This window comes from Dermacentor silvarum, chromosome 5 (assembly GCF_013339745.2).
Source record: "Dermacentor silvarum isolate Dsil-2018 chromosome 5, BIME_Dsil_1.4, whole genome shotgun sequence".
In the NCBI taxonomy this organism is placed as follows: Eukaryota; Metazoa; Arthropoda; class Arachnida; order Ixodida; family Ixodidae; genus Dermacentor; species Dermacentor silvarum.
The window spans coordinates 176646443-176783649 of record NC_051158.1 but is presented as its reverse complement, the minus strand read 5'-3'; the positions used below and the strand labels follow the sequence as shown (position 1 = coordinate 176783649).

Here is a 137207-nt window from a genome sequence, read left to right as displayed (position 1 = left end):
TGCTTTGACATTTGGTTATAAGCACCCGCACCGCACCAGCTGTTCAGTTGCGTCGGAAGCGTACGGCAACCACCGCATATCTACCAACCACTGACCGCGTCGCGAGCCGCCGCGCCTGGTTGAAGCATTGCCCCACAGTACTACGCGCCTGCTTTCGCTAAATGAGGCAACCCTCACTGCGAACGTAATAGTGATCATGATCCATGACGATACGGTCACATGTCCCCACAATCAATGAAATGTACCGCTGATTTGCACGCCAGGTCTCGACGAAGCAACGCTGCTGCTGCCGCTAGCGATGACGAAATCCCACATCCACTGGCTGGGCTTGCTGTTGCCTGGCACACTACACTGAGCGCTCACGCGAGCACTTGAAACACGGACAAGTCAAGCGGCACAAGACAATCGAATCTAAGAAACAATCGAAAATGCGCGGCGAAGATCACACAACCGAAGTGCGGCCGGCCTGCTCTCGCAAGGCACAGTCCAAAATGGCGGCATAACATGTTCTGACGCTAGACGTCACCCGTCGGCCATGGCGCTGCTCAAACGTCGGTTTTGAAAGGTCTATAAAGAGCAAACGCAACTTTTTCCGTCGCGCGAAAGGCTGTGGGGGGATGGAGGGAGGGAGGAAGGGAGACGACGTTTAGCTGAGGCACCAAATACGTATTTTTAGAAAAACGCCACGCGCGTTCGGGTGCGAACGCGGGCAAAACGCTGACGGCGTCGACAACAGATCTGCGCGTTGCTGGGTGCTGCTGCATGTCCAAGTTTATACCAATGATAAACTACTATCCTTACTCCGTATAGCTCTCTACTGATTTGCTATCGCAATTGGTGCTTCGCCTTTCGGGTGAAACTGCGACAAATTTTTTGTCTTGTTTGACGCATTACATACAGTGACGTTGCTTAAATACGTAGATTTATTGGGTATTTATACGTATATTTAAATATTTTGGCGCGAGGTATTGTGTATACAAGCAGTGAATTTTGTTTCCAGGGACACCATTTTGCCCTTTATCAAGTTGTATCTTCCCATTTGTATATTCCATTTTATCTTCGCATTTCTAATGTATATTTTGCAGAGCTCCTGCTTTTTATATGTACTGACTTTTGCGACTATACTCTCGGTGTAATTACAATACACGACCGGTAACAGCTGGTCCTGCGCAATCCATTGCAACGAAGGACAGCGTCATTAAGGTTTTTCCCTGGCCGTTGCATATGTACAAAAATGTAAACAAGGTTCTTGAATGACAATATTCATCAAATAGTTGTCCTCAACTTGTTCATTTCATGGCCTTTAAGTTTTCATATCAGCTACATGCACTGCTTCGCTGGTTTCGAACTGATATAGTTCTAAAGTTCATGTGATATTTTCTTTACTTATTAAGTAGACAAAGAAAACGCGTAAGCATTTATATCAAGAATTTCTGCAACAATTTTTGGGACATACGAATATATCATTTTATGAAAAAATACATATTTACTTGACAGTGCGTAGCGTTCAATAACTCGTTTGCAGCATCAAATATACAATGGCATGGTCAATGGCAATGCAGTTATTATTCATCCTCGACAAATTCTAAGAGGAGGAGGCCGCGCTTCCAGGTGAGCCACCCCCCCCCCCCCGAACAAAATTTCTGGCTATGCCGCTGTCTGGCTCCCACGCAGCGGGCGCGGGTTCGATCCCAGAGGGCACCGGGTACTTTATTTCGCATTTCCGGCGATAGCGGTCACGATCCGGAACTGCGGCGGCGGAGGCGGTGGACACCATCGCGTACCGAAACGGCTATTGAAATGCGCCCTTAGATTACGCTGTAAAAGCTGCTCATTGCGCAGCTTGACGAGCCCTGGGGCCCTACAGACTGCGGCAACAGCGGCAAATCGGCAGTGTATGTCGTACACCAGCACCAGAAAAAGCAATACGAGAAAAAAAGAAAAAAAAGAAAGAAACCATTCGTACTAAGCTGTGCAGAACAAAAAAAGAAATTATATATACATATATATCTATATGTATATATATAAATTTACACCTACGTAAAAAATTACATATACATACATCAATACAAAACAATATTATACTGACATTTTATATTAACACGTACATGCGCAAACACCCGTAGAATTGGCGCGCATAGACAATGCCTGCAAAATCATTCCAAACTAAGTCACACAAAACAACGCACATCGCCGAATGTAAACTACATGATATAAATCTGCCACCAATTCAGCAATTCTGTTAAAAAAAGTGTTGCATTAAATCACGTTTATTTACTGCGGGGCCATCAACTAAGGTTGTATTAGCGTTCAGGCTGTAAGGTAATACATACTTTAACATTTTAACATTAACGAAAGCAAGGCTGATCAGACGATCCTAAATTCATATTTATCAGCAATAGCGACATGGTGCTTAGAGTGGCAAATGAGAATTAACCTAAGAAAAATAGTATAAATGATCATTACATGGAAAAAGAAGGCCTTACCTTTTGTATACAGCATTAATGGCCATAACTTATCCTCTGTTATACAATATATATACAGGGTGTTTCAGCGAACACTTTCAAAATTTATTTGAGGTTGCCTGTGGCAGATAGCCCAATTTTAGTTCGTGAGCTGGTCAACTCGAAGAGGCGGACATAACTTGCACAAGAAATTGAAATGCATAATCGACTAATTAACAAAAATTCACTAAATAAGTTTGTAACTAATTACCTGATGGCCCATATTGCAATTTACAAAGTGTAGCCGTGGAGTTCGTAAGGCGGATTCACTTAGAATTAATTCTCAGGATGACACCAGTTTCTAGATATTAATTCCGGAACTTTGCGGAAAAATGCATTGGCGTTCCAGTTAATTTCATGCTTCAATGCAAAGAGCGACGTTTTCTTAAGAACCTAACTGGAACGCCAATGCATTTCTCCGCAAAGTTCGGGAATTAATGTCTCGAAACTGGTGTTCTCCCGAAATTCGTTCCAAGGGGATCCGCCTTGCGAACTCCAAGGCTACAATTTGTAAATTGCAATATTGGCCATCCGGTAATTAGTTAAAAACTTATTTAGTGAATTTTTGTTAATTAGTCGATTATGCATTTCAATTCCTTGTGCAAGTTATGTCCACCTCTTCGAGTAGACCAGCTCATGAACTATAATTGTGCTATCTGCCACAGGCAACTTTTAAGAATTTTTGAAAGTTCGCTGAAACACCCTGCATATCTTGGTGTAGTAATTACGTCGGACCTTAGGTGGAATAGCCATTTAGCCTACATAAAAAAAGCCATTACGAAGCTCGGATACCTTAGGAGTACCTTGGCTAAATCTACAAGTAACATAAAATTACAAGCATACAAGACTTTCATCAGACCATTGTTAGAATACGCTACTCTTGTGTGGGGTCCTTACACCCAAGCAAGCATAAATATTATTGAAATGATACAGCGGAAATCAGTCAGCTTTATTTTTAATTACTACCGTCGTCATACATAGCGCTCTTTTACAGGAGGCGAACCTGCACACTAAACATTTTAACACCCTTAAGGGTGTAAATCAGTTTGTCGCCAGACGGACACCCTAAGGGTGCTGTTTCCTACACCCTACACTTGGGGTGCTATTATATCACCCTTGAGGAAGGGTGTCCAGCAAAAATTATGAAGGGTGTTAGGGTGTTAGTCCTCATTAACACTCATTTTTATAGGTGTTGAAAGGGTGTACACCCTTTTATTTCTACAGTATACGGAAGGCAGGCTCAGCTGTACATGCCTTGAATTACGACTATATAGATCAATCCACGCATAACTCGTGTGTGCGAGAAGGTTCAAGTTCAGCTAGCAAACACGATGTCTGATAGCCAAGCTTGAAGCTTCGATAGGCATATACACAACATTTATACGAGTGGATCACAATAAATATTAGTAATTCAAGGCCAAGCCTGTCTTCACTGCACAAATGCAACCTAGCAAACTATAACTTCTGAGCGTGTATATCTACATCAATGGTTATTATGCTTTACATATCCATATAAAATGTAACACAGACCAGCAAGACATATATGATACTGCATTTTCAAGTAAAGTAAATATATTTATTCCATGCTAGAACACATAACTACATAATACACATATAACAACCTAAAACGTGCAATCACCAAATACATTTATAAGTACATAAAAATTTAGTTTCCTACAAAAATATGTTTGTTTAAATATAACTGATCAAATCTGTCCTATATACAGGGCGTTTCAGTTAACTTGGGACAAGCTTTAAAAATATGCAAATGCTCCATAGGTGGACAGAACCAATATATAGTTGTTTGCCGTCACTTGGGGATACTCAGATTATTTTTTGTACTCCGCCTAATTAGATAATTAGACTTATTATTTATTCAACTTCTCAATTATTATAATTAGATGACAAGTGTCAATTAGAAAATTTATAGAGCAGCATTAGAAACTCCCGATACAGCTTTCTGTTGCTCAATACGTGCAACACAAAAGTGTTTTTCCGAGCGTGAAAGATGCCCGCGAATACACATAAAGTGCCTCGAGCGGCCAGTCGGACAATTTTGCGTGTATTCGAAGGCTTCTTTCACGCTCGGAAAAACAATTTTATGTTGCACGTATTGACCAACAGAAAGCTGTATTGGGAGTTTCTCATGTTGCTCTACAATTTACTCATTGACACTTTTCATCTAATTATAATAATTGAAGTTTGAAAGAAGTTGAATAGATAATTAAGTCTATCTAATTAGGTGGAATACAAAAATTGTCTGAGTATCTCCGAGCGACGGCAAACAACATTACTTTCGTTCTGTCTACCTACGTAGCATTTGCATATATGTAAAGTTTGGCTTAAGTTAACTGAAACAACCTGTATATATGGCAACACTAAAACAGCCCGAGTTTGGTGCCACTTAAAGGAATAAATTTTCAGTAATAAATTTCAGGTAGAAAAATTCTAGTTTTGGTGGCCTTGAAAAAAAGATATATATTGAAAAGGTGAATTAGGGAAGTACATGAAATGCAGAGCAAGCACACAAGAAACACATCTGTTATTTTGTACACCAATGAATGTCATGGCAAATCATTGTGAAAAGCTGATTTGGAAAGTCGATATAAAGCTTGACTGGCCCACATTTTTTATATACTGAAACAATGTATGTTTCACACATGAACTTGCTTTAAATAAGGTTTGATCCAGGAGCATCAAGATGAATTTTTGCTCGTCAACAAGGTTCCTTGAGCAGGAAAATTTTTTTCCCACCTAAATCATGTTTTTTTCAAATGTAAATGGGGTTCTTTGGGCTAAAAATGCTGTGTAGCAGATTTTCCAATTACAACTCTGGTTTCCTGAAATTTTGTAATGCGAAAGCACTGCATGGTCTGTTATAAAATGTGTTGCTTGAAAATGTTTTTTTACTGCAAGACAAAAGCCTAAATATGCCACATTTATTACTGTTTAGGTGCGATGTGCCGTATCAATGGCGGCCTTATAAAAACAAACCACTGTTCATTAAGGTACTCTACTGGCCACATGCGGATGAAGTTAATATACATTGTCAATTTCTAAATTATTTGTACTTGGTGTGATAACGGAAGATTAGCGCTTGTAGCACATGAGTACATAAATGAGCAAATAATGTTTATTAAATCAGCCATATTCTGGTTACAGAATGAAGCTTCACATGTGTGAGTTCACATTTTTTAAACACAGGCAATCATGCATCAGCCTGTCATGCATAAATGAATGTTAAACATCACGCTTAATATTCTCCAACAAGAAATGATTGTATCAAACAGTATAAGAGTATTAAACAGCATATATTAGTTGGTTCAAATTAGAATAAAGTGTATACATTTGAGCTGCAAAATTGTAATTTATGCAAGACATCACCTTTAGCTTTCATAAAAGTCAGAATACTGTTCACGGTTAACCACAAGGAACAGGGACTCCATTGTCTGAGCATCTTGACCATAAGTGCAGGAGATGGCTGTGCTGGAATCCTGCTTCCTGCATTAACAAAAGAACAACAGAATCATGAGAGTTGACTCTACATTTCATTACGATCCTATACACTGTGGGGAATTTGATAAGGCAACAAGCTTCTGAAAACAACACTCCTAATTATTGTGACCGAACACAAAGCACAGCTTAATTCGGCATGACTAATAAAAGGTAGGAAAAATTTCCAGTTTTCAAATTTAGAAACCGCGATCACTAAGTCATCGTGAATACAAAATGGCGTAGAAGCGAAAATGAATATACAGTAGCCTTTTCACTATGGAAAAATAAGAGCATAAAATGTAGACTCTACCAACGACATCTCTCAGCAATGGGCATTTTTTCAGGAGCATGGATGTGAGTGCAACATAAAACTCACAATATAAAATCTGCAATGCAGTTGTGCATTACACTTCAGAAGCACTGCACCAGAAGACTTTATGGCAGAAGACACAATAAGACTGCTATGATCAAGGCATGAGAAAATAAGTGTTTTTAACGCAACATTTATACACTACGAGACGAAGAGAACTATTGTACAGAGACAGTGCAAAACAGACAAAAATGAAGAAACCCCCAACTGCATTCTCACCAGCCCTGCAATACAGTAACAAAGCAGTACTTGCATCTAGCCCAACAATGTCCAACTCTCCACTGCAGTCTATAAGGCCTTTTCTCTATACTTATTTTTATTTATTGTATATTTCTTTACTGACTGAGTAAGAATCAGTGTTTCAGCACATTTCCCTCAAAATATAGAATAACCTGTCAACTATTTTTGCCCTTGTTCCAATGTGTTACCTTGGCAATACGCTGACAAGTACTATTCCCATATTTATGCTTACAATCCTTCCTGATGCTCCGAATTTCTACTTCGTGCTCTGAACAGTGACGTACGTCCTTCTCAGTTTATGTTGGCTGCCTACAATTTACGTGGTCCTTCATATTGTAGCTGCTCAACTAGAGCCTAAAATTTCCTGCTGTCTCCTAAAAGCACCATCTTTATTGGATAACATATCCTACATTTTCCCCTCACTGCGGGGGAGTTTATTTAAGTGCTGACCTATTTACTAGACCGCAGTGCAACAATTTCTCATCCTGTGTTGCCACTACATGCATGAGTCACAATGGCTGCAAATTGGCTCCCCGCCCCACCCTCTCTGATTCAAGGTCCTTCTCGCGTGATAAATGCAAGAGGAATGAGTTAGAATGTCGCAACTCCTTGCAGGTATCAAATCCATTATTTAAACGATGTTCACATTGCAAAGTGTTGTTCAACAAGTGACTTTACTCAAGTCCTGCCCTTTCGAGGAGTGAAGTATTACACACGCACACCTGCACCACATGACTCGCTTTCAACAATTTACACACGCATACGCTGTTTTTACACTTTGACACTCCTACTGGTAAAGCATAAAAAAATTATGGGACTTGCTGCAACCTTCTCAGTCTAAACCTCCAGATCAATCAAACACATTCTCGACGAGTGCCAGGGCATGGCTTATAAATTCCATTTTTACGAAGTATAATTGGGCTATAGGGGACAATTTTCGAAGGACATGCGAACCACCCAGAGAGACCTAAAGCTTAGCACTTCATATATTCAAATTATTAAAAGCTGCTGAAACCAATTGCCATATACGCGGAACATCGCAAGTAACCAGCTATTCCGAATTTAAGCAGTTGTCTCTTTGAATTCGGGAGTGTTACGTGTCAAAACAACGATTTGATTAAGGGGCACGCGATAGCGGGTGACTGTGGATTGATTCTCACCCCCAGGTGCTTTTCAACGTGCCCCCAATGCACGGACACGGGCGTTTTTCCATTTGTAGGCAAAACATTTTTTGTGCGGGCGAAAAGCGGCGGCAGCATTTCGCCCGCCGCCGCCTCTATAAGCAGTTGCCTACATCAAGGAAATGTGGACTAACCCAAGGTACACGGTTCATAATCGAAATTAGTGTAATCGTGAAACACACTTTGCGGATTTCTGATTCATGTATTTATGCTGTTGCTGAAACGTTTATTTCACAATAACAATCAAGGAAGTGGATTCATCAGGGTAGAGGAGGGAAAAAGGAGGAAACTTACACCTTCCACTGGTCCTCCGGCGCCTCCATATATCCTGGGTGGCTTCCAGGGTGGCTCGACACCAAACTCTGTTTTCAGGGCGGGGACAGCCGCTGCACCAATTTTGAAGAGGTTTATTGCGTATAAAACTACCGACTTTATGAAATACACACACACACACACACACACACACACACACAAGCACGCGCGCCCACGCAAAAGCTCACAAAACACGTACGCGCGCACGCACGCACGCACGCACACAGACAAAGCGTTCACAAAACACGCACGGACGCACGCACGCGCGCGCGCGCACAGAGACCCGCATACAAGCACGCGCGCACTCCAAAGCGCTCACAAAACACGCACATATATAGCACTCACCAAAACACGCACGAACGCACGCACGCGGTAGCAAATAGAGACCCGCATACAAGCACGCGCGCACACGCAAAACGCTCGCAAAACAGGAACGCGCGCGCGCGCACGCACACATACGAAACACTCAACATGCACGCACGCATATACAAAACGCTCAGAAAAAAAAAACGCACGGACGCACGCACGCACACGTAAAGCGCTTACAAAACACGTAGGCGCGCGCTCACACACATACAAACGGCGAAAGACAGCCCAAAACACGATGAAGGAAGGCGTCCGGAAAGCAGCAGCAGCAGCAGCAGCAGTACGCGAGCGCGCCAGGGAGAGCCAATATTGCGCCGGTATACTTTCGAGAGGCGAAGCCAGTCGTCACTTCTTTTTCTACGCGATACAAAACGAACGACCGTGTTATAAGCCGCGCTGAACTCGCAAGAACACCACATTTCCGATAGTTCAAGCGCTCAGAAACAAAGCGGGATTATGCAGGCGCACCACGCCCGACGTGGCCACAGAAACGTTAGTCACACGGGGGCAATCGAGGTAGCCATCTTGCAGTAGTCCTGCGTGCAACCGATTTTGCGCTTACATTAGTGAATTATGCTATGGGATCACAATGAGATACTTCTACAGCCAACAATAAGACGTAATAAAATAAAGGAACACCAAATGAAAGGACATTTGCCTGAAACTTCCTATATTGACGGTAGTATACCGACCGCCGACACCGGGCACGTTGCAACTGCTCGTACCGGCCTCCGTGGATCCATCTTCCTGCGCGTGCCAAGGCTTTGAGTTGAGGTGGGGCACGATTAATACACAACGCACGGACCACGTCTCTGATTAGACCGCACATAAAACCAATCACACGTTTAAAATTATTCCCCAGAGCGCGAGACGCGGACAAAGACAAAAAAGGGACAATGCATCTTTTGAAGCAAGAGGAGGCGCTGCAAGAGCCAATGAGGTGACGACGCTGCTTCCGCCTTCCCGCCCTGCCGCGCGCCGGGTTGTCTAGGCAACGGTACAGCGTCGTACCGTCAGTTCCGGTCGCTTTTCATTCGGGAGGGCTGCAGCCGCGTAAAGCGCGCTGCGCCGAACTCAGTCGAACTATAAAAATTATCTGCCGCTGCCCGTTTATTCTCACAGGTTTGCTTGTTGGCGTGGCAGCCTGCTTGCTGCCACTTCGTTGTGGTCTCTAGCTGTACCGGTGATCTGGGAGTTGCGAATACGTTTCGTGTCGAGCGTTACGTTTATTTTATTTTTTTTTATTTTTTTGACGATGTCTGGGCTGCGTGACTGTGAGTGCAGCGCACAAATCGTGACCGTGAGCGAGCTGATCAGCGCGCTTCTACAGGTACAATCAAAATACCGGCTGCGGCCGATCAAGAAGACCATGCCAGGTCACAGCATAGAGTTTCAGTGAGTTCGTGGCTCGATAAGAGCGCTACATTATTGGTCGTGCCACGTGTGAGGCGCAAGTATTCACATCTCTCGTGGGCGTCTGCCAAAGGAGTGACAGTTGTGCTCTTCCGCAGTACATGTTTCGGTTTCTCATATTTCCATAGTCCGGAATTCATTACACGGAAGCAATAAGCGGCATCAGTTCTTGGAATTCAAAGAACCGTTTATGAACTATATCGATTATGGGCTTCAATTAATTAAGCAGGATCGTCTGACTTCGTTGGTAGACAAGTGAATTAGCCAAATTGTTATGCCTGCGTGTCTAATTACTACCTCGAATCGTTTAAAAAGACATCTCACCGGGGTTCGCCACTTTTTGTTGGGCTGTTAAGAGCACCGCTAAATTCCTGCAAAATTTTGCAAGTTGCTTGCGCGTTTTCATTCAACTATTGCAGTTTGTATTAAAAGTGTCTATCAAATTGCACTGTAGTATCACAGTGAGCACTAAATCTAATGATTTTTCATGAAATTGCAAGTGAATGTGTGTACTTTTCAAGCTAATACGTTTTGGAGTGCCCGTCATACCAGTAACATCAGTATCTTAGAAAAAAATGCTACACATAGAGACATGGCTCATTGCGCGGACGTATACACGTTCTTATGGCCAGATTTATGCATGCAACCTTGTGTTCAACACCCTTCAGACGTCGATTTAACACCCTTCTTTGAGCAACTTCACACCTTATGTGTGATATACACCCTTATGATAGGGTGTTTTTACAAAATGGGTGCCAAAAGGGTGTGCATGGGGTGTAAATGAGGAAAACACCCATTTTAACACCCTTAAGGGTGTGAATATGTTTAGTGTGTGGAAACCCTGGAGGTAAGGCGATATCGAGAGAGACTCAAAGTGTTATATTTAGTTCATCAGGAGCATGTGAAACTAGATGAAAAATTGTATATTATACCTTATAAGCGGCGCCTAACGTGTTCGTCACATTCATTCAGGTCAGACGAGTATCCACACCAAACCACTTTATTTAAGCAGTGGTTTTTCCCCCGAACCATTCATGATTGGAATCCTCTGCCTGAAAACGTTCTTCAAAGGTCAACCTTATCATCATTTGTGCACGCTCTCGTTAATCTATGACCCGAAACGTTTCCCACGATCTCTGTCCTATTCTACATACTATGTGATATAGATCAAAACATGTTAAGGGCACGCTTATTTTTGTGTGTATAAGCCGTTGTGTAAACGTGTGCTGCATTGCACAATTCCTCTTTATCATCCTTGCTTTCTTTTTTTTTCCCCTTTTGTCAATGTTTCTTTTTTTTCTTGCACTGCAACGAGATGACGCTTTGCTTGTTTCGACCTTCTTTTTTTGACATTTTTTTGTGTTTCACATGTTATTAGCTTGTTAAACCTTTTATGTACATCCCACTCCCGCCTAGTGCCTGTAAGAACAGGCTGGCAGTACGCAATAAGTAAATAAAAATAAATTTGTTGACCGTAATTTGTTCAAGTTTTGGGAAGACACCACTTTTGTAATTGTCGAGTGTTGGCTGCCGGTACACGTTCTTTGAGCGTTGATATTGTAATAAGGAAGCTAGTACAGAGCGTGGCTTTAGCAGTGAATAAAGAAACAATAATGCGCGGTAGCATCATATTGACGGGCAGAGTTTTTAACCGAATAAAAAGCGGTTTACAGTGTGCGCAGTACTCGTCGTCTGCAACGATACAAATCGCTTTCTTTTGCAGGTTGACAGTTCTATTCATGTTAGTCGGTGATACCGTGCCGCAAACAGGATGACAATATGTAATTTGTGATTGACATAATAAAACATATATCTGTTTTTAATGTGTACGGGAAGAATGCCATGGCACCAGGAAAGTGTTCCAACAGCTTTTTATCAACTTAGGGCTACGCAATTAGTGTGATCAGTCCATCTAAGGTGCTCATCAAATATAACACCCAGTGTTTTATGGTGGCTTACGACCTCAATAATATTGTTGTCTATCTGAAGGGTTAAGTTAGTCCCTATGTGACAATTTATTGCGCGGAAAATAACAGCTTCTGACTTAGTTGTATTTATTTTGAGATTGTTTAGTTTAGACCCATTTAAAAGGCTGTTTAGGGTATTGTTGCCTTTTGAAATTATTTCTATAGCCGAAAGACCAGAGACAAATAGGGAAGCGTCGTCGCCATAAATTACAAAATCCGCTTCTGTCAAAATTGTTACCACATCGTTTCTGTAGACATTGAAAAGAAAAGGTCCTAATATGCTCCCCTGAGGGACGGCGCATTTCAGATAACGTTTCGGGGAACAAAAACCGTCTATGTTCACTATTTGTTCACAGTCTTGAAGATATGAACTGAAAATTTGAAGTGTCCTTCCCCTGACTCCGTACTTATTTAACTTATATAAGAGAATATTACGGTCTAGACAATCGAAAGCCTTACTAAAATTCAGAAAGATTCCTAGTGTTAAGAGTTTGTTTTCGATATTCTGTAATTTAATTTCTTTTTGGACGAATAAAGCTGGTTCTGTAGAAAAACCTTTACGGAAGCCGAATGGAGATTGTGATATTAACTGATTAGCAATAAAGTAGTTTTGCAAACGTTTGAGCAGAATTTTTTCTAGCACGTTCGAAAAAAAGGGGTAGAGTAGAAATGGGGCGATAATTACTCATGGCGTTTTTCGAGCTGACTTGAAAATCACTCTAACCTTCGCCAATTTCATTCTTGCAGGGAAAACACATGATTCTAGTGAAAGGGTAATGATATGACACAGAGGTAGTGCAAGAAAGTCTACAACAAACTGTACTGGTTTAATTGTGAGGCCTTCTACATCAGAGAGAGAGAAATAAACTTTTATTTTCCGAAACGATAATCCGAGACAGGACCCAGTTCATCCCTAGGTGGGAGGATTCCTTATTCCAGGAACCCTCTGGCTTGGGCTGCCTCCTTGGCCCGGGCGACAAAATTGCGTTGGTCGACTTGCTGAGTTGGTGTGCTCTTCTTGTCTTGTGTCGTCTTGTTGAGCTTGTGAGCTGGGGTCTGGGGATGTGTCACGCAGTGGGCAATCCTGGACCATGTGTTGCAGGGTGTCCGGGACGTCACAGTGAGTGCATGTGTACGAGTACTGCGTGGGATAGAGTCTGTGCTTGAGATTATTGCGCGTACATAGGTGTTTGTCTGTAGGCGGCGGAGGATGACTCATTCCTCTTTGCTCAGCTTCTTCTGTGGTGATGGGTACGTTCTTCTGCTGAGTCGGTAGTGTTGCAGAAGCTGCGAGTACTATAGGGCGATTTCATCAACGTTGGTGGTCGGCCTTGTGTGGGATGCCAGGAAAGCCCGGCTGGTATGCTCGCGGGCAGCGGCGTGTGCCGCCTCATTTCATGTCATGCCCTGATGGCCTGGAATCCTAGTTGATGTGGGTGCGGGGAGCGGGGTGTGTGCGATTCTACGTCAGAGCAGGAATTATTTCTTAAGGACACGAGAACAGTAAAACTTCTGATGGATCAGTTGGGCTAGGAAACACTGAGCAGGTTGTTTTACTTGAAATAACAGAACAAGCATCTTCGTTATATTTTTCTGTTGCTTGATCGGTAAAGAAGTTGTTAAAGCAATCGAAATATGGTACGCCTGATTTTGGTGACCCGTCAATAATCAATTCGCCAATGTCATTCGATACATTTCTATTTCTAATTACCCTATTTATTGCACGCCAAGTTAGCTTTGGAATATGCTTGCTTCCAGCGAAAATTTCCAAGTAATAGTCGCGCTTGCCTTCTAGCAAGTCATTTATTTATTCCTAAACTGCTTAAACACAACGTAATCATTAGGATTTCTGGTTACCAGAAAACTGTGGTATAGGCGACCTTTTTATTTAATCATTCTTAAAAGGCTAGGCGAAACCAATGGTTTCTTAATTTTTTTATTCTTGTCTCGTTTTTATGGAAAACTCGAGTCATAAAGCACATTAAATTTATCAATGAACGCAGTATAAGCCTCATCTACTGAACGATAGGTGAGGCATTGTGTCCATGGTGTCTCACTAATTAGTCGCCTGAATGATTGTAGCTCGGTTTCAGTAATTGCCCGAACGGTTACTGGTCTGCTTCGAACTGGTGCAGGTTGACGCTTCTCTATTCTAATAAATATGGGACAATGATCGCTTAGATCACAAGACAGTGTACCCGAAGATTTTACCATCATATCTATGTTAACAATAAACAAGTCAATAATGCTTGACGAAGAGACCGTGATTCTCGTTGGAGATGTGCTGGTGTTGGTGAACTCATTGGATCCATTCAATGGCCGTAAGAGATTGTACTGAATCAGTGTTAATAATAATTGTTGGGTTTTACGCGCCAAAACCACAGTATGATTCTCAGGCACGCCATAGTGGGGGACCCCGGAAATTTCGACCACCTGGGGTTCTGTAACGTGCACTTAAATCTAAGTACACGGGTGTTTCCGAAATGCGGCCGCCGTGGCCGGGATTCGATCCCGCGACCTCGTGCTCAGCAACCCAACACCATAGCCACTGAGCAACCACGGCGGGTTGAATCATCGTTAACTTCGTTTATATTAATATTAAAGTCGCCACCGAGCAATAGGGAATAATAATTTTGTGAACAGTAATTAGAAAAATTATTCAAAAATTTGAAAAAAAGTCCTTCCTTCCGCCTTCAACATACGGTACGTATACTCACGATCGTCGCCGTCGTCAACGTCTTGATTGCTACAAATTGTGCCAGGCACTTGCACACTTAATGGTAGCTTCTTTTGGAGAGGCAAATACTCCTCCAGGAGAAGAGTTGTGGCTTCCATCGTACCGCCCCACCCCACCACGCCGCACGCTTATGCGGTCTGTGCAGCATTTGCACTAGCCGCAACTGCGGACTAAGCGATCGCAGTCTCAGCGCGTTTAAAAGCTAAAAATTGTGTGCTATTGTATTTCATAGAAATAATATGAAATTGTAATATTTGACTAGTTTCCATGTTGTTTTTATTTAATGATGCAGGCATGGATACTTTCTGAGCAGGGAGCAACCTTGACGTCGCTGCGACGCCCAATCGCGCCATGTGAAACGGCCTATACGTGGAGGCGAGCGCCATCTGTTCTTCTGGTGCTGCAAGGAACCCAGCGACGCACGCGGCGCTAGCCTCCTGAGTTTGCCTGTGATGGCGATGGGAGGTAGAGCTACACAGCCTCGCTGGAAAAATTTAATTAAATTCTGGTGTTTTATGCGCCAACACCATGATATGAATACGAGGCATGCCGTACTGGGGTACATTGGATAGATTTTTACCCCCTAGAGCTCTCTAACGGGCACTCAATGCACGGTATAACGGGCGTTCTTGCAATGCAGACGAAACGAATTCAAACGTATACTTACACTACCTCTGAACCTTTATTGAAAGTTCTGTGGCGTCTGCCCACTCACTGCTCACCGCGGGGGCTGAAAAAGCAATTTTCTGAGCCGCGCCTGCCGACACCGTGGCCATTTTAAGCAAGCGAGCAAATGTCGGTAAGACGCCGGTCAATGATAGGCGCTGTCACTTTACCAAATATGGCGGCGCCCATCGGAACGGTTCTGTAAAATGTCAATATTGCAACTCACGACACAAACGCTGCAGTTTGCTGTCACATTGTGGTGAACATGTGTACCTATTCAAGAATACTTCTTTTCTAAATAATACTTACTCGCGAGTGAATCGCTTCCGTCCTCTGCTTTCAACTCTTATGGCGCTAGGACCTAGCGACAGTATGTTTCTCAAGGCACACACCGGAACTCGGCCGTAGGCAACCGGAAGTTGAGATGTCTCTAAAACCGTGAGAATAATAATATATCATCTAAAATGAGGTAATGGTTCAAGTGAAGAGTTTTATAGGATAGATATGATATAGGAGGTTTTAGTTAACCAATTAAAGGGCCACTTAACCATCAAATCTTTCTCATCATTATGATGATTAACTATCATCATCAGCAATGGCTCGTTGTATTCTTCCACAGCTGGCTCGTTGGCGCCCCTCGGGTTGCGCTCGTACTCTGCACTAGAGCACTGTAGGGGCTCGGGCTTACCCGAAAGCCCGGGCGTGGCCCGGCCCGTGGGCCGGGTCGGGCCGGGTAGGGCCGGGTAGGGCAGATTTTTTCACGGGCCCGGGCCGGGATCGGGTATTTTGACGCAGGCCCGGCCCGGCTGGGACTTTCATGTGGGTGCATGTAACGTGCAGCGAGTTATCCTCGCGTATCTCGACTCTGAAAAACCGGTTGTCCCGGTGCAGCTGGAAGCTAGCAGTGCTACTACTGTGTACTTCCCTTTTCTTCTTCCGTCGTATTTTGCGCTACTTGAACAGAATATAAAAGTCCAGAAAGACCGAAGTCACCTCGACCCAAATGATGCCATTGTATTCCTTACCTAAATCAATGTAATTATGCTTTCAGCGTGGTGTAAGCGCGTTCCCGACTTGCTGATTCTTCAAAAGCGAATTGGTAAAACGATGACTGGTTAGATAACATAATTCGTCACACGGCTGAAGTATGCCACTGCATCCATCCATGATTGCACGCATGTTCTCAACCGGTCGCCTAGAAGCAGCTCATTACGCTGCACTAGGAGGAACGAGAAGCTTTTTTCCTCCATTGACTCCATCCATGCGCTGCGCTCACGAGCCATCGTGGCTGCGCTTCGGCTAGAGTGTACTAGAATACGGTTGCGTGGGACGAGCGGCTGGGGCGGTGTAGGCTTTGCAGTGAGGCGCCCGACGTGGAATATACTGTGGAGGCGCTGCGATAGAAGTGGATTGGACCGTATCAAGGTCGCGCCGTTGGAAACTGCTGGCGATACTGCTCCGCACGGTTATTCGTAGTACTTTGCGCGCTGGTATTTGTGTTCAGACCACTCAAATGGTGTTCATAATTGCATATGACATGTATTTATGCCTTGAGAATACATTGCTTTTACTCTTTTCTTTATTTTTCATTTTTTAATGCCGCTCGGTGGTATTTTCGGTCTCGTGCCTGGTTCGGGCCGGGTTCGGGCCATGTGATGAGTTTGGTTCAAGTCTATTTAATCGGCCGAGGTGTTGCTTCGGGGGAGAAAGGAACAAAAGCCAGCTGAAAATTACCAAGCATAAAAACCACACTTTATAAATAAAACACATCGAACAATACAGAGAAGGGACAGGATATTAATTCACTGAATCTCAACGTGCGTTGGACTGATGCTATGGTAACCAACATAAAGTGCAACCCTGTGCACGCATCAAACAGCACGAGGTTCAACACCACGCTCTCAAGCTGAACGCGGTGGATGAGAAGGCTATACAGAGACCGGGTTCGGCTCACTGAAATCGTGAAAGAAAGTTCGCCGGTGTTGAGTTCCTGCTCGAAATGGTCTGGCCGACGAAGGCATAGGAGCGACACTCACAGACGCCCCTTACAAAAATGAGTTTAGACTGTCTGTTGAATGTCTATAGACTACTTGTAGACAACTTTGCCTTTTATAGATTTGTTCTTTGTTAATAAATAATCTATAGACTGTCTATAGACAAAGTTGATAAGATTTTTATTTATTTTTGTCTACTCACATTCTATAGACAGTCTATAGAAAAAAAGTCGTTAAGATGTTTGTTTCTTCTTGTCTACTTCCTCTCTTAGGACTATCTATAGAAAGAAGCCGATACAGTCTTTAGTTTATTCTTGTCCATTTCATTATCTATAGATAGTCTGATAGACAAAAAAATGATCAGATTTTATTTCTTTTGTCTACTCACATTCTCTGGACAGTCTATAGAAAAAAGTCGATAACGTGTTTGTTTCTTCTTGTACTTCCTCTCTATAGACTATCTATAGAAAAAGTCGATACAGTCCCTATTTATTTTTGTTTATCCATTGCCTATAGACTGTCTATAGACAAAAGTTAATAAGATTTTTATCCTTTTTGTCTACTCCCATTGTATAGTCAGTCTACAGAAAAAAAAGTCGAGAAGATGTCTGTTTATTTTTGTCTACTTCCATCTATAGACTATCCATAGAAAAAAGTCGATACAGTCTCTATTATTTCTGTCTAGTCATTGTCTATAGACTGTCCATATACAAAAGTTAATAAAATTTGTGTTTCTTTTTGTCTGCTCCCATTCTATAGCATGTCTACAGAAAAAAGTCGATAAGATGTTTCTTTATTTTTGTCCACTTCCTCTCTATAGACAAGCTATAGAAAAAAATTCGATATGGACTCTACGTAATCTTGTCCATTCATTGTCTACAGATTGTCTATAGACAAAGTTAATAAGATTTTTATTTCGTTGTGTCTACTCCCATTCTATAGTCAGTCTACAGAAAAAAGTCGATAAGATGTCTGTTTATTTTGTCTACTTCCTATCTATAGACTACGTATAGACCAAAGTCGATACCGTGTCTATTTATTCTTGTTCATTCTGTGTCTAAGGTCTGTCTATAGGCGAACAGTCGATAAGGTGTTGATTATTTTTGTCTACGCCCGGTTTACAGATTTTCTATAGGCGAAAGTTGATAAGGTGTCTACTTTTATTATTCCCCTGTCTATAATTTAGTCTTGCCAAAAGTCGTTAAATTGTGTTTTTGTCTATATTAGCGGTCTATACCCGTTTATACGCAAAAGTTTTTCTGTTTGCTATTTCTTTAGCCGATTGCCAGTTTATAGAATGTCTACAGAGAAAAGCAATAAACGTCACCATCGCCTCTCTGTCATTGAATTACGCAGTTCTAAATTATTATTTACCAGATAATTAGGGTTTAAGAGTCTGCTCGCCGAGTTTCATCCAGTATTGCACTGGTTTTTAACATGTAACCTCTGGGCCCGGCACCCTAGTAGTCGGGAATGCATCCCGACGATAATTTTTCCTTGCGAACCACGCGGAGGCGGAATATATACTTCTATGTGATTGAAATTATTTTTAATGGTTTCCTATACCCCCCCCCCCCCCTCTATGAAGGCTATAGGGTGGGACATCACCAAAGATCATGCTAACTCGAGCGAACAGACCGTATACCGATTGCGGTAAGCTTTGAGATGAACTAAAGGGCAGCCGATATTGTAAAAGTCTTATTGCTTCAGGTTTACTTGCCCTCTATAGACAAAAGTCGTTAAACTCGGCCCAACCCATGTACGCTGTAACCAAGTGGAGTACAGGCGGATAATAAGGAGCTACGTTTGATATAAGCCACTGGGATTATTGTATGTACTGCTGACATTTCTTTAAAGCCTTTTTGTAGAGTTTATTATCGCCATGGTGTATATACTTCCGCATTTGTTCACCACATTATATGACATCCGTAGTCGCTCTCGGCAATCCCTAGACAGTGTTTACAGTTGTTTTTCAGGCATTACTTTTGCGGCAGTAAAATAAAGATAACAAACTGCCGATCCAATCATGTAAATAGAGGTATGAATGCCAGTTTTAGCAAGAAGCGGATTACAAACAGGCATCATGCTAACAGCGCAGAGACTTGTAATGTGTATAGCTGACAACGCAGAATTTGCTAGTGTGCGATGAAACCGATGTCGCGCATGTGGTGTGCACCTTATGTGTCGTCTGATTCTCAGATACTCTTTAGGTTCTCCCCGTATCTAGGCTGCATCACTAATATCGGGTGGTTTTTCGCAGACTGATATCCCGCGCTATAAATTCATTAAAGCTTCTCGTCACTTACAATGTGCGCCAGATACTCTGAGCCCACCCAGTCCTTTCCAGGCGTTATATGCCTGTGCGGCCGAGCCTATGCGTACGTCATTAGTGTATTGATTGCTTTGACATATCACCGGAACAGACAAATGTGCACTAACATGTGCGCAGGTATCCCATTTGGCGGTACGTTGGAAGCTATGCTAGAAATGCACTGCATTACTCATCGTCGTTGGCCATAATGCTAGCGCCTGACGTGCGTGCTAACGGTTTTTACAAACACTGCGTTCATCCAAGTGTGCGCTCTTGCTCCATGCGATAGCCCACAGCGTTTGTGATACAGCGCGCCAAGGTATTTCCTTCTTCCATGGAAAGAACTGAAAATGGGAGGTGAAAGCAACCGGTTTTGCGCGCACGGAACGCAGAGAGAGAGAGAGAGAGGGAGAGAGAGAGAGCGCGCGACAAGGAAAAAAAGAAAAAAAAGAGCAGAAAAGGGCAAATGCGCTCGGGTTTCTCGGAGCACGGACGCCGTCGGCGGCCTCAGCGCCTGCGCCATGCGCAGCGGCAGAAACGGCGGCGCGCCATCTCTCCGCGTCGATTTGAATTCTCAGCGGCTGCGCCAGGCAAGTCAACGCTGGTTGCTGCTGGTGAGCTGCCTGCACCTTTGTGTCTGTGTATTCGTCTCGACTTTGTGGCATCACACGTCAACTACACTGAACGGTAAGCTTTAACGAAGATGTTTTCCGTCACTAGCTCATGACTAGTGAGCGTATTTCGTAGCGCGAACCGGCTGCATGTAATGTGGGCGACTCGGGCGTAGTGTCGATTTGTCGTTCGGTTTGTAAACGCGCTCGGGTTCTCGATTATACTATAGGGAATGTTTAACGGCAAGCGATCGCTCGCGCGTGTTCATTTTACCGTCATTGTCAATATCCGTGAAAAGGAAATACACCATGTTAAAGTGGATACTGAGCAGAAATAAGCGCGGATTGTGTGTGTTAAGCGGCGTACTGTGGGCAGGTCTCGTTTTGTGGCGTTCGATCGGCGGCCATAAACGCTGCGCTGCCTGTCTAATAAACTCATCTAAAGTGCTTTATGTATATATACTTCGAAATTGTGCTAGAGTGACGAATTGTCTAAAAGAGACGTACAGTTGAATAAATGCTAGCGTACTCACATGAAAGGCCGTGTTGGCGGGTCATGCATCAGCAGCGTGTGCTGCCGTTTTCGTAAGTCAAAAGTAGGAGTATTTATGGGCTCCTGGCAACCAGTATAAATATATATATAACCGCAAAAGCTTTCAGAGCACGAAACTCGCGATAAGCCCAGTCAATCGCAGCTTCGCAACTTAACCGAAAGAATTGGGGAACAATAATTAGTGGCTCGGGGAAGCACCCTTTACACGTTTGAAACTGAAGCCATTGGTTTGAAAAGAGTTTGAGGATTTTCTGTGCTGTGCTCATGTTGCCATGAATTACGAACTTGGCCAAGCCTTGTCAGCTTTATCAACCAAGTGCTTCAATTCAGCTGAATCTAATAGTGCATTTCAAGTGACTGACGTGTTATTCGTTATAATTACAATTATGTACTGGCAGTAATTTGGCAAGCCTTAAACCACAATATTTTTATTGCCCCTAAACTGCGGGTGTCATAGACTGCCAGGGAATTTTCATGAAACGGCCAGGGAAAGCTTGGAAAAACATCAGGGAAATTGAAAATGTCAACATAGGTATGCTGTCTTGTTACTTCCATACAATGTTTCCAGAGAATCGCTGTCTTAAACATATTTTTGAAGCATTTCACCTCCCAAAAAAATTACAAATTGGTACGATTTTCTGAAAAAGAAATGAAAGTGAAGCATGCTGACATGGGGGGGGGGGCACTTCTTACTCAATCTTTTTGCATTACGTAAGTGTCCTGAACCTCGAAACTCTAGAAAAAATACTTATGTTATAGAGCGCCTTCAATTATTTACTGTGATAGCATTCGTTGCAATGACAGTTTCAGTTTTGTTTCCCAGGAGGTGCATATGTGTCGTGCCACAACACAGAAAGTGCTCACGGGATATTTCTGGTGCTCATGTAGTATACCTAACTTGCAACCGTGTCAGCATTCCCTAAAGATATGATTATCTATAGGAAACTAAGTGACCATATCGACACAATCAATCCATCTGCATTCTGTTGAAGTTATGGCCAATGATGTATCAGTTAAAAGTACGAGAAAGACATTTAAATGTGTATTAAGGAAAATAAATTACAATCTTTTGCATGATACGTTCAATACTCCAGTCACTCTTCTGAGCATATCATTCCGCGCGGGTATATTTAATTCCCAGCCAAAAATGTAAGCAGTCCAACTGGGTAGCCTAGTTTCAGCAATTAATATAGAGGTCATTTGGGTTAATTAAGTACATTATGTGTCATATGGCCTTTCATAAAATGTACCATACTGTTGCTGGCACCAGCAGCAAGTCTAACAGTTTAATTGTTCATCATACGGTAGAGTGAAACATTATGTGATGGTACTGTTTTTTATTGACAAGCAGCCATTAGGCATAGCTAAACCGTATTAAGGATTGACTTAAGTGGTTTGAGCGAATATATTAGGCTGCTTAATGAACGTGAAAAAAATACACATTTGTTATTTTTGCCTCACATTGTTGTATCTACATATTGCAGCATGCACCTGCAGCACCTTCGGAATGGCTTACACGAAGGTCAAGGCCAGCCTGGCAACCATGCTTGCCAAGGGGAAGCAGCTGTAGATATGTAAATATTCTCTTTTGATGATAGCATAAGACATGCATTTTAATAAATTAATGTATTATATCGTTCAATAAAAACAGTTAATTCAATATCGGTGCACTTGTTTTCTTTGTTGCACTGCATGAGTCTGCACTAGTGGAATTGCTTGAAATATTTGTTTCTGCAACATATGAGAGTGCAGATGGTTCAGGATCATTAATAATCTATTAACATGAATGCATAAATGCAGATGGGAAGCAACAGGTGCACATCCATAATATACGTTCAAAATTTTGTTGCTGCCATATGTAAACAAAAATTTTAACTAACTTGCAGATAGTAGATTTCCTTCAAGCGAATGCATTGCATGCGACTAAACTTTCTTCAATGTGCAATTACACAAATGCTCATGCAGCTTTACATAATGATTCATGGCTGCATACATTTTAGATTTTTAAATGCTTCCATCTGCATGCATGCTTTTCTATGTGCAGTTCCCTATGTATGTTCCCATATGCATACTGGGTACAATAAATTTTGTATACATTTCCAATAAACTGCTTATTAGCAAACCCAGCAGCGAGTGTTTATAGAATAACATTGCCTGCCGAAACATAGTTCGCAAAATGTGGTGTATTATCTAGTATATATGGTGTCCCAGTATTTGTAGCCAAGCTGGTCAATGAAAATGAAAGGTTAAAAAACAACACGGTGCAAGATATATGACCATAAAAAGACCTACAGGTCAGACCTCTGAACTCACGGCCGAATGCACCCCATAGGTCTTAAAATCAGATCTTATTGCAGCGTCTTTTCTTAATATTATTTATCATTGAACAGCTTCACTAAATTTAAGTTAGCTCGGACACCCTGTAAAATTGTAAGGCTGAAGTCTATAGATTAGCTATAGACTGATCTACAGGAACTCTCTGTAGGTAGACTGTACCACCTTCTACAAAAAGTGTAAGGCCATAAGTCCATAGACAGACTATATACTGGTCTATAGGAATAGTTTATAGTCTATAGACATTTCACAGACATGTCTACAAAAGTAAAATTATATAAGCCTATAGACTTTTGGCTATAGACACTCTGCAGAGATTTGTCTACAAAAGTGAATTTTCATTGATCTATAGACTGTCTATAATCAGTCTATAGAATCAGACATTTTGTAGACTAGTCTACAAGAAGTGTACTTCCATAAATCCATAGATTGTCTATAGACTGGTCTATAGGAATAGTCTATAGATAGTGTATAGACGTTTGTAGATAATTTATAGACTTATGTATACAAAAGTAGAACTAAATAAGCCTATAGACTTTTGTCTATAGACAGTCTGCAGACATTTGTCTACAAAAGTAAATTTTCATTGATCTATAGACCGTCTATAGTCAGTCTATAGACTGAGACATTTTGTAGACTAGTCTACAATTAGTGTATGGCCATAAGTCCATAGACTGTCTATGGGCTGGTCTATAGAAAGTCCATAGATAGTCTATAGACATCTGTCTGTAGACATTTTATAGACTATTTCTACAAAATCAGAACTATATAAGCCTATAGACACTTGTCTATAGACATTCCACAGACATTTGGCTACAAAAGTGAAATTTCATTGATCTATAGACAGTCTATAGTCAATCTTTAGACTCAGACATTTTGTAGACTAGTCTACAATTAGTGTATGGCCATAAGTCCACAGACTGTCTGTAGACTAGTCTAAAGAAATGTCTACAAAAGGTCTGTTGACTTCATAGACAAATGTCTACACACTTTATATAGACTTTCTACAAAAATTATTGTAAGGGGCTTGAGGACGGCCGAGCCATGCAGCTGTCTGATCGTCGCAACGCCGCCCCGTCTCCGCAAACCAAGAGGGTCGCCACAGGTGGTCGGGGGGAAGCGCTTTGCGTCTGGGAGGAGGCCTCTGTGAGCCCGGGTCCAGGAGCCCGTCAAGCCCGTACCTCCGCACCCCAGCAGCCTTCCTCGAACGGTCCCTGCTTAAGTCGCGCCCGGCAGACACCAGACCAACCACATCGATGTGGTTGGGTGAAGGCCTTGTACGCTCGGGTCGTTCTGGCCCTACGCTGGTGCACATCCGCACCCCAGCCGCCATTCTCGAACAATCCCCCTGACGTGTCTGTCCCGGACTTCTTCTCCTCTTCCCAGATTGTTTTTTTTTCTTGCGACGCTCGGTGCGCTTGTGCCAAAGCCGCGTGGCACGTCGTCGCTGTCGTCTTCATGGCTCACAAAGCTCGTGCGGCGCCAATTCGCAACTCCTTGATACTCTGTCGATGACAACTAAGCACATATTATGGCATAAGCCCCCTTTTCGAAGATTTTTCGGCAGAAAAAACGCTGCACATGTGCGCGTGCCATGTTTAAGGGGATGACCAGTCCACAACGTTAGCAGTAAACCCTAGCTCGAATGCTGATGGTAGTTCCTAGAGTCCTATCTCATATAACGGAACACCCACTGCACACATCTTGTCTGTAGTCTGCACACAGACGAAGTCTGTAGCATTGGTTACAGAAATCCACTTGTTTCCGGTACAAGGAGCTTCGGAGCAGCGCTGCCCTGTATCGGACGTACGTGGGCACTTTGTATCCTTCAAAGAGCACAATCACTGTGGTAGCATTACTGATTCTCTTTGCTGCTATCGCCGTTGGGTTCTTGTTCGTAACCACCGCTGTTGTGATGTCTCTTGGGCCCTTGTCCAGTAGGATTCCTCTGATGACTCCTTTGGCCGTCATGTCCGGTGCCGTCTCGTAAGCATTGGTCTTGTAAAACTTGTCTTGAATCTTGATACGTGCTACTTCCTGATATTTGTTGGCATGCTCTTGATCCGATGTACTGACGATTAGGATATCTTGATAATTGTTGCGGCAGACGATATCCTCCTCCCTTTAGTCTGGAGGGATGCCTGCCGCGTCTTGTACAGCCGCTGTTAGGTGAACTACACCGTGTTCGGATTTTTTGAGTGCTCCACGTGGGCTGATCACAATCTTGTGATCCCCTCTTGGCAAATGTGGCATCCCGCTTGCCTTGCGTATCTGCTCTAGCCTTTCTTTCCTGGGGTTATCGTTGCGCTTGTCAGACCACGTCGGCGACAAGGTGCTCTCGCGATGTTGGGAGGTTTGCTGGTGTGATCTTCTGTGCCTGACATCCTTCCATCCCTTGCTTGTATCCATTTATTCCTCGGTTATGCGTTGCCCCTCTACGGTGACATCCATTGTTGAGAGCATGATCGGTAATTGTTGAGAAAGCCGGCTCTACGGCGCGCGCCCTCGCGCCTCTCCCGCCACGAGGCCCGCCAAGAAATTGTCGTAGAGGCTTGAAAAATGGGAATCCCACCTGGTTTTCGATATCCACTTTTTCCTGAGAAAGAGCCGAGTCCGTTGGTGGGCAGTTTCGGGTGGTTTCACATTTCCGGTGGCTTCACATTGAACCACGTATTTTAATCTGCATTTCCTGCTTCTTTACAGACCGCTCACAATGCAGTGTAATTGAAAGCGTTACCTCTGCATTTATTAAAAAAGATTTCGTGCATGCCACCAGGTCTGTATTCGCCCCAATGCTGTTCTTAACTATAATAAACAATCTTTCGTCCACAATTACACCGACCATATATCCCATCACAGATGAGTGCATGCATTGCGGTCGCATTTTCACTCGTAATGATCAGTTATTGTTACACTAGAACCGAAGAACTGCAGAAGGCTGGTGGGCTCAGAGGCTCATGCACCTCAACATTTCTGAGTAGCAAGTTCATTCAGGAAATATGCAAGCGCACTAACGTCACCTATCAGTGTGCTTTACTATTAGTTATTCTGCATTGTTGTTGAGATCACAAGTATACTGAACTGGTCTGATCGTTCAGTACAGCGTATAGCTGAGACTTCTTGTCACTTGGATTATGAGATGATCCCTCTATCTCTGGTCATCAACTTGCGTACACAACATGTGCACGTACTGAACTATATCAGGCCTCAGTAATATGGAAACCTCCGCCAATATATTTATGAGATGTCATACAAATCGTGCAGAATAAAGCGCGGGTCATTTGAATGTTCTCAAATATGACTTTCATTATATTACAAGAGATATAAACGCAACTATTTCTGCTTCACACATTAGCACCATGTCACTAAACTTCGCGTGTACGCCTTTTTCACAAGCTGTTCGATAATTTCCTGGCCCTACGTGAAACCATGCAAAGTGTCGGAACGAAGTGTTTTAGATGCAAAGCATCTTATGGTCGGGGCTATGTCACTCCCTCTCTCCCTCCCTCCCTCCGCCGTGCGGCGTCCACACCACTACTGCGCATGCGCATCCTAGCTCCTCTCCTTGTCTCATCTCCTCTCCTCTCGGCATTCCTCCACTCCTCTCCGACACTCCTCTCCTCTCCGGTTTGCGCAACGAATGGCAACACCTACGGCTCCGCGCGCGATAATGCGAAGCAGCTTAGGTTAGAGGCGCGACGGTAGACGCCCCAGAGGCACCGGCAACAGTCACTAACGCCGCGCGCGTTCGGTGCGAACGCGGGCAAAACGCCGACGGCGTCGACAACAGTTCTGCGCGTTGCTGGTGGTGCTGCATGTCCAAGTTTATACAGCTGATAAAACTACCTCGAGTCAACCCCATGGCTGCTTCGCATACTACTCAGGGTTCCCCTACGGGAAGATGGTGTAATTTTTTTCGTACTGGTTTTAGTTTCGTTCCACGGAAGAAAGTTCCGTTCCGGTCCTGCTGCGGAACGAAAAAAAAAAATGCTCCGTAACGGTTCACAACGGTTTCGGTTCACATCCTAAAATTTTAAAGCAAAGTAATGATAAAAACACGGCAATTTTAACAGCGGAACTGTGTAAACCGGTCGTTAGTCCGTTAGGCATCCAGAAAAAAATGTGGGCCGATCCTGGCGGTGTGCAGAAAGGTCCAAGCGCAAGGCACATACCCCTGTGAACTAGCGAAGCTGAGCCTGGCTACGTCTAGCTAACCACGGTTGGGACTACTTAAGCTTAGTCAATAATCGATAGCCAATAAATAGCTAATCGATCAATAATTGATAGATTCCGAAAAATGCTGGGGATGACCTGGTACTGCTTAGCCTAGCCCAAAAGCCAGGACTAGCTAGGTGCCCATTAGCTCCGCTATCTCTTTAGCACTGCGCCTCCAGTGCAAGTTACGCAAATTTTTTCTCTGAATAATTTGAGAATAGCTTTCTCGATATATTTCTCAAATATTTTTCACGCAATATATTTGTCTATGTGCGTGGCAACCGTTATGCACGTAGTTTGATATGGCAGCGCGAATGTGATGCGGCTGACGACGAGGGCTTCCCCTAGTCGTCTCGTCCTCGGTGAGGCCGTCCTTGCTTCGCGGTATGCAGGCTATTATGAATTATGAGATAATGCTCAGTGCCAGTGAAGGCACTGAGCATGATCTCAGAAGCAGCACGTCTTCGAGGGTACCCATCGAAATGTGAGACCGCTGTTTTGCGATAAAACGAACTTAAACGAACATAAACGAACGATTAAGCTTCGATAACAAAGCGTTGTACCTGTAGAAAACGAAACGACGAGCTCTTCAGGGCGCAAGCCCTGGGTTTTGCTATGATCCCGATCTGCTGCTGTACCGACTGGCAGATTAGTAGAGTGCTCGACCGGCTATCGCTCGCACTATCGCTGCCTGAGATGCGCACTTATGCGGACCCCTGAGATAAGCGCTAATTCTCACGTTACGTGACGTCGGTTGCTGCGGTTTGCCTAATTCCGCCATGAACAAAAAACCGATAAAAATCTTTCGGTTTCACTCCGGAACAAAATAACAAATACCGTTTCGGATGCGTTTTCGTACCGGTCAAAAATATCGTTCTTTTTCGTTTTTCGTTTTTGTTTTCATTCCGTTCCGACACATAGCGTGAAACAGTACTTCTTCGGCTTCACAGAGCTCTTCGTCATCTATTTGTTTGTTTAGGCAATCAACAGACTAATGTTTCTGAACGATTACTTCTTTCAGTTGCCATTCATGAATTGATTAAATGGCATTTATGAATAGTAAAAGTGCATAACACTGGAAGTTTCGGAGGAGCTATGTGAAAGCATCTATGCAGTCATGCCACACACTACCTGCTGGGGTTCCTTTGTGGCTTAAAGCTGGTGCATGATTGCCATAACTGTGCTCTTTCTATTACATCTGCAACATTTTGTTCTTGTATACATTGCCCTGCGTATGCCGTATTTGTTCGATTCCGAACCGATACCTTTATTAAACAACCTGCACACAAAACTAATGGGTCGGCTTGGATTCGAAGATGTGGCCCATGCGGCCATAACGTCAAGCGCGCATCGCTGGGGCAGGTGGCAAGCTGCATTGCGGCCGCGTGGGACGACATTCTGGCTGCGAGTTGTCTCTTCGTTTTCGCAAATTTTCCTCATCAGCAATTACTCGTAGAGATTTGCTAACGCTAGAGAGTTACAGGCAAAACGCGGTAGTTCCTAAGAGTGTGAAAAACATTGGGGGTGAGTGAGAAGGAGGGGGTGGGGGTGGCCGACACTTGAGGGAAATTCAGTCATGGCAACAATTAAGCCTATTTAATTCTGGATACAACACCTGAAACATATGACTGATACAGATGACAGCAAAGTGCCAGAGAAACTTTGACGTCATCTGCCTCGGGTTCGTTGGGTTATTTATCAGCGTGTTCAGCAGATAAGCATGAACATAAAAAAAGGACAACAGAAGAATTTTTTACAGTGGCGCTGTTAAACTTTTCGTAAGTCTGTTTCGTGCCTACAGAAAACTCGGCCCAGCTGTGCGTCGCCGAGCCACGCAACCTCATCGCATCACACACGTGCATAGGGCGGTGTCTCGCCGAGGCATGCGCGCTCTTCGCCTTTCCTCTCCCTAGCCGAGGAGTAGCAAGTGTTCGCTTAGCCGTGACGTCACTGATCTGCTAGAAAGCTCTGAGCAGCCGGCGCACCGACAGACGTGTCGCCTCTCTCGTCTAGTGAACACGCGTGCACAGCTAACATGGGGCGACCGAAGAAAGGGAAGACTCCCGAGGAAGGAGACGAAGCTCGGCTCGCGGCCAAGCGGGACTACCATCGACGAAGGAGAGCCGAACCTGCCCATCCCGCCGAGGCCGTTGCCGAGCAGAGGATCCCGAATTTCGGGCCAGAAATAACGAACGCTGCCGACTGAATGCTCGGCGCCGCCGGGAATCGGTTCCGGGCCTGCGCGTCACCGAGAACTTCCAACGCCAAGCCCGCAAACCCATGGGACGTGCCAAACCGGAACTAGCTCCACTGTGACCCCGCCTTGCACCATTAGGGCACACTGCCGACATTTTTTTGAGAAACAAATACATCAACTATGGCGAAATAACATCGTGTAAAATTATGCAGTTGTTGTTTGGCTGCAACCTGAAAAAGTATTTGGCACAGCCAGCGGCAACCTGGCTCAATAGACATGGCGCATGGTTACACACCTCAGCATTACTCGACCTTGTGTCAGTGCACGGTCACCGACAAATATGAACGGAAAAACGCAAAGTTGTGTCCAAGACTGGTGATCTTTGCTCGTTCCCGTTCGCTTTCTCTCCAGAGCTTGTGCGGCCGCTGCAAACAAAGCTGGTGATTGGACTGAGAGATACGAGTTGAGATATGCAGCGCGCTGGCTTCGATTACTTGTTGCTAATTCTCATGTGTTGCACAGTTTTTCTTATGTGCAAAAAAGGATCTGCAATTGTTACAGAAGCGCTGAACGTTACCGGAGTCGGTCTGGATTATTATTTGAAATGTGAAACGTTTCGTAGTAGAGAAAAAAGGCAATGGTAGAAAACCAAGAGCACATAAACTGAAAAATGTACTAGCGACGACGCCTGGATTTCATTGATGTGTATCATCTGGAATATAAAATAAAATACTTTATTTCAAGGTAGAGCATATTTTTTTCTCACTTTCATTTTCCTTTACACTAAGCTGCTTTGTGTTGGCGATTGTAACACTGTGTTTATTGTCCCTGAAGCGATCACATTCTTGTGCGTCGTCTTGTTGATTGATTTCTGAGGCTTGTGACAGTGTGCCGTGTCTGACGGACTTGGCGGTGGCAGCTGCAGAGCTCAGATAGCTATGTCGCACTCGCAGAATCCAGGGCCATTCTGAGGTTCGACTGCAAGGCCACGCCTGCAGGGAAAGTAAAAAGATAAACCCACGACGTTTTGAAATAGCTCTTTATAATGGAGAGGTGGGTTCTTGTTTAAGTGAGCGCATGAGTACTATGATCGCGGGAAAAGGTTAGGTGACATGTTTAAACACTGCTGTAGAAAGGAACAGTAAGAAAAATTGGTGACACATTAGAGGAATATGGATCGCGAGGGCTTACTAGCAATTCATTAATGAAGGACAGACTACTCAAAATAACCATCCTACAATTCCACTGCATCGATCACCTTCATAAAGTTGGGATTCCATTTTCAAACACTAAATGTTATCACAACTCATTTATTCCCAGCACACGTTTGGGCTGGAATCGCTTTCCACTCAATGTTGTCGCCATCAGCTTCCATGCTTCCATCATGATGATGATGACGTGGGCACTAAGCGAAGGAAACACCAAAGGATAATGATAGAAGTCATAGTCATGAAACAGCAAAAATGACAATGACTCAGCGAAAAGAGACTAAAACTCTCAAAAGCCGGTGAAATGGGTTCGGACATTTAAATGACAGGTCATGAAATTAATGTCATGACATGCAGGTCATGAAACAGCGGCCTACGTCTTGGTGCTCTCATGGTCGTTCCGTTAATTTAGTCGACACCCCGCATTCTGCTCGATGCCCACAGGGATTTTCCGGCGTTTATTATTACGGTTATTGTTAACAGCGAAGCTGTTTAAGCCAACCGTAATTTGTGGTGCGCAGCAAGAAATTACTAAGAAACTGTCTTGCGAGGTGGGATTCGAGCCCGCGTACCCCCGTTCCCAAGGCGAGCGTCGTCATCACTAGGCTATACAGCCACGCTTGCAGAACACGCATTTATGCGAACCATATGATTGCGTTCGAGCGTCGTCGTCTTCGTCCACAGCTGGCGCGATGGCACGCTCGTGCTCTGCGAGGTGAAGAGCTTTTGCTTGCTATGAGAGCGAGAGAGAGAGTGAGAGACGCTTTCACGGAGCGGGTCTCCTGGAACGCGGTGTCGGCATTGCAACGCGGTGTAAGTCCGAGACGCGCGAAAAGAAATTATCATCATCATGAGTAATAAGATTAAAAGTTCGCGCGCACTTCCGGAAAATGCTGGGCTACGATCGCCCAGCTTCGCTGTTTCAAGCGCTGCGCGGCCGAGTGGAAGGTTTTATAACTGTTATTACTATTATTATTGTTGGTGTGGTTGTTCTTGTTGTTTTACCTCGTCATTCTGCAGCGATGCTCTTCTAGCCTAGGGGCGGCATCCCTGGCACTCTTCACAGTGGCTGGACTCCATAGCCGCTCGGCGGCCGCCGATGCACGTGGCCTGCGCAGCAAAGCACAAAATGAAATCAAATGAATTGAAATAACTAGACAAACCTTAAGAACATGACAGAGTATAGGACTCCTGTAGGTTATTGTCCGCGTCTGCCTATTAACGTGTTTTTATTTTTATTAATTTTTTGTGAAATTCAGCCTATGCATAAGACAACAGTGTCGTCGCAAATGGTGCCTCATACTACATTCCAGCTCACGGACTTCTTGTGAAATTTAGGGTAAGTTGTGACTCACGGCAGTTTATAGGAAGCAGAAATAATTTATTAGAAAGGCAGAGGGGGTCGGCCTGAGCTAGCATGCTCGGTCCTGCTACTCTGCATAGGGGAATGGTAAATATTGTTACGTAGTAGTGACAGTTAAGAAAGCAGTCGTAAAACTATGTATGACGAAACTGGTTCGTTATTGGGCGAACCTGTGCCCACAAAAGCAAGCTGCACTCGAAGCACATTGATAGCGGCGAACACAGGCGGTGATCGTCGAAAATCTCATCAGCGGCGAAACGCGTCGGTTTTTATGCGTTTATGCATCGAAGGTTCCAGATTAATCCCTGGTGCCCGCGTGTCTTCCAGAAAGTTCTAGACGATTCGCGTCGCTCATACAATTAGATTACATGGGCGTCGGTGACCACAGACGACGGATAAAAGCATCGATAACGTTCGAGAAGCTTCCCATGAAGACGCCTCCTGCACCGAGGGATAACGTTTAACATTTGTAACCGGTGGAAAGCGATCACCGGTGAAAAATGAACATGTATACGTGTTAACATGCATCCAATACGCATAACAGCTAACGTACACACATGTAATACTGAGCAGCAGGCTATGATAAAGATATAGATAGCCAGCGCAAAACAAAAATTGGTGAATTGTAGGTTATACTTGCGAGACAGCAACGCTTCATTTCTACGGGCGACTGTGCACTGTGTAAAAGTGCATGGTGACAATTTAGCCTTTTAATCAATTTAAAACTGGTGTTTATCAAGATTCCCTTCCGCCCTGTCCATCATATGTTTTCACCTGTTATGTGCGATAGTTAGTGCTACCGACACACTTCTCGCAGCTTTGCTGCGCTAGAGAGCTGACAGTTTCTACAAATTTATTTTTTAGGATGTGGAGTCAGAGGCAAGAAAGTGCAAACCTGCTGCTTCAGAAAAAGAAGACCCCAGATTGAGACAACTGTTGCAGTCTGACAAAATGGACCCGTAGATTTTCAAAGATGTTTAGCACAAAAGGACTCCAGCACACTTTGTCTGGCTTGGTTCGTTCGGTATTGCATATCTTCCAGCCATCTTGAAGCGAACTTCCTCACTTATGCTTTTGAAGAAGTTCATATGCGTAACGAGTGTATTATTTTATTGCCGCGCCTGTACTCTGATGAAGAGGAGGAATATGCGAGCAGGCACGCGCGTTTCTATCAAGGCGCGGTGAAGAAGAAGAAGTCGCGGCAGCGCGCTGTATTAAAAAAGGCGACCTCCTGCTATTCCTCTTGATCAGGGCTGTGCGACCTCTGTTTCTGACGTTGCGACACTGGTGGAGGTGCTGGCGCCTTGAACCTCATGCGTTCAACCCCTATAAGGACTCGTACACCCAGTCCGGAAGCTCCACTTCTCGTCACGACTCCAGTCCATCGATTCAGTCGGCGCCTGCTCGGCCTGAGCCCGGAATTCCCTCCCGTTGCGCCTCCCACCAGCATGGCTGTTCCAACACCATCGGCCACTCTTCCTTCTTCTCAGACGGCGCCGAGCATTTCCCAGGTGACTCTTGAACAGCCTCACGTTCCCGCAACCTTCCATGGTGATGCTTTCGAAGATGTCGAGGACTGGCTCGATCAGTATGAGCGCGTCGCTGATGTCAATCACTGGACCGAGCGACAGAAACTCACCCATGCTTATTTCGCGCTCGAAAAGAGTGCTCGCACGTGGTACGAGAACAGGGAAGCGAGCTTCCACACGTGGGGCAATTTTCGGCGTCAGCTCCTCGATTCATTCGCAAGTTCGGACCGGCGCGATTACGCGCAACAACTTATTGAGGCTCGCGTACAGCAGCCGAACGAATCTGTCGTCATGTATGCGGAGGATATGGCCCGTCTGTTTCGCCGAGCTGATGCCGATATGACCGAGGCGAAGAAGGTGCGTCACCTTATGCGGGGAATTAAGGAACCGCTGTTTGCAGGCCTTGTCCGAAACCCGCCCACAACGGTCGACGACTTCATCAAAGAAGCGACTATCATTGAGCGGGCACTTCAGCAACGTTGCCGCCACTTTGATCGCCTACCCAACAACACACCAATAAGCGCCGCAGCTCAGGGTGTTGACCAGCCTTCTTTACGGGAAATGATTAGAGTCATTCTACGTGAAGAGCTGCGAGCCCTCGGCATTACTCCTACGGAGTCTCCAGTCGTTTCGGTTGCCGAAGTCGTGCGCCAAGAGTTGCGGCAAGCCTTCTCCTCACCACCTCCATGCCCTGAGGCACGTCCATTGAGCTATGCCGACGTGGTCCGACGTCCTCCCCCTTCACCGGAGGTACCGCCATTTCAGCCTCGGACCGTTCCCGTGCCGTGGTGGCAACGAGAGTCTGTGAGACGACCTCCTGTTCGCCGTACTGACTTGTGGCGCACGGCCGACCGTCGACCACTCTGTTTCCATTGTGGGGAACCTGGCCACATTGCCCGCTTCTGTCCCCATCGAGAGGCTGGGGTGGCAAGTTTTTCGCCCGCCGCTTCTCTGCGCTTTGACGACCGTTGTGCCCCGAATCGTGATCACCTGTCGACCAGCCAAGCAGCTTCACCGCGTCGTCGCTTGCAGTCCCCATCCCCTGTGCGTTACACTTCCCCAAACCGCCAGAGTTTCGCTGACGTCGTTGGGGTGGTCGTTCCCCTAGTCCGCGCCGGGGAAACTAACGGCAGCGACCTCCGGGGGGAAGGTTGCCCAGTGTCGCGACGCCACAAATACCCCCCACGCTACCCAAGAGGACGATACGACGACGACGAATACTACCGCCGACGACGTTGCCCGTGCCGATATTAGCATTTTCATCGATGGACATCACGTTACAGCACTTGTTGATACTGGCGCAGACTTCTCAATCATGCGGCAGGAGCTGGCCGACCGCATTCGGAAAGTGAAGACGCCGTGGACCGGGCCACACATAAGAAGTGCCGGTGGCCAGGTAATAACACCAACAGGAACATGTACCGCTCGAATTCACATCGGTGATTCCAGCTTCGTTGCCACTTTCGTCATTATCCCCGACTGCTGCAGAGACCTCATCTTAGGGATGGATTTTCTGCGAGATCACGGCGCCGTCATAAACATTCCGGGCCGTATGGTGACGTTCTCTGCAAGCCCCTATGCCGACACCACTCATGACGGGCAACATGAGCGTCTGCGACTCGCCGACGATGTGACCATTCAACCGCGCTCCTGCCGCCTTGTATCTGTCTCGTGCCGGAAGCCCTACCATGGGGATGTGATCGCGGAGCAAATTGTTGCACTATTGCTAACCCACGGCATTTCGATTGCTAGAGGCCTACTCGACATGACTCATGGGCAAGCGGAAGTCCTTCTGACGAACTTCAGCGACGAACGCCGTCACATTCAAAAGGGCACCGCAATTGCCTACTGCGACGAAGTCATTCAAGTAAACGATTGTTTGGCTTTACAACGTCAAGACACGACCGTTCCGGCCTCGACACATTTGTCTTTCGACGTCAGCTCCACCCTGTCGCCTTCTGAGAGACAGCGCCTCTTGGAGCTGATACACCAGTTCGAAGATTGCTTTTCGACTACGTCAAAAGTGAAACAAACACCGCTGACCAAGCACCGTATAATCACGGATGATACCACGAGGCCGATTCGACAAAACCCCTACCGTGTAGCTCCAAAGGAACGTGAAGAGATTCAAAAGCAAGTGACCAAGATGCTCGAGGATGACGTGATCCAGCCTTCTAACAGTCCCTGGGCTTCACCCGTGGTCTTGGTCAAAAAGAAAGACGGCAGCTTGCGCTTCTGCATCGATTACCGCAAATTAAACCAAGTCACGAAGAAAGACGTCTACCCGCTGCCACGCATTGACGATTCGCTGGACAGGCTGCGGCATGCACGTTATTTTTCATCAATGGACCTACGAAGCGGGTATTGGCAGATAGAGGTCGATGAGAGAGATCGTGAGAAAACGGCCTTCGTGACCCCCGACGGTCTTTACGAATTTAAGGTACTTCCTTTCGGTCTGTGCTCAGCGCCAGCCACTTTTCAGCGTTTAATGGACACCGTACTATCAGGCCTGAAGTGGCAAACTTGCTTGGTCTATTTAGACGACGTCATAGTGTTCTCGGCTACATTCGAGGAGCACCTAAGCCGGTTACTCACTGTTCTTCAAGCCATACGCTCAGCTGGCCTGACGTTAAAGCCCGAGAAATGTCATTTTGGCTTCAGTGAACTGTGCTTCCTCGGCCACGTCGTCAGTCACGAGGGTGTACGACCGGACCCAGAAAAAATAGACGCTGTGGCAAAGTTCCCCACACCACCCGACAAGAAGGCAGTGAGGCGCTTCCTGGGGCTGTGCGCCTATTACCGGCGGTTCATTGCGAACTTCTCTCGTATTGCTGCCCCGTTAACACGCCTTACACGAGACGATGTTCCCTTTCTGTGGGGTGAAAATGAGCAAATAGCATTTGACGAACTACGCCAGCGCCTGCAAACGCCTCCAGTTCTTGCGCACTTTGACCTGGAAGCCCCTACAGAACTTCACACCGATGCGAGCAATGTTGGTCTGGGGGCCGTACTGGTGCAGTGGCAAGACGGCTTCGAAAAAGTAATTGCTTACGCCAGTCGAACACTCTCTCGTACGGAGGAAAACTACTCGACTACCGAGAAGGAATGCCTCGCCGTGGTGTGGGCGGTTACCAAATTTCGCCCATATTTGTACGGCCGTTCATTCAAGGTTGTCAGCGATCATCATTCTCTTTGTTGGTTGACTAACTTGAAAGATCCATCTGGCCGTTTGGCGCGCTGGAGTCTTAGGCTTCAGGAGTTCGACATGACCATAATTTACAAAACAGGGAAAAGGCACACCGACGCCGACTGCCTTTCGCGGTCACCCGTAGAGCCCGCAGGTACCGATGACGCGGACGTTGACGCTGCATTTTGGGAGTCGTCGACGCCGTCACCATTTCACAGGAGCAGCGCCACGACCCAGAGCTGCTCCCACTCATTAATTTCTTGGAAGGCCGAAGTACAGACGTCCCGCGACTCTATGCCAGGGGACTGCCGTCGTTTTGTCTGCGAAATGATGTTCTCTATAAAAAGAACTTTTCTGCCAGCGGCAGCACGTACCTGCTTGTCGTACCGATATCACTTCGCAAAGAAATACTAACAGCATGCCACAATGAAGCCACCTCAGGTCATCTAGGCTACACGAGAACACTGTCCCGACTCCGACGCAAGTACTATTGGCCAAAGCTACCCGCTGCTGTGAAACATCATGTACAAACATGCGCCGACTGCCAAAGACGCAAAGCACCTCCCGGCAAGCCTGCAGGTCTCTTACATCCAGTCGAGGTACCAGGACAGCCTTTCACCCAAGTTGGAATGGATTTCCTGGGCCCATTTCCAACTTCTACAGCCGGCAACAAATGGATCATTGTCGCAACCGATTACCTGACGCGCTACGCGGAGACTAAAGCTACGCAGCGGGGCACAGCAGCCGAAGCGGCTCATTTTTTCATCGAGAACGTCGTCCTTCGGCACGGTGCCCCAAAAGTAGTCATCACAGACAGGGGAACTGCCTTCACTGCAGAACTTCTTGACTCGGTTCTCACACTAAGTGGTACAAACCACCGGAAAACAACCGCATATCATCCCCAGACCAACGGACTGACCGAGCGGCTTAATAAGACCCTCGCAGACATGCTATGCATGTACGTCGACGTGGAACACAAGAACTGGGATCAGATTTTGCCTTACGTAACTTTCGCATACAATACCGCTCGACAAGAAACTACTCGAATGACGCCCTTCAGCTTGGTCCACGGTCGCGAAGCCACGACGACGTTGGATGCCATGCTGCCTCACGAGTGTGACGACATACCTACCGACGTTGTCGAATTTACTCAGCGCGCCGAAGAAGCTAGACAGATTGCCCGCGTACGTATCTGCTATCAGCAAGGCCAAGATGCAAAACGGTACGATCTTCGACACAGGTCCGTTATCTACACTCCCGGCGATAAAGTATGGGTTTGGATACCCATACGCCGTCGTGGACTTTCTGAAAAACTGCTAAGACGGTACTTTGGGCCATACAGAGTGATTCGACGCCTGAGCGACGTGACCTACGAGGTCGTTCCTGACAGTGACAGTAACTCCAGTCGCCGCAAGCACTTACCCGAAGTGGTGCATGTGGTGCGGATGAAGCCGTATCTGTCGAACTAAGTTTCGTTTGTTCTTTTCTGTTGTTTTTTTGTGGTTTTGTTTTGCGTGTCTTACTCTGTGCCATTTGTACGCCGCCCTCATATGCTTAAGTTACGCATCGGGACGATGCTTCCTTCGGAGGGAAGCAAATGCCGCGCCTGTACTCTGATGAAGAGGAGGAATATGCGAGCAGGCACGCGCGTTTCTATCAAGGCGCGGTGAAGAAGAAGAAGTCGCGGCAGCGCGCTGTATTAAAAAAGGCGACCTCCTGCTATTCCTCTTGATCAGGGCTGTGCGACCTCTGTTTCTTACGTTGCGACAATATTAATTATTCAAAATGAAGATACTGCACCCCATACACAGGCTTAGGCAATGTGCGTTATAGCATTTTTTCGATACGACTTTAAATGTATTTACAAGATCAATATTGTGCACAAACATTAAACATTACATAGACACGAGAGCTAAACTTGCCATGTCCTGCTGATGAGGTTAGTGCCATCTACGAACTCGCCCCACACGCAGGCTTCACCGCCAAGCACCAGCGACTTTTGTTCTGGGGTACCTGCGAAAAGCAAAGAGCAGGACGTTATTTTCACAGCCTGTGGAGAAAACAGACAACTTTGATGTGCCTTGTGGCGAGTGCTGTGGCGACTCCTTAAAGAACCACTCTATGCGGAACAACAACGAGAGTTTGAAGATTCCTAAAATTATGTATATTGAGAATTATCGAGAAAGTCAGAAATATTGCGGTTTAGCCAAAATTGTTTTCTTTGCAACATTAGTCAACTTTGCAATATATATTGTTAAATAGATCACTCATGTTGCCAATGTTACCGATTGTGTTCTTTATTGATTACTAAAGAAGCTGCGCCAAAAACAAGTACAAAATTCACGCTATACCCCACCGCATTTTCGGCAGTCTCTTGACATCTTGCGAGAAGTCTGTGAAAAGAGCGTGCATTGTTTGCTATCGAACAAGCTTGATGAGTACATAGAAAGAAAGTGTATGCCGTGGCCTTTCATTAGTATTTAAAAAAGTTTCGATATAAAACTGCTGGAAAATGCGGAAGATACGATCGAAGATGATTGTCAATGTCAGCGTCAGCTTTCTTTTGTGACCTGCTGCACATCGCCTTTTGATGGACCACATGGGGACCACGTCAACAGATACACCAAGTGGCAATCTCACTGACAACCGCATTGCAAAAATGATACAACATAATAGACATTGTTGTAAGCACAGCACACCACTTGAAACTCTATAGAAACCCCAACTATTCGTAGTAAGCTGGCTGCAACTTCTTTGCAATGTCTATCAATAACTGGCCGCACTCGACGCGGAGGTGTTGTCGCGTATTGCGTAATATAGATTTAATGTATTATTGCGATAGCAATTATATGGACACTCCAGGCGGATTTCTGTCATCGGCACCACTGTGACCGTCGTCGTCGCCTTGAGGTTCTGTATAAAGTCCAAGGGCGATAAAATCATCGACGCGCACTATATGCTCTATGTGCGAGTGAAAAAGTGCAAGGTTGAGCCGGCGATGACGGCTCAATGGCGCTCACGCATGAGAGGAAGCTGACAGGAATCTCGCTGTCTTCCATCATGCGAAAGGCCGTGGGGGGATGGCAGGGGGGTTGGCGTTGTTCTCCGACAGCAATTGCGCATTTCGCTACCGCGCGCTTCGGCAACCGCCGATCGCATCTCAATCTGGCGCGCGCAGGGAGGGAGGGGGGTGGCGGCGTTTGACTTCGACACCAAATGCGTACTTTGCACGCTCACGCGCGGTCGCGCGCGCCTGATCTTGAAAGCAAGGTGGCTCATACCTTTATGCGTGCGGCGTTCTCGTCGCTCAGTTGGCGTTGAAGCGGTACACAGCACGAAGGTCGCATCGCTCACTGTTGCTGCCGCGCATCCTGGCGCCAACGTGTTTTGACATTAAGTATCCGTAATCATCGAGTGTGATGTGTTCATGCTTGCCTGTGCGCGATGACACCATGCTTGTTAATTTAGTTAGCCAACGAATATTTCCAAGTTTATGCGGCCGATAAAGCTACTATCCTTACTTCGTATAGCTGTCTACTGATTAGCTATCGAAATGTATGCTTCGCCTTTCAGGCGAAACTACGGCTTTTTTTAGGTCTGCATTATCATCATCAGCCTATATTTATGTCCACTGCAGGACGAAGGCATGTCCCTCTACATACCCCTTCTGTAACCTTGGGACAAAACTTACGGTGAATTGGCTAAGAATTAGCAACTACTAGTATCGCATAAGTACTGCTGAAGGAACCTGTTCGGGCCAGAGAGTAAGAATTTTATAAAGGGGGCGGAACAGCGCTCGCTCCGGCGTCCCAATAAAGTCACTGTCACGGCGCCGACGAGCGCTCAACTCCGCTCAAAGAGAACGGGAGGACGTGCGTGGCGTGATCGCTGCAGAGGCTCGCCGGTTCAGGGCCACCCAGGACCACCCGCCTCTAGCTGCTTCTCCACGTCAACGAATGCGCTCCTTTCTCATACCGGGGCTTACTTACCCAAGTTTCGAAGCATTCGCACAAACATTTGTTATAGTGAGGCATACATTATTAAAATAAAAGCCTCTGCCCGCACCATGAGAATTCGCACAAACAGTCCGCTGACTCGTTGCAAACGTCGAAGGCGGCAAGACATCTCGTACTTGACCCGCTGAAGTCTCCGTCTTAGCATGGTTCACGTTGGCTTCACATACTATCATGAGCAAAGAAGCGGGAACATAGGAGTGCGTGCCAGATAGCCTCGAACCCTGCTATGGCCGATACGTGGCGGCCGCCGCCGTCGGAAACAAAGTGAAAATGTGGACGCTGTTCTAGTAACTGGCACTCCCACCATGCGCCTGTTTATACAAAGTGCGGAAGTTCACATCGCCAGAGCACAGTGATAACACCGTTCAATATTGCGGTTACTGGTAACTTTGTACGCTGAAGCGTGGCCAAAAGTAGCACTCTTTTAATGCGTAAGCAATCTAGTGCTAGTTTCCTCAGAAATATGTCCGCCTGTACACTGGCCAAACTGCGCAGGGTGGGGGACCAGGTGGGCCGCATGGTCAGCCGGGTCTCCAATAAACGCGGGGGGTTACGGTGCAAAGACGCCTTGCGGCTGGCGCACGCATTCGTAACCAGTCGAGTCTTGTACTCAACTCCTTACCTCCACCTTCACAAGTTTGATGTGAACGCCCTCGAGGTGGTTCTCCGCAAAATTTACAAGCGTGCTCTCGACCTCCCGGTCAACACGTCCAACCAGCGCCTCCTGGGCCTCGGAATGGTCAACACCTTTACGGAGCTCCGAGAAGCACACTTGATGAACCACTACACAAGACTCTCAAAGACGCCGTCGGGTCGCCGCCTTCTTGCCCGATTACACATACAACATCCAACACTAACGGAAGAGCGCGTGCGCATCCTCGAAATCTGGAGATTCGCCCTGCACGTGCGCGCTCTTCTGGCCAACATGACACGAGACGACCATAGTGGCCGGCGCCTCGCGCGGGCAGAAACCTTGGCACGTCACTATGGGAACAAACATGGAGTATTCTACGTGGACGCCTCCGGCCCACACCATGGGGGTTGGTACACGGCCGCAGTCATCCATCAAAAGACCGCGGTGAACGGCCTTACGTTCAAAGCACAAGACATAACACACGCGGAAGAGGTGGCCATCGCGCTCGCCGCCGCAGATCAGGACTCGCGGGTGATCATCACCGACTCGCAAGGGGCCTGCAGGAACATCGAAAAGGGCTTTATATCCTATTTTGCATACCGCATACTTCAAAGCAGTGATTATCTCGGGGCCCCCGCGTCCCGCACGATAATATGGACTCCCGCGCACGCGGGTCTCGAGGGCAACGAAGCAGCTGACGCCGCTGCCCGCGAGCTTACTGTCCGGGCATCGCCTCGCCTCGATGCGGACTCCGAACCCGATCCGGCTTTTACCTTTAAGGAAATCACCCACCATTACCAATTCGGCCACGCAATCTTTCCTAAGCCCTGTAAGGGCCTCACGAAGGCGGAAGAGCGTTTACTCCTTCGCCTCTATACTAAAACACTGCTGTGCCCGGCAGTCCTAAAACATTTCGACCCTGCTTGCACAGGGGAGTGTCCACACTGTGGGGAAAAGTCTTCGGACATTTTCCACATGGTGTGGGCATGCCAATCCACCCCGCACCTTCCCCCTATACCCAACCCTATCCGGGAGGACTGGGAGGCGGCCCTGCTCGGCTGCTCCGACCTGGCGAGCCAGAAGGCCCTGGCCGTGCGTGCCCAAGCCGCGGCTATAGCCAATGGGCTTCTGTAATGAGGAGCCCAAATAGTATTTATAAGTAACGTCCCTTAAGGGTTGGTCCACACCCTCCCTGTCAATACTTTGGCCAATAAAGTTTTTCAGTCAGTCAGCCAGTGTGTGTAAAGCGTGACACGATGCACTCCATAAGGTATACATGGTGTCCTATGTATGCCTTATGCCTTATGCGAATGCCGTATGACTACGTGTTGCTACTGATATTCACGATTATGACTATAAATATAGTGAGTGCTGAAGAAGTACTTAAAAGTAAATATCGTTAACGAAAGATTACTTAGAATAATTACGATGAATTGAGCCCAAATAAGATAAACTCCTGAACGCTTATGTAGACAAGGAAGCATAATGAATATTATATATTAAAGATTTGTTAATTAGGTCTAATTAGATTAACTAAGGGTACCTTAGTGTAGGGTACCTTAGTCTAAGGGTACCCGAATAAGTCGATTAGGCTTAATAAGAATATTTAGGGGAACACGATTATTTTGTCTAATTAAGAATAATTATGAATAATTATAATCTGAGTATTGTTTGCCCAATCATCACCATGAATAGCTATATGGTTGATGATGAGCATATATTATTTCAAATACAAAGGACGAAGAAGTGAAAGACTAATTATCCGGCCTGTGTGCGTCATCTCTTCGTGCTCGGTATTTGTGGATGCTTCGTATGAAAAAAAAAATGAATGCTGAAACGAGTTATCTAAGTCTGCATAAGCATACCCCCAAATTTCAAGTTGGCTCATCACAAAATTTCAAGTTGACTGAACCTTAAATTTAAGTTAGGCCACCCCGCAATTTCAAGTTGGCGCACCCCCGAATTTAAGTTCGCTAATACCCGAATTTCAAGTTGGTCCAGCCCCAATTTTCAGTAGGCCCAATCCTAAATTTAAGTTGGGCCACCCCTACTTTTGGCTTCCCCATGCATTTTCCATCTGCCCCTTTGTGCCCTTTGGATATGCATATCTTTGATCATACGGGTATTCTCTAGGATCAATTTCTTCTGTTTAGCTTCATTATCGCTTATAAGCTACCAATCAGCTACATTTACACTACTATAATGATTAAACGTTATAACTTTGCAAATACAAGGCAATGCACTTTTCGCGTGACAGGCAGATTTTGGTGAGGTACTCGTCAAAGAATGCTTACGCATTAATACTTCTTTGGCTAATTAAATACCCATGGCACAATAGTATGTGGTGCTGTAAAATATTCATTTTAGGCTAACTAATGAAGCTGAGAGCGTTTTCTCACCGGGGAACTGCTGTGGGTCACAGGCGTAGTACTTCTTCCAGTCACTGCCGTACGATATGTGGTCGAGGTACCAGCAGGAAGACAGCAGTGCTTTGTAGCCCGCAGACGTTACCGAAGCCAATTCGTGCTCCGGCGGATTCTTCCACACATGCACCACGGTGTCTGGGGCGATCTGTAGATGAGACGTACGGAAAACCCATATCACAAAAAAAAATTACGGGAGAACTCATTTCACGATGAGTGTTTATGGCAATACGATGTGCATTCGGAGTATGCAGCGACACACCGTATTTCTGAAGTCACGTTTAATTAGCATCTGTAGTGGTCATTCTGGCTCTTCCATTGATTCGTCTATGTGAAACATATTCCTATATTGTCCCGCTTTGCTATGGCGCTCGGTTGCCAAGGTTGCCCGTGAGCATGGCTGGCTGATGACTGTAAAATGCGGACTCAGTGACGTGGATGGAATCCTAAACGCGGTATGACACCGACGACATACCGACAATGCGATGCCGCTTCTTAAATTATTACGGTGGTACAACAATAACAGCGTGAGGACGACCACGACATGGTGACAATGGCATGATGACAATGCTGTGACGACGACAGTATGACGACAAACGAATGGCGCATCTGGAATGAAGAAAATTGCTTAAGCATAGCGGCTTAATCAGCATTCAATGATCATGAACAATTATTAAAATAAATGGACGAAGAAGTAATGACGTCGATGGATCGACGAAGGCGGTGTGAGGAAGACGGAATGACGACAATGGAATGACGTTATTGAAGTGATGACGGCGATGAAATAATGACCGTGTGATGACGATGGCGTGACGACGACGTCATGACGAGGGGCAGATGTCGAAGTTAGAATTACAATGAAATGATCACGACGGAATCACGGCAACGGTATGACAACGAATGCATAATGGCAACTGTTTGACGGCGATGGCGCAACCACGATGGCCTGATGACAACGTCATGACGATGAATGCGACGACGACGGCGTGAGAACGACTGCGTCATGTGAGTGGGATCTCGAAGTTAGAATGGCGAAGATGGAACGGCATCACGCCGACGGTATGACAAAGAATGCACGACTGTGTGGTGACGATGGCTCACGACGACGGTTTGATCAGTGTCGGACGTTGAAGTTATAAGGGCGATGATGGAACGACAGCAACGGCATTCCGACAATGCTACAAGAAGATCATGTCGACGACTGTATGATAGCGGTGTAATGACGACGATGTCATGACAGCGGCATGAGGATAATACGACGTCGACGAGTGTATGATGTCAATGGCTTGACGATGACTGTATCATTCAACCGGTCTGACGGCGATCGCGTGATGACGACGAAATGACGAGAGTTGGATGACGATGCTGGTTACGACGATGGCAAGTTCACAACAGCATGACGACGACGGACTGACAACGGATGCCAAATAGCAACTGTCTGAGCATGACGGCATGACAAGGATGGTATCTGAACAATTGAATGACGTCAGTACGACTAGAATGTAATGAAGAAATACCCTTACCAAGGCGCACAAGCTACCAGATAACTTGGCCCACTAGGTCGATACAGAAGGTGTGTTGACGATGGCATGGCGAGAGTAAGATCCCGAAGCTGGAATCACGGCGATTAAACGATCACGACCGCAACACTATCAGGAGCACACACTTAGTGGCCAAAGCGATGAACAACCTGCGCCGATGGGTCTGTGTAACAGGCTAGATAGATGAATAGGTAAGCGCCGAAGAATGAAGTAGGCAAATAAGGCTAACCCCATTAAAGCATTTCTGATGGTTGCTTTTCAACATGGTTTCCTCAGCACACAGTCCGACACTCTACTTTGAAACCATGGGCGCTTGCCTAAAAATGTAGCATAGCATTGTTACTAGCCTCCTGTCGTTAACACGCCATTCTAATCATGCTGGCGCCAATCAGTTTTGTTCATAGCACCATTGTCATGCCATCGTCATCATACAGTAGTTGTCATGTATTCCTGTTATACCTTCTTCCCCTTTCTTGGTTAAATTCTCATTTTATTGTCATCGTCACGCCGGAATCGTCATGGAATCTTCGTCATACAGTTGTGGTGACGCCATCACGGCAATACACTCGTTGTCAATTTATTGACGACATGCTGTCGTCTACACGCTGTCGTCGTCACAAAGTGGTCATAATTTCAAAATCATCATGCCGAAGTCGTCGCGCCGCCTTCGTCTTTCGATCGATGTCTGTCTTTTGTAATCGTGGTTTCGTCATTCAATGGTGACCATGCCACTGTTATGCCATCGTCGCCATTGCGTCGTCGTTAATCAGTCGTCATCATGAATTCATTGCCATAAGGTCGTCCTTAAGCCATCGTCATACAATCGCCACTAGGCTATCATCATTATAGAGTCGTCGTAATCTAATTGTCGTCATGCCTTCGACGTCATATCCGTGTCATCATTTAAGAATCGTCACCCCGTTGTCATTCCTTGTCGTCCTACCGCGTCTTCTTTCCATCCCCGTCATTCAATCGTTATAATTCTGTTGTCATTCAATTGTTATCATACCGTCGTTGTTATGTCAACGTCGTCATTGCGCCATCTTCATACAATCGTCACCACGCCTTCATCGTCATACAGTCGTCGTCACGTTGTCATCACGCCGTCGACGCGATACCGTTGTCATCATTTCCGAACCATCATTCCGTTGTGAAGCCTTGTTGCCATACCACTTGTTCGTTGTACCCGCGTCATTCAGTCAAAATCGTTTTGGTGTCATTCGGGATAATAAGTCGACTTGGTAGCACCAATGGTGGACGGATGGTGAGAGCATGGCCCACCTTCTCGTGTTTTTCGTTCAGACTGCCCTTTGGCGCACAAAACTTGCCACAGGTTAAGATGGCCAGAGATTGCACCAAGGGAATTTGTACAAAACCACTGACCACTTCCGCATGGGCAGGGATGTGCACCAATAAATCTACTGACACAGTGCCACGTGAACTGCATCAGTATCACCTGTCAGGCCCGGTGACGTAAAGTAACAAGCATCGCAAGGTCTACATAAACCGGAGGCGGAACCTTTCAGTGGACTTGGTGGCACCGAACGTGGATGGATGGCGAACCCTATCGTGTTTGTTCTTCAGGTTGGTGACAAATCTTCCGCACGTAATAACTGTTCAACCTTCGTGGTGCTGACAAGTCCACATGCTCTTTTCGTTACGCTTGGCGAATGTGCTGAAGTAATCCGAATATTGCTATTAGCATCTGACGACGTTGAGCAGAATGCGGCGTTGAATGCAGAGACTATTCCTACCGAACAACTGTTCAAAAAAATCTTCAAGCAACAGTCTAAAACTAATGAAATGCTAAAATATTTCACTTGCAATCTTAATCAAGTTCAATCAACAGTTGGTGGTGTTAAGCAAATAACTGAGACAATGCAAAACGAATTTGAACGCGTGACAAAGTATGAAGAAACGTACGCAGAATGTGGCCAAGCCTGTAAGGACACGAACAAACCTCTTATATAAGTATATAAGTATAAGTTTATTTTCCAGGTTCAACTGGAGGGTTTTCTGGCAAAAAGCTGCATGCGCAGCTTGACTGTGTCCAGGAAACCCCTACAAGCAGTAGCACACGAGTGGTACAGGAAATCTTCAACAAACACACATACAATAGTCACATTCAATAAAGAGAACATTCACCATTTATGCATAGAGAGTCTAATAATCTTTGCACAAAATTCGAACAATCAAACTGAAAATCAAAACGCTGAAATGGTCATACATATGTTCAGAAATAATAATAATAATAATCACGCAAAACATGCAGCATCTACAAGCCGAGGACTTAAAATCACATTTCAACAAAATATTTTCACAGTTCAACTTTGGTGTATCCTATTGTATGTTTACACGTGTTTAGAACATGGGGCAGGTTATAAGACAACATTTGTCATTTATAATTAGTGCGAAAACGTGGTATATTCCATGTATTAGTAGTTCTTGTGTTTATGTTGGCACGACGCATGTCCAAAGATGCCAGAGTAGAATAAAAATCGGCAATGGAGGCCGTCGAAAAATACATTTTTTGTAACAACCTCAAGTTATACAAATGATTGACTCGGACAATGTGATGTGCTTCAAATGCCTATTTGGAAGTAGTTGTATTATCAACATTGGCGATTATGCGAACAATCTTCTTTTGCAATACGAGAACTTTATTTATGTTTGTTTTGGTCATTGTGGCCCATACTAAACTGCAGTAGTTAAGGTGAGAAAAAAAGTGCGTAATAAACTTCTAATTCGCATTTCATAGGTGAAGTTTCACGACATAGAGCCTAGAATCTAAAGGGATATACTTGAAAAATCGGAGCAGGCGAAACAATACGGTGTAAGCCAGGCACCCAATGAAGAGAGTGTCGCTAGAAGGCGAAGTAAAGAAAACTATATTTAAAGAATTATTTGATGTGGAAGTGAGAACAAGGGAAAGGATCTACAGAAGTGGCAGTACACGTAGCCAAAGCTCACGCCCACGGATAATCAGGCTTTTTGACTTCTTCGAAATTTTATCTCGAAGCTTTAAACTTAAAGGAAGACGCATTTCTTTATCAGTAGATTTTTCGCCGAGAATAAGAGATCTACGGTCTAAGCTATGGCACTCCGCTGAAAGCGAAAAGCAACCGACTCAAATGTCGCATGTGTACGATAAGTTGAAGATCAATAAAAAATATTTTGTTTGACACCGGCCAGTACTGGATCTTAGGGCTGAAATTATTCGTTTCGCGCCAAACCCGTCCATTATGTCCGATGTCCGACTACCATAACAAAGACTGACAAGGGAATGTGAAGTCATTTAAAGTGGTATCCATGAATGGCCGTAGCCTAATGAACAAACTGTACCTTCTTTTAGCATAATAACACCGCTTGGACAAGTTAGTACGAATCGTAAAACATGATTTTAAGGCACTAAAAGACACACGAAAGTGAGAAAAACACAGAATGTCAACTACCCACAGATTTATTGAAAAGAAAGATAGGGCATGGTGCAATTCCTGAGCACGCGCAGCAGAAGCGAAATGAATTGACATTGGTACATTCGCGCTTCAAACAAGTGCAACTCTGTAGCATACAACGTGATTGAGGTATCACTAACATACGTGGTACCTTTCATTTTAGGCGTGGCTCCAAGAGTTCGCGAGCAGTTTTATTACCACTCCTACCCAGTCTGCCAATGCGCGTAAAGCATGGCTCACACGCGCAGGCATTGCAATGCGCCCTAGGACGCGCACCAGCCAATTTGTTTAAGTTGCTGGAATGATCCCTCAGTCGATCATACAGGCATCTGCCCATTTGGTCTACATACGACTTTCCACAGCTGAGAGGAATCTCGTAGTGTACTCCAACTGCACATCCCACAATTCGCTTAGCGTTCTTTTTCCTGCACCCTTGTCTACCAGTGCTCGTGGTAAGACGACATATAGTTATGCAAGTTTGTTGGGGGAGGTGGGGGCGTTCATATCGTTTTAATGCGCTAGCAATTATATGGACACTCTGAGTGCATTTCTAACATCGTCGCCATAATGTTTCACAGAAAATCCAAACACGATATCATAGTTGCCGTGCGCCGTACGGTGTATGTACAAGTAAAAGCTTGCGAAGGTCAGTCGACGATTGCGGAAAAATCTCGCACGTGCAAAGAAGGAAGGCGGGGCAGAAGCGCCGTCTTCTTTCGCACTGGAGGCACGGGGGGGGTAGGGAGAGGGGGGAGGCATTCTACTCCGGCGGCTGCTGCTTACGGCGTGGCCGCATGGGCACCGTACGTTGAAAGCGATCTGCGATGAGGACAACGTGCGCGCCCGTGTGGGCCTCATCTTCAAACCGATTTGCGATGTGGAAAACGTGCATGCGCCGAGTTCCGGTAGCTTCGTATGCGCTGTACTTTCAACATTTAGTTCGCGTTGAAGCGAGACATAACACGAAGGTAAATTCGCTTGTTGTTGCCGCCGCGCTTGCTCACTCCAGCGTTTTGATAATGAGTTTCCGCGGTCATCGAGCGAGATATGTTCAAGTATACCTGTGCGTGGGTGACACAGTGCTTGTTAATGTAGTTAGCAAGCGAATGCTTGCAACTTTATACGGCTGATAAAACTACTATATTTACTTCGTATAGCTGTCTATTAATTTGCTATCGCAATCGATGCATCGCCTTTCGGGCAAAACTGCGACTTTTTTCCGCCCCATACAAAGTAGTCCAGCTATGTCGTACCACGAGTACTGATTGACAAGGGTGTAGCATGAAGCACTCTAACCGATTTGTGTGATGGGCTGTTGGGGTAGACTACGAGATTCCTCTCAACAAAGTCGTATGTAGGATATTTGGGCAGATGCCTGAATAATCGACTGAGGCAGCATTCCAAAACCTTAAACAAATTGGATGGTGCGCACCTTAGCGCACATTGCAATACCTGCGCCAGTGAGCCGTACTTAACGCGCAACGCCATAATGGGTAGGAGCGGTAATAAAACTTCTTGTGGACTCTTCGAACTATGCTACATCAAAAAGAAAGGTACCACGTATGTGAGTGATATCTCAGTCCCGTTGTCTGCTGCTGAGATGCACTTCATTGAAGCACAGATGTAACGGCAGAAATAATCCTTCAATGTTATGTCATATGTCTTGTGATCCGTGTGTGCAGGAACTTCACCATGCCCCACGTTCTTTGCTAGTAAATCAGTTGGTAGTTTGTGCTGTGTGTGTTCGTTTGTTTCTCCGTTGCGAGTGTCTTTTTAGCGCCCTAAAATAATGTTTTCTTAAAGGGACTGACAACCGGTACTTATGGACCCAGTTTCTTACGGCGCAACGAAAAGCTTACCCTCGGTAGTGTTTACACCTGCAGCGGTTACTTCCAAAAGTGCGTGGATATTTTGTAAGCAGAATTTTTCGGTCTGAGCAGCCTCTAAAAAAATAAGAGTCCCTCCTCCAGCAACGCTGAGAAGTGATAGCGATGCCAACAGCCCGCCTCGCAAATTGTGAAAGCCGCCCATCGTCCTGCGTTCACTGTAGGAAGCGCAACTGTGGTTAACCACCTAAAATAATGTTTTCTTAAAGGGACTGACAACCGATACTTATGGACCCAGTTTTTTACGGCGCAACGAAAAGCTTACCCTCGGTAGTGTTTACACCTGCAGCGGTTACTTCCAAAAGTGCGTGGATATTTTGTAAGCAGAATTTTTCGGTCTGAGCAGCCTCTAAAAAAATAAGAGTCCCTCCTCCAGCAACGCTGAGAAGTGATAGCGATGCCAACAGCCCGCCTCGCAAATTGTGAAAGCCGCCCATCGTCCTGCGTTCACTGTAGGAAGCGCAACTGTGGTTAACCACCTATATTGTCACCTTTCCAGCTACTTTTAAAGGCAAATAGACTGGTACAATAAGTTTGCGTTGCTGAACAGACCTTTCTTCTAGCTGCACCGCGTTTTTTTCTCCAAGTACACACCTACGTCATGGCTGGCTGGCTCTCGTCGCCGTTATTCAGTCGGTAGACGAGCTAAGCCAAGTGATCAAAAACGAAGGCGAAGGCAGCGCCACTTTTATACTCACTACAAACCATAGATTATCTGCACATTGTAAGTTAGGAAAAATTTATAATAGAAAAAATGATAATGCATTTCAATATTAATAAGAAGAGCAGGAACAGCATACACTGGCAGAAGGTCACGTGGTAGACCTCTTAAATAGGTTCATGTTTTTGCCGCATGGGGCGCCAAAAGTCATTTTTCACGACTTTTAGTGAAGAATTAAAAATATAAATCCACGTTTAATGAGAAAAACAGGGCCCGTTCTTGCCAAGACGATAGATGATCTTTCCATCCGCGGGGCTATCTCAATTCATGTTCTGAGCGGTTGTCTGTCCCTTTAAAGCAATTTTTTATCCTATCATCCGTACGCCATAGATAGAACTGAAACCTGATTACATGAGGGCGTTCAGGATTCTGGAATAGTTCCTCCGGCGTATAAACGTAAACACAGAGGACGTTGTTTATCCCTGAAGATTGGCGCTGTGCAAATGTCGTCCCATTCCATAAATCCGGTGCCAAGTCAGACTTGAACAATTAAAGGCCAGTGTCACTCACAAGCACGTGTTGCAAGGTTTTGGAGCACATAATTTACAAAGCCATTGTTATTCACATTGAACCGAACGATCTATTGTGCCATGAACTGCATGCGTGCAGGTCTGGCTTGTCAGCTACAATGCAATTCGCAGAATTAACATGTTACATTGCTAACGAACATAGTAGAGGAGGTCAAATACGTGCTATTTTTTATCTTTCCAAAATGTTGATCTTGTTCCCCACGCTGATTTAATTAGTAAACTTCATGCTTACGGTAATCATAAAATGATTTCATGTTACCTTACTGAAAAAATGCAAAGCGTAACTGTGAATTCTTGTTCCTCTGATAAATTGAGTGTTTTTTTTTTCTGGAGTGTCACAAGCGACAATTTTTGCGTCCATATTATTTTTAGGTTATATCAATGACAGACAATGCGGTGTTCACCCGACGGTACATAGATTGTTCGCAGACGACTGCGTCATACTTAAATCAGTGTTTAACTGTGCAGATCAACTTACGTTATATACTTTTTCCCATTCCATTCAGGAGTGGTGCAATGTACGGGTATTGAAACTAAACACTACTAGAACAAAAAAAAATACATTTGATTCATTAACGAAAAAAAAAAACAGATGACTTTACGTGCACATTATACAATACCCCAATTTGTGCATAACGTATGTAGGGATACCTATGAGAAATTTTCTAAGTTGGGAAACCAAACTTTGTCGCAAAGCCCAGGGTAAATGTCCCTGTTAAAAATAAAACTAACGGAGCAACAGCGCCTGTCAAATTGGAAGCTTACAAAGTATAGTAAGGCCTACCATGGAGTATGCCGATACAATCTGGTGTCCGTATCAGAAATGTTTATTTCACAAACTGGAACAAATACAAATATTAGCGGTTCGAGTTACCTTCCTAGATTATTCAAGATGGAGCAGTGTTAGCCAGTTAACTATCAAGGCCTATCTACAGTCACTCGCTCGTGGTAGAGTCCTATAGAGGTTGAAATATATGCATGCGTTCCATCATGGCCACTTCAAGATAACTCGCTCTGCCTACCTTCAAGACCTCGCGGGACATGCACTTCGGACGAGTCACAGTAAAATGGTCCAACAAACCACAAGTCACATAAGCTGTATTCTTTTGCTGCAGCCGCCATTACATGCTGGAATAAATTACCAGAAGTAGGTGTTTCGTCTACTTCGGTGGATTTTTTGTCAATAATACTGCAGACATCAACTTCGGCATGTAACATGCTCATAATGCAAGACCATAAGACACCTGATTTGTATTTTTTTGTCACCACTTCGGCTTCGGCTCGATTCACCCAAATAAAAAAAATAATTCAATCACGATCATGCCGCTATTGCTATGCCATCGTCGTTATTGAATCGTCATCATACATTCATGGTCCTACCTTAGTGCTTATGCTGTCGTCATACAGTTGTCATCATCGCCTTCTTCCCATTGTCATCCCGTCGACGTCACACCAGTCAATTTTTCGGAACCATCATCTAGTTGTAATGCGGCGTCGTCATACCGCTTCTTCATTCCATCCCCGTCATTCAATCGTAACCATTCAGTGGCGATCATGCCGATGTTGTTATGTCATCGTTGTCATTGGGTCCTCATCATGCATTTGTTGTCATACTTTCGTCCTTTTACCATCTTCATAGTGAAGTCACCATACCATTGTCGTTGGGGCGATCCAGCCAGCATGGGAATTATGGTAAGTACATGGATTTGCCTCAGTTTCGTCGTTTGGCTTTCAGCGTCTCTCTGACTTTGTATATTCATTTTCAACAAGTATTGTGCAATGAATACCTAAATAAACATTATCAAAGCTATCCCCCGGTAGAATTCGAACACAGGACCTCTAGCACAGAAGCCCGACATTGAATCCATTACGCCACGAGCGCATGCATCGACAAGCGGCATAGAACGTCCTCACGATTTTGTTGCGGGCAAGCCAGCGTCTTGAGACGCTTGGCGCGTTTCAATTTGGTCAGCTGGACACGTCGAGGCACTATTAGTAGCGATTTCGCGTGTTCGCAGAGTTGTGCGTTGTCAAAAAACGTTCATTTTCGCAGTTACTCGCATAGTGATATTTGTGTAGTTCTTTTACAGCTCCACTGGCAGCCCACAACCACAGAGTGGAATGGCTGTGATTTTTACATTCCATCCACGTCATTCAATGATAATCATCGTTATCATTATCAGCCTATATTTATGTCCACTGCAGGAGGAAGGCATCTCCCTGCGATCTCCAATTACCCTGTTTTGCGCTGGCTGATTCCAAATTGCGCCTGCAAGCATAAAACTAGCATGCATACTAGTACAGGTGCAACCAAATTAATAAGGACCAGTAAGCTTCAACAAAGGCACTCCCTCACCAGAACAGGAATTCGCCTCCCTGGTGCAGTATGAACGTATTCGGCTGAAAAGGAATTGTCCTCCCTGGTGCAGTATGGACGTATTCGGCCGCTACCTCCCTCATGACTCCTGCCAGGATAATCATTCTCTCGTAGTTCAATTGTGATTATGTCGCCGTTGTCATGACATCGTTGTGATTACGTCATTGTCATAGAGTCGCCGTCATGCATTATTCGTGATACCATCGTCGCCATTACAGTTCAACTGATTCTCGTGGTGCCGTCGTCATCCCGCCATCGGCTGCATACGGACTTCGTCAGCCTCACGCCGTCGTCATCAAGCTGTCGTCGTTACACCACCGTGTAACGACGACAGCTTGTTACGCCCAGCTTACACTATGCACAAAACTATAATGGGCTTATGGATGATTATTATTAACGTAGGTTGGGCTTCTAAGAAATGCGATGAATGCACAATAAAACAATTTTGGCAATGATTGATTCATCTGTTTAAATTGTGTATATTAGTGGCTTCAGAACTCAGCATTGAATTTCATTCGCATTTGCATTCAGACATATAACTCTTTCATTTATAGTATCAATACGTAATGATCATGACTGAAAAATTATTCAGTAGCAAACCAAGACGAGCGTGTATACTATTCCTGTTTTTTTTTTTTTTGTCTGAACAGTTAACAGGTTGAACAGGTTGAACAGGTTGAATAAAGAGCAAGTTCACTGCATAAATAAATATGCATTCTACTCGTTGCTGTGACAGCCCTGCTTGTTACGCCCTTCGGCACTGCGGGGTGTTCTAATAAAGAAAAAGAAAGAATTCGTCAGACTTGATGTAACCGTGCCCTTCTGATTCTCTTGTGTATTCACATAGGAAATGTAATATCTGCATTGCTGAAACTAAACACGTCCGTCCAATGAGTTCCAGACAGCCGCATGTCTAGAAGCCAGCGTTGCGCTTACCTGAACTTTGTTGTCGAACACTTCTTGCCAAACCATGTAACTCTTGCGCAGGGTCTGAACGATCTCAAGCAATCTGCGAAGAACAAAATTGAGCCCGCCATCGCATTAGCCCATAAATATATTCGCTCTTCATATAAGCAACATAAGCATTTCTGTCTTGGCATAGAAATATCATATTTGCTTTAACAAGGGATCCACTGCGCCTGCCATGTAAATATTCATATGCTCATAAGGTCTGTAGTACGTGCTTAAAGGACGGGAAATTGAGTAGCATTCTCCTGATTTCTTTCTTTCTTTATTGTGGCATTGTCATTGAATTTATTCACCAAAACACACCCATTTTTCTACTTTACCAACTGATCTTGGATGCCTGTCTTGGCTAAGCAATTCCAGACAATGGCCTTGTGAAGTAATCAACTACCCTTCGCACTCGTAAATTCAATGATTTACCTTATTGGCACTAGCAAATTTGTGACATACTTCACTTTACTGCTCTGCTGCGCAGTTTTAAAAAGCCGTGTGTAACTGCAGCGAAATGTATTGAAATTTCTTTTACATTTTGCATAACATGCGTGGGGTATGAGGAGCTATTAAGCGGCACGTGAGTGCACTTACCGGAACACTCTTGCGGCACCTGTCTCGTTGAACGCTGCCGTTGCTATCGATGGCCTAATTAAACCTAAATATTTCATTTATGGAGAACATTACTTGGCTAATTAGACATTTTATATGTAATATAGCTGACATTCCCTTTCTGATGTTTTCGGACTTAGCTGGCGGAAATCTGCCATCTGCATCACGAAAGTTTTTTTACAAATGCATGTAGCCCTAATAAACACCAGAAATGCACAGGACGAACCTACTCGCACACATAGGCACGTTTATGCATCTGTTTGTGCTTGTTGATAGAAACTTGAATAGACAAAATTAAAGAGCACTACCGTTAACGTACGAACTATAGTGCCCTGTCTAGTATCACGCAAATCAAAAGCAAACTATCATTACCAACGTTAAGTACCCGCCGTAATATTGCATTCCTGTCATTGTTCCATAAGGTCATTCACTCTGACGAATTATCACTACCCTGTTTTAATCATCAAGTCTATACATCGCGAAGATTGCACAACGCGCTCAGTTACGCCCGCCTATATGGTGCGACGCAATCATTTAATTCTTCTCCACTACCTCGCGCTATCCGTCTCTGGAACAGCTTACCAGACAACATTGCTTCACTTAGAGACCATGACGCTTTTTGTGTTCAGTTGAAAAAAAAAAACATTTTTCCACACACTGTGCTTAGTATTCTTAACGGCGCATAGTATCCTTAATTTAGCTATTGCAAGGGTACTTTTCAAACTGATGGCGTCTGTCTTTTCATACCACTGTCGCACATTTGTTGTTTTTGACTACATAATGTATAATGACGCAATTGTATGGTGACAGTGTTATATTGTGTATTGTGGCTGTAATTCGTATTATATTACTCCTGCATGAATAGTTTGCAGGTATAGTTATCTGTTAATATTCTACTGCCCTGTAATTTGTACTCTGTGGAAATCTTCATATACAATGTATTGAATTGTACTGTATGCCCCCCCCCCCTCACCCTATGCCTCTTACGGGGCCTGTGAGGTATTATCAAATAAATAAAAATAAATAATGACTTTCGTGTGTTTTTGCTGCGTTTGAAAGGAACATTATCTTCTAAAAGCAATATTTTGGAATGATGAAACATTTGCTTTAATATGAACAGCTTCTGAGACAAGGAACTGTACTGGCCGTAAATACCTTGAAACTTTAAGGTCCCACCCGCTATCATATTGCGTCGAGACAGTGAACAGACTAACAGTGTCGGTTGGATGACGAAGAGAAAGGCGAAATGGCTAAACGGACGCGAGAGCCTCGCACCTGTCGCGGCTACTTATAGTTCTTGTACCAGTTGTCACATTGTATCTAACTGTAATTTGTAAATGTATGCTAACCGCATAACGTTCTTTTTTTGTTGTTTTTTATAGGTTTTTGGTAAGCCTACCCTGCATGCCCGCTTCATCAACCACGCTTCAAAGCGGTCACCTTCTTGATTGCGCCAGCGCAGCAGCCAAAAGCCGCTGCAAAGACGGCACAACATCCACAAGCTATTGTGATTCTTTTGCACCCTCGGGGCCTGGGAACCTTTAGGACACGGATGGCACAGGTGTCGAAGACTGGATCGCCATTTACGAGCACGTCAGCGACCACAACAGGTGAGACCTCACGCTGATGTTAGCCAGCGTTATATTTAACGTCAAAGGAATGGCACGGGTGGGGTACCGCATGAAGAGGATCTTACCAGTTGGGATACTTGCAAAGCGAAGCTTCTTAAGTTGCTTGGCAGGCCATTTAGTCGTCATTAGGCCACTAAAAGGGAGCTAGCATCCGGCGTTGAGATGTCGACTGAAGCGCGCAATTTCTTTATACTAAAGGTGCTTGACCTTAGTCGAAAAGTTGACACCAAAATGACCAATCTGAAAGAGGTCTCTGACATCTGGAAGGGAATACCCGGCGATGTGCTCAATCTGCTTCTCTTCAAGGACTACCACAGTCGATGCCATTGTTGAGAAGTGTCAACGCTTCGCACAAGAGTCAGATAACAAGAACTTCATAACCGAAGAGGTCCTTCGTCTGCCAACGACGTCACCACATCATCATGCGAGCACCCGCCGACGTTTACTGAGTCTACAGCGTCAGAAGATGTCACCTGCATTGCCGACGTCAAACGAGAAGCAATCGCTCCTGCGGTCATTCTTCCAAATGTTCAGTCAGCCAACACACCCACCCTTGCGCTCATGCAAGCAGTCGTCCGCAAGTAGTTCGCGAACCTGGGATTTTCATCCCTTTGGTTTATCCCTGCAAGGAAAAGTACCCCTGCCATTGCCACCCAGAAGCCGGTCCACTCCCACGGTAACAAAGCCCGGCTGACTGCAGGACAGCAGACAATCGGCCCATGTTTCAACTGCTCTCAAGTTGTACACGTTGTCCGTCCCGGCTGTAGCCATTTGTCTTCGGCTCCAAATTGGAGCACCCGAGCTGGACCTCACCAGGAACGCCACACTCGAAGTTTGTATCCCCGCCTTGATCAACAAGTTTCTAATGCCGTAGTTACAAATTTAATATTAACCATTCAGCGTCAACAGAACGCCGTTGATCTCTTTCGCCGCAAGAACACCCGTCCTGGTCATCCTCCTCTACATGGCCTGGCACCTACTCCCCGAGAAATTAAGCCGTGCAGTTCCCGAAGGTCAGGCTGGCATGAATGACATGGCGTGAAAGTCCTGTACTCATATGCACGCGCCGAAATCTTCTGGACAGTCAAGTCAACGATGTTACCGTGAGGGCCTTCATAGACACCGGGGCCTAGATTTCAGTAATGAGCGCTGTTCTCCGTACTCATCTCATTAAAAGTATTAGTCCTCCTATTGAGCGCTCAGCATGGGTAGCTGATGGCACCACCTTGCCGTCCTTGAAATGGCACTGCCTGAGTGTGCATTTGTGGTCATTAGACCACTGTTTTGTTTTCTGTTTTCTCGCAGTGTTCTCGCGACGTGATCCCTGGCGTCGAGTTTATCTCGCCACACACAGGCCTCATCGATTACTCGACAGGTGTTTTTTTAGCGGGAACTCCCTTTCTGACCTTCACGTAGCCTCCGACGCTCCCAGCCGCCTATATTCAGAACAGTTTCTCAATTTTCCACCGCAATCCGCCGCGTACATCCAGATAAGTCGATTTCTCCTTGTATTCGATGGTGAATACGTTCATAGTGAAATATTTAGCGCGCACAATAGGCAAGGACACAGTGAAAGGGGACACACGAGCGCTTACTCACAACTGTTTATAAATACCCCAGCTATCTGCACTGAGAATTTGCAACAAGAGTCGTCAGTATAAACAGAAACCGATGAAAAACGGATTAAAAACGCCTAAAACAACATCAACGTTCTCTCGGCAAAAAAAAAAATCATTCACACTTGTCGAACCACTGTAATCTATGTCATTGTGAACTGGTATTTTTGGACACTGACATCTTGTTTTCAGATAAAAACAAACACGTGAAATAACAGAAGCGTTCTATATCAAAAAGTGTGCTAGAAATGCATAAGTCAACCATCGGTTGCAATTACTGACAAAGAATTAGCATTTTTGAATACTGGTTGAACCTTTTTAATCTGTTCTAGTCTGTTTCAATTTTTACTGCCGACTCTTGTTGCACATGCTCAGTGCAGATAGCTGGGGTATTTATGTTCTGTATTTTTCCGAAAAATAAAAAAATAAACAGTTGTGAGTAAGCATTTGTGTGTCCCCTTTAATGCGTCCTTGTCGATTGTGCGCGCTAAATATTTCACTAATAATTCGTACCAACTCGCCCAACTGTCAGTTCTGCTGCAGTGAATACGTTCTTTCTTCGGTACTCGACGTGGTCCTGACGCACTCTATCGTCCTCGTACGTGGAAGACAAATGCGTGTACAGTTTTTAAACTTTGGCCTATTTGACAAGTGCTACCAAGCGATATTACGCATACCAACATGTCGTCATTGCAGGAATGGGACATTTTTGTGTACGCAGTCGACGGCCCAGGGAGCCATTCAGACTTTCGCACCACCATCACGTTGTCATGTGCCAATGCTGAAAAAATGATATCTGCATACCTGCTCTCGCAAGCAGAAGAACTTCGCGATGTCTTTCAGTCCTGTGCCGATATCTTTGATCGAATTGCTTGTTAGATTAAAACCTAGCTATTATCCATATGATTCCGATCTGTGATGCGAATTCGATTCAGCGCCGCCTATATCGTGTTTCCGCTGCGGAGCGCGGCGTAATTCAAAACAGAAGTAGGAAAAGATGCTGTCCAAGAACGTTATCAAACCATTCTTTTGTTCATGTACATCTGCTGTCGTGCTAACGTAGAAGAAATGACAATATCTGGAAATTTTGTTTTCACTATCAACACCTCAAAAGCTTACAAAGAAGACGTTTAACTCTTACCACGTATAGACAACGCCCTTGACTGTCGTCACCGTGCCAAATATTTCTCGTCTAGTGACCTTCACTCGGGTTATCGCCAGATTAATGTTGATCCTCTGGAGCATGGCAAAAAAATCGCATTTGTAACTCTTGATGGCCCCTTTGAAGTCACGCATTTCGGTCTCTGCAATGCTCCGACCACATTGATGCGCATGACGGATTCACATCTTACTGTTTCATGTGGTCAACTTTCTTGCACTACCACGGTGATGCCATCGTTTTTGAAAAACATTTGACTCCCATCTTCAGCGCCTCTCGGCTATTCTGAGATATTCCGTAATGCCGGCCGGTAGCTGAGCTCCTCAAAATGACGTTTCGGACACCGTGAAATAACCATACTCGGCCATCTCGTCGCCACGGCCGGTGTCCATGCCAATCTTGACAAATTCCGCACCGTATATAATCTCCCATACCATTTTTAGCTAAACAGTCCAAAACTTCGTTGGGTTGTGGTCCCAGTTTCACGGTTTCATTCGGAATTTCCTTGCGCGTCCCCTCCCAGTGGTATTTCAAACAAGACGTTGTTTTACAGCGTAAGCTGTTGTGGGCTCATTCCCGCATCTGTTTCGGTTCGCGATGATGCCGCCGCCGCCGGCATTTAGCCGCCGTAACCGCTATCGCTGGAAATGCGAAAAAAAGTACGTTTTTCCCGCCGGGATCGAACCCGCATCCGCTGCGTGGGAGCCAGACACTCTACCTCTGAGCCACGCAAGCGCTTGCTATTGGCCAGTGGAAGGCAAGCGCGCATGGGCAGACGACCCGAGCCTCCTCTAGTATGGTGGTGTCATCTACGTAAGGTACCTGCAAATGCAGCGCGCGTAGGCACAGACGACGATATGCGATTTAGATGAGGCGCGCGATCAACGCGCTCCCGAGCTGCCGAGCCTGATGATGATGATGATATATTGGTATCCCCTTTGAAACGGGGCGGCGACAAATAGTCACCTAGCCTGCTTGATTTAATCAGGTATACTATACATGTGCTTTATCTACCATTTTTTTATACCTCTCATTATTCATTTTGTTTTTCAAAAATTTACCTTGTACTGCTACCTATGATTTTAAGAGATCAGGTCGTATCCATCTTTTCCCTGCTTTTTTTCCACGAGTACTCTAATCGTCTCTTGCTTATCTCTACGGCTGATCTGTTGATGTTTCCTTCCACTTTAAACCCAAGCGCTTCTGCGAGTTGCACGTTACCGACGGTTCTCGCTGGGTGGATCTCGTCGCATTCCATTAGTATGTGCTGAGTGGTCTCTGGATCTTTACTGCAACATACACATGCCTCATCTATTTCCGAATATTTGCTCCGGTATGTTTTGGTCCTTAGGCAACCTGCTCGAGCCTCAAATAGCAAGGCCCTTTGTGTTATTGTACAGATTTTCCCTTCTAATTTCTTTCTTCTCATTCTTGTAAATCTCCATTGTCCTTTTTGTTTCCATTCTTTGCATCCAATTCACGGTCTCTATTTCTCTCACTTTCCTTTTGATGACTCCTGGTTGTCTATTTACAGTTTCGATTATCCTGTACTAGGCTGCCAACTTCCTTGACCTCTTCCTCCATTCTGTGTCCACGCTTTTCACGTAGAGATACTTGTGCACTTTAGCCACCCATTTATTTTCATCCATGTTCCTGAGCCTTTCTTCAAAACTAATTTTGCTCTGTGCTTGTCTAACTTCAAAAGAGGCCCTACACATGTCACCCTGCACTGCGTCATTTGTCGTATTACCGTGTGCTCCCAAAGCCAACCGGCCTATTGATCTTTGGTTAACTTCCAAACCCGCCAATATATACGATTTTAAGCATATAATGGCATTTGCGAATGTTAGCGCTGGCACCATTACTCCTTTCCAGATTCCACGCACCACCTCATACTTATTGTGGCCCCATAGTGCTCTGTGTTTCATTATTGCTGCATTCCGCTTCCCCTTTATTTTCAGATTATCTTGGTGGTTGTTTGAGTAATTCTTTCCTTCGTTTATGTGCACGCCGAAGTACTTATATTGCTTCACTATGGGTATTACTTGCTGTTGAATTGACACCACGAAGTTACTCGTCTCTTCATTAAAGATCAGAATTCCTGATTTCTCTGTGCTAAACTTAAGGCCTATTTTTGCCGCTACATTCCCACAGATATTCGCAAGTATCTGTAAATCTTTTTTATTGTCCGCTAGTAGCACAATGTCGTCTGCGTACATCATTCCAGGGACCTTCTGTTGCACCATTTGTTCATTAGGCATGTAGGATAAATCAAAACCTAATTCGCTGTTTTCCAGTCGTCTTTCTATACCCTTGACGAAAAGCGTGAACAACAATGGTGACAGAGGGCATCCTTGCTTAAATCCTTGGTGAATTCCCACCATTTCATTTCCTTTTCTACTTCCCATACCACTTGTACTTGGTTGTCGCTATATATCTCTCTCAGCAGCTCCACGAAATCGTCATCTATGCCTTCGTATTGAAGAATATCCCACAACAATTCCCTGTCTACGTTGTCATAAGCTGCTTTAATATCTAGAAATGCTATCCATAAAGGTCTTTTCTGAGCTACTGAAGTCTCTATGCACTGAGTTAGTGCAAACATATTATCCTCTAAGCGTTTGCCTGGCCTGAACCCATTCTGTAGTTCCCCGAATACATCGTTTTTCTACACCCACTTCGACAGTTCTAATTTTATGGCTTGCATTGCCATTCTATATATCACCGACGTTACTGTAACTGGCCTGTACGAGCTCGTCTTATCCTTATCTCCTTTGCCTTTGTAGATGAGATTCATCTTGCTTTCACGCCATCCAACGGGAATTTTCTTGTTCTAATCACTTGCTGTATAGCATTATTCAGCAGTGCCTTGCTTTTTGGACCGAGGTGTTTGATTAGCTGTATTGGGATGTCATCGGGTCGTGCTGCCGTGTTGTTAGGGACATTTTCTGCTGCCTTTTTCCAATAAAAGCTTTCTATGCTAAATTTCGATCTCTCTGGCCTCTCTGCTGTTGCTGGATTAGTTGTCTGAACTACGCTTTTTGTCGTGCCGAAGTTATGCCTGATAACGTCTGTGATGTACCGCAGCGCATCGTCTCCTTCGTAGATGTTACCGTGTTCATCCCTTATAGCCGTTTGCGAGTTTTTAGTTGGAGCTCCGAGTGCTTTTATATGACTCCAGAATCTTTTTGGAGCGCCTTTGTCTCTTTTGTGAATGTTATGCACCCAACGTTCACTTGCGCATTTAATTTCTGTTGCACGAGCTCACTCGCAACCCTTTTCTCGGTATGTATTCCATCTAAGGAGCACCTCTTCTTCTTGTAATCCCAACTTTTTGGCTTCTCGATGAGCCTTAGAGGCCTCTTTACGCTCTTTAGGCTCACGCGGACGCTCTTCTTACCGAGGAACTGTCCGCGTGGGTCGACCCTGGGTTGCAGTCCTCGTGAGTTGCGGCCGGACATCGCAGTGGTGTCCTCAACGCAGTCAGGCGCCGCACACGGTAGCGCCACCGTGTGCCGGCGACGGTTCCTGCAGCAGCAACCGTGCCACCTCTGCCTCGGCTCGCCTCGGTGATCGTACCGCGGCCACGACAAGTGAGTCGTCACGACCCAAACCGTGAGATGGTTTTATTGCGATAGCAATTATATGGACACTTCAACGGGATTTCTGCCGTCGGCGTCGTCGTCGCCGTCGCCGTCGCCGTCAGGTTCCGTATAGATTTCAAGGGCGATAAAATCGTCGCCGTGTGCCGTACGAGTAAAAGCGCGCGGGGGACGCGCGCTATCACGGAGAGCCAACGCACGGCGGAAAGCAAACGCGATTGTCGCCCAAAAGGCCGTGGGGGTATGGGGGAGAGGGAGGCGGGGCGACGCTGTGCTACGGCACCAAATGCTTATCTTGCAACCCAGCGCAAGGAGAACTGGCAACGCAATCTCCCACGCGAAAGCAAAAAAGAAAAAAAGAAAAGCGGGGAGGCAGCGCGGGAGGGACGGGGGGACCAGCTTCTAATCTGCCAACAAATACGCTTGCACTGGCTGTGGTAGCCGTCGCCCGCACCGTCTCTTTATCTCCACCACGGCCGGGCTCGACTGGCGCGCGCACTCGCTTCTTAAGAAGCGAGCGAGCGCGCGCGCCAGTCGAGCCCGGCCGTGTCTCCACATGGCTCTGACCTTTATGCGCTGTCTATTCGCCGCTCAGTTTCCGTTGAAGCGATAGACCGCACGATTCTTCGCCCGCTGCAGCGGCCGCGCCAGCGTTTTTGACAGTCGTTGTCTGCGGTCATTCAGTGTGATCTATTCATGTTTGCTTGTGCGCGATGACACCACGCTTGTCAATTCAGTTAGAAAGCGAATGTGTCGAAGTTTATGCGGCCGATAAAAGTACTCTACTATCCCTACTCCGAATAGCTCTCTACCAATTTGCTATCGCAATAGATGCTTCGCCTTTCGGGCGAAACTGCGACATTTTTTGGAACTCTTGACGCGCCGAACGGTGGTGTAGGATTGACCATCGCGTACATCAGTGTGCGCGTGAAACTTCTCTGTGATATTGTTTTGTTTTCTTTTTATTTCCTTTCCTTCCCCATCGTGTGTTTTAAAGAAAAAAAACATTTTTTTTGCCTACTAGCGTTTCTTGCGCATCTTTTCTCGTCTTAAGACACACAAACAAGTGACGAACGTCCATAATCATCACAATTTCTGGCGTCCGCGAACCAGACGAAGCTCTGTCTCTATCTTAGAGCCTCAGGTTGTTTGTGTGCAGCAGACGAGAATGGACGAGAATAGAAAGCTACTGGAGCTAGGGAAGGAGATGGGGTTCAGGGGAGAAGGCGTTAGTGGCATGGGTGAGCGCTGAGCAGAAGGAAATGAGGGACCAAAGAGCGAAAGAACGAGAAGAGGCACGCATAACAGCACATGCAGAGCGGGAGCTAGCTCGCATGGAGGCTGAACGAGCCCTCTTTGAGAAGTGACGTCGGGCTGCAGAGGCGTAGCGTCCGAATATGAGTTCTGTAGGCGACGGCACAGGTGGTGGTCAGAGTTTTCGCAGCCCGCACAAGACTGATTCCGCCCTATAATGAGGGTAGGGATGAATTGGATGCGTACATAGAGATTTGACACCGTGGCCACAAGCCGAGGTTGGCCAACAGACAACTGGGCCTTGTCGCTAAGTTTGTGTCTCACGGGAGAAGTATTAATGGTGGTAGGACGCATGTCTACGGCTACGCAAAGCTGAAGCAGACGCTGCTACAGCAGTTCCGTTACACAGGAGAGGGATACCGCGTCAAGTTTCGAGATGCCCGGCCCGAAAATGCTGGGACAAGACGACAGTTCGCAGGGCACCTCTTGGGATACTCCGACCATTGGCAAGAGCTAGCGAAGACGTCGAAGACATATGAAGCACTACGAGACAAGATGGTTTCCGAACAGTTTATAAGACGGTGCGACGAGAAGTTGGCTATCTTTCTGAAGGAAAGAGGATGTCGTAATCTGGACACGCTGGCAACGACGGCACAGCAGTACTTGGAAGCCCAGGGAATCGTGAATCTCGCTAAGGGTAAAGAAGAAAACGGAAGTCTATGATCGCTGGTAAAGTGGGCACTACAAACGAAAGCAAAGAAAAACTGCTTTGCTTTCTGTGCAACAGGCAGGGCCACAGAGCTGCGGATTGCTGGACCAAATCCCGAGCACCGAAGTCGCCACAGTGCTGGATGTGCAAGAAGACAAGACACAGATCGGATAGCTGCCCCGCTGACTCTGAAAAACGAGGGGAAGCATCATGCTCTCTCTTAGGATCCGAGAAAGCGCCGCATGAAGAGTTAGTAGAACCTGGACATGAAAAGAAAAGCGTAATCCAGAGTCATGACATTTGCGACTGTACACAAAGCAATGTGACTTGTGATGGCGGGTCGAAGCAGATGCCGACAGCAAAGGGCTACCTGGAAGCAAAATAAGTTACCATAGGACGGGATACCGGATGCAATACAGTTGTGGTGAAACCATCGTTGGTTGCCGACTCCAAACTGACTGGTAGCATCCGCACTATCCGCTTATTGGAGCAGTCTACAAAGAGTTTACCGGAAGCAGAAGTATGTATTGATTCTCCACTCTTCAAGGGACAGGTTCGTGCTGTTTGCATGGAGAACCCGTTATATGAAGTTGTGCTAGGCAACGTTACAGGACTACTTTCAGGTACACCCCATATCCCGAAGCCGGCACAGCGACTTCGGTTCGCACTGGTCCGCACGGATCAGGTTACCCATCAAGCCAAAATTGAACGCATAACTTCACCGAATAGAGGACAGAAAGATAATGTGTCAGCAGCTGTAGGAAAATAAGACAAGCAACAAAGAGAACTATCAGTTCCATGGATTAACCCATTGGACATCAGGCCGAAAGAGCTGCGGAAATTACAGAGCACCGATCCCACGCTAGAAACTTGTTTCGCAGCGTTGGGGAAGAAAACCACATCCAAGAAATCAGCAGTTACAGAGTTTGTGCTGATACGTGATGTTCTCTTCCGGCGATACCACACTGTAGAACGGCGAGACTTGGAGCAACTTGTGGTCCCCAAGGATCTCCGGAGCACAGTGATGAAAATGGAACATGAAGGTCTTCTGTCTGGTCATCAGTAGCAAAGAAGTACTACAGACGATGTCCTTGAATTTTATTGGCCTGATGTACAGGCGGATGTTACACGTTTTGTAGTCTTGTGACATATGTCAAAGGACAGTACCAAAACACCTCGTTGGTCAAATCCCTTTGGGGAATATGTCCATCATTGACACACCATTTCAACGGGTCGCCGTCGACATTATTGGCCCCCTGTTCCCAACTTCAGCTAAGGGAAACTGCTTTCCTTTCCGTTCCACTGTAGAACGGCGCGACTTGGAGCAACTTGTGGTCCCCAAGGATCTCCAGAACGCAGTGATGAAAATGGCACATGGAGGTCTTCTGTCTGGTCATCAGGGGCAAAGAAGGACTGCAGACTGTGTGCTTCAAGAATTGTATTCGCCTGGTGTACAGGCGGATGTCACACGTTTTGTAAAGTCTTGTGACATATGTCAAAGAACAGTACCAAAACACCTTGCTGATCGAATCCCTTTGAGGAATATGCCCATCATTGACACACCATTTCAACGGGTCGCCGTCGACATTATTGGCCCCCTGTCCCCAACTTCAGCTAAGGGAAACAGGTACGTGCTAACGATGGTGGACTTTGCTACGCGTTATCCGGGCGCTGTAGCACTGCCAAGCATTGAGACCGAGCGGGTGGCAGAAGCGCTGTTAGCAATGTTTTCCCGGGTTGGAGTCCAACGAGAAATAGTGAGCGACCGTGGAAAGTCGTTCACATCCAACCTTATGCAAGAACTCGGGCGACTACTTTCATTTCGCCAACTTCCTACAACTCCCTATCATCCCATTGCAAACGGACTGGTGGAAAGGTTCAATGGAACTCTCAAACAAATGGTCCGCCGCATGTGCCAAGAATGCCCTAAACAATGGGATAGATACCTGGCACCCTTGCATTTCGCATACCCTGAAGTTCCCCAAGCAAGCCTTGGATTCTCACCATTCGAACTAATTTCCGGTCGATTCGTCTGGGGACCGATTTTCATTCTGAAGGAACTGTGGACAGGCGATAACGTCGATGCCGAAACGAAGACAACTTATGAATACGTTGTAAAGCTCCAGGAGCGCCTGCAAAACACCTGCAAGGTAGCCCATGAAGAACTACAGATGGCAAAAGTTACACAAAAGAAGCATTATGATAAAAAAACAAGAGTTCGACAACTATCGACAGCTGACAAAGTATTAATGCTCCTACCATCAGATAGGAACAAGCTGATTCTGACAGGGATGGAACATTTCACAGTCGTCGAAAAACGTAATGACTATGGCTATTTGATAGACCTCGGAGGTCAAATGAGCCTATTTCATATCAACCTCCTAAAGAAATATGAGGAAAGAGAGTCCACGGCTGACGTCCTGCAACACGCCGCAGTTGTTGTTCAGACGGACACCGCACAAGAGAAAGAAATACCTTTTGTTGGCCTACACAAACGGGAAACAACCAAGAAGCGAGGTCACAACAAGGTGACGTGGGAAGAATGTTAGCAACAAGTTTTTTAAACGTTGCGACGCCTGCTATCGTCTAGTCCTATTTCACGATTACCGGACTTACAAGAGGCCTTCATATTACGCACGGACGCATCTTCGTCCAGTATTGGTGCCGTCTTATTGCAGCATCACGACGGGGTGCTACAACCAGTAGCCTATGTGAGCCGTAAACTCCTCGCACAGGAAACCCGCTACTCAACTATCGAGATAGAAGCCCTGGCAGTTGTGTGGGCTATTCAAAAGTTTCATGTGTATCTCATCGGCAAACGTTTCGTGCTGCAAACTGACACCAGCCTCTCGCTTACGTAAACTCTGCCAAACATATGAATAGCCCAGTGCTCCGCTAGAGTCTCTTGCTAACAGAATACAACTTCGTGTTTGAATACATTAAGGGCGCCGAAAACATAGGTGCCGACTACCTCAGCCTCGTTTGACTTCGGGACTTCTCATCCTTTTCGTTTCATCGTTTACAAATGAACTCATGTGTGTATTTTTTCTAAAAGTTGTTTTTTAACAACTGTCTTGAGCAGGGGATATTGTGGGGAAAGGGCACAATATTCCTTTTTTATAATTTTTTACGTGTACGCCGCGACTTGTGTACTCTATAGAAGTGCATACTGAAGAAATCGCATACTGAAGTTAAGAAGGCGAGCTGAGGGCAGGTGGCACGGGAGCTGGAAGGAAAAAGGAACACAACGAAAAAAAAAAAGAAATGCTACGTGGAGAACGTGCGGAGGAGCTCGAGCGGCGAAGCCACGGTGGCAGCAGATCGGGTGCGACGCTCGGGAAGAAGAGCTCGGGGCGTTGTTCCTGCTGCGGCCGAGGGAACAAGGTGTGCCTATCCGGGCCAGATGCTGAGGACGAGGCCTGCGGAGCGGCGCCGGCCAGGGCGCAGTTGCTGAGGGCCGTTCTTGGTCTAGGCCTACCGAGGAGCTGTCCGCGTGGGTTGACCCTGGGTTGCGGTCCTTGTGAGTTGTGACCGGACATCGCAGTGGTGTCCTCAACGTAGTCAGGCGCTGCACATGGTAGCGCAGCCGTGTGCCGGCGACGGTTCCAGCAGCAGCAACCGTACCACCTCTGCCTCGGCTCGCCTCGGTGATCGTACCGCGGCCACGACAAGCGAGTCGTCAGGACCCAAACCGTGAGATGGTTTTTTAGAACTCTTGACGCGCCGAACGGTGTTGTAGGACTGAGCCTCGCGTACATCAGTGTGCGCGTGAAACTTCTCTGTGATATTGTTTTGTTTTCTTTTCATTTCCTTTCCTGGCCCATTGTGTGTTTGAAAGAAAAAAAAATTTGCCTACTAGCGTTTCTTGTGCTTCTTTTCTCGTCTTAAGACGCACAGACAAGTGACGAACGTCCATAATCATCACACTAGGCCTTGATTTTTGAAACTGAGTGGTGCCACTGTCGAGTGCGGGACTGGAGAAATTAATGTAGGTACGAGCTTTTCAGCTGCCTTTATGGAGAGCCCGCCGTACCACGAAAGTGTGCTTTGTGTATTCAGGGGTACAGTTGTGCCTCCGTTATCTGCAACCTGTGTTTCAGTCTCCTGTTTCCCTACCACCGACAGAACGTTTGACGCTACCGTCGAACCCGTTCGGCTGAGCTGCATCAAGAGGAATGTTCTGATACCGCATCAATTGTTCACGGATGCACTAGCTTATGGACTGTAAACTGGTCCAGTGAACCTGCAATACTACCACAGGGCCGGAAGCTTGCCGCCTACCATGAAGATCAAGTGCTGTCACTCGCTATTCTTACAGAGGCCCCTGATTCTTCGAATGAACGCCATTTCATTAATGCATGCCCTGCTGTGGACTCCTCCATTCTAGCTATAGTGAACAAGTCGCTCAGCACTAAACAGCGTCATGAAGTGGCGAATATTCTGCGAAAACATGCCGCACTGTTTGACTTTTCGCAGCAAGAGGGGCCACCATCGTTTCCGTCCTTCACGTATACACCATCGCATAGATACGGGATCTGCCCAGCCTTTGCGACAGAAGCCGTACAGAATTTCACCATCAGAACGCAAGGTGATCAACGACCAAGTCTGCGAAGTGCTAAAAAAGAATGTAATCTAAGGATCATGCAGTCCGTGGGCACCGCCAGTGATTCTCGTTAAAAAAAAAGATGGGGCATGGCGATTTTGTGTAGACTACCGGAATCTCAACACCATCACTAAAAAGTACGTGTGTCCTCTTCCAAATATCGATGATGCCATCGACTGCCTTTCATCAGCATCAGCATCGTCCTCCTCGCTTCCCGGTGCTGTCTCAGCAGCAGCAGGCCAGTCAAGTGTAGTCACCCTCGAAAGCATTTATACTACGATGCAACTGATGCTTTACCAGATGGGCGAATTAAACATTAAGGTCAAGGAGAACACACTAAGCAGTGAAGACGTTGAAAGAAGAATACGTAAGGTTGAGTTTGGCTCGCGCAAGCGAGTTGACGACGAAAACAACAACACACGCATCAAGGCGTACAGGCACATAAACAATACGGGTGACGTCAGCGACGCCGACAACTGCGACGGCGGCGGCATGAACGTCCGCAATGGCTAACACCACACGCAGCGCCCACGAACACCTCGAGATCTGGCAGCGGGATTGTCGCTCTTTCAACAAGAAGGCAAGTTCGCTCCAGCTCTTCATCCAAAATCACCCATACCCCCCCCCCCCCCCCCCGACGTTATCTGCCTTCAAGAGGTCGGGAACCAGCCCATTAAGCTACGGGGTTACTACGTAATGAAACACGTGGGAGCACCAAAGGTTGCGCTTTTAGTTCACAAAACGGAGACGGCCGTGGGACACCATTATCAACATCATGACATTAATTACGTGCTAGTAGAAGTCCTCCCGCAGAAGAGGGGTAGACGTAGCACTTTCATTTTGAATTTGTACAGTCCGCCGAGGGCTCAAAAGGACGACTTCCGCAACATCATTCACGACAGCGCGAGAGCCGCTGGCTGCAACCAGCTGGTAGTGTTGGGAGATATGAACGCTAGACACACGGCTTGGGGGCTACCAACAAGACACGCAGAAGGGGAGGTCGCTCATCGATGCGGTTGACCAAACGGGCCTCGAATTGATAACCAACCTCCTCCAACCAACCCGAGTAGGCAACAGTGTTAGTCGGGACACGTTTCCGGACCTGTCATTTGTCAAAACGTAAGGGAATACTCATGGACGCACCTGGGCGAAACAGTGGGCAGCGATCACTACATCCTCAGCATCTCGGTGTCCACCCCGAAACTCAAGAGAACAATTGGTGAAATTAGGCCCACGGACTGGGAGGCGTACAGGCAGCATTCCCCACCCGAAAGCGGTATAACGGACATAGGGGAATGGATGCAGCACCTCCGAGACGCCCACATCCAAACCACCAAAACCATCCAGCGCACGGTCGAGACGCCCGAAGTTGACCGCCGGCTCTTACACCTGTGGGAAGCCCAGTGAGGGCCTCAACAAACGGTGGAAGCGACAGCGGTTAAACCGGAAACTCCGTCTACGAATCGCGCATATAACAGAAGAAGCCAGAGCTTACGCGACCGAGCTGACGCAGAAAAATTGGATCCAGTTTTGCACCTCGCTCAAGGGTACTCTGAGCACGGCGAAGACGTGGGCCATCCTGCGTTGCCTGATCGAGCCCGACAAGGCTAAATCGACGACCAGTCGGACGCTTCAATAAATCGCTCACAAATTCCCCGGGAATGACCAGGATCTGATTGACACCCTAAAAGGCAGATACCTGGGTAGCGACCCCATACGACCCTGCCTCCTAAAATACGAAGGGGAACCAAGACCAGAACTGGACGCTCCGATCACGGAGGAAGAGGTGTATGCCGCGGCACGAGCCTCACAGCGCAACACTGCTCCCGGGGCCGACAAAATCACCAATTCCATGATTATAAACCTGAGCCCGAAGCACATCCTGGACTTGACCGAATACCTAAACGAGGAACTCTGGAGCAAGGGCCACGTACCGAACGAGTGGAAACACGCGGAAGTCGTGAGCATTCCCAAACCAGGCAAGAAGCCCGCGATCGATGCTCTACGTCCCATCTCGCTGACCGTGCCTCGGCAAGCTGTACGAGAGGGTCATCGGAGCCAGCCTCCAACATTACATAGAGGACGGTGACCTCTTCCCGCACACCATGCTTGGCTTCAGGCCGGGACTATCTGCGCATGATGCTTTCCTAATCCTGAGGGAAGAAGTTCTCAAGGGCATCCCGAAGGGAGGAGAACACCTCCTGCTCGCCCTCGACCTGAAACGGGCCTTCGATAACATCTCTCACGAGGCCATTCTCAAGGGACTGAACGACATCAGCTGCGGAGAGCGCATCTTTAATTACGTCAGATCGTTCCTGACGGGCCGGACGGCAACCATCGGAATAGGCCAGACTCAATCAGATACGATCGACGTGCCGAACAAAGGAACGCCTCAAGGGGCGATAGTCTCCCCGATTCTCTTCAACATCGCGATGCTAGCACTGACCAAAGAGCTGCGGAAGATCCCAGACCTAGGTTACGCCTTATACGTAGACGACATCACGCTCTGGGCCACAAAGGGCTACCTCGCGCAAAAGGAGGCAACCCTTCAGGAGGCCGCGACGGCCTCCTGAAGGGTCGGCAGCGATTTGCGGCAGCGAGAGGGATGCATTGCGCGCCCGAGAAGTCCGAGTTGATCCGGGTGCATGGAGGAGGAATCTACAAGCCACCCGGCCCTATCGAACTCTATCTAGAGGACCACAAGATCACGGAAAGCAAAAAGACTAGGATACTGGGTTTTTGGATCCAGAGCAACTTGAAAGCCACCCACACCATCCAAACCCTAAGGTCCACCACCAACCAGATCTCGCGGATTATCAAACGAATAACAAGAAGCCGCAAGGGCATGCGAGAAGAGGACACGCTCCACCTCGTACAGGCTCTGGTGATCAGCAGAGTAACGTTTAGCATGCCGTATCACTACGACTCGCTAAACAAACGCGACCATGAACAAGTCGATGCCATCATCAGAGGCGCGTACAAAACGGCCCTGGGTCTCCCTGTTACCACCTCAAACGAGAAGTTAGCGGCTCTCGGGATCCACAACACCTTCGCTGAGCTGTCGGACGCGGTTATGGCTTCGCAAAAAGCCAGACTACAGAACACGGCGGCGGGCAGAGCCATCCTCCACCGGGCCGGCACGGCAACGGAGCTTCGTGCCCTCGATGGGCAACGATCACTCCCGCCCGAGGTCAGAAGCAAGATCACGGCGAACCCCATACCAAAGCACATGAGTCATGAACTGCACGAAGGACGACGCAAGGCGCGGGTCGACAGACAGAGCCGACAATTCAAGGGTGACTCGAACGCAACGTACGTGGACGTGGCGGCGTACCCTGCAGGGGGCCTCTTCGCGGTAGCTGCCGTGAACGGGAGAGACAACTCCGTAACCCTCGCGGCCTCCGTCAGGGCAGAGACCCCAGCTGCGGCTGAGACCATAGCCGTGGCGCTAGTAATAAAGCAACATGACAGGGTGGGCAGGGAAGTTCATGTCGTTACCGACTCGCAACAGGCCTGCCGCAACTTTACTAACCGACGAACACCGGTGCTGGCGGCTAAAATTCTAGGCCCAAGGCTGCAAGAATCCCATCAAATCCCGTGGACGCCGGGTCACGCGGGACTGGAGGGGAACGAAAGGGCGAACGCCTTAGCTCGAGCGCTAATTAACCGAGCGGGGCAAAACCAATCGTCTGATCAATCCCCACCCTTTACCCTTGTGCCCCTGTCATCAAATTACTGCGACCGACTCGAGATCCAGCGACTCAACCGCAGGATTTATCCTCCCTCTCACAAAAAGCTCAGCACTGAAGAGGCAATAGGCCTCAGACTTATCCAAATAAACACATTCCCAAACCTACACAGATACAGCAAAATATACCCACAAACATATCGCGGCATCTGCCCCTGGTGCGGCGACACACGCCTTACGCTCTTTCACATCTCGTGGGGGTGCGGGGGCAAACCTGAACATTTAAAGACGCCTAACACGTCATTTGAGCAGTGGGAGGTACAGCTGACCGGCGATACCCTGGCGGGACAAGGAAGCTCTCGTCCAGCAAGTACGTCGAGCAGCCATGGCCAGTGGAGTCCTGGAATGAGGACACCACCCACTCGTCCTCAAGATCAACTCGATGGTCTAAATAAATGTTTTTCTCTGTCTCTCTTTCTCTCTGCATCTTACTTTTTGTCTCGCGACTTGAGGTCGGGGTGCTGACAAATTCCTATGCACAAGGCAGACAAGGAGAAAACAGAATTTGTAAAACCAGACGGACTTTTTGAATTTATTGTGATGCCGTTCGGGGGTTGTGTAATGCACCTGCCACTTTCGCACGCTTCATGGACAACATCCTGCATGGTTTGAAGTGGGAAGTGTGCATGTGCTACCTAGACGATGTAGTTAATGATTTTCAGGTGCACGTTCAGTGAACACAACGCACGTCTCGATCTTGTGCTAGACTGCTTGGGAAGAGCAGGTTCGGTGCTCAACTCGAAGAAATGCCATTTTGGAGAGCGCCAAACGCTGGTTTTGGGCCATCTAGTGGACAAGGATGGCATACGGCCCGATCCAGCGAAGACTGCTGCTGTCGAATCGTTCAAACAACCTGGCTCTGTAAAATAGCTACGCAGTTTCCTGGGCCTTTCTCGTATTTCCGCGGGTTTATTCGTGGATTTGCCAACATCACGTATCCGCTGACATGCCTCCTTCAGAAGGGCGTTCCTTTTGAATGGACCCCTGAATGCGAGGCCAGTTTTCGGGAGCTGAAGTTGCCTCTGACGTCCCATCCCATTCTCCGACACTTCGACCATGCGGCTCCCACAGAAGTTCATACGGACGCCAGCGGTATTGGCATCGGCGCAGTCCTTGTTCAACGCGTCGACGCCAAAGAACACGTCGTTCCCTATGCGAGTCGCTCCTTAAGCAAGTCCGAGCGCAACTACAGTGTCACAGAGCAAGAATGTCTCGCAGTGATTTTCGCTGTACAGCGCTTACGGTCATACCTGTACGGACGCCCCTTCATCGTGGTGACAGACCATCATTCTTTACTGGCTGGTTAATCTCCATGATCCGTCAGGTCGGCTTGCGCGTTGGACACTTCGTTTACAAGAGTACGATTTTACCGTTTCTTATAAAAGCGGCCGACGGGACGCCGACATTGACCGCCTCTCGCGCCTTCCGCTTCCGACGACGGACTGCGACGCGGGCAATTTCAATCGCTATATCGCATCGTTGGAGCCAGGATTTCCTGATATTATTACCTTCAAGATCGAGCAGCAAAAGGACAGAACTTAGAGCCAGTGCTCACCACTGTCAGGAAATCAGCACCATCCACTCGTTTCTGCGTTCGTGACGGGGTACTGTACAAAAAGAACTATTCTTCTACAGGCCCACGAATCTCCTGGTGGTCCCGGAGAGTCTCCGTGTTTCCGTATTGCGCGCTATGCATGACGATCCAACTTCTGGTCATTTGGGATCTGCGCGAACGCTCTACCGCGCGCAAGAAAGGTTCTACTGGCCTAAAATACATCAGACAATCGACCAGTACGTGTGCAGCTGCAACGAGTTCCAACGTCACAAGCATCCGCCAAGCGCTCCACCTGGTCGACTACATCCAGTGCCACCCCCAAGCACTCCTTTCGAGGAAGTCAGAATCGACCTTCTCGGTCCATTCCCGCGGTCGTGTGTACCGGTCACTTGACACGCTACTGTGAGACAGCTCCTATACCATCGGCAAGTGCCTCTGAAGTGTGTATTTTTCTGCAGCGTTTCGTCATTCTCCGACATGGACCTCAGCGATCATCAGCGATCATGGGCGCCAGTTCACTGCAGACGTGGTTGAAGAGATGCTCCGTCTATGTGCTTCAAGTTTTCGGCATTCCACTCCGTATCATCCATAAACAAATGGCCTTACGTTCCGGAACGCACCAACAGAACCCTCACTAACATGCTGTCCATGTATGTCGCGTCTGATCATAAGAACTCGGACAGCGTGCTACCGTTCGTTACGTACGCATTCAATACCTCACAACACGAAACTATGGGCTATAGTCCTGTCTTTCTTCTTTATGCTTGTCCACCGCGTTATAGATAGTTTGCACATACATCATCGCGGACGCCATCTTTAGGTACCAGCAAGTCGAGAAGCGGCGTAATCAAGAAACATGACAGCATTACAGCACGACAGGCGCGTCTTGCGTCGAACTTCAAAGCGATAACAGTGATAAACCTGTGCAAAACAGTCAACGTCACAGCGATAACAGCGATAAACCTGTGAAAAACAGTCGCCGTCAAAAAGTAAAACAGAGTGCGCGTGATAAGACGGTGCACTGACGTCATCGTAGCCGCCATCTTTAGGTACTAGAACGGTGGGAGCTGCCTCCGTGACGTCACATGAAAACTATCTATACGTTGCACACTATCTTCCCGTTTTCAAGCCACGATAACCTTTGTTTATCCGAGACCACCTCTCTTGCTGAAGAGGCCCGATGACTTGCTTCTTTGCGCACGCTATTTTCACAAGGCCGCTCGAAGGCACGCTACGACCGCCGACGCCGACACGTGATATATGACCCTAGTGACTTCGTGTGGCTGTGGAAACCAACAAGAAACATGGGTTATGTGAAAAGCTACTGACCCACTCTGTGCGGCCTTATGTTATCACGGATCGTATAAGCGAATTGACCTACCGTATAGCACGCCTTACATCGCCGACGGTCAGCAAGGGTGAAATTACGCATGTCGCCCGTTTAAAGCCTTTGGTCTCTCGACAGCCTGTTTGACTTACCCGTTGGGCTTCGTCTGCGCGGAGGGAAATGTGACACTCTTACGTGCGTTCGAGGTTTACGCCTTAACAGAATGTGGGGCATGCAAGACGGGTGAAGAGAAAGACGACGTGCGGCTGGCTAGCTCAATCTCGACAGGCACTCAGCTGATCAAGGCCGTCGCGAATAACTCTGCCTGGCTGGCTGTTCAATAAAAGCCTTTCGCAGGCGTAACAATATTATCGAGCAAGAGAGTGCAGGGCTGATGTGTGGCCCACTCCTTCGAATTTCCATAATGCAGTTTTCATGTCATGGTTACTGTTTTAAGTCGGTTGAGTGAGCCTGCGAAGGTCACCATTAGGGGCCGCCAGTGCGGAATATGCGAACAAGCGTATGCGTCAGCATATTCAAGTGTAGTTCGGTGGTGGGCGCTGTCACAATGCGCTGTGAAACTGTGTAGCCAGTGCGGATTCAGTGTCACGTGCAAAACGTAAAAGTAATACACAAGACTTGATCATAAATGCAGCGCCTCATTGTCTTGCTTTTTCAGACGTCTTGTCCCGTCTGAAATTAGAGTTATGTGCATGGTGCAAATTGATGATATATTAACCCGTTCAGTTAGTTTTCCTAATGATATCGAAAACCACTGTGGTTTCTCCCTTATTTATGCGACAGAACCTTGACAAGACATTGATATTGAGAATATAAATAACGAACCTCTGTATGTAGAACTCCTCGAGCTTGTCAAAACGCCCAGGAAATCCCATCTTTCGCATGAAGCTAGTCACGTTAGGATTAGACATCCTGCAGAAACAAAAATAAAGATAAACTTTTATGAAGAAATTGTGCGCTCACACAAACTGCATTCGACAACGTTGGATCATCTGTAATATATCTGTAATAAATATTGGATCATCTGTAATAGCACTCCGAACAATGGATTCGCAAAGGCGCGAATTAAGTGATCATTGTATAGGGCAGAAACCAGCGACAGTAATGGCACTCAGTGCTGGATTTTACTAGAGATCTCAATTTATTTATTGCAATATATATAGTGATCATATTGTTATGTACACTCCAGGCGAATTTCGGCCGTTTCCGTTACGTTCCGTATAAAGTTCAAGTGCGATACCATCGCGGCCTAGAGCCGTAGACTGTGTGTGCGAGTGAAAGCGTGCGAGAGCGAGCCGACGGTGGTGGCTCCATCTCGCACGGGCAAGGGACGAAGCGCGGCGTCTTATCGGATATGTTCGTGTGGGCTGTTTTCTGGCTGCTTAGCTCGCGTTGACCCGAGAGACAGCACGCAGGTCACTTCGCTTGCTGCTGCCGCGCTTTCTCGTGCCAACGTTTTGACAGCGAGTGTCCGCAGTCATCGAGTCAGATGTGTTCATGTTGGCCTGTGCAAGCGTGACACCATGCTTGGTAATTTAATTAGTAAGCGAAAGTTTACAAATTTCTACGGCCGATAAAACTGCGATCCTTACATCTTATAGCTAATAGTCTATCGCAATCAATGTTTTTCCTTTCGGGCGAAACTGCGAATGTCTTTCCTTACTGTAACAACCACCGCCTGTCATTCCAGTTTGAGTTCGGTGATTTTGGTTATTTTTCATTCACTCTTTCTGAATATGTTACCCAGTCATTCTTCTATCCGCTGGCCTTAGGCTCACAGTCTATGTATTTTACCACAACTTCATCATGCAAACAGTAATGACCTCATTGTATTTCCATGGCATGATAAATTACATCACTCAAAGCTAAAATCACTTTGGACAAATTAAGTTGGAATGGCTGATACATCTGTGCAAGAAGCAGAGCTGCGAGCGCGTGTGCCGCAAACACTTGCCAGCATAGGAAGCCGACCTCGTCCCCTCCAAGGTGCAGGTACTGGTCCGGGAACACGTGCGCCACCTCAGCGAAGAAATGGCCAAGGAAGCGGTACGTCTCGTTGCGCGTCGGGTCAACGGGCCCTAGCCGGCCATTTGGCACGCGGCCATCATAGCACGTGGTCAGCAGCTCGGGGTATGCCTCCCCCCAGGAAAGCGTGTGGCCTGCGGGAACGGCCGAAAGACAAGACAGACAATGGTTTGTCGTGATTGCAATTTTCCCTGTTTTATTTGCGCATTTGAAGATAACAAACAAAAGAAATGCGCCGAAAAGGCGGTGGTCCCGGGTTCGAGTCCCGCACCAGGACGAATTTTTCTTCAACTGCTAGGATTTTCTTTCGAGGAATCCATATGGGTTTCCTTTGTAGCAATTGCTACGATTGGGTGGATGCCTTATTTTCCCCTTAGAAACAAAATCAAGCACAAAAGCAATATAGGGAGATACAGTGCTGCAAGATATTCCCATTTTCTCACACGTAAAGCCTTGCTGGTACAAGACACTCCGTAGAAGTGAAAGACTGGCACTGATATTAATGGTCGATGCAACACAATGGTCGAAACAACACTAGTTCACATTACGAGAAATATTGGATTGTACTTAAGCAACGTACTCCAAAAGAAAACATTTATGGCGTCCTGCATTAGTAAAAATGACCGACCTATGCAAGAAAAATGCAGTATTTTATGCAATAGGATATCAGTGCCTGTCTGTGGAGAACAAATTATGAAAGTTTAGTTGTATATTGACTGCATTTACACGGAACGGAATGAAGCTGTATGTTGCATGTAACACTCAGCACGAGAGTACATATGAATGAAATGCAGCGTTGGCGAAGTCATTATCAGCCGTGTTATATTTTGTCACCGCATATGTCTTCCATAAAGCACGTGTTTACCGCCGAATAAACACTTATTCAAACATCCAGTCCAAATTTGTTGGGCGCAACTGTTTAACATGTTCAACGGCTATAGAAATCAATATTCCTAGGTTCTATAGGCACAGCCTGCCGGTGCTGGCTAACACCAATAGGACGAACACATGCACGCTGCAGGGTATACAGCTACTAACTGGTCCACCAACGTGTCTCAGCAATTCTTAGTACGCATCTAGAGCCACTACAGACACCATGGCGCGTGACCATCCGATCGCAACGTAAAATCGGGTGAGCGCTCTAAAGCATATTAGATTCTCGACTTATTTCCTATTTGTCATGTTAAATCGATAGACAACGGATAGCATGGGGGCACCTGGAGCTTCTAAATCGGTACAATCGTTTATAGTGACATATATTACGGAAATCAATCATGGTGCCATGCCGCCTCCAGTGACAAAGCTGCTGATGGACTCACAACTACAGAACCCTGTATAAGCCCCCCATTTGCAATGCTGATTTTAAACCAATATCACTATGACAAGTCCTTATCTCACCCCACGAAAAACGTGAACTGAATAATTTTCACGTTACCAAAAAATGTCGCGCACAGATTCAGGTTTTTATTCAAGAAGGCATTCACAACTTTTGCAATGTTCAGTGCAGAAACATCAAGAAACGGACAGAAAGCAAGACACACAAGCTCTACTTTCACCAATTGTTTAAATGATGCCGGATAACGAATGACCGCTCTTTATTCGATACGGATATCTAAGCAGTACTAAGATGCTCTTTGCCAAACGCTTTTATTGTTGCGGATTCAGTTATTATTCGCGTGCTTTCGTCGTTGTGCCTACGCACAACAAAGCGTTTATGAATAGAAGCAAGCAAGAACGGCCTTAGAGAGCACTCTAATAATGTCGAAAAATTACTGAATGACTCGTTAGGCGCACACTGCATCATATATACTAGCTTACCTCTTTTTCGTGACTGCATTGTTGCGCGCAGGCACAAGAACGAAATGACTAGATTATTAATTGTGTCCGCAACAACAGATAAGGTAACCAAGTGTGTGTTAGTATTTCTTCGTTACCCTAGTCGAAGAAACATATGTCATTCCTCGCTGGTTAATAATTTGCGCATGCTTGATTTTGTCTTGAGAATAGAAAGCCGTGATCCGTTTTCGCAGTTTCTGCGCTAAACACAAGGAAAGGTGTTGCACGAATAATGCAGAAAGTCAACACTTGCAAAGGACATTCGCAAGGAATCGCCAATGAGGCAGAAAAAGTTGAACTTGTTCATGAGATGTGACGTAGTGTAAAATTAATTGCTTGTCAGTGAATATTCACCCCTAGAAGTTTGCAAAATAGGCTAAATATTTGTGGGTATTAGTATTTGAGTCATTTGCGCCCTGTGCGAATGTTTCCACCATGGCCGTGCACTGACCCTGTTATGACGACCTCATGAAATAACGCACTAGCAATTTAACCACGATACCGGGTAGATGAAATGAAATATATATATATATATATATATATATATATAGGTTAACAAAGAAGCTCGAGAACAAGTTAAGGACCGCGCAAAGAGCGGTGGAACGAAGAACGAAAAATCTTAGGACTAACGTTAAGAGACAGGAAGAGAGCGGTGTGGATCAGAGAACAAACGGGGATAGCCGATATTCTAGTTGACATTAAGCGGAAGAAATGGAGCTGGGCAGGCCATGTAATGCGTAGGATGGATAACCGGTGGACCATTAGGGTTACAGAATGGATACCAAGAGAAGGGAAGCGCAGTCGAGGTCGGCAGAAAACCAGATGGGATGGTGAAGTTAGGAAATTTGCAGGCGCAAGTTGGAATACGCTAGCGCAAGACAGGGGTAATTGGAGATCGCAGGGAGAGGCCTTCGTCCTGCAGTGGACAAAAAGATAGGCTGATGATATATATATATATATATATATATATATATATGTTAACAAAGAAGCTCGAGAACAAGTTAAGGACCGCGCAAAGAGCGGTGGAACGAAGAACGAAAAATCTTAGGACTAACGTTAAGAGACAGGAAGAGAGCGGTGTGGATCAGAGAACAAACGGGGATAGCCGATATTCTAGTTGACATTAAGCGGAAGAAATGGAGCTGGGCAGGCCATGTAATGCGTAGGATGGATAACCGGTGGACCATTAGGGTTACAGAATGGATACCAAGAGAAGGGAAGCGCAGTCGAGGTCGGCAGAAAACCAGATGGGATGGTGAAGTTAGGAAATTTGCAGGCGCAAGTTGGAATACGCTAGCGCAAGACAGGGGTAATTGGAGATCGCAGGGAGAGGCCTTCGTCCTGCAGTGGACAAAAAGATAGGCTGATGATGATATATATATATATATATATATATATATATATATGCATACAAGATGGAGGGTTTCGAGCCAGACCCGAAGGTATATTCAAAAAAGGAAAAAAAGACGAACGGTTATGGCATATTTACTGACTGACGTTTGTTGTTTGATTAGTGACGAGCTACCTACCACAATACAAATAGACGAGCCACTTGTGGTGTGTCGCTCGTCTTCTTTTTAGCCGCGGTTTAACTCTACTTTCACCATAAACTTGTCCCAACTTACCTAGTCCTCTATACTCTGCAGTGAAATCAGACATTATCAGATTATGTCTTCATCTAAGCCGCGCTTTAACTGTAATTTAACCTTAAACTACTCCCATCTTCCCTAGTTCTCTAAACTCTTGAGTGAAATCGCACATGATCAAATTATGTTAACCATGTTCCAAACTGTTCTTTTCGTAGAAGGGATGAAGAAACATTTTAAGAAAATTGGAGGACGCTTAAGCTTCGCCTTTAAGAGTAGAACGCGATATCGAGACCCGTTCGCATCGCAACGCGTGGCTGCAGGTCTGGTAGAAATGCTGGAAAAGAGGTCTGTGTTTAAGTTTTCTCGTAGCAGTATTAGGTTTTCTCGCGCATTCAAATTACAATCCCACGCCGATTGGTGAACAGTCCGACAGCTAATCCGACGCCGAATGGTAAAGTCGTACTATACCATTTTCCTAACCAATTTCACTGTGAGAAATTCAGTTTTTGTTCACCAAAACCTTGCACCACGTGGAGGGCCTGCGCTGTCGGGGTGGTTGATTTTCTCCGCCGCCCGCATCACATGCCGGTTGCTGACGCCGGATTTTCTGCGACGCGGGTCCTTAACGCTATCGCGTTGAAAAGTCATAGTGTGATTCATTGTTATTGAAGCCGGCACAAACTACTACAAAACTAAAATAATTTGCGTAGCGGCTAAACTATTTATGTGTCATTACTCAACACAAAACCTATATGCGGTTCGTATTGAGCATGGCTTGAATCTTTGACGACAAGCCTTAGCCTAAATCAAAACAAGATATCAAGACAGCGCGGCCTCACCGGGCGTGTCGAATTCGGCCATAACCCGGATGCCCCTGGCAGCAGCCTCGTCAATAACGTACTGCACGTCAGTGGGCTTGTACACGTGCGTCTCGGGGTCAAAGGCACCCTGAAACATCGGTTGAAAGCACTGTTTGTGCACTGCGAATATGGCATAGCTGCCTAGAATTCTAACATGGAGCTCATCATTAGAGCCCCTGCAGGAAAAAACGCTTGCCCTCCATATTTTTTTTCACGTGTGTTCATGCTTCCACACCTCAATCGAAACGGGTCTGATAGGCTCACTCCTCTTCATTTTAGCCGTTCACAGCATCAGTCGGATAAAAACTAATGAAATCTGGTAAACTGATAAATTTTATTGCGATAGCAATTATATGGACACTCCACGCGCATTTCTGCCGTCGGCGTCGCCGTCTCCGTGAGGTTCCGTATGAAGTTCAACGGTGATAAAATTGTCGCCGCGCGCCGTACGCTGTTTGTGCGAGTGAAAGCGCATGAGGCTGAGCCGGCATTCGTGGCTCAATGTAGCGCACGCGACGGAGGAAGGCAGGCCGGAAGCGCATGGTCTTTCGCGCGCGAGGCACAGGGGCGAGGCGACGGAGGGAGGGGGGTTTCCGTTCTGCTCCGTCAGCTGCTGCTCACAGCGCGACCGCGCGTGCGCCGTATCTTGAAAGCCATCTACGATGTGGGCGAAGTGCGCGTCCACGCGGGCATCATCTTCCAAGCGATCTGCGATGGGTACAAAGTGCATGCGCCGAGTGCCGGTAGCTTTGTATGCGCTGTGCTTTCGACGTTTAGTTCGCGTTGAACCGAGACGAGAGACAGCGCGAAAGTGAATTTGCCAGCTGCTGCTGGCGCTCTTTCTTATTCCGGCGTTTTTACAGCGAGTTGCCGCGGTCATCGAGCGAGATGTGTCCATGTTTACCTGTGCGCGCGTGACAGTGTGCTATTTAGTTAGTAAGCGAACGTTTACAACTTTATACGGCCCATAAAACTTCTATCCTTGCTTCGTATAGCTCTCTACTAATTTCCTATTACAATCGATGCTTCCGCTTTCGGGCGAAACTGTGACTTTTTTCACGTGCAAGCGCAAATGGCTAGATGCACCGACGACTGTCGAGGGGTAGCGTGAATCCGTGAAGTGTAAAGCGCGGGGAAAGCACGAAGGAGAGCACTGAGCGCCGCGTCACACCGGGGCCACGTAGATGAAAGCCTATAGGTAGCATTGAGCGAAGCGGGGAAGGAGAAAAAAGGCGACGCTTCGCAGTGGAGGAGGGTAGGCGAAGTTCGCCTCCTCTGGCAATTGCTACGGGTTGTGTCCGGTTTATGTACGTACCGGGTTTGTCTCGTGATTAAACTGTCGAGCGCCATGCGAGAAGGAAGAAGCTGCAACGCAAGCGGCGGCAGGCCGACCACGAGTCGACCGACCCCGAAGTCGCCGCATCTGCAGATCGCTTTCAAGATACCGCGCGCGCCGCTGCGGTAGCTCTCTCCCGTGCTGCCTACCCGCTTTCCTCCATTGTGCACGATTTGGCTCACCGTCGCACGCTTTCACTCGCACATACATCAAACGGCGCGCGGGGACGATGGTCTCTATACGAAACATCGCGGCAACCACGATGGCAGAAATGCACCTGGAGTGGCCATACCGTTGCTCTGGCAATTATACAGAAATGGTACCCACACGCTTGCGCGTAACCCGCGTTTACGAAGTGAAACGTCACTGTAATTGTTTTGCGGAAACCGTAGTCGCATACCTTTTTTTTCTGTGTCGGCTGTAAGTGTAGGCGTTCTACATTTATAATCATAAATCTAAGTGGTCATACATAGTCATAAGGCATTGCGCATATACTTCCATAGGATCCCATGTATATACCTTTGGGGCACCTCATGTCACGCGTTACAGACAGACGGACAGTTTTCCGAAGCAAGTAACCCCAGAATGCTTACGCTTTAAAACATGAACCGTAAGATTGCGTCGAAGCCCGGAGCCGTTAACAAAAACGATCTAAACAGAGCTAGCGTCTTTATTGACAAGTGCAAGTGAGCTAACAACACGAGTAAAATAATAAAGCAGTTTGAGGTCAATCATCAAAGACTCGACTGAACGCGAAAAAAAATCGGCGTTGCTCCATAGATTTATTCTAAATTGTCTACTGGGAGCCGAGAAATCCCCCGACACATAAGTGATCTTCCTTTTCAAACTAAAGAAACGTTCAGCACGCTTATTTTTTCCTGGCGGTCAGTCACCTCAGAATCCAGCGTATCGTTAACGATTGCAGCGTCTCGTTCGGGCCTTCTGGTATGCCAAAAATGAGTAAATTATTGTCTCTGTTTTTATACACTAATTCTACAAGATTTGCTTGTAACCGTTGCACGCATTATTCAAGGTAATCAACCCTGGAAGCAAGATCCGTAGTCACAGGTGCGGTATGCTCTAGTTGTAACCTTGCTTCTATCGCGTTCATGCTTTCTTGTATCTGATTTTGACTGTCCATCAATTGGTTAAGATTGGTTAATGCCTTAAGATTGGTCATGTTCAGGGCTTCTGCACCAAAGATCTGGTCTGTGCCAAATGCGGTGGGAATCACCATGTAGATGCTTGCGAAAGTCAGACATATCAGTGCCCTAACTGTAAAGGCGAACATTTGGCAACGGATAAAGGATGTCCCTCATTGAAGGACGTACAAAAGGCACTAAAAGAGAAAGCCAAAAAGAAGGCAGCAGGAGGTGCAAGTACGCGTGTCCGTAGTGCTGGTCCAGCGATTGGAAATGCCTCGACTAAGCAAAAAACAGTGCGTTCAAGGAATGCCAAACAAACAACGCATCGAAAAGAAGGGGGGCGGACCTTCAACCTCTCGGAGTCATCGTGGCCAGCGCTGCCATCGAAATCGTCGGAACAAGTCACTACAAAGACAGCGACCACAGTGGAGAACACTGGAAACACCGTGCAAAAACCGGTCACAGCCAATGACGAGGCGCAACTTGTCAATCTTCTGAAGATGCTTGTCAGCGTCATCAGGTCTCTAATCGCCGGTCGTCAGACACCAGCAGCATCAGCAGCAGCGCAACTTTTGGAGGTCCTCGTTCCAGTCCTCGACGGCCTTCAATAGACGTGTTACTGGAAACAATCTTATCAGTCGTCAGCAGCCTCGCCCCTTTGTGCTGCAATGGAATGTCAGGTCGCTGCGACCGCGACACGCTGATCTAGTTCTTCGGTTCATCGCTATGAAGACTCCACCAGATGTTATAGCGCTTCAGGAAACTAACGTAAGGAAAGACGAATATCGACTGCCAGGCTTCATGGGTGTCCACAGTAACACACGGTGCGCGGAACCAACCTGTGGCTCTTTCCAGTGTGTGGACACGACGCATACGCGCAATGCTTCAAAAGCATCAGTGTACGTACGTGCTGACTTAGATTTCACGGTTCTTGACACTGATGACATCTGTGATGATGAGTTTGAGTGCACAGGTGTTACTGTGAGCCTCAAGGGTGTGACTACGACGGTGGCAAGCATTTACATTCGGCCTACACGTTCTTCAGATACCTCACTACTTGAGTGCTTAGTGTCTCGGTGTGGTGCGTCGTTTGTGTTATGCGGAGATTTTAATGCTCATCATCCGCGATGGTGTAGCCGCCCCCAAGACAATCGTGGCGCAGAAATGAACGAGCTTATTATCAAGAATGATCTGAAATTACTGAATGACGGTTCACCTACATTTATAGGTAGAGGAAAGGAGCATTCCACTATAGACCTTGCGATTTCAACGAGAGATGTGTGCTTAGCCTGGTCATGCGAAGCTGACCCGTGGGGCTCAGATCATCTGCCCATTTGGTTAACACCAACACATACTGCGGGCCGAGAGACTACCGTCTATACAGTGACAAACTGGGATAAGTTCCGTCAGCTTATCTCAGAGGCACCATCTCAAGACAGTCTGTTCAATCGGGTGAGTGAGTGTTTACGACAAGCTACAATACAACGACGACGAAGTATCGGCAAACCAAACCCCGATCTTAAGCTTTTGCGGCTCCGCGCATGTCGACGCCGCGCTTATAGGCGGGCACAGCGCTCTAAACGACGCACCGACTGGACTTTGTATAACCGCATTGATGCAGCCATTCGGCGGCATACAAAACAGCTTCGTCGCAAGAGCTGGGCCGCCTTATGCAGTTCGCTGCATACTGGAAGTGGTTTTGGAAATGTGTGGCGCATACTAAAGGCTCTCCGCACTCCCGAAATCTGCAAGAACCCTACGGCTGCTTTGTGTATAGCGACTGGCCATTCACCAAAAGTTCTAGCGGAGGCATTTGCAGACCTTTTCGGCTCTCCTATGTCCGGTGACACCACAAATGCCGACCTTTCTTCTTTGACAAGTCAGAGTACCATGACTGCTTTATACGGTCCAGCGTGCCAGATGGACGAGGCAGACTTCACTCTTGAGGAGCTACGACACGCACTCAGCCTCTCCAAACGCCGCACTGCCCCAGGTGAAGACGGTGTGACGTATCAAGCATTACGGAACATTGATAACAGTTTTCATGACCGTATACTGGACGAGTATAATGAGGTATGGAGAACTGGTGTAATCCCTGCTGAGTGGAAATCGTCCGTGATAATACCAATTTTAAAGCCCGGGCGCCCTGCACGACACCTCAAGTCCTACCGGCCGATATCCCTAACATCAAATGTCATCAAGTTAATGGAGCGAATGGTCCTGTTTCGTCTAGAAGACAGGCTAGAGAAGCTAAACTTTTTCCCTGATGTGATGAGCGGTTTTCGTCACCGCCGTTCAGCTCTGGACAGCATTTCAGACCTTGTCTCAACGCTTGAATGTGCTAAAGGAAACAAGCATTCCGCCTACATGCTCTTCCTAGACGTAAAGCAAGCTTTCGACTCGGTTCCGCATCAGGCGATTATTTTCGCTCTTGCAACCGCGGGAATTTCGGGTCGTCTGCTTCGCTTCGTGTGCAATTTCCTATCGGAGCGTCGGATGAAAGTGCGTGTTGGACCAATAACAAGTGAATCCCGCACTGTTAAGTGCGGTGTCCCACAGGGCAGCGTTTTATCGCCGCTTCTGTTTAACACAGTACTCGCCGCGCTTCCAAGTCGCTTGCCTCGAGACAGTGACCTCCCTGTGAGCATAGCTATCTATGCAGATGATATTGCTCTGTGGATAAGCGGCCCTTCGCACCTTGGCCCGCGGCTTCGTGCAAGCTTGCAAAGAGCTCTGAACGCGACTTCGGAGTACTTGGGTGAAGTTGGCCTGCAGATATCACCTGCTAAGTCGGCTGCAATAGCATACCACCCTAAACAGCGCGCTCGTCGAACAATGAGCCGACTGTACCTTGACGAAACGCCGATAAGCTGGGTGCGACAACACCGTTATTTGGGCTTAATTGTGGATGATCGCATCTCTTGGCGTCCTGCCATTAAATTCGTACGACACAAATCGCAGTCCATCCTTAAGTATGTGGCCGCCTTGACTGCTAGAGGTGCTGGCTGTGACCAAACAACGGCTCTGCAGGTGTACCAATCATCTGTACTCTCAGGCATGATGTATGCGTTGCCATTCCTGAACGTCCCACCTAGTTTGATGGCCCAACTGGAACGTGATCATCGCGTTGCCCTTCGAATAATGCTGGGATTACCTCGTGAGGCGCAATCAGTTCCATTACTCACTGAAGCTCACCATTTACCTCTAAGGCTACAAGCAGACCAGAGAGCTCTATTTCATATAGAGCGTCTGCACCGCGCATTGAATGGTCAAATGCTCCTTGATCGTCTGATTCACCGCCCGTTTTCTCGCATTGGAAAAATGGCAGCATTATTTATGAACATTACTGACATTTCTGAACATGATGCTTCAGTTACGCCTTCGCCGCCGCAAGACATCACCAAACACGTGCTGCCCATTTACCTTACAATCCCTGACATACACAAAAAGTCTGATATGCCTGTTTCGGCCATATTCCAATTGGCTCAGTCGCACATGTTCGAGAAATTTCCAGATTACCTTCAAGTATTTACAGATGCATCTGTGCACAGTGACGGTCAAGGCGCCTCTGCAGCTTTTTTCTGCCCTTCAACTCAAGTACGACGTATATTTCATATACCCCACCCAGCCTCGTCAACAACTGCGGAGCTAGCAGCAATTAATGTTGCACTGAAATACGTGCAAGAGGAGTTAACCACACCGCCGAAGATTGTCATATTTACGGACTCCCGCACTGCGCTTAGCAGATTACAACGCAGTCAGGTTGATTGCCCAATTGTGCGCAGCATTACTGACTCTGCCAACAAAATTTTATCACGTGGGGTATCTCTCGTTGCTCAATGGATACCTTCGCATGTAGGGATCGCCGGAAATGAAGAGGCTGATCGACTGGCTTCAACTTGCACTCGTAACGACTGTGCTTGCCCTGAAATTTTGTGCAAGCTTGATGACGCTCGCCTGCTGATTCGTCGCCACCTACTCAAGCAGCATCCAGACCAGCGCGTCGCAAATGGAACGTTCCCGCCGCGTGTTCGCGGTCGAGGCTTGCCTCGTCGCGCTAGAGCACAACTACTGAAGCTAAGGGTTGGCTGTGTTAATGTGCACGAACGTTTATACAGACAAGGACGTGTGACTAGTCCATCGTGTACGTCTTGCGGTGGCTGCGAGACACTTCAGCACCTGATATTGGAATGTCCCGCTTTCAGTGCGCAACGCAAATCACTAGTGAGGGACTACCATCTCCTTGGCCTGCGGTGCACGACTCTAGACGAATGTTTATACCCCAGTGGTTGTGCGTCTCGACGTGATCAAGCTCATCGTGCTCTCCTTACTTTTCTAGAAACAACGAACTTAGGGGCACGTTTGTAACCCAGCAAATATTTCTTTTATTTTACATTCTTTAGTAGCTTGACCTGCAGGGACGGGCCCTACTGTATGTTTTACTTTATTCGTTGAGATTTGTCATCTTGCTCTTCCTTTCCTCCTTCCTCCCCTCCTTCCTATCTTTCCTTCTATGTTTCTCTCGTCCTTTCCGAAGAGTAGGCAGGCGTTGTGCCCCTTCTGGTGGCAGTTGCCAGCCTTTGCTTCTCGCTTTCTCTTTCCTGTGTATATGTTTTCAAATCAAATAATAATAATAATCAATTGGTTAAGCAGCTTCTGTGTCGAGGACCTGGGATCAGGTTCCACGTCCCCACACATTATAAGCAAAGAAAACGCAAAATGCAGCACGTCGAGCAGTATTGCTCGAAAACTGTTTCGCTAGGCAGGGATAGAGTCGTGGAGCGTGAACTAATTCATGCAGTAGTTGCAACTCACTTCATGAGCTGAAAAATAAAAGCGATGACAAAAAAAGAAGTGACATGCCCTACCTTTTCACTCAAGGAAGGGAACGTTCTGCTGACGAACGGAAAAGACTGGTCGTCTGTGACGTGCCAGTGCAATACATTCATCTTGTTGTAGGCCATGGCGTCCTGAAATCAGAATCATCAATTACATGGCAGCTGAACTAGGCAGCTGCGAAATAGAGAGAATGATAACGTAAAAAAAGATCGAAGTTTCGTTCAAAGCGTGAAGCAGTGACTAATTCAGATCCAGGCATTGATTATAATTCGCAAGCTTGTGGCACACACGTCAGCGTGATTGGTTACCCAGTTACCCAGAAGACGCCAAATTTCAGTAAAAATTACTCAAAGCTATAAAAAGATAGATGTACACATACAGATACGTCCAAGGCAATTAAAAAGAAGAAATAATTAAAACATGAGATGAAAAAACACTCCAGCAGACACAGCTCTGCAAGCAACACAACCAAATAGATTCCTCGAACGCGAGTAGTAGAGTAAGAACGGCTCGCAATATGAAAAAGCGAGGGCATCAGGTGAAATTTTGGTGAAGTAGTGGAATAGAAGCAAGCAAGTAAAAAATAATGCGCCTTTAATACCAAATGCCTTCGGGCTCTAAAAGTATTTGTAATAAATTAAATAAATACTGATAAGGCGAAGAACACTGTGTTGCGAATCGTGGTCTTTGCTCTCCCTGAATTCGTTTTAGGCTCCAACGCTATTTAAGCTGTCTTCTTACCTATTAGACGCTTACTATTTATGGTACACGGTCATTTCACGGTCCATGTCAGATGTTCCACGATTCATTATTGACTACGAGAAGACTCACCAGTGTCTCGATGATTGACTTGAGCGGGAGGAAGTGTCTGGAAGTGTCGATGAGGAGGCCGCGGTGCTGGAATCTTGGGGCGTCGTAGATGACAGTCTCGTTGACCGCGAACTGAATGGAAACATAGAGGTGAAAGAAATGGTTGAAGCGATGTTACCGCCTCGCCGCATCATAGTGTTTGGGGTCAGAGCATGCAGCACTTACGAAAACGGCTGCCCTGTTCATGAGGCAGTTCCTAAGCTAAAACACTTATACATAAGGATATAAAGGAGGTGGAGTTAGTGCTGATATTCATGGTGGGGAAAACAGCGTTAAATATCCGAATAGAAGTCAGAATACAGGACGAACGCAGAGCGGCGTTCGCGCTGTGTTATATCTTCAGTCCGTGTTTTTAGCGCTGTTTTTTCCCCCATGGATGCATATTAACGAGCTCGCCTTCATACCCTTTGTGATATTTGTAGTTGCGCTGTCAATGCTATTAATAAAATGTCCCGGATAAACGAAATTAAGGAAGATTGTGTTGTGTTCTTGAGCATGTGCGGCGCCTCAATCAAGCCTTCGCAATAAATCAAGCGGTTTATAGGAATCAGCTGCAGCCAATAGTTGCAGCCAATCAGCTGCAGCCAATAGCCAATCAGATGGAGCTCAAATCATGAAAAAAATTCGTAAGTTATGATCATTCTACTTTTTCCACGAGATATATGGCGAAACACAACGGACAGAGATGAATATAAAAGAACAAGCAATGCTTTTGTCAGCCATTTTTTGTGGTCCGCGCAGGGCACTAAATTGCTAAGAAATGACCAAAGTTTATATATTAGGTTCCTATTGAATCACGTGGGGAAAGCAGGGCGCCTGGTCAAAGCGCCATCGAATGGCGAAGTACACTCTCTATCTGCTTTGCCATTCTTCTGGTCAACGACACGTTGGTGGTGCATGCCTCTGAAGAATGCCGTAATCTTACGCCGATCACTGTTGCGGGGAACGCACTTTGTGTTTTCGGGGCATATATGTGCTATCACACTCAATATGAGTTTCAACAAGAAAGTCCGTTCTTTTGTGCGTGTGTTAGTGACGGCGCCTTCGGAATACAATTGCTGAACACCATACCGACCACTGGCAGCACCCTGTCTACAAGAAAAATTGCACTTGGCATTTCTACTATTCAAAGAACTGACGGGTGTAAGCCGTGTTCAACTCTTATTCAGCGCGACCTCAGTGAGAGAGAGCACTCGCACGTATGTCTATCCTTGACAATGATGGCGGAAACCCAAATGCAGCCTTTTGTTTTCTCAGGACTGTTGGCGTTCCAAAAAAGCTCCACTGACTGTTCTGTACTCTGCAATAAATGCACCGAATACACCAGTTGCAGAGTTTGTGCGGTGCGCCAAACCTTGCAAAAATTACCAAGTGCCAGAGCTGAGCGATAGCGCTGTGGTTAACGCGTCTTGCTCCTAAATGTCTTTCTATACTTTTAGCATTACCCGCGTCCCAAATCGCGGTATTCTACCTGAGACCAAATACATGCTGACGGATGGACTTGAGCTCATTGTTGAGTGGCGGTGATGGGCAAAACTGGTTCTGTTTGCCATATGATGGCTGTGAAGCTTATAGGAGGAGAACGTCGGCTATCGAAGACGTCGCGGCAGCGTCACTAGTACGAAGGCCTTGCATTTCAATGGCCGCATAACCGAAAGCCCGGGCGGGTGAAGACAGGAAGTTCTGTCTCAAGATTTGCCTTTCGCTGCCGCAATATGGAGCTCTATCAAGATTTTCATTCTAGACGCACAAATACTTCCTATATTTGCAGTGTTTGCGGAGTCTTCGTTGTCATGCACATACTTGGGCGAAATACGTTGGTAGCTGTAAAGAGGAAAGCAGAAACCAGTAGCCCATGTGCTACAAGAGAGATACAAGTTTTAACTATGTGCCGGTTGATAATAGCCTGGCTGCTCGCCTGGCATGCTACTCCAGGCATATGCTACTATGCAACTGCATGAAAAAATATGCTTCGGAGATAGGTAGATGAACAACTAAAACAATATATATCAAGGAAGAATGTAACTCGTTTCTGACGGTACTGTTTACTGCCACTTTTATAGTTTTTTCTTTTGTTTTGTTTTAGGGAATACAGAGGCATTGTCCACGAGGCAGGATAAAAGGAGGGGGTTAGTCTCCTGAGTTCCAGAGATTTTTTGCGACCGTGTAATGTAGCGTTAAGGGCGTAAATTTCTAGTGAATAAGACACGGCCATTGTGTACTACGCTTTGCTCACCTGCATTGGTTTTTTTATAGATACTTAGAGGTAAAATCTACGCCTTGTGAAAAGTTTTGCTTGTTTTACCACTACTTTCACGGCTAACAATACCGGGCTGTGTTCGTTAACGTCAGCTTATACGCGTATTTCAGTATATAGCCACTCTTTCATTCCGTCCTGACCGCAATTTGTCCCACTTTCTTTGAGGAATCCACTCCCCGTACTCGCGCTTGGCGTTTAGCCGCTGAATAACAGCCATCATTGCCGCCCACCTGAGTGCCGTCGTAGGGGTACACGATCTGGCTGAACGTCTCCAGGCCCCGGAGCAGGCCCCACACGGAATTTGCGGACAGGGAAGGTTGTGACTGGGCCGTCAACTGCAGAGTGTCTGCGACACAAAAGTGGTACAACATAGGTCAAAAACTTGGTTTCACATCCACGCAAACGTAGTTATTAGTTATTACACGGCCCTTGTAAATAGAAGGTAAAAGGGTAAAAAGTTCATCGGTGTGAGTCGACGCAGTTCTTTTATTCGTTCATTTCCTTCATCAGAAAAAGAAAGAACGGGACTAAAAACCACACGAGTGACTTGAACGAGGCTCAACTTCGAATTACATAGCAAATCAGAAGTTGCGCAATATATTAACATCGCTCATACATAGCAAAATATTTTCAACGCTGGCGGCAATCAATAAGCGCATAGCACGTGGTTATCAATCACATAGACAAAAAGAAAAATTCAAAACAAAACAATGAGTGTGTGAATACGATATCCTTTTGTGTTTTTTGAGTTTTCAAGTATTTGATTTCTTGCAGTCATGTGCTACATCACATGGTTCAGGAGGTGGTGAAAAAACGCTTAAGCTTGCACTCGGCCGCGCAAGGCGTGAAACAGCGAAGCTGAGCGATCGTAACCCAGCATGTTCCTGAAGTGCGCGCGAACGTTTCATCTTATTACTCATGATGATAATTTCTTTTCGCGCATCTCGGTCTTACGGCCGTCCCAGCACGTCGCATAGCGCAGCTTGCAACACCCACACCCCGTTGCAATGTCGACAACGCGTTCCAAGAGACCCGCTCCGTGAATGCGTCTCTCTCTCGCTCTCATAGCGCGCAAAACCTCTTCACCTCGCAGAGCACGAGCGTGCGAACGTGCGGGCTGTGGACGAGGACGACGACGCTCGAACGCAATCACATGGTTCGCATATATGCAAGTTCTGCAAGTGTGGCTGCATAGCATATTTACAAACAATAAAACAGTGTTCAATGGTTTCAGGCACGTCACATAGGCGACAGTTAACAGACGAAACGAAAATATTCTTTTTATGCAGCCATGTTTTAACGGGCAATGTTTCCGTGTGTAATTTGTAAAAAAAAGTTTTTGTAGAAGGGGGAACTGGCATTTTGCGCACTCTCGCAAGCACATCATGTCCAGGTAATGTGATGTATACGGATCGATAAAACGTCGGAGGGAACAACATCGATATTAAATCTTTGTACAGATATTTTCGTGACACAGTAAACAAATAATCTTTAGAAAATCAAACAGTCAGAAAAGAAATAGAAAAATAAACCTCACGCACAAACCCCCATAAGCAAGGTCTAGAAATTAAATCTGAGGACACCACCAATTCTGGCAGGACATGAACCAGGTTAACCTGCATGAAAGCTCGTAATACCGGATGAGAGCTATACCGAAAAAAGAAAAAGCGCGAGACTAACTGTCGCACATATAAATGCACCAAGCCTAACCCTCCAGCACTCACTGGTCGAAAAATGTTGTCGCGTCTCATAGGTTCAAAACTGGAAGACCAAATAAACGTTGAAAAAATCCTATGAAAACGTTGAATGTAAAGCCTTGCGCAGTGAAGAACCTGAAAGAAATGAAACTTTGGTTGCCAAAAACATGTTGCAGGCTTCTGCTCTTCCAAATATTGATAGACGGTGCGGAAGAAAGGTATTTGTGTAGCGCTGGAGGGCTGGAACGCGCTCTTTCCAGTAGTGTGCACTGAACTTGTAGGCATGCAGTGGGACTCCTAGATATTTAGGTGGCACACAGGACCACTCAATGCCAGCATAATGTGATGGTGTAATGGCCCAATATCCAAACCATAGCCCTGAGCTCTTAGTGTTATTCATCCACGCACCGGAAACAGAATCAAACTCTTCTATGATAGAAAGAGTTTTATCGATGCTGGGCTTGTCTTTGCAGAAAAATGCAACATCATCAGCGTATGCTAAAACTTTTATCTCATTACCAAAAACATTAAAACCACGAACACTGCTACCGTTCAAAATGCTCAAACAGAGTGGTTATAAGTAAAGGGCAAAGAGGAGCGGGGGACATTGGGCATCCTTGTTTCACTGAAGAACGGATGTGGACGGGATTAGAGAGGCTACCATTGACAACAAAGCGGGTTGTACAATGACTATAACAAAGTCGAACGCCATTAAGCACTGTGGATCCTACATTGGCGTGATCTAAAAGAGAAATTAAAAACGAATGCCGGACCCGATCAAATGCCTTTGCGAGGTCAATCTGGAGCATTGCAAGTTGATCATAAGAAGTCGAACAGCATTCAAGAACTGTGCGAGCGACGTGTCTGTTAGTTTGTATGGAACGGCCTTTGATACCACATGTTTGATGAGGACCAATAAGGATTGAAATCGCTACCTGCAACCGATTTGACAAAATTGATGCCATTTTATTTTGGGATGTTATCCACAGAAATTTGTAAAAATATTTTGATCTAAATTCTCACAGTATCCGATATCTTGTTGCACCGTATGAAGATGTCCCATTCGATATGTTTTTACTGATAGGCCTTCATAGCCTATGGAAATCTCGTATGCAAGACCGAACTGCAGAAAAAAACAATTTCCTCGAGATCAGATTTCGTTCAGATGATCATACACTTAAAGGACATTTACGACCAAGAAGAATGTCAGCCGGCTTGGTATCCACTTTTGATTAGGTGTTTACCTTCCCCTTACAAGTTTTTGCTGTGAAGGACGGTGTTGCTGTGTGTGACGTTATCTTCATATGGACTGCTCGTTGACGTTTGATTAGTTATGTCCACCTGGTGCTCATATTATTGTAAATAGTTCCTGTAAATACAGCATTTCATTCATTGTAATAAATACCATGTTAAAAATAAAAGTGGCTGCATAGCATAGTGGTTACGACGCTCGCCTTAGGATCGTGGTTACGCGGGTTCGAATCCCGCCTTGGCAAGAAAGTTTCTTTTCTTCTATTTCGTGATACGAACCACACACAACAAATTACGGCTGGCTTTAAACAGCTTCACTGTTAAAAGCTACTGTATCACGGCTTCATGCAGCTCCTATCTCCCGAAAGTGCATCAGGCAGGGGTATGCAGGCAGATTATCTACTCGGCAAGTATATATAGCAAACAGTACTTTCAGCTAGTACAATAATAACGCATTGAAGTCTAAAACTAAACAGCACTCCAACATCGTTTGCTACTGCAGAAAGAAGCTTAAGATTGTTTTTAAGTTTTTTAAAGCAAATCGTTGAACTATGATTATGTAGAGTTGAAGAAAAATCATACTTGAATGCCTGCATTTCATAACAAGTGCGCGGTCTTGGACATAACGGGTATTCCATAAGTGAGAACTACTTCAAATATGGGACAGTAAAGGCGCAAAGAGGATCCACATTCTCCTTGATTAGTTTCTTTAACTGATAGTGTAACTCACAAGCTTCATCCATGTCGTGCTGCGGCGTGTGCTCACATTGCCCGCGAAGGTGGACAAGCAGCGAGCTGATGCTGGCTACCGGCACACCACCGACAGGGCGGCGTGGGGGTGCTCTTCGCAGGTTGCCAGCCGCAACTCCCGACCGCGCGCAGCCATTGAAGAGAAGCTGGTCGCGGTATCGCTTAAGCGCCCTGTCGGCTACGTCACAGCCGCCAGGGGGTCCGACAAACACGAAGGCGAAGGTGCTTGGGTCGAGAAGGATCAGGTTGGAGCCGGTCGTCTGGTTCATCGGCCGGGGCCATGCCTCACCACGGCTTGGAAACACCTGTCCCGAAAACGATGAGGGAAAACGTGGTAAATTGATGCGCCTTGATTTGGTGTACGTTAAAACGAATATGTTGATTTCTTCTGCACTAATACTAAATTGAGGGAGAAAGGTAGTGGTAACAAAAGTAAATACATGTCACTGATAGCCTAAATTTTTCAGAGAAATATGCTTAGAGCACGAAGCTAAACCTACACAGAGACAAAAAACTGGAAACTGCGTGGGCAGCACTCCCTTCCAACAAATGTTTTTCGCAAAGAACACATATATACGATTGCGCGATGAAAATACCAAAATCGGACTACAGAATCATTATTGACCATAATCCCGCCACATGGAACTACGGTTACTTCTACGTCATGCGAAAGGCACTTGTGATGCGAGATGATTAGGTAACATGGATGCTACTCGACGTTCTTTTTGGCGGCTTCCAATTTAAGGTCATGCAAAAAGTGCTTTATCTTCGTATAAAATCAATTGGTAGTCAGAGTCAGCGCCATTCATGTGTTCGTGTAATTCCTTGTTTCTTGCTTCTGTCTACGTTCAGCCTTGTTCTGTAGGCACTTAGAAAGTCACATCAGCTAAACAAATATTGAACTCCTTATAGTTTAGATAAAAACAAACTTAGACTTAGGAAAGAAAAGCATATTGTAAGGGACACAATCACGCGCCCCATCCGCCCACCTTACTCCATTAGTAGACATAATCGGTATTCACAAAATATTACCAAAAATGTATTGCTAGCATATGTCAAAGTCATGCTTGTCGTTAATTTAGTTGCAAGGGGGCATTATTCGGAAAAATATTTTACTGCGATAGCGTTAAGGGCCCCGTGTCGAAGAAAATCCATCATCGGCGTCGGTGTCGGCGTAAGCATCAGCGTCTAGCGGAAATAATCATGTCGAACCACATCATCCCGAACCACCTCGACCGGGGGGCCCTTCGTGTGGCGCAAGGCGTTAGTGATGATGATGATGAATTTGGTGTTTTGTGGCGCAAGGGCCAAGTATGGCCAAAGAGCGCCAGGCCACAGTTAATGAGTTAACAATGAAGTAATTAATTATGTAGTTGGTTGTGACATGGCTGTAGAGGGGCCTAAAAACAGTGGCAGTAAAGTCCGTAAACACATGTAATAAAATTATGGAAATGACCAATGAATGCACTTTAAAACAAGAAATACATTGACAAGGGGGGATAAAATGAACTACAATATGTCGTTTGTAGCACTACTGCATTTCCAAGGCCCTTGAAACACAAGGGCATGGAAGCATGGGCGTTACAAAGCGGTTTTATCGCAGCAGCAGCCTCTTGAAAAAGGATGCGCTACGAATGTCTCGTGCCTATCACTTTCAATAGAGCAAAATCATTTAAAAAGTTTAAAACTGATTGCTATCAAAAACGGCTCTGGTCCAAGGAACATTGCCGGATGGCGAGGAATATGCTCTCTGTAAGCTGAAGAAAAATGCTTTCTACGTAGAAGTTCTGCTTCCTGGCATTCAAGCAAAACATGAAGGACGGTGAGCCTCTCGCCACATTTGCCACAGGTTGGAGGCTCATCACCAGTCAGCAGATAATTGTGGGTACCATACGTGTGCCCTATTCTGAGTCGACAGAACAGGACATCGATGTGCCGTGTTTTCGTTGTGGATGTACACATGCCTAACTGTGGTTTTATTAGGAAGAGCTTATTATTAGTTTCAGCTTCCCACAAACGTTGCCAATGGTTTTTTAGCTTCTTGCGTACAAAAGGTTTAAGATCTCCAGCTGAGACAGTCATGGTAGAATTAACAGCATCCGATGCAACTGATGTAGCCATTTTGTCGGCAAGCATATTACCTTCTATTTCCCTATGCCCAGGAACCCAGCATACTATCACATGTTTATTGGATGAATATATAGTGCACAATAGTGAATAAAGCTCAATAAAAACAGGATTCTTGTGCTTTTTTAAAGACAGTAAAGCTTTTACAACACTTAAGGAGTCTGTGAATATTATTGTCTTTTGTAGTTCGGATTCCTTGATGTGTTTTACTGCAGTCAGTACTGCATAGGTTTCTGCTGTAAAAATACTTGTCTGAGGGTGCAGAATGCCGGACTCAGAGAAGGAAGGACCCAAAGCTGCGTAAGATACGCCGGCATGTGACTTTGCCGCATCCGTGTAAAATTCAGGGCAACAGTACTTTGACTGAAGTTCTAAAAAGTGCATGTGAATGTCTGTCTGTGGAGCATGTTTTGTAACCTCGATAAAAGATGTGTCACATTCTACCACCCGCCACTGCCACGGAGGTATCAGCTTTGCTGGTGGCATTAGGCGATGTTCAAGCAATGGGACGCCCATTTCACTACTTAGCTTTCTGACACGCAGCGAAAAGGGCTCTCTTGCTGTAAGTCGATTGCGAAACAGTGTGGCAGATGTGGTATTGTTTATGGTCGTGTAACATAGGTGTTCAGGGTTCGAATGCACTTTCAGAAAATAAGTGAAACTAGAGTATGACCTCTGTAAATTAAGAGACCATTCGTTCGATTCCACGTAGAGACTTTGTACGGGACTTGTCCTGAAGGCGCCCGTGGCCAATCGGATGCCTAAATGATGAATCGGATCCAGCATTCTTAATGCGGTTGGCGCAGCAGAGTGATACACCACGGCACCATAATCTAAGCGTGAACGTACTAGGCTCTTGTACAGGTTCAACAAGCACTTTCTGTCGCTGCCCCATGTTGTGTGTGACAGTATTTTGAGAATGTTCATTGTGTTTAGGCATTTAACTTTGAGGTACCTAATGTGGGGAAGGAAGGATAGTTTAGTGTCCAGTATCACACCTAAAAACTTGTGCTCTGCGTTTAGAGGTAGGCGTTGGCCAAGGAGTTTGATAGTGGGCTCAGGCACGAGGCCCCTCTTTCTTGTAAAGAGCACACAGGAGCTTTTCTGGGGATTTAACTTAAATCCATTCTCGTTAGCCCATTTGGACACTTTGTTTAGGCAAAGCTGAACATGTCGTTCGCAGACGGCGAGGTTACACGATTTAAATCCGATTTGCACATCATCGACATATGCAGAATAAAAAATACTTTGCGGAATAGATGATCGCAAGGAGTTCATTTTTATAATAAAAAGGGTACAACTGATTACGCCACCCTGCGGTACCCCGGTTTCCTGGATAAATGACCTGGACAAAGCATTACCAATTCGAACACGGAATGTCCGATTTGTTAGGTAACTTTCAATGATGTTTAACATGTTCCCACGGATACCCATTCCTGACAGATCCCGCAGAATTCCGTAGCGCCAAGTGGTGTCGTATGCTTTTTCCATGTCGAGGAACACCGACAAAAAGTACTGTTGGTGCGCAAATGCGTCACGAATGTTAGCCTCGACGCGTACGAGGTGGTCTGTTGTGGACCGCCCTTCCCTGAAACCACACTGATGTGGGTCGAGCAACTTTTGGATTCAAGAAAGTGCAACAGACGGCGATTGATCATCTTTTCGAACAGCTTACATAGGCAGCTGGTCAGTGCTATTGGGCGGTAACTTGATACCAAGGATGGGTCTTTCTTCTGCTTCAAAATTGGGACAACGATAGCTTCCTTCCACCTAGCTGGAAGGTATCCGGCGGCCCAAATTGTGTTGAAAAGTGCGAGGAGCGTAATTTGTGTGTCAGTGTGTAAGTACTTGAGCATGTCGTACATGATCCTGTCAGCTCCCGGCGCGGAGCTTTTGCATGCGTTCAAAGCAGCTTTCAGTTCTGCGATGTCGAAGGGACTGTTGTATGGTTCGTTTTGTTTGCATCTGCGGTCAAGTGCCTTATGTTCTTCTATTTTTTTGTAACTGATGAATGATTGGGAATAATGCACAGAGCTAGACACCCGTTCGAAGTATTCCCCAAGCGCATCAGCTTGGTCTTCTAGGCTGTTCCCTTCGTCATTTACCAGGGGTAATGGATGGCTTTGTTGCCCCTTAAGACTTCGTATCCCGTTCCATACTTTTGCCTCTTGGGTATAGGAATTAATGCCTGAAAGGAACCTTTCCCAGCTTACCCTCTTGGCTTGCCGTCGCGTTCGCCTTCCCTGTGATTTAATGTGTTTAAACTCTATGAGGTTTTCAGCTGTTGGCGATCGACGGAGCATGCCCCATGCTCTATTTTGTTTTTTGCGTGCCTGCTTGCAGTCTTCATTCCACCAAGGCACTCGTCTTTTGAACGAGCTGCCACTTGTTTGTGGAATGCATTTCTCTGCTGCGTCAATAATAAAAGCGGTAAAATACGCTACTGCGTCGTCTATGCTAAATTCATTGATAAAATCGCGTGATATAAATGTGGATTCTTTAAAAAGTTTCCAATCGGCGGACGCTAGTCTCCACCTAGGGACATGCGGAGGGGAGTCATGTTGGGTAACTGAGTTTAGTGTGACTGGAAAGTGATCACTTCCGAATGGGTTTTTAATTACACTCCATTCTAAGTGGGAAAAAAGGGAAGCAGAACCAATCGCCAAGTCTATTGATGAGTACGAATTGTGATGGAGGTTATAATAGGTTGGCTCCTTTTTATTGAAGAGGCATGCACCGGAGTTCACGAGGAAGTTTTCTATGAATCTACCTCTCGCATCGCATCGTGAGTCTCCCCACATCGTGTTATGAGCGTTAAAATCTCCCACGAGTATGTAGGGTTCGGGAAGCTGATCAATGAGGTTATGGAAGTCTTTTTTATCGAGATGATGATTCGGGGGTATATAAATGGAGCACACGGTTACCAACTTACTGAAAAGAAGTGCCCGAACTGACACTGCCTCAAGGGGCGTCTGCAGGGCGACATATTGACAAGCTACAGACTTGTTGGCAACTATTGCTACACCGCCAGACGAGGCGTTCGCCACATCACGGTCTTTACGGTAGATGGTGTAGTGACGAAGAAAGTTTGTATTAGTGGGTTTCAGATGTGTCTCTTGAACACACAGCAACTTTGGATTATGTTTATGTAGGAGTTCTCTAATATCGTCGAGGTTATGAAGAAGTCCTCTCACATTCCATTGTAGTATTTGTGTATCCATAATGAATGTGTTTTGTGCTGTGTGTTTAAGAGAGGAAAGTTATGTTAGCCCACAGGGCCCTTTCCGGGCCCCGTGATGCGGGGTTTGTCTTTCTTGGCGCGCTCCTGAGAGCTGCGCCGGTCCTTCGGCGTCTGAGACGCCGATACACTTGGTGATGTATCCATTGCCTCCGCCGAGGCGCTGGATGCCCGCTCGCGGCGTACGCTCGCGGGGGATTCGGGCTTCTCTGCACGAGCAGAGGCCCTAGAAGTCCTAGATGCCGCAGGCCCGGAGGGCTGCTGGCTGTTCTTGCTGGGTGGTGGAACAGCACTAGCTGATCCCCCAGTGGGGGCGGGTGGCACTACCGCCGGTCCACTCTGCGTGGCCCTGACGGTCGCCGAGAACCGTTGTGGCACTGCCCCCTGCCGTGCCACTTCGGAGAAAGTCGGTTCCTGTACAATAGAGAGGCGTTTGCGCGCTTCTTTGAACGAAATGTTTTCTTTTACTTTTAGAGTGATTATTTCTTTTTCCTTCTTCCATGAAGGACAGGAGCGAGAATAAGCAGGGTGCTCACCGTCGCAGTTTGCACAGTGGAGTGGGTCGTTGCAGTTGTCCGCGGGGTGGTCATGCGACGCGCACTTTGCACAGGTAGTACGGCCTCGACAGCTCTGAGAGCCGTGACCGAATCTTTGGCACTTAAAACAGCGTCGTGGGTTTGGTATGTATGGTCTGACATTGATTTTCATGTAGCCTGTTTCGATCTGTTCGGGGAGTGTGCTGGTGCAGAAAGTGAGAATGAGGTGTTTCGTAGGAATTTCTTTGTCGTCGCGTCGGATCTTAATTCGCTGTACATTCGTGACATGTTGTTCCTTCCAGCCCTCTAGGAGCTCTGTCTCAGTCAATTCTAAGAGGTCTTGTTCCGAAACTACACCTCGTGTGCTGTTGAGGGAACGATGTGGAGTTACCGAAATTTGGATGTCACCAAATGAAACGAGATTTGCCAGCTTCTCATATTGTACTTTGTCACGAATTTCAAGGAGAAGGTCGCCAGTGGCCATTTTTGTGATTTTGTATCCGGGGCCCAGAGTGTCGGTGAGGCACTTTGCGACAATAAAGGGTGATAGCGTTCTTACAGTCTTTTGGGGAATTTCAGTATGGATCACATGGAACCGTGGAAAGATTTCCTTGCTCTTGGCAAAAAAGGTGAAAGATTCATCGGTGCGCCCTCTCTTCAAAAGAGGGCGATCAGGGAGTTTTGGGAAGGAGCTTAAAGCCATAAAATTATATAAATTTCGGCAGCTGTGCCAGCCGCCCACCACGGAGCCCAACAAGGGGACGCGGCAAGATTCTGCATATACATGGCCTGCCAGCGCCAGCAGTACACAGCCACTATAACCTAATGTATATACCCAAGAGTGGATATGTTACACACGGTTAACCCTTGCCGCCTGGAAATTCGGAAGTAAGAAGAAGTGAAAAGAGGACAGGAAAGCTGAAAAGGTGAAAGATAAAGACGAAGATTGGAGAGGAGGACAGGAAAAGGCGACTGCCGATTTCCTCCAGGTGGGTCAGTCTGGAGGCGCCGTCTATGTGAAGCAGAGGCCAAAGAGGTGTGTTGCCTCCGCCGAGGGGCCGTAAAGGTCCGAACACCCGGCATCGGCTCAACCCCCAGGATCCCCCTTTCCCCAGACACGGCTAAGCCGCGCACGGCTACACGCGGGAGGGTCCAAACCTCGTGTGCTCGGGTCCGTGGTGTCGCAACACACCAAACGCCTGCTTACGCAGACGCCCCTGCGGGAAGGCGTTAGTGAACAAACATTGAATTTCTCAAAGTAAAATCCGTCAAAAAATAGTAAACAACGACTTAAACACATCCTACAGCCGTTATAGAGTCGAATTGCGATTTGAATATAAGAGAAAAAAGCCTGATAAGCAGCCAGGGTTCTTTGAATGCTATCCCGTTCCATTCTTAAGGGCGAAGCTTAAGCGTCCTCCTATTTGCTTACATAACAAACCAATAAATCGACGACCTCTTGTCCGGCAAGGAAGTCGATTTATATTTGGAACGCAGTAAACAAAATGCGGAGAAAAATGGTGTTGTCATAGGTGTCAGACCTTTCGGCTTCTTTGGTGTCATCAAAGCGTCATTTAATTTCAATTTACGCTTTCTGATTGGCACTGCATTTATCAGGCTATAATAAACAGATGGTCTTTTAATGGAGCATAAGTAGCTAGAATAGCTTCACGCACACTTTTGAGTGTGCGTGCAGCGCGAACGTTTACCGGAGACACAGAAGCAAGAACCACGGCTGCTGCATAAAAAAATTCCCGTAGGGGAACCCTGAGTAGTATGCGAAGCAGCCATGGGGTCGACTCAAGGTAGTGTTATCAGCTGTATAAACTTGGACATGCAGCAGCACCAGCAACGCGCAGAACTGTTGTCGACGCCATCGGCGTTTTGCCCGCGTTCGCACCGAACGCGCGCGGCGTTGGTGACTGTTGAAGGTGCCTCTGAGGCGCCTACCGTCGCGCATCTAACCTAAGCTGCTTCGCATTATCGCGTGCGGAGCCGCAGGTGTTACCATTCGTTGCGCAATCCGGAGAGGAGAGGAGGAATGTCGAGAGGAGAGGAGACAAGGAGAGGAGGGGGAGGAGGATGCGCATGCGCAGTGCAGGTGTGGACGCCACACGGCGCATGGAGGGAGGGAGGGAGGGAGTGACATAGCCCCGACCATAAGATGCTTCACATCTAAAAAAAAGGTGCGGCCTGCTGCGTGGCGCCGAAACGGTGTCTCGGGCCTAATTCTCCTCGCGCCCGCTCTGGCGCCACTGCTCAGGTACAGCCGTTCACGGAGAAGCGCTTCCACAGCCACGATGGTACGCGTGACAGTGACCCTAATGAGGCCGTAAATAACGCGTTTTATAGTTGCACATTACAGGTTGAGTATTGAATTCGTTATTAGAAGTGCCGATTACCCTACATATGTGAAACGTCTGCCCTAGAAGTGTCATTCTTTTGTAGAGTGGGCCTCAATGCTCCCCGTGAAGGCTGCCCGCTCCACTCACCTGAAATGAAAAGACGTGCTCTATTACGAATAATCGGGAGTGGCTTTGCGTGTTTCTTCAAGACGAAGCAGTGAGCGATGCAGGCACTGAGGAGGGTGACCAAAGGGCCCTGACTCCTTTTCTCCTGAAATGTAACTTTTCCTCTATCTCTCTGTGCTCTGCAATCTGGCAAGTGCGGCAGGTTGGGCAGGTTAGTAAAAATGAACGACTTGAAATCAGCAGTGCGTAAACAAACGGTGGCAAAACAAGATACGCCGAAATGACAAGCACTTGTTCTTTGTACGTTTCTTTCTTCTGCCCCCCCCCCCTTTTTTTTTACGCGCTGCTAATCTTACATCTTGCCCGTGTTTCTGATATTCTTTTTTGCATGTACTGCAGCTAACCTTGAAACACAGTCGGGACCGCAGTGAGAAGCATAAGCCTAATCTTCGTGTTCTTTTTGTAGTCATTCTCAGTTAAATGTAATGAACATATCAGCGACCTGTCACTTGGCTCCCACTTGCTTCCTTTACCTGACGGCGCTTGGCGAGAAATATTCTTCAGCCACGCTTCCCGACGCTGTACATCGCAGGGGAATTCGTGGTACTTCACAGTAGCGTCTCTTCTCGCGTTCTAGTTGCACCGCGGCACACAAGAGCTTCGCGACATTAAACCGCTAGAAAACTCCGTCTGCCACACACGCCCACACCAAAGAACCGTACTCAAGCACTGGAAACATGAGACAAGCTGCTCGCACGCACGATCACACAAAAAAAGCACAAGAGAATGCTCACGAAAAAACACACCAACACGCATAAATCCTAAGGCAATCGCATTGTAGCACGAACCGGCATCTGCCTTGCATACCGGAGCAGTGGCGTCCTCACCAAAACAGCAGCCGCAACCGTCAACTCAGCCGAGACGCGCTCGCCCATTGACGGCGACGCGACGCAGCAGGCCGCACCTTTTTTTATTGCGACAGCAATTATATTGACACTTCAACCGGATTTCTGCCATCGGCGTCGCCGTCGCCATCATCGTCGCCGTTGCCGTGAGGTTCCGTATAAAGTCCAAGTGCGATAAAATCGTCGCCGCGCGGCGTATGCGCGAGTGAGAGCGCGCGGGGGACGCGCGCTGTCACAGAGAGCGAACGCACGACGGAAACCAAACGCGACTGCCGTCGCGCGAAAGGCCGTGGGGATATGTGAGGGAGGGAGGTGGGTCGACGCTGCGCGGTGGCACCAAATGCGTATCTTGCAACCGGGCGCAAGGGGAACTGGCCACTCAATCTCCCACGTGAATTGAGGAAAGCGGGAAGGCAGCGCGGGAGGGAGGGGGAAGGGCAGCTTCTACCCTTCCAACAACCGCGCTTGTACTTTGTCCGGCTTCGGCGGTCGCCCGCATCCTCTCTTATCTCCACAAGGCTCTGACCTTTGAATGCGCTGTGTATTCGCCGCTCAGTTTCCGTTGAAGCGATAGACCGCACGAACCTTCGCTCACTGCCAGCGTTCTCACAGTGGTTGTCTGCGGTGATTGAGTGTTATCTATTCTTGTGCGCGCTGACACCATGCTTGTTAATTCAGTTAGTAAGCGAATGTGCCCAAGTTTATGCAGCCGATAAAACTGATATCCCTACTCCGAATAGCGCTCTACTAATCAATTGATGCTTCGCCTTTCGGGCGAAACTGCGACATTTTTTTAATGTAGCGGCCGTGCAAGAACACACGACAATGAATGCTGATGATCCTTGCTTCTGTCTTCGTAAACGTTCACCCTTCACTCAAAAATAGCAATTCCAAGTTAAGCTATTCCTAGTATAAAACCCTATTCTGTCCATGCTGACGATGTCGAAGTTGTAAACAGCGTGTTAGTACAAATGTCATCGCGTCAGTACAATAGTTGGCTGCCCGGTTTGTTTTATTGCGATAGCAATTATATAGACACTCCGAGCGGATTGCTGCTGTCGGCGTCGTTGTCACAGTCGCCATCTCCGTGAGGTTCCGTATGAACTCCAACGCCGATGAAATCGTCGTCGCGTGCCGTATGCTGTATGTGCGAGTGAAAGCGTGCGAGGGCCGCGCGCTTTCACGGGGAGCGAACTCACACCGGAGAGCAAACGCGGCTTCTTCCGTCGTGCGAAAGGCCGTGGGGGGACAGGAGAGAGAGACGAGAGGCGACGTTTAGCTGCGGAACCAAATGCGTATTTATATAAAAACGCTGCCAGGTGAGACTGTGGTAAAGACTTCCGATGCTGCTAGACGAGTGTCCCGTTCTGATCTCGTCGAAAACCCCCGAGCCGCCGCCAGAGGCACCGGCAACAGTCACCAACTAGGGAGCCTACATGCAACGTCGTTTTAGGGTGGTGACAGCCTTTGTAAGGGCACTTGCCGCCGCCAGCTAAATTGGCGGGTGAAATCTTGGGCACAAAATGGCGAAAGACCAGCCGACAGACCACATTTCCCGCAACCCTTGGTGACGTGAAATTAATTAACTTCTTTTAATAAACTTTGGCCTCAGCAGCCAGAGACAAATGGCGCGTCTGAGCGCCGTACACGGCAGGTCTACCTTTTAGTTAAACAGGCTAGTAAGGACAGTCTTTATTGCAGCACACTTCGAATAGCACCGTTTATATATTATGTACAACTGGAAGGCAACGACGATGCTTGATACAATTCACATTCTTGGCGTGAGATAATGCTACCACGAGCACGCCATCGTGCTTTATAACTTGTTGCTTTACATGTGTCGCACGACATGCAATAGAAAAGTAGGTTTGATGTGTTAAAATAAAAGTAAAATGCAACTAGTATATTAAAGATGTATGCAGGTTTCTTGTGCGCATTGGCGCAAAACTAAATTAACGAAATTTAATAGATCGCGTGCCAACATGATTACATCAGAGCGTGACAAAAAAATCACCGCATATCCACGGGGTGAATGATGATGAGTGGGCGAAGCTCCGGAGGGAATCATCGGTAAACGTGAATCTTCCGTGTAATTCGCCCAGTCTCGCCGCACTAAATCGAACGATTGACTTCCACCAATGACACGCGCCATATGTGACGTCATTCCTATTTTATAACAGCGCCCTTCATTATAACTGCACCATCTCCCGCTTAAGGGGACGCTAGCACAAACGCGTTAGAAACGTGCATTACTCTCTAGTAAGGGGGAGAGGCCACAGCGTCTTACGCAGCCGTTTACACATGCCGGAACGTGCACCGCGTTTGCCGACGCCATCACATGACTGCTGAGAGAGTATAACCCCCGTATTCATAAACGCTCCTCGACTTGAACTTGACTTGCCACCGCCTTCAACGCGTTTCGAACGCGCTGCCCAAGGCGGTGGCAAATCAAGTTCAAGTCGAGGAGCGTTTATGAATACGGGGGTAAGGCGGAGAGGCCACAGCGTCTTACACCAGCTTCTTACACGGGCCGTAACGCGCTAGCACAAACGCGTTAGAAACGCGCAGTCTTTCGTTAATGTTGGGTATTGTCATCGTGGTGCGTGTATCCATGTGCGCTTCGTGGCGTAGTGGTTAGCGTCGCGCGTTCGGAAGCGAGGGGTCCCGGGTTCGATTCTGCGCTACGTACACAACTTTCGGAATTTTTTTTCCATAAAAGTAGACGTGGCTACCTACTACTACTACATACTACAGAGGAGGGTCAGACCCACACCGTAAGGAGCTTCGCCCCTAAAAAAGGCAGAAATACTTGGGACCAAAATGGCCACCCAGGAAATTTGCCGGTAAATAGTGCTACGGTGGCTAGAAGGGGAGGTAGGAGCAACGCAGCCGTGGGATAGCGCAGTGCTTGTTCCAGTGATTCATGATGCCGAGTGGTGGCGCGCGTCGACGGTAAGATACCTCTGCTGTAGCTTGGATGCTGACGGAGCTGGCGAAGTGCGCTCGGTTGGCATGTTTCTGTTCGGTTGTTTTTGCTCCACGCTCGTTCGTGTTAGCATTCTCGCTGTGCAGTTTTGCCTCCTTGTGGTGACAATATTTTTACACGTTGCCATGCCCTAAGACGCAATGGCAAGTCGCATGAAACCACAGACGCACTGTTCTGCGCCGGGCTGCACAACAGGATATGTTTCTGCTACAAAAGCAGAAGAAAAAAACCATCGGTTTTCTCGGTGCCTGATTAATATGATGCACTTAAAGCGTGGCAGCGGGACAGAATCAATATAATGTTGCTTGCCGTCGCTTGGAGATATTGAGAGTATTTTTTTGCGTTCCGCCTAATTACACAATTAGTCATAATTAATTATTCAACTTCTCAAATATTATAATTAGATGAGAAGTTTAAATGAGAAAATTGAAGAGTAACATGAAAAACTCCCGACACAGCTTTTTATTGCTCAATATTGCTACGCGCGTACGCGCAAGTCGCCTCGAGCGGCCGGTCGCGCGGCAATGTTTCGGCAATTCGCGGGTTTCTTTCATGCTCGGAAAAACGCTTTTATGTAGCACGTGTTGAGCAGCAGAAAGCTGTATCGGGAGTGTTCCATGTCGCTCTACAAGTTCCTCATTGACGCTTTTCATCTAATTATAATATTTGAGAAGTTTATAAATACTTAAACTGATTATGTAATAAGGCGGAATGCAAAAACATAATCTCAGCATCTCCAAGCGACGGCAACCAAAATTACCTTAGGTTCTGTCCAGCTACGTGGTATTTGCATATTTTAAATCTTGCTGCATGATAGCTGGGACACCCTGTATATTGAATCATATAATCAAGTGCTGTCTGTCGTCCTCTTGAGTATTCTTCATGGTCACCACCATTCTATTTCTTCACAGTCGCGACTAAAATAAGTTAGATTACTTAATTCCTTTGTGGAATGATTTCTAAAGCATCATATATTGGTATTAATCAATCTGACCAGCAGAATGCAGTGCGTCGCAGTAATATGACCTAAGGAGCTCTTCGCTGCGAGCCTAGAAAAAGGTGCAGCTTTCTTTAGCCACACCACCAGCATAATATTCTTCGCATTAGTTGAAATCATTTTTTTCACTCCTGACGATTTCTAAAGCACGTAGCATGCGTGCGACCGAGACCAGCGAAAAATCTTTATGTCGGCCGTGACGTGCCCAAAGCAGAATGCACTTAAGCACTCATCAGAGGATAGCTGTTAGTCATTTATTGTCTCCTCTGCTAACAACGTACGATATGCATTAGCTTAACGTGAGTTATGTGAAATATGCGACCGCTAATCGCGAACAAAAACGCCCGCTTCGAAACCCGCGGCACCAACCGCCGTGCCTCCGCGCCCGGCGAGCGATCTTGCTGGCGACTGCAGCGCCGCCGCTGCTGTCATGATTGCTTGCAACACTCCGCCGCCGCCGTTTCTCTCACCTCCCCCTTCTAGCCACCGTAATAGCGCTCAAAATCTTGGCGTTGTCACCACCCTAAAACGGTGTTGCATGCAGGCTCCCTATCACCAACGCCGCACGCGTTTGGTGCGAACGCGGGCAAAACATCTACGTGTCCCGTTTTGATCTGTGGCGTTCTGATCTCGTCGAAAACCTCCGAGCCGCCCCCAGAGGCACCGGAAACAGTCATCAACGCCGCGCGCGTTCGGTGCGAACGTGGACAAAACGCCGACGTGTCCCGTTCTGATCTCGTGGTAGGTGGTAAAAAGCATTTATTGTGTGTGAAGAGAGGTGTGGGCCCCCCTGTGGGGACCTGCATACTGGGTGGGATCCTTAGTCCGGGATCCCATTAGTCGAAGCCGCCAGCCTGGCTCTCTGGACCAAGGCCTTTTGGGCCTGGAGGTCTGAGCAACCAAGCAGGGCTGCCTCCCAGTCCTCTCGGGTAGGGTTGGGGGTAAGGGCTGGATTACTTTGGCAGGCCCAGACCACGTGGAAAGTGTCTGCCACCTGCCCACAGTAGTGGCACGTGCCGGTGACCATTGGGTCAAAATGTTTGAGGATTGCTGGGCAGAGCATCGTGTTTGTGAAAAGCCGATAAAGAATGCGTTTGTTGGCCTTCCCCAGGCCCTTGGCGGGCGCTGGGTACATGCGATGTTTATCCTTATAATATTCTGAAATCTCCTTAAATCGAAGCAATAGTTCTTCCTCTAGGCCATTGGGGTTGTTAGGAGGTACCCGGGAAATGAGTGCTCGGGCAGCTGCATCAGCAGCCTCATTGCCACTTACGCCCTGGTGACCTGGTGTCCATACGATATGTTTAGGGGAGGGATCTGTGTCCCTCATACAGATTCGCAGTATTTTCTCAGCAAGGGAGGTGACCCAGCCTGCCTCATAATTTAGGCATGCGCTTCGCGAGTCGGTTATGATATGTTTAGATTGAGAGTCGGATGCTGCTAATGCAATGGCTACCTCCTCCGCCTGTGTTGTTCCCGGTGCTCTAAAAGAGAGTCCGTCTATCTGCCATTGTTCGTGGACCACCGCTGCCGTATACCACCCCCGTGGATTTGGACCGGCGATGTCCACGTAATAGACTCCGTGTTTCTGGCTATAGTATCTTTCTAAGGCTTGTGCCCTAGCTTGTCGGCGTCCGTTATGGTCCTCTTTGTCCATTTTCGTGGGAAGTGGGTGAACTATGGCGGCGCGTCGCCATAGTTCAGGTATCCTTACCCGCTCCTGTATGTGTACGTCGTGTTGGATGTGTAGTTGGGCCAAAATATTTCGCCCGGATCGTGTTTGTGCTAATCTTGTGTATTGGTTTGTAAGATGAGCCTCCTTGTGCTCCCTGTAGGTGTTTACCACTCCTAAGGCGCGGAGGCGCCCGTTGGATGTGGAAACCGGGAGGTCAAGAGCTCGTTTGATCATTTTGCGTATGATGACCTCTATGTTCTCCTCCTCGTGCTTGCGCAAATAGAGGTAGGGTACCGAGTAGAGGATTCGACTGGTGACAAAAGCATGTGCTAGCCGCACAGAATCCTTGCTTCTGAGCCCTCCTCGTTTATTGGATACCCTGCGGACCATCCGGCCCACCTTATCTCCAATCTTGCGTAATTTGTGTAATGTTGTATACACTTTCAGTTGATTTTGGATGAAAAGGCCAAGTATTCTTATCCCTCTTGCCTCGGGGATAGGTACACTCGGCAAAGAGATAGTTATGTTCGTGGTGTCTTTAGGAGATGCCCTAATATGGATAAATTCTGATTTGGTCGGTGTACATTGAAGACCACAGTGGCCCGCATAGGATTCTACCATGTGGGCCGCTGTTTGCAGGCTTTCTTCCATGTGTCCTAGGTTGCCCTGAGTAGCCCACAGAGTGATGTCGTCGGCATACAACGCGTGTTGGACGCCTTCAACCTCACTCAGGCGGGCAGGGAGGTGCATCATGGCTATATTGAAGAGAAGGGGGGACAGCACTGCGCCTTGTGGTGTCCCTCTTGTACCCATTTGGTAAGGTCCGTATTCATCATTCTGTATGCGGATCAGAGCTGTTCTGTCCGATAGGAAGTCTTTGATATAATTGAAAGTGTTGTTGCCGCAGTGCGTTTCTCTGAGTTGTTCAAGTATTGCACGGTGCTTAACGTTGTCAAAAGCCCCTTTAAGGTCCAGGGCCAGGACGACTCTGTCGTTGTGGGGCATTGCAACTGGCTGTATTACCTCTCTGTGCAATTCTCTAAAAGAATGTCTTGGGCGGACTTTTGTGGCCGGAAGCCGAACATGGTATCGGCAAACGTATTCTTGTTCTCCAAATATTCGGAGAGCCGATCTCGCACCATCGTCTCCATGAGTTTCCCCACGCAGGATGTGAGCGAGATCGGTCTCAAATTGTCTGTGTTGATGTATTTTCCAGCCTTCGGGATGAAGGTGACAAGAGCCGTTTTCCAATCTACTGGTAAGGGAGTTTCCCCTTTCCAAAAAGCATTAATGTATTCTAGGAGGTGAATATACGCCGGATCCGGGAGGTTAGCCAAGAGCTTGACTGTGATCCTATCTCTTCCCGACGCAGTACCTCGCCTCATTTTGGCAAGAGCTGCTTTGAGATCATGGAGCTGGAAATGTTGATACAGTTCTGGATTATCCCTGCCTGCAAGGAATATTCCGGTCCCCGCGGGTCTTGTTGTTGACTGAGATACTTATCTCTAAGTGCCTCTGCTAGTTGTGTTGTAGTGCCTTGGAAGTTGTGTAGGGCTCTTTGGAGGTGTCGTTGTGTCTCCCCCCTGGTCTGCGTTGGATCTATCAGACTTCTGAAGAGCCTCCACGTGTTCTTGTTGGACATTTGTTATGCTGCTGCATTGCATCTGTCTACCCAACTAGTGTCGGCTAAGTGGGAAGCGTACTCTGCTGCCTGTTGGGTGACCTCTTGTATTCTTTTGCGGAGCGTTCGGTTGTGTTTTTGTCGCTTCCATCGTTTATTGAGGCCCCTGCGAGCTTCCCATAGGTGTAATAGGTGGTTATCTACTGCAGGGTTTTCCTTAGTGATCTGAATCAATTTCTCATGTTTCCTGAGTGCGGTTGTTAGAGTGTTTGCCCAAGCCGCGAAGCCCTGAGTGAGTAGGTTGGCAGGGAAATTGGATTGGCGGAAGGCCTGCCAGTCTGGGAGTCGGGCCTTGGTAAGGGTTCATTTTAGGGGCCTGGTGTTGATTAATCTATTGATAATGCAGTGATCACTGCCAAGTGTGTCTCCCATGTTATTCCATTGCACATGTTGGGTGTTCTTGGTGAGTGTTAAGTCTGGGCATGTATCTCTGTTAACAGAGTTACCCATACGTGTGGGGTTGGTCGGGTCGGTGTGCAAAGTGATACCTAGGGTGGATATAAGCTCCGCCAGCTTACGTCCTCGTGCCTCCTCACGCTTGTAGCCCCAGAGCTTGCTGGGAGCATTGAAATCCTCCACTATTAGTAAGGGTTCCCGGCCAGCTATCCTTAGCGCCCTACTAAAGAGGTCCGCAAAATTGACATGTTTCGTCTTAGGTGGGCAATATATGTTTAGGATGTGTATGGAGGGGTCAGTCCGCCTCAACGGGAGCACTGTGACCATCGTATACGAGTAATCAATTGGCAAGTCTAGATCGATTTGCTGTGCCGTGCACGATTTGTGCACAAGCAGGCAGGTAGATGGATCTCTTTGATACGTGTTGAAACCTGTGATTCTGGCTTGAGCACCGGGTTCTTGTAGGGCTATGACTGTCGCTGGAAATTCTAATGTTTCATTGTAGAGGCGTAAATGGGCTTTTTTGTGCCGGTTCCAGAATCCCCTACAATTCCACTGTATTATTGATAAGGGTTCAAAGCGCTTTTTGTGCTTTTTTGTCTGATCCATCGCCATTGTGATTTGTTTTTTGAATTTCTGATTGGGGTATCTCTAGAACCACTCCGGCACCTTGTACAGTGTCCAGTGAGTCTGCAATTTCTTCAACCTGCGTCTCTCTTCTGATCTCGTCGAAAACCTCCGAGCCGCCGCCAGAGGCGCCGGCAACAGTCAACTACGCGCGCGTTCGGTGCGAACATGGGCAAAACGCCGACGGCGTCGACAACATTTCTGCGCGTTGATGGTGCTGCTACATGTCCAAATTTATACAGCTGATAAAACTACTATCATTACTCTGTATAGCTATCTACTCATTTGTTATCGCAATTGATGTTTTGCCTTGCGGGTGAAACTGCGACAATTTTTTTAAAATAGGGGATATGCCGAAAAAATTCGCAGTTTCGCCCGAAAGGCGAAGCATCAATTGCGATAGCAAATTGGCAGAGAGCTATTCGGAGTAGGGATAGTAGTTTTATTATTGCGATAGCAATTATATGGACACTCAAAAGCAGATTTCTGCCGTCGCCGTCGCCGTGAGGTTCCGTATGACGTCGTTTGGAGATGAAATCGTCGCCGGTAGGTAAGTGGTTCTTGAGGGAAAGGGAAAGGTTGGCGCTATCTTCTGCAGCCCTTGAGGGAGCACGGCTCAGCGCCAACGTCGCCGCGCGCCGAACGCTGTATGTGCGAGTGAAAGGGCGCGAGGGGCGCGTCTTTCACGGGGAGTGAACGCACGGCGGAGAACAAACGCGCGTTCTGCGCCGTGCTCGCTTAAGGGCTGCAGAAGTAGGCGTCTCTTTTCTCCTTTACAATCACCATATATGTACAGCAAACGCACCTTCTTCCGACGCGCGAGAGGCCGTGGGGGAGGGAGAGGGAAGGGAGGCGACGTTTAGCTGCGGCACCAAGTACCTATTTATATCAGAGGCTCCGGCAACAGTCACCAACGCCGCACGCATTTTGAGCGAACGCGGGCAAAACGCCGATGGCGTCGTCAACAGTTCTGCGTGCTGCCGATGCTGCTGCATGTCCAAGTTTATACAGCTGATAAAGCTAATATCATTACTCCGTATAGCTCTCTACAAGTTTGCTATCGCAATTGATGCTTCGCCTTTCAGGTGAAACTGCGACAACTTTTGGCTGCATAAACTTGAACACATTCGCTTGCTAACTGAATTAACAAGCGTGGTGTCAGCGCGCACAAGCAAACATGAATAGATCACACTGAATGACCGCATACAACGACTGTCAAAACGCTGGAAGCAAGCGCAGCCCCCGCAGCGGGCGAAGGTTCGCGCGGTGTCAGCTTCAACGGAAACTGCGCGGCGAATGCACAGCGCATACAAAGGTCAGAGCCGTGTGGAGATAAGAGACGGTGCGGGAGACCACCACCTACGGGCAAAGCGCAGAGGAGTTGTGCATAGGAGAAGTTGTTGGCAGAGGAGAAGCTGCGCCCCCCCTCCTTCCCGCGCTGCCTTCCCGCTTTCTTGCTTTCGCGTGGGAGATTGAGTGGCAAGTTCCCCTTACGCCCGGTTGCAATATACGCCTTTGGTTGCGGAGCACAGCGTCGCCCCGCCTCCCTCCTTCCCATACCCCCACGGTCTTCCGCGCGACGGTCGCGTTTGCTTTCCGCTGTGCGTTCGCTCTCCGTGATAGCGCGCGGGGGAGTTCGCCCTCCGGGATAGCGCGCGCCCCCTGTGCGCTTTCGCTCGCGCATACGGCGCGCGGCGACGATTTTATCGCCCTTGGAATCTATACGGAACCTCACGGCAACGGCGACGGCAGGAATCCGGTTGAAGTGTCCATATAATTGCTATCGCAATAAAATTCAGACCCCGTCCACTACTGTGAAGATGGATGCCAGCGCAGCTGTGACTATGGTGGGTCTGCTATAATTAATATTGCTATTGATAGGACGCGTTCAAGGTTAGATGCGCTTGGCGTTTTTATGAATGCCAGAAACAGGCAACGGCCAAGCAGAGCGAGTGCGAGCACCAACAAGAAGAAACGTCTTCTTCTTCGTCCTCTGCTGGCGCCGGTATTTGTCACTACAATCACTCCCCGGCGAAAAAGGAGCCATCCTGGCGACCTTGTAACAGGCAGCACTGGTGGGTCGTAGTGCGGCTTCAGTCGGTTGACATGAACAGTTTCGCGTCCGCGACGCCGTAGGTCCGTAGATGGCTGAACGGGCTCAATGACGTAGTTGACCGGGGACGTCTGTCGTAGAACCCGGTAAGGGCCGTCATACTTTGAGATGAACTTTGTGGAAAGGCCAGGAGTAGACGAGGGAACGCGGAGCCATACCAGCGATCCAGGTGAATATGATGGAAAGGACAAGCCGGCGTCTCGACTATGTTGCTGGCTGGCCTGGTTTTGCGCGGTAAGAGAACTTGCGATCTGACGACATTCTTCGGCATACGTGGCAGCTTCGGATAGAGTCATAGATGCTGAAGCGCGGGGCGATACAAAAGAATCGTGTCCATAAACGAGGAAGGTTCGCGACCGTAAAGAAGAAAGAAAGGAGAGAATCCTGTGGTCGACTGAGTGGCGCTGTTGTAGGCATACGTAACAAAGGGAAGGATGCGGTCCCAGTTAATGTGGTCAGCGGAAACGTACATAGCGAGCATGTCGCCGAGAGTGCGATTGAAGCGTTCAGTCATACCATTGGTTTGCGGATGATAGGCGCTCGTAGTTCTATGGACAACGTTGCATTCGCGGAGCAGGGCTTCTACAGCCTCGGAGAGGAATGAACGACCACGGTCACTCAGTAGCTCGCGAGGCGCACCATGTCGAAGAACAAGGTTACGAAAGATGAACGAGCCGACTTCACGTGCTGTGGCTGCCGGAAGCGCTGAAGTTTCGGCGTAGCGCGTGAGGTGGTCCACGGCGACGATAACCCAGCGGTTGCCATCTGGGGTGTACGGTAGAGGGCCGTACAAGTCAATGCATGGGTTGGGCCTCTTTTGAAGTCAGAGAAGCACAAAGCAAAATTAGTTTTGAAGAAAGGCTCAGGAACATGGATGAAAATAAATGGGCGGCTAAAGTGCACAAGTATCTCTACATGAAAAGCGTGGACACAGAATGGAGGAAGAGGTCAAGGAAGTTGGCAACCAAGTACAGGATAATCGAAACTGTAAATAGACAACCAGGGGTCATCAGAAAGAAAGTGAGAGAAATAGAGACCGTGAATTGGATGCAAAGAATGGAAACGAAAAGGACAATGGAGATTTACAAGAATGAGAAGAAAGAAATTAGAAGGGAAAATCTGTACGATAACACAAAGGGCAGTGCCTTGCTATTTGAGGCTCGAGCCGGTTGCCTAAGGACGAAAACATATCGGAACAAATATTCGGAATTAGATGAGACATGTGTATGCTGCAGTAAAGATCCAGAGACCACTCAGCACATCCTAATGGAATGCGACGGGATCCACCCAGCGAGAACCGTAGGTAACGTGCAACTCCCAGAAGCGCTTGGGTTTAAAGTGGAAGGAAACATAAACAGATCAGCCGTAGAGATCAGCAAGAGACGATTAGAGTACTGGTGGAAAAAAAGTAGGGAAAAGATGGATGCGACCTGATCTCTTAAAATCATAGGCAGCGGTACAAGGTAAATTTTTGAAAAAGAAAAATAATGATAGGTATACAAAAATGCAAGATAAAGAACATGTATAGTATACCTGATTAAATCAAGCAGGCTAGGTGACTATTTGTCGCCGCCCCGTTTCAAAGGGGATGCCAATAAATCATCATCATCATCATCGATACGGTCGAAAGGCCGGGAGGGACAAGGCAATGGTTGAAGCGGCCCTGTTATCTGGTTAGGTGGGCTCTTGCGGCGTTGACACTTGGAGCACGAGCGGACGTACTGCCGAACGAAGCGGTACATTCCGCGCCAGTAGTATCGAAGCCGTAGGCGTGCATACGTCTTTAGGACACCGGCATAGACGCATTGAGGATCCGCATGAAAAGAGGCACAGATGTCAGAACGTAGATGGCGAGGAATCACTAGCTACCATTTACGGCCCTCAGAGAGGTAGTTGCGGCGGTACAGGAGCCCTTCGCGGATGGCAAATTGGCGAGCAGTGCGCCGAAGCGAGCGGTCGGTGGTGCGGGGTGATGGCTGAGATAAATACTCTAGAAGAGATGCTATCCAAGGATCCCGGCGTTGCTCGGATGGCATGTCGGCCAATGTAAGAGATGAAGAATCTTGCTTGAGACAGACGCAGCACCAGACTCATCAGGCAGTGGTGAGCGCGAAAGAGCGTCTGCATCCGAATGCTTACGGCCTGACCGGTAGACAACACGGATGTCATAGTCCTGGAGACGAAGCGCCCAACGAGCTAGGCGACTAAATGGGTCTTTTAATGACGACAGCCAGCACAGGGCGTGGTGATCAGTCACGACATCAAATGGACGGCCATATACGTAAGGTCTAAATTTGGTGATTGCCCAAACGATAGCAAGACATTCTTTTTCCGTGACCAAATAGTTCATTTCCGCTTTGGTGAGAGTGCGGCTGGCGTAAGGGGCGACGTACTCTACGAAGCCAGACTTACGCTGGGCTAAAATAGCGCCCAGGCCGACTCCACTAGCGTCTGTGTGGATTTCTGTTGGAGCGTCTGGGTCAAAGTGGCGTAAAATAGGTGGGGATATCAAAAGATGGCGTAAGGTGGCAAACGCGTCTTCGCAAGCTGTAGACCATGCCGAGATGCCTTGGCTGTTGGCAAGCAGCTGCGTTAAGGGGGCGATTATGGACGCAAAATTACGCACGAATCGGCGAAAGTACGAACACAGGCCTATAAAGCTACGGAGCTCCTTCAGCGTAGACGGCCTGGGGAACTCGGCGACGGCGCGAAACTTTGCAGGGTCGGGAAGGACACCGTCCTTGCTGACAACATGACCTAAGATGGTAAGCCGGCGGGCGGCAAAGTGGCACTTCTTCAGGTTAAGCTGCAGTCCAGCGTCGGAAAGGCAAGTCAGGACGCTTGCGAGACGCTTTAGATGGGAGTCAAAGTCCTTGGAAAAGACTACGACGTCGTCCAGGTAGCACAGACACGTGTGCCATTTGAGGCCTCTAAGAATGTTATCCATGAGGCGTTCGAAGGTGGCAGGCGCATTACAAAGGCCGAATGGCATCACGTTAAACTCGTATAACCCGTCTGGGGTTACAAACGCTGGCTTCGGACGGTGAGTGTCATTCATAGGGACCTGCCAATACCCAGATCGAAGGTCCAAAGAGGAAAAGAACTCTGCTCCTTGCAAGCAGTCGAGAGCGTCGTCGATTCGGGGTAGCGGATAAACATCTTTTCGTGTGATCTTGTTAAGGCGCCTATAATCAACGCAAAATCGAATGCTACCGTCCTTTTTCTTTACCAGCACAACTGGGGAGGCCCAAGGGCTATGCGAGGGTTGTATTACGCCACGATGAAGCATGTAGTTGACCTGTTCATCAATGACACGACGTTCAGCGTGAGAACCTCCACCAATTGATAGGACGCGTTGAAGGTTAGATGCGCTTGGCGTTTTTATGAATGCCAGAAACAGGCAACGGCCAAGCGGAGCGAGTGCGAGCACCAACAACAAGAAACGTCTTCTTCTTCGTCCTCTGCTGGCGCCGGTATTTGTCACTACACTATAATGAATTTATATATCATCATTATTGGCTATATTGAGCGTCTTCGGTATGTTCGTCAAAGAGCAAGGATACCGTCGCCCGGCGCAATGGCCAAGTAGTGCATTTGCCGTACCAAATCCGCCCCATCGTCATAGACTAGCAAATGAGTCACAGCGTTCATAGCTGCAGCAAGCTGCACCACATCGTTAGGATCCTGGCGTGGCAGTGGCGTCAGGATCCTGGAAGATATGGTTAAACGAGTGTGCGTAGCATAGCTAGTCCAAAGAGCAACTGCAGATAACAGCGCTCGCGCACTCTCTACGTCACGAGACAAAGGGCGACAACCATTGGAGGGACGTGCCACCGTCGAGTATCGCCACACTGGTGAAAGAAGCGTCGGTGGTGGCGAGCGGTATAACAAAGGCCATCCATCATTCGTTTCGACACCTATGCTAAGGTACAGCTGGCGGGAATCCGCCACGCCCATGGAGCCATACCGCCACATGCATGAAGTCGAAAATTGTTCATCTACCTCTGGTCTATCTACTTCTGTTGCCGGACGCGATCTCCTGGAACCTAGCCTATAGCCCCGTTTACATGAATGCGACAGTGGCGCATCGCATTTGCAAGCGCATTTGGGAAAGGTCATGCGACGCCGTTTACATCTAGCGACGGTGTCGTTAGAGGCCCCCCTCGGCTCTCGCTTGTTTCTCGGTAGCATCTTTGTCGCTGTCATCGAAGGTCTTGTTGGGCGCCCCGCCTCCGCTCTGGATGATCCTGCGTTTACATGCTCCGCGAGAGTCGACTCGCGCCCGTAAATCTACCCGGCGCATCTACTCTACTAAGGCGCATTAAGGCGATGCACCTTAGTAGCGCATTACCGCTGTATACATGAATGCGATGCGCTAGAAATTCGATGCGATGCGACACTATCGCATTTATGTAAATGGGGCCTATAAGAGCTTGGCTGAAAAAACTCTGCAAATGGGCCGAGGACCGAGGACCACTCTGAAAATGTGCGGTAAAAGTCCAAAAAACTGTAAAATGTCGTCTGTAGCCACGTCATGGGTAAAGGTACGCCCATTTGCATGTTGTCGAAGCAACGCTAGAAGTTAATCCTCTAATTAAGTTAGGGGGTAATACAATAATTAGCTTTTAAAATAAATAACAAATCATCCACATATCTAAATATGCTAAGCACCTTTGCATTGTTTAGCCTCAGACCTAGCCTTACATTTTCAGAGTGGCATACCTGCTGGGCTTGTAAGAGGTATGCAAGGCCATAAATTACCTGGACAGTGGGTTTGGTGTATGAAATCTCGCTTATTTGCGGCAGGGCTCGCGTAAAGGACAGAGCTGCGGAGCATGAGCGTTCTAATAAAACGAAATGCGCCTGGAGTGTTCATATATTTGCTATCGCACCTAAAGTTTCCGCATTTATGCATTGTAATTCTTGCAAATGTGGGGTGAGGTTTTCCATCATCATATTTAGCACTAAAATGATGCAAGCCTATCACATAAGAAAGAAAATATTCATGTGTTTAAGTGATACGCCTATGGTGTTGCGCGTTGAATATGAATTATTTCGTTGTGTTGAAAATTAGCAAGTGTATCAAAATCTGCCGATGTTGCGTGACAGAATGCACAGAACTATTTTACGCGTCGGCATGACTGTGTATTACAGACTTTTTCTGGCACTAAAGTTAGTAGCGAGTGACGCCTTGTCATACCGCTGGGTTTTCTTCCTCTAATGTTGTGCGTCAAATCCGCTTTAATTAGCATGTACTAACTAGCTCAACAACAAGTTAGGTTGCACCTTTTCAGTTAAAAAAGATAGATCTAAAATGAAGTGATTGCGAATGTCCCTTTTCCCACTTGCCCTATAAGAGTGTAACAAGCTGCCCAGTGATGCTGCAACTACTTTGTTTGACGATGCGTTTACTCAACCCTTTTAGCTACAATTTTATCGATGCGAGGTGTTTGAATTTTGAGAGATGGCATTTTCTTAAGAGCTTGTTGAGTTGTATTATGAATGTTTGCATTCTATAACTTTATGGAGTAATGTTACCCTACATGCATTTTTTGTGTCTAGTTGTATATTATAATTTTCCTCCAACTGCAATATCTGCTAGCGCTATGGGTGCCGAAGTAAAATCTCAAAAAAACGGCGCAGATCTCACTCACTGTACGAGTCGATGTGATGCGAAGACTTTTGCGGATAGGTGACCATCAAGTTTCGCAAAGGGTTACCAAGTGGACAAAATCGTTTGTGTAAATCAAGTAGTTGGTTTGACGCGAGCATACGTGTGTTTGACGATTTCAACAAGAGGACAACGACGGTGACGACGATCGTATGAACCACCGTGGTGGCGTAGGGGGCTTTGGCATTGCGCTGCTGAGCCCGAAGGAGCGGGGTGAAATCAAGGCCGCGCCGGCCGCATTTTGATGTGAGCGCAATGCTAAAACGCCCGCGTACCGTGCATTAGGTGCACATATAAAAGAGCGATTAGTCTAAATCATCGGAAATCTCCAACTACGGCATTCCACATAATCATATTCTGTCCTCGACTGCATTTCCCTTTTCCTGGTTTCCATTCTGTAACCCTAATGGTCCACCGGTTATCCATCCTACGCACAACATGGCCGGCCCAGCTCCAGTTTTTCCGTGTAATGTCAACTAGATTATCAGTTATCCCCGTTTGTCCTCTGACCCACATCGCTCTCTTCCTGTCTCTTAACGGTAGGCCGAATATTTTTCGTTCCATCGCTCTTTGTGTGGTGCTTAACTTGTTCTCGAGCTTCTTTGTTAACCTCCAAGTTTCTGCCCCATACGTTAGCACCGGTTCAATGCAATGATTGTGCACTTTTCTTTCCAAAGACAGTGTTAAGCTCCCAGTCAGGATTGGCAATGCCTGCCGTATGCACTCCAACTCAATTTTATTCTTCTGTAAATTTCTTTCTCTGATCAGGGTCCCCTGTGAGTAATTTACCTAGATAAACGTACTCCTTTACAAACTGTAGAGGCTGACTGGCGATCGTGAATTCTTGTTCTCTTGCCAGGCTATTGAACATTATATTTGTCTTCTGCATAATAATCTTCAATCCCACTCTTACACTTTCTCGGTTAAGGTCCTAAATCATTTGCTGTAATTCGTCTCCATTGTTGCTGAATAGGACAATGTCATCTGCAAACCGAAGGTTGCTGAGATATTCGCAGTTGATCCTCACTCCTAAGCCTTCCCAGTTTAAGAGTTTGAATACTTCTTCTAAGCATGCCGTGAATAGCATTTGAGATATTGTGTCTCCTTGCCTGACCCCTTTCTTGATATCTTATATTCACTATATATATATATATATATATATATATATATATTCACTATATTACGTAGAGGGAAATCTGGCGCTGCTGCGCTGTGGTACGCTTGGCAATGCCGGTATATTGTGACTTCGGATTGACATCGGTCTCGGAGAGCCAGTATACCTTGAGGACGCGCCTGGGTAGCACTGTTCCGGCTATCACAATGATTTATTTCCCGCTGAAACAGCACGTAAAGAGCTCTTTTAGCTTTATTATTACACAAAAAAACGTTTTGATTATTTTGACGACTTATTCTTGGGTTTACAATTATATGAAACGTAAAAAATGTATCCGCTGGCCGCTAAAGTTGTAGGACAGACAAGATTCTCGCTCGCTTTGGAACATCTTGTCTGTACTTGCTTTTCTTCTCTCGATTCTGCATTCTAGGTGAGTAAACTTTACTGAGAGATACAATATAGGTGAATGAAATCCTTTTAATTAGATTATATCTTAAGAGCGCATAATTTCTGTAGCCATATCTTTGTTTTAGACTAAGCCTCGTACAACAGCAGCCAACACAAGCCTCGCAGACAGATATCCCGTGATTGCCATCATGGCACAGCTCCCTTTACGAAACTCGCATAGACGGTGGCGCCAGATTACCCCCTAGGTGTTATAGTGAGAAATTATATTTCCAAGGCGATCCATCGACTATTTTTTGCGTCCACTTTGATTCGTCCTTTCTTTAGCCAAGCGCAGTCCGCGTCCCTGGAGACTCACGCCCTAACGGTCTGTCTGCTTGCGGCGCATGCACCATTGACCGGGAACTCACGGAAATGGCTGAAGCGTGAATGTGCCTCCAGCGTCCGCATAATTGCTGTCGCAATGAAACATTCATTTCACAACACCACGCTAATTTCTCAATTGTCTCCTGATAGTGGGCGTTCTTATTTGTTCCAGTCCTGAGTGTACAACGCGCACATATCAGTTTGGGTTATCTAAATAAAGAAATGGCTGCCACTACCCGTGTTGCCTCTGTAACTCACCACTCCCGGACGACTGAGGCCTCCAACCTTCCTTTGGTGCTGCGCAAGGGACAGCTGCGCCGCACACAGCACAGTCACCAGTAAAAAATAGAGTGCCATCTCGACCCTCGAGCAGCTGCACTTCATGGTGACGGTTCAGGCAGCTGCAGATAGAGGATGAGAAATCATCAGTAAAATTGCGATCTTAAAGATTTAAATGATATTCACTGTTAAAATACTCAGAGGTTCGTTTGAACATTTAAGCGGAAGATTTTTTTAGGTCTAGCAATTTTTCGTGTTCAACGGTGAAACTCAATGCACAACCCCATTCGCCTTGCATGTGAGCATACCTTGAATGCAGGCGCTATACGGTCCGAAGCATGTCGAGAGCTGTGTTTCTTGAATTGGTAGAACGCTTCTAAAAAATCCCCGACCTGTGAATAGTGGCACATCGAAAACGAGGCCATGTAAAAATTTAGGTTGCTTTAGGCCGACACTTGTGTCAGAGCATTGGCAACCTCCGCGTGGGGAAGATCCAGCACCGCTGTGGGCCGTCTCCATAGAATGTCTATAGTATGTGTAAATCTCGTGCTCTTACGGAGCTAAAATCGAGCTTTAGCAGTGGTAACATCACAAATAAAACGCCAGGTAAAAAAAAAGCAACAGGGCGAGTGCTGGTCGCTTATTTAGGGGCGAAGCTCCTTAGGGTGTGGGTCGTTCCCTCCTCTGTAGTAGTAGTAGTAGTAGTAGTAGTAGTAGTAGTAGTAGTAGTATGTAGCCACCTCTAGTTTATGAATTGCTCAATAGATGGCGTTGTGTGTCCGTAGCCACCTGTAGTTTTATGAAGTGTTCACTAGATGGCGTTCCGGTTCCGCTTCCACTTCCGGTTCCACTTCCGGTTCCGGTTCCCCTTTGCGCGCGTTCGGTGCGAACGCGGGCAAAACGCCGACGGCGTCGACAACAGTTCTGCGCGTTGCTAGTGCTGCTGCATGTCCAAGTTTATATACAGCTGATAAAACTACCTTGAGTCGACCCTATGGCTGCTTCGCACACTACTCAGGGTTCCCCTACGGGAAGATGGTGTAATTTTCTCTCTCGTTCCCGACGCGCGCTCTCTTTATCTCACGTCCGTAGCTGTGGTTTACCCGAATGATCCCCCGGTGCTTCGCCCACTCATCATCATTCAGTTCGTGGATATGCTGTGTTTTTTTATTGCTGACCGTGAATCGCGCTGTAACCATGAGTTACCAACTATAGTCGGGCACAACTTTAGAAGGCAGCGCACTTCCCCCCTCTAAGGCGGATGAACACGACCCTCCACCAAAGGGCGCGCACTCTAGACCTACGTCATCAGCCGGACGGCCGTTGACCCGGCCGACGGAGAACATTGCCGCCCGCGCTTCCAACTATGCCGAGTCGTGTCAGCGGGACTATTCCTTTGGTCGCAGAGGAAATGGGCTGGCGCGCCTTGGTCTTCATGGCGGGGCCTCTCTCGCCTTCTAAAGTTGTACACGACTTTTCTTTTCTTTATTCTTTTTTTAATAGCCGAATCCAACACTTTACTTCAGCAGTCAGAAAGCGATATCATAACACTTGGATATTCGGGCCTGTCTTATGAGTTTGAAATGTCACGGCCACATTTGCCGGTGCGGAATCATCCTCCCTATACTTTTTTTTAGAATGCACGCAAAGTGCCTCGAGTGGCCCGTCGCGCGACAATTTTGCGCGCATTCGCGGGCTTGTTTCACACTCGCAAAAACTTATTTATGTAGCACGTATTGAGCAATAGAAAGCTGTATCGGGAGTTTTTCAAGTTGCTCTACAATTTTGTCATTGCCACTTTGATAATTAGGACAGTACTTCTCGGGTTAGGTAATTATTATAAATACCTAATTAAATCTCAGTAGCGAAAATGTTGCTGGCGCCTACTCCACTGCTGGTACTGGAAACAATATGCACTAGGTTTTGTTCGAGTAACGCCATTGCTATTTTTTTAAATCTTGGTTCCTGATAGGTGGGACACCCTGTATATACTGATGGAAATAACTAGCTATGTTCGAAAAGTGGGGTCAGGAGCCTCAGGCATGGCGTATGTGAAAAGAAAGTATAGCAGCTTGCCACACAATATTCCTGCCACGCAACACACACTTCCTTTACGGAACGATAAAAACGTCAATTAAAATTTAAACCACTTCCTAATATATAAAATAGCTGTGTCCGAATGCCAAACAGAGACTGATGACAGAATGACTGACTGTTCTCAGACATACATACACACGCAAGTACATACATACATACACATACATACATACGTACATACATACATACATAAATGCGGATGGAAGGGCTGCCGCACTGCCTGACTATATTGTCATACATACATACATACATACATACATACATACATACATACATACATACATACATACATACATACATACATACATACGGACCGACTGACTGCTATTGTCCGAGAGAGAGATATACAGACAGACTGAAAGACAGACAAGTCCCCTTGTCGGAACGTTGGCTCCAGCGACATTCCTTGTTCGACGGCCGCTCATATCTTGGAATGGCACGTCAGGTCGGATGTACTTGTCATACAATACAATTGGGGTCCTTCACTTTCGGGTTTTTATACTGTTTTTTCGAGTGAAAGGACTGAACATACAGGTTAAAACAATTGACAATGATTTCACGTGCATCTTTTAGTTAAAAAAACACAGCATATCCACGAAGTGAATGATGATGAGTGGGCGAAGCACCGGGGGATCATTCGGGTAAACCACAGCTACGGACGAGAGATAAAGAGAGCGCGTGTCGGGAACGAGAGAGAAAATTACACCATCTTCCCGTAGGGGAACCTTGGGTAGTATGCGAAGCAGCCATGGGGTCGACTCAGGGTAGTTTTATCAGCTGTATAAACTTGGACATGCAGCAGCACCAGCAACGCGCAGAACTGTTGTCGACGCCGTCGGCGTTTTGCCCGCGTTCGCACCGAACGCGCGCAAAGTGGAACCGGAACCGGAAGTGGAACCAGAAGTGGAACCGGAACGCCATCTAGTGAACACTTCATAAAACTACAGGTGGCTACGGACACACAACGCCATCTATTGAGCAATTCATAAACTCGAGGTGGCTACATACTACTACTACTACTACTACTACTACTACTACTACTACTACTACTACTACACAGGAGGGAACGACCCACACCCTAAGGAGCTTCGCCCCTAAAAGGGATGTATTGATGATAGTTCACATACCATATAGTTACACTCACGAGTTACACTCCCCTGGACGAAGATCTACATTGGACAAACGGGTCGTTGTTTAAACCAGCGACTCAGCGAGCATCACACCAATCACCAACAAAAACAAGGTACCAACATGACACTTCACTTCAGTGTGTGCCGGGTGCATTCCGAACTTTAAAAAGTGCCAGGTCGTAGACGCTATGAAGTGCTTATGGCCATCTGATAGCTGAGGCCTTTGCGATTCGCCGAACAGGTGAAGCTTGTATAAGCGCCCCTTCCTTAACGCTTAGTGAAAAAGAGATTAGGCACCTTCAAAGTGTATAAGAAATCAGCGCACGTGTTTCTGAGTATGTTTTCTTTAGTTTCTTTAGTTTGATTACTGTTTCACCCCGTCTGTTACCTGCCGTGGTTGCTCAGTGGCTACGGTGTTGGGTTGCTGAGCAAAGAGGTCGCGGGATCGAATTCCGGCCACGGCGGCCGCATTTCGATGGGGGCGAAATGCGATAACACCCGTGTACTTTGATTTAGGTGCACGTTAAGGAACCCCAGGTGGTCCAAATTTGCGGAGTCCTCCACTACGGCTTTTCTCATAATCAGATCATGGTTTTGGCACGTAAACCACATAATTTAGCGAAAAAAAAACGTGTGTTTTACCATGTGACAACGGCTTGCTTATCACGTCCCCTTTGTCTTCCTACCCCCTTTTCTTTATATTACCCTAAGGGAATAAACCTATAGTTGTCAATCAGCGCTTGTGGTGTGTGTTTATTCTTCTGTGGGTCATCTTTTTCGTGCTGTTGTCACCTTTTTTGATCATTATTAACCAACTAGCCCAGCGTTGCACACTTCCACGATGAAAATGAAGTTTAGAGAACAAAAAGTTATAGATTAGGAGGGACATGTGATAGATATCGCCTTGTGTATAATATCAAATAGACTTACCTTGATTTGTCTTGTACCTAACCTGCATTGTCCCAAAAATAAAGGTTTTCTGACATGCTAAACCGAAAATCTTTGTAATAGGGTACTTTGTTACCTGAAATACAGGGTACATTAGGAGCAAGTGGGTCGTGTTAGTTAAATTTGTGTGCATCTCTTAGCCTTTAATTTTATCAAACACCAATCGTGCCAGGAGGAAAGTGCTAGGGAATGGCACTGAACATATAGTGAGATCCTTAGGTTAGTACTGAGATCAGCAATGATAGTAAAGCTACCTTACCATTTTTCCAGATTTAAATAATAAAACAAGGCCAAGTTACTGCAAATAAAAAGGTAAAGTTTTGATGAGAGCCTAACAATTGTACTCTTCGTAACAACGCATCAAATTAGGTGGGGAAAGCTTGTGCAGAGCTTTTTCGAACTGTAATGGTGTGGAGTGACCTACCAAAAGCAACAATTCTTCATTACATCAGCACCTAATACTGATTTAAAACTACAATTAGGTCCTCCTTATTACGTGCCATAACAACGACCTGATTGACGCCATCATGGCGGGCTGAGAAATATTCTTGACTAGCAAGCGATCTTTAGCGTGCACCAAATCTACCGCCATAGCCGTGATCGAATGCGCAGTGGTACTTCGAGCTCACCAGACCAACGCCATAGCCACTAAGTAACCAGGGTCCGCAATGACTCAATTTTCAAATATTAGTTTTAGAAACTGCGGAAGATGAGATGACACTTCCTGTGCGGATGCTTCTTTTTTTTTCGGGTATAGTACTATGAAGACGGGATCAAAATATTACAACGCCAAACTACAGATATTCACTCATTATTAATGCACACGTAAAGAACGTTTTCTTCAAATAGCGCTGCCAGAAACGGCAACAGCTGCATACTGGTGCGCAAAGAAAGAGGCTAACTAGAGCCTGCTTGGAGACACGATTCATGAGCTGCTAAATGCACTGCGACAGGCCCCCGCACTCATGGCCCAGTGGGTCGGACGCTCGGCTCTGCGTCGGGAGGCACGTGGTTCAATACACATACGAGGCGGAGGCTTTACCATTTCACTACCACTGCGTTGATCCGCCACTGCGAATTGTTTACATTAGAAGAGTCGTACACATCAAGCGCGCCTGTTACGTGGGTCACAGGTCGGTATTCGTAATGAAGTCCAGATAATTTCGGCACTAATAGCTTAGGTTCGAATGCAAGCTCACAACTTTCCCTTAATGGCGATATCAGGAGGCAACCTTTGTGTGGCTCCCGCCAACCTAAATCCATAGCTTTATCGAACATTAGTTTGGTCCCAACTTTGGTGTGCATTTTCAATTTGAGATCTTCATTCAAGTTCCTTCATTCTCAGCATAGAAGCCATTCGAGAGCATGCAGTGCGTTTTATTTTATCCAACTACTCGCGCACGGCAAGTGTCACTTTAATGAAATCCAATCTTGATTTGCCTAACCTGTCAATTCGTCGTCAGATGTATCTGTGTCTCTTTTATAAAATCTACTCGCCTTTCTTACCCTGACTGTGCATTTCTTTCGGAACCGAACAGCAGTTTAAGGTTGATGTGCCATTTTGCCGCACTAACCTATATTCGAATTATTTCGTTCCCACAACTGGAGCGGCCGACTGTAATTACCTTTCCGCTTGCATCGTTTCCATCGTCCGTGCGAATGAATTCAAGAAAGACCTCATGAAATATGTGTTACACTGCTAAAATACACTGCCACCACCCACTCCTTTCTGTATCACCTCGGCAATGAGCGAAAAATAAATTCAACTATTTAAGCGCCGGCTTTCTAAAAGGAACGCCTGATAAATGACCACTGAACCCTTAACGATCACAAGCTTCTCCGAACGAGCCCTTAGCTGCGATAAGCGAACAATTATATTGCAATAAAATTAATTTTCTTGCTTCTCTTGATCACATGCTCTGGCTGTGCCCAGCCCTTAACGCCTCTCCACCCATCCCGAAAGAGCAATGAGAGGAATCCCTCAAGAGCAGCAGTCTTCACATTCAACTCCAGGCTGTCCAGAGGGCCCACATCGCGACGGGTCTTCGTCTCCCGGCTCTATCGTGTAGAGCACACAATCCTCCTAGGATCAAATTCACCAATTTGTGAACGGTTTCGTCATGGATAACCTGTACTTCAAAAAAGAGCATCAGGATGACTATTCAGTTGTGAAGGTTTTCAAACTGTCACATGTGGCATCATTTAAAGTAAAGGAAAACATATTAACTCAAAAGAAGAAACTGAACGGATCCTGTGGTGCCCATTCAAGAAGACTTCTTTCGGGCAACTAGAAATAACTAGGGATCAGTTAATTGCATTTGGGAAGTCCTCCGGTCAATTGTATCATCTCAGGTACAACAAATTGTTCATCAACAAAGCGTGCTACGTGTATTGCTCTCAAAGCGATACTCTTTATGAATTTCAGCAGAACATTATTGCTACTGCCAGCGGTAATGTAGGCAGCAGCGCAATAAATTTTCCTGCGAATACCCCATACCCTGCTTAGAGTTAGCATCGCGCGGCCGTACAGACTAAGCATGACAACGATTGCTCTGTGCCGTTGACTGACATCCGCTCCATTCATGAATAAGAGCGATGACCTGTCTGCCCTAATCGACACGTGTAATGCAGATATTTTTTGTTTTAGTCGAGACTTGGCTTTCAGATAAAATTGAAAATTCGGAACGTTTCGCGCGCAGTAAGGCTTACAATATTTATTGAAATCGCCGAATAGGACGATATGGCGGTGGGACCTTGATGGCTGTTTCATCTGATATCACCCCTTTTGATATACACGTACTTTCACAGATTGCATTCTTGTGCTGTTGTATTCAGATATAAAGACGCTTAAAAAATACCAAAGACGTGATATTTGCTGCTTGCTATCGACCACCCGAAAGTTCATCCACATTTTGCAATGAACTATTAGACGGTCTTAACCAAATCGTTGCTGAACATCCAGCACCAATATTCTTGCTCGGTGATTTCAATTTCCCTGACATTGACTGGGCTGTTGACTTCCCATCAGTACTCTATCATCATCCCCATGTTAAACCTTTCTTGATGTAGCAGCTCGACCTTTGGCCTCACCCAGTTTGTTAAAGAGCCTACCCGGGTCACTGCAATTTCTTCCAACATCCTTGGCCTCATCTTCACCACATCTCGTGATTCAATTTCTTCATTATCAATTATACCTGGTTTAAGCGATCATTCGATAATTCATTTTGATACGCCCTTGCGCTCGCCCCAGCGTCTAAAATACTGTGAGAAAATTCGTGACTACAGTAGAGCTGATTTTTCCTCACTCGATCAATACCGAGTTAAAAAGTTTTGTGGATTTCTTTTTTCCACAGTTCTGGGAAAAGTCTATCGCGGAAAACTGGCTCCTTTTCAAAAATGAGGTTTAAAATATATTGAAAAATATATTCCGACTCGCCTATTATCCCCATGCAATCAGGCTCCTTGGTTCACCTTGTGTTTAAAACAGCTTCTTATCAAGAAAAAAAAAACCGCATTTATGACGCTTCAAGCTGACTGGGGAAACCAAAGTAAAAGCTGCCTATTGCATCTGAATGTAAAATGGCTCCAGCCAAGAATTACTTTTTTTCAGAAACACTACCACATCTTCTGACAACTAAGCCTAAGAAGTTTTGGAATGTTATCAACGTACGCAAACCTAAAGAAATGGTTCTGAAAACTGACGCTGGATTTCCTGTCCCCCGTGAGCTTTGCTCAACGGCTTTTAACAACACATTTTCGCTATCTCTTTCTCACACTCTAATAGCTACTTCACCGTCTGCACGTGCCTTTACGTACCTTGAGATAGAGCCGATTTAGATCGAAGTTGATGGCATATACTATATGATTAAAAAAGCTAAACTTTCCTCATCGGTAGGTGTTGATAACATAAATTACAAATTTCTTAAGAGTACTGTAGCTTATTCATCTGCTTCTTGTCATATATTTTTACTCAGTCTTTGCAGAGTTCAACACTGCCGGACGACTGGAAGACGGCGAAGGTGATTCCAGTCCACAAGTCTGGTGATATTCATAACCCCCTAAACTACCGGCCGATCTCCTTAACTACCATTCCATGCAAATTATTCGAGCACATAATCTACTGCAGCCTGATTAGTTTTCTTGAGTCTAATAACGTTTTTGCGTCACAGCAGCATGGTTTTCGTAAAATTATTCTTGTGAGAGGCAATTATTAACCTTCACTAACGATCTGTCTTCCGCTTTAGATCGAGTTTCAGTTATTGACTGCATCTTCCTTGACTTCGCGAAAGCTTTCGATACCGTCTCACATCGACTACTATTACTGAAACTTTGCGCACTCCCTCTTGATTGTAGCTTGCTTAAATGGATTGAATGTTTCTTGCAGAATAGAACACAGTATGTTTCTGTTAATGATCATGACTCTAAATCATGCAATGTAACATCCGGTGTTCCTCAGGGGTCAGTCCTAGGGCCTCTTATTCTTCTAAAATATATAATGACCTGCCTGATTCTGTTAGTTCTAATATAAGGCTCTTTGCAGACGACTCCGTTCTGTACTGCGTAATTTCTAATGAGTGTGACTCCTCCTGTTCTTCAATCTGACCTAAATAAAATTTCTTCTTGGTGTTATACATGGCTTATGAAACTAAACATTCACAAATGTAAAGCAATGAGGGTGTCTCGAAAAATTAATCAGTCATTTCTCAGGGCTATGAACTTAACGGTTGCCCTCTTCAGTTCGTCGACAGCTACAACTATCTAGGCGTCCATATCACTAATAACCTGTCATGACAGAAACATATCCACCATGTTATTAACAGAGCTAACAGTACTCTTGGTTTTCTTCGGCGGAATTTCCGCCTCGCTCCCGTTCCATTGAAATTACTGCTATATAAAACACTCGTGTGTTCTACACTCGAGTACGCTTCACCGATATGGGACCCGTACACTAGCTCGTAAATACAGTCCTTAGAATCCGTTCCAAACCGCTCAGCTAGGTTTATCCTCTGTAGCTACTATCGCTTAGCCAGCGTTTCTCGCATGAAGCAACAGCTTGACCTACCTCTCCTTTCTACTAGACGTCAAATTTACCGCTTATGCCGGTTTCATAAAATATACTACACTAATAATGACCTAAAAATGACGCTTTTTTCACCTCCGAGCCATTCGTCATCCCGTATTGATGATAAAATGAAGGTCGGGGTGCCTTAGGCAATGCATACCTCGAAGCCTTCATCCCGAAAACAAGTGAAGAGTGGAATCGCCTTCCCGCCTCCATCGTCACTATCACAGATCATGATGCCTTCAAGTCGGCTATCTGTGATCATGTGCTGCCTCATTTGCTTTTTTTTCTATTGCCACTGCTCTCTGTATTGCCTGTACGACCTTGAGAGTAAATAAATGAAATGAAATGTGCAATAGTAGTGTGGCGACACATGTATTTTCATTAGCCATGGCAAACGCCCTTGGCCATTTATTGTGACAGTAGGCAATTTTAGGAACGATAGTCCTTCCGTGATCGGGAGTGAGGGCAAGTGTCAAAGCATTTTGTACTAATTCAAAACAACGGCTACGTGTTCAGAAGTGATGTAGTAGTGTACAGTGCGTTATTGCACTCTCAATTTGAGTTAATGTTTCTTTTAATGTCTAAGAATAAGTGGAACGTATCTGCTTAGCACGTGTTTCATTTTAATATTCCGGTGCAGGTACAACACTCTGGATAACCCCAAAAAACGAATAATCATAAAACAATGTCAAAATTAGTGATTGAAAGCTGAAGCTCGATTCCGGTGCCATCTTCCCAGTAAAAGTTCTATGTTCACATATTGGAAATGTTTCATAAGGGACACCAAAATTCTCCCATGTGAAGTAAAAAGTCGGTCGTCGAAATAAAAATATACATATACTAAACAACTAGAAAACTCTTTGTCATCAAATCTCTTGCTCGCCAAAGCGATATGTGTATTGTGTTTTATTCCGCAGCTACTGATGCACAATCCCTCATTGTCTTCTCGCGGGGCATCGTGATTGCCTTCGCTGCGCTCGACATTTTTCTGGCTCGATGACAGGATGTATAACGTCGATACGGCGGTAAGATAAAATTGTGCTCGGACAGCAAGGACTTGTGTGGTACGAGAGTTTGTAGAATCGAAGCTGCGCGTGATGGCGAGATGAGGGCTGAAATTCTTGTTCGTCGCGACTCTGTACTTTGAGTTGGGGAGAGGGTGTTGTCAGACATACCGCCCCTCCAATCGCATTACTCTGTGACGCTCGTGATATAGTTATAGTCATATAGTGCTACAACGTTACTCCGTATTTTTGAACGAATAAAAGAGATTGATAGGTTGACTAAGGAGCAGAAGAAAGTCGCCAAAAGCTAATGGCAAAAGCGGCTGCTCTAGAAAGCATTGTTAAAATTACTTTAGACAGCATTGTACAAGTGCACAAGCGTCTACGCTATATACTTGGAAAGACGAATGATGAACATTTTTATGCACCTGTGATGCTCAAGTGGTGCTCATTATTTCATAGTTAACTATAATTCATTTAATTTTGACAGTATGCTACACAGCCAATAAGAGGCAGAAACCTGAACAAACTCTAGTATTAATTGAGAAACTAAACCAGAGATGAACACTTTTTTCCTATTACATAATCTCAAGAACATAGCAGATGAAACAAGATAAGCTGGAGCACAAAACGAAAATATTTGCGCGACGCGTGCAAGAATCATTATCCAGCCGTGGGTTTCTTTTTTATCTTTTGCAACTCTTAACAATACAAGAACACCCCGAAATATTGAAAAACAAGCTTTAACGACACATGAAAATACGGCACCATCCTAATGTGCATATTGTACTAGAGGCTTCAAAAAAAAAAAAACGTTAGATTTTAGGAGTCATTTTTCAGAAATAAAAACAAATGTTGCCGATCAATCTACTCACGTGCTCGGCTTCGATGAATGTCGCTGTCCGCAAGTGAGGTCGCTACCAAGTGAGAAGCACAAAGTACTGCCGGCCTTGCGAGTCTCCAATCTTATCGCTGCCGGGAGCCCGCATCGGACGGAAGGCTAGAGGAGGAACGCAGTCGTGATACACTCTCTTCCGCAGACCGACTGGGCGGCCTCAGGGAGACCGGCGGCTTCTTTGCTGTTCGCCCATCTCGTCCGGTGACGACGACGAGAGGAGCTCGCGAAGAACGAGCTCAATGTTGCGTGCAGCGCAGTCCGGCACAGATAAACGAGAGCGCATAGACACACGGGGACCCAACTCGGCACCGAAATCTGTTACACTGTTTGTGTTATTGGTATCACTACCAAGCAAGTGTTTCTTAAAGACCCTGTGAGATATAACATTTATGCAGCGATAGTTAGCTTTATACGCGTATCTGGTGATACCTACCAAGAACGTAGAAACATCTCACGTATTACGCTCCGTGTATTACACGATCTGATGATGACTTCCTTCTGTTTAACGCATGCTTTACGGTCATAGTTAACTCCACTATTTATACAGCACTGAGTGTAGAACTGATAGTAATATAGAGGCTGTGGTAATTGGTAGCATAACGAACGGCGACAGAAAAGCCAAGAACAACACGTACGAATAAACCAAATCCCCCCCCCCCCCCCCCCCCACCATAGATGATCAGGAAAACAAAACCAACCAACCAGCGAAGCATTTCACCTCGGACGACGTCGTTTTTCTTCGACAGCATTTCCTCAGCAAAGGCGGATAACAGTTTGAATCACACCAGCTGTCAGTTCATTACGCACTAATACAAAGCTTACTGCTTGTTGCTTGATTCACACAGCTACCAACAAAAGCGAAAAACACGAATAAGAAGCAGTTTTCGGGC

The 137207-nt window shown here is 46.6% G+C and overlaps 1 protein-coding gene across 2 annotated transcripts; it reads right to left on the bottom strand.

The window, feature by feature from the left end:
• Positions 1–30218: 30218 nt before the first annotated feature.
• LOC119453929 (beta-hexosaminidase subunit alpha) lies at positions 30219–136458 on the bottom strand. 2 transcript variants are annotated; one of them, XM_037715967.2, is made up of 14 exons: positions 136295–136458; positions 125155–125269; positions 97569–97893; positions 94121–94236; positions 91592–91702; positions 90790–90891; positions 83420–83528; positions 79085–79289; positions 77956–78042; positions 55273–55345; positions 43803–43974; positions 38676–38766; positions 31680–31784; positions 30219–30458 (listed from the first exon to the last, which is right to left on the bottom strand). In XM_037715967.2, the coding sequence occupies exons 2-14, from the start codon at positions 125251–125253 to the stop codon at positions 30395–30397; spliced, it is 1659 nt and encodes a 552-aa protein (XP_037571895.1). In that variant the 5' UTR covers positions 125254–125269; positions 136295–136458; the 3' UTR covers positions 30219–30394. The 2 variants fall into 2 exon arrangements, with proteins under 2 accessions (XP_037571895.1, XP_037571893.1); XM_037715965.2 differs by having other exon boundaries at positions 30220–30458; positions 125155–125297.
• Between the last annotated feature and the right edge of the window lie 749 nt (positions 136459–137207).

Bases quoted from the DNA above. Each gene is read 5' to 3' on its own strand.
- LOC119453929 (XM_037715965.2), bottom strand. From the start codon at position 125,280: ATGAAGTGCAGCTGCTCGAGGGTCGAGATGGCACTCTATTTTTTACTG. The intron at 91,703-94,120 runs GTGGGCGGCAAT...GTTTCCATTCAG, and splicing joins ACCCCTACGACGGCACTCAG to TTCGCGGTCAACGAGACTGT. The intron at 78,043-79,084 runs GCAAGTGTTTGC...TTGTTTCTGCAG, and splicing joins GAGGTCGGCTTCCTATGCTG to GATGTCTAATCCTAACGTGA.